Consider the following 121,896-nt stretch of genomic DNA (forward strand, 5'->3'; position numbering starts at 1 on the left):
AAATGGCAGTTTAAAGTTACCATGGGCAAAGCACGAAATGGCTTCTGACCTGGCTCTTCCAGGCTCCTGGGGGGTATGGGGAAGGGCAGGGAAGGGTAGGGAAGCCAGGAAGCCAGGAAGCCAGGAAGCCACAAATGGGTGAGAACTGTCATACCCCCAGTGCCTGTTAATCCAACACCCCTGCCCCCGGGGCCTGGACTTCCTGTCCTGTATGGATAGGTGAAATTCTGTATTACACAAGCTTAATGCACTGGGCAAGGGATTATGGTTTTCCTCTGTGTCCCCAAGGCCTCAGCTAGAGCCCGACACATAGTGCACGGTCAATAAAAATTGAAGGAATAAATGAATGCAGTAGAAAAACTACAATCTGATATGAGAAGACTTTCAATTCCCGAGCTCCACCGTTTCCTTACAAACTGGGATACGGCTACACGGCACAGCTGTGGAGGTGCTGAAATCCAGGCCAAGAGCCAGCAGAGGCAAGAGGCCCTGGATGGATGTGTCTCCTCAGCCCAGGCTGGCCGGCAGCACCCCACACCCACCTTGCACATGGTGACGAGACCAGTTCCCTTTGCCTGCCTCTCCACTCTCTGTTCTTGGCCTCCACCATCTGACCTGCTCTTCAAACCCAAATCTCTGGCCCAGTCCTGCAGGACTCCGCCCAGCTATTCCATCCCTACCTCTGAACCCCTTCTCTGAACCCCTCTCCCTCCTCAGCCTAGAAGACCTGTTTAGGTACAATGAGCCTGGTCTAATGACTCCAACATACACAGATTCCTCCTCTCTTAATTTCTACAGCCTGAGTCAAGCTATGTACACCTTAAATGTGTGTCTCCTTAGGCTGGTTTCTACTTGGAGGAGTCAGGGAGCAGGTCAGGGGTTCTCCTGGGGTTCTCCCTGCACCGTGGAGCTTGGAGCTGATGCAGTCAGTAAACACTACAACTCACCATAGAGCGACTGACAGTTGAGCCTGATCCCTTGCTCGCCGCCTTCCCTGTGCCTTCACTGATTACAGATGTGCGACCCACCAGTGAGATGGTCACTGCATCAGAGCCTTGCTGCCTCACTCGTGTTCTGCCATCCTCCTCCCCTCAACACACAAACCCACTCTAGGGCAGGAGATGGGGGATGCAAACTGACATTTCTTGGTAAGTATTACTGTCCCCAATTTTACAGATGAGAAAACTGGCTCAGAGACAGAGGTGAAATGGTGTGCCAGAGAGGTCTGAACTAGGTCAGACAGATCCCGACCCCCACTGAACCACACGCACTGCCTCACACCACTGTGATCTTGAAGCCTCTGATCCAACAGCAGAAGAGAGAAGAGCAGACTAGAAACAACTGAAAATGGGGTAAAAGACGCTGCAGGCTCAAAGAGAGGGACTGGATGTAAATTGGAGACCTCCCCCTCGTTACACCCCCTTTCTCAGCACTCCTCAGGGAAATGACACACCCTCAGAGGTACGCACTACCTCTCCCATCCTGTGCCACCAAACTGGGTGGAGAGGAAGAAGGTCTAACATTTTATGCTTAAGGACTAGATGAGACTAGACAGAGGACATGGTGTCTCTCCTCCAAAAGACTGAATGCTACCTCAGGGGATGTAACATTGCGAAAAGCAGAGGCTCAACCTCGCCCTGGGCAGGTGCAATGCCTTGGCACCACGGGCAGACAGGTGGGCTTGAGCCAACCCTTGATTTTACAGACTGAAGCACAGCCAGGCTGTGGACCACAGTGACAATCAGGAGAAAGCCAGGCCTGGGTGAGGTGTTTCTCACTCCTCTGAGCACATCGCCAAGGCTCCTAGGGACCCAGCACTAAGTCCTCCTACACAGATCCTCCAGGTATATTGCCAACCCAAAGCAGGAGGCACTTCAGAGCCATACTTTAGCTCATGAGCTCATGTGGCTACCCAAGTCCAGGCTGACTCCTCAGGAGATGAGGATTCACAGGGGACTCAGACTGCCACCTACCCAAGGGCTGTAGCTTCTGAGCCATACCCCATACGCATTCACCCCAATGGCATCTGGCTTAGAAAAGAAGGGCAGACCCTAGATTACATTTATCTTTCTTTTTGCTCCCCAAGAGACGGGCCTTAAAGGAGACTAAGTATGCAAAGCTTTAGCACAGAATTTGGCACAGCATAAGTGCTCAATAAATGGTTCCTGTCACCATTATCATGACTCATTATGATTTCCTGGCTGCCCACTCCTCACCTCCTTGGCTCATGTGAGGGGCCTTCTTTTCATAATCTTAAGACTTACTGGAGCTCAGAGGCCCTTAACACAGTCCAGGGTTTCCAGGGCAGGACACGGAAGTTTCTGAGAGGGGAAGGGGACTGGAGTAAGGCTGGACCCACGGCCAGGAGTCCTCCAAGGTGAGAAGGACCCTCTGCCCTCTGACAGCAGGATGAGTCCAGTGGGTAACCCCTCCCCGAAAAATCTCTCTGAAGACCCGAGGCTTGGCAAGGAGCCAGGGCAGGAGGCTTCTCCAAGAAGATGCTGGCTCTGAGCCAAGGCACATCCCAGAAGCTTCAGCTCACAGAGAGCAGCAGAGGCAGAGGGGAGGAGGGCCAGCGAGAAGAGGGGCAATGAAGAGCCCTCAGGCCAAAGGAGATCTGCTTAAAGTGGGTTTGGCAGGAACCTGGGAGGCATGGCTGCCTTCCCATGTCCGGTGGTTTCCACACATCTGGGAGACTATGAAATCCCTGTGAGAACAGGGATGGCGGTAGGGTTCCACCCCAGCACAATTCTCCTGTCACCTACATCTGTGCCCACACAAACTCCACGGGGCACTGCTAAACCTCCAAGCAAGGACTCTTCTGGGCCTTACCCACTGGCTCTCTTCCCCCACCCTAAAAGATGAAAAACATGATGCTGCATGCAGATTCAGGTCTTCTGCCTTGAAATACTGAGGGGTAACCCCATTTAAGAGGCTGTACCAGGCACTCTCCTAAAAGCTCCATAAGGCCTGAGCCTCTGTGTTGGTCTCCAGCCTGGCTTTTCCATGGCCTTCTGTGCACAGAGCTCTCTGTGGCCAGAAACCAACCAGGGGTAGATCAAGATTAGTTACTGAGCACTGAGACTGAAAGAAGTCTTGCTTCTCGAGTCTAACCCAATGAAAATATGGGTGAAATATATCATTTAAAATTTTCTAGAAGCCATATCAAAAAGTAAGAAGAGGTAAAACTAATTTTAATAATATATCTTATTTAACCCAGTATTACCACTTCAGCCTGTTGCACTGACCACATCTCATGGGACCAATAGTGGTTAGCATACGGGACAGCGCAACTCTTGACCAGCAACTTCCCTCATTTTCAGATGAGGATGTGGCCCAAGTATCTAAGGGGAGGGCACTGGGGTAGAAAAGGAAGCCCCAAACTCCATCCCTACAGATGAGCCCATCAGCCCTTCCTTTTGGTCTCACAATAAATACTCACGACCTATGAAATAGATCATTTTATGATAAATCAAATTCAGGGGGACTGCAACATAAATCTACTTGAAATGGACAACCCAAGGAGGAGAAATAATAGGTATACTTGACATCACAAGCTCTGGAACAAAGACCAACAGAAAGCAACAGGAAGGAGGTTCTGGGAGACCTCTTCGTGGGAGTCAAGTCTCGATGAGGACCTCTGTGTGTGCCACCCCTGAGCAGGGCCACCTGGTTCCTATGGGTTGTAAATACCCACATTCCAGCACTGGGTCTGGTGATTTTTCTACCACGTCTCCCTAGAGGAACTACCCACAAAAGCTCCTCTCTGCTTTAAAAGGCAAGAACAAGTCGTGCATTTACCCAGTGCTTCTAGTCTTCTTACTCTGAGTCGCCATGCCAACACACAGTCATAATTACTGAGGAACGCGCCAATAGTGGCAGCATTGACAAAGACACTATATCAGGGCCTGTGAGCTAAGCAAGGTCAGGCTCCTCGCGGCCCCCAGCTTCCTGCCCACTTCCTTTATTCCACTCTGATCCATCTCTTTCCCTTCATTCTCTTTCTCTCCCACCCAGATGGTCTCTGATTATATTTTCTCTGCAAAGAAAGGCACTGTGGCTCAGTGTATAAAACACTTTTATAGCAATTAGGAGACAGGTTCTCCTTTGAGTCCTGATTTTAACTTGTGGGAAAAGTCACTTTAACATCTAGGCCTCAGTTATATTGCTGTGAATGGGGAGAATATTTTGGACAGTGCCTATTCAGCAAGCAAGTGCCTGCATTTAATTCACCTACAAAATGCAGAGGCTGATGTGGGTCCAGTCGACTCTAAGATCTTCTTTATGACTAGCTCCAGAGGTACCAGAAGCTCAGGGAAACAAAAGAAGGTTCAGATCAGAGAAGGAGTTGGTTTTAATACTCTGAGAACAGCAGGGCTTATATCTCCCCCCAGGAAGGGCGAAAATCTCAGAAAAGGAGCCAGGAGCAGCTGAATGGTGGGTTCTATCCGATTATAAAAAGATGAGTGGGATGGATGAGAACGATCAGGCTAAGTGACAAGCATCCTGAGGCCTCCAGTGAGAACAAGGACATGCACCCATTTAAAATGAAAGGTCAGAAAAAGAAGGCAGACAGCCATCACCCAGGCCCTACACAAGAGCGCCCCAATTTCAGAACACCCAGTGCACCAACATCTGAACTTACAAAGGAGATAAATTGGAGGCTGATGATTAGCATCACAAAATGATTATTCTCTTTGTAAAAGGCTTCACTGCAGGACTGCTTTAAATAGTGCATTTAAACCATGATCTGATTTGCTAAATTCGATTTATACACATCTACTGCCTAAGCTGGCGTGCGGCTGTATTTACATGTCTTCCCTTGGCACAGAGGAGGGGAAAGGCCAGCCATTATTTGGGCCCTTTAATCCTTGTAGATAGTAACTAATCTGGGGAGCTGAACCCTGTTTTTCTTCCACAGCTGAGGCTTTAGCTATAAAGTGGCCCTAGCTCTGCACCCTGCTTTTCCTGGGCAAAGCCTGCCCAAAGACAATGGTCAGGATTTGGCCGGGATCTGTTGGGAGTCCTTCTGTCAACAGAGGTTCCTCACCAGGAAGCAGACTCCCCACACACACACAAACAGGGGGTGACAACTTTCCAGTACAAAGTTTCAGAGAATCTGGCCTGTGGCAGGCTCACTAAATTAATTCAGCACGTACAGTTATCATGCCAGGGGTTCAAAGGATACCTTTTGGAAGCCATAGAAATCTGCTAATCTGTGTAAGTTCTGGGGATATGATAAGCCACATTCTGTGATTTGTGCTTAAGCCACATGAACCAAACATAGGCAGGCACAGAGGGCTGGCTCTCCACCCAAAGAGTACAAAAGAATGGGTCCACCAGGTCTCATGGCAGCTGTGCTGGGGTCATTGGTAAACCCTCCTTAGTTCACATAATTGGACCAGCAGGTCTTACTGACAACATCGTCCCTTCAAGAGAGAAATGACTCCTTCTCATTAGGTCCAACAATGTGATAGGTCAGTTAGGAGCTGGAGAACTGCCAAAAGGGGAAATACACTACCCAGTTCACACCATTTGCTAAAAGCGAAAGGTCTAGGGAATCCATGGGCTCAGGAGTATAACATTCAAAAGACAAAGTCCTCCCAGAGAACTGAAACCGGAATTTCTCTCCACCACCATCCCTATCTCTTCAATACCAAAGCCTTTAAGAGAGAACCACTCACTCATTCATCAAATATTTACAGACACCCACAATGATGAGCCCGGCCCAGCACTAGGAATCGGGCAAAGAAAGGAACAAGACAGCTGCAAGTCTGAGGAGTTTATAGTGGGGGATGGAAGGGGTCACTAAACACAACTAAATTATTGTTGAGAAGCCTACTAAAGCCTGATCATGAGAGGAGAGAAACTGGATTGGGAATCAGGATCCCTGGGTCCCACTCCGTGGTCTTGGGGAAATTTTCTTAACCTCTATGGGCCAATTCCTCATCTGTGACAAGAGCAGTTAACCTACATAATTATCAAGCTTTATATTTTCTATAAATTTGATGTTTGTAAAAATGTTCATATCTCTAAAAATCCTGATGGACTTCCTTTTTTGAACATCATACTTTCTTCTTTGTCTTGACTGCCAGGAGGCTCAGAACAACCACAGTATTAAATCATAACATCTATTTTAGACCAGAGCTTTAGGTCAGAAGGTTAGGGGTAGGGTAACAGGAGAGCCCTCATATGTGAGCCCTCACATGTGATGTAGGGATGGGGATGTGGGGATGGGATTCAGGACAGGCTTGGTGCTTGTTTGACAGGTAAGACAACTACGATGAATCCCTGTATTTGTTGTATGCAAGCCCGAAGCTTGTGGTTAAGCACTCGGGCTTTGGGGCAGACAGCCCTGAATCCCCATCCTGGCTCTGCCACACCCTAGCTATGGCCAAAATCACAAAAAGGGAATCATCACCCTGTTTATCAAGCTGAGGCTCTAATGCACGTGCAATGCTTAGCACCCGGTCAGGCATAAATCAGGACTCAAATACAATGAACTTTACTGGAGTTTCTTGGTCAGTTTGTACAAACGCATACGCGTGGAACCTGCCTCAGTGCGACGGTGGGTCAACCGGGGCAGTTAGAACCATAGCGACTGAGCTTAAATTATTCAACCAGTTTGGAGGTGCGGCGCGCAGAAGAGCCACACTCTGACGTTTGGGCGGAGGCCTGGAGGGGCGAGATCAAAGTTGCTGCTCCATCGGGCCAGCGGAGGAAGCAACGGACCCAAAGCAGCCCGAGATGATGCAAACGGAGCCTCCAGGCCCGACCTCAGCCCCTAGCCACACCAGCGACGCAGAGGCCCTCGCCAGGCTGCCGCCTGCCTCGGCGGCGGGGCCCTCTGCTCCTTGGCCCGGACTATGACTGCGCTCTGGACCACCCGCGGTCCCGGGAAGGGTGGCCTCGGCCTTCGACACTCAGGCCTCGCGGTTTCAAGAAAAAGCGGGCGTTAGCCACGCGCCTGGCATTCTCCGGAAACAAGAGTGCGAAGCGCCCGAGGTTCCCGGCTCCAAAATAACAGTATTCCTTCCGGCCGGCTCAGGCCTGGTAGCGCCCGCTCGGCCAGGAGAAGGCCGTCTCTGCCCTAGCCTGATGCAGGTAAGTGAGGCGGGCTCAGCCCAGACGCCTCTCTTTCCGCAGCAGCCGCGACGAGCACCTCCCTGGCCCGCGGCTCCGGCCGGAATCGCACGTAGCGGCCCGGGGACGCGGGCAGCCGCGACGGAGGGTCCGTGGGGTTAGGTGAGAAGGAGGACAGCGGCGTTCTCTCGCAAGGCCCTGTAGGTTAACGAATACCAGGAGGGCCTGCCCGGCGCGAGCGCTGGCCGAGACACCGTGGAGCCGGGCGCGCTCGACTCGCGTTCCGCTTCTGTGGGCCCGCGGCGCAGCGAAAGCTAGGAGCGGCTCGGCGGGGCCCGGCGGCGCCGCGACCTACCTCGTGCCCACGCAGCCATCTTGCTGCCGCTCCTCGCGCTCTCAAAATGGCCTCCCGGCCCCGCGCCTTCCCCGAGCCGCGGCGCAGGCCGGGGGGGTCACGGCGGTGGGCCTGCCGCCGCCCTTCCCGCAGCCCTTGGCCAGCGCCTTTCCTTGGCCCGGCGTCTCGTTTGTGCGCCCCCGCTCCCTCGCTCTGGGGCCTGCGGGCGCTTCTGGTTACGAAGGCCGTAGGCCCAGGCAGTTCCCTGGTGTACACGACGTGTGACTACCTAAAACGGATTCTGGCTTTGCTTAGACTCTCGCCCCGCTACGGACCCCGACTCTGTACCGGTTACTACCTTTTCTGCAGCCTGGGGAGTGGGGGTGCGGGCACAGGCCCCAGCCCTTCCGGGGCCAGCCAGACGCCGGGCGGGCGGCAGACAGCCGCCGCGCATCCCCTGGCGGAGGGGTAAGGCTCTGCCGACTGCTCGGTTTGGAATCCTGCGGTAAACCGACGAGGAGAGCCCGGGTGTCTAAGGCTTGTCGGAGGCCGGAACCGCCAGGGCCGCGTTTACCTGGCGCCTACTGTATGCTACACGCCGCGCTCTGCGTCAGCTCTGCCGAATTGTATCCCAAAGCACAACAATCCAGTAAGTGTACTGTTAATGCCATTTCACTGGCGTTGGGGTTGAGGGTGGCATTGGGTCCGGGTTTAGGGAGGAAGGGGCGCCTTTCTGGTGACCCAGGTTAAAACACAGGCGCTGCACCATCTTAATCTTAGAATCGCGCAACCTCCGAACTGCCAGCTGGCGAGCCCGTTCTTGGAGACACTGGGGACACAGTTGGGGTGCAGTTAGACAGCTTCTCCCACATCCTGGCTCTGGTCACTCACCTTTCATCAGGTGCGCCTTGCTACGAGAGAGCCGGTGCCCATGGCTAGTTCGTGCCCGCGAAGAGAGCGCCGGGCACAGGTGGAACAGCGCCTAGGAGGGTAGCGCTTGCTGGAGAATAGCTGTAAAACAGAGCGAAGACATCAGGCGCCCACCCCTCACCCCCGCCCATGCCCGCCCTGCAGCGCGCCCTGGTCCACTGGAAGGTCGGGGCAGGGGGCACATGCGTCTTTCAGGTCATGACCACAGCCCTGGGAGGCTGCTAGGCTTCTCCACACCTCAGTCTCGCCCGCCCAGGACGCGAGAGGGAAGGAAGCCCGGTGGGGTACTGGCTAAGGGGGATTCTGTCCCAGCCCGGAGCTCCTTACTCGCCAGAGGGCCAGGCATCCAGCCACTGTAAGGATGCTGCTGGAGGCCGCCCTCCGGAGCGAACTCCTGCTCTCTCGGAGCTGGAGCTCCGGAAATGGAGAACCGTGAGGTAGGGCACCTTGAGCCCAGCGCATCGCTCAGAACCTGCCAGCGACCACCCCGGGACGAGGGCGACTCTGGCTCCCCATCCCCCAGCAATGTTCATGAATCCTGAGACTTAGAACCTGTCAGAGGAGCGGGGATCCCAGGCGCCAACTGTTAGAAATCCCTAACAAGGACCTTCTGGCGACGCCCTCTTGGTGGAGAAAGTCAATCCCTACCCGCCTCCCTTCAAGTCTATAAAGACACTTATATGTCCTCCGCAGCCAGCCAAACTTGGAACTTTACACGGGTTCCAACACCCCGCCCCAAACGGGGCCCTCCTTGGAGTCCTGTTTCGCTTCGCAATTCAGGGGCCCAATGGGCATGGCAGGCAGTGGTCAGTTCTTTCAGGAGATTCTGGACATCCACCGCTGCTTTCACTCTGTCTCTAGAGGGTGGAGGTTTGAATTTCAGATCTAAACATTCATGTGCACCCCCTGTCCAACCCCAGAGAAAGAGCTATCATTTACTCAGCACCTATTGTATACCAGGCACTTCATTTGGGTATTTTACTTAATTTTCATTTGACCCCTGGAGGTACGGGTATTATTATCCCCCTTTCACAGATGGGGAAATAGAAGTGCAGAGAGGTGATGTAACTTGTCAAGGATACATTGAGTTGTAATGGCTTAAGCATGTCCCAAAACCCTGCCTCACAGGTGTGAGTATCCCTCCCCCACCCCGCAGCTGCTGCTCTTCTGGAATTTGGATTGCTGGTTTATTAACCCTGTCCAGGATAGTCCCGAGTCTTGTACTCTAGTGCCTCAATTTAGGATTGTCACTCCTAGGGTAGAAAAGGCCGTGGAGGAGAGCAAGTCTTCCTGCTAGCCCCATGACTGGTGATGGGGAATTTCTGGGTCCAGAACCTCAAGGGAATCTGGTGAAGCCTCGTGCTGGCCAATAATCCACTGCTGATTTTTAAAATCCCAGTTTACACAGTCAAAGAAGTGGGTGACCTGTATTATGATCAGGATAATTCCAGCAGGAGAAAATGAGATGAAAGGGCAGGGAGGGCATGATATTTTTACACACAACCCCAATGAAGACCTGAGGGGATTCAGGAGCTAAAAAGAGGAGCATTGCGAGGAAATGCCCATCGTCATTGGTTCCCCAGCAAGAGATTTCATCCCAATTGATAATCAGACAGGAAGCTGTAACTCCCCCAGCCTCCAAGCTGAGAGGTGCTTTTTCTTTAAATGACATTAACATGACGTTAATGCTTCTCTTCTTTTAAAGTGAAACTTCTATAAGAGACAATCTCCACTTAAAAAATTATGTCCACTGAGCCAGAGGTGAAAGAAAGAAAAAGCAAAATGGAAAAAAAAAGTTCCGGCTTTTTCAGAAGAGGGCCAGAGAGACAGCCCCCACCTAACTGCCTAACACAGCAAAAATGGCAGCTGAAGGTTGAGATAGGGTGGATGCAACTAGACTTGGGAGACACCAGGAATGGGGGTAATAGATGGGACAAAGGTCTGAAGCCACACTCTTCAGAGGGCAAGGGAGAAAGGTCCTTTTCAAAATAAACCCAAGTCAAAGAGTGTGAGACCAGCCTAGCCTGGGGGAATGGCCATGGTGCCCAACCACCTTTCCAGCTTGCAGTCTATCTCCACTTTAACAAGACAGAGAAGGCTCAAGAAGTGCCACCTGGTACATTCCTGTGACACACAAAGAACCCGGGTTTGGCCAGAGACAGGGGAGAGCAGCTCCACTTACAACACCCCCTAATTCATGGAGGGGAACAAAAACTAGGTTGCAAGCTGTTGGAGGGAAGTGAGGCTGACCATTGAGGGGCTCCAGTGCCTGTGCAGATGGAAATTGAAAGGAAGTTCTAATTAGCACAAAGCCGGCACCTTCCATTAATAGCGCTCCATCAGCTCCTGGATGCCACTGATGGGAGGCAGGTTGGAATATGTGAGCCTCACCTGTCCCCCATCATTAAGAGACTCTTGGGTGAGATCAGGGCTGTCCTGATGGAAGACCACCCCAAGCCAGCCACCCCACCAAAAAAATCTAATTACAGATCTGACTTCTGGGCCCATCCAAGGGAAAAATGTTTAATACAAGCCCAATGCAACTGCAAAAGTGAAATCTAAAAAGTCCTGGCATATAGTCTATGTATATGAAATTCTAGATAGGTCAGAGGAATCCATGATAAGAGATGTCAGAAGGGGATTGGGCAGGGACTGACTGAGAAGAGGCAGGAGGGACTTTTCTGGAGTGAGGGAAATACTATTTTGAGTGTTGGTTACATGGGTATAAATGCATTGGTCAGAACCCATAGATCTGTACACCTATGATCCATTTCTATATGAAAATCATGCTTCTAATAATATATCTATATGAAGGTGTGTAAGTATGTGGCAGTATATCACACACATATACATACAAAGGTCTCAACCCCTGACTGATTTTCCATAGCCTGTGATCTCCTTGATGTAAAGGTTTACACCCTTTTCAAGGGTCACAGTGGAGAAAGGGGCCAGAGCACATGGGGAAATGGGGCTGTGTACATCTCACAAACACACGGACTTGGCTGGCTGGGCAAGGAGGAGGAATGTCTGAATTGAATCAATTAGCTGCAGAAAACTTCAGAAAAGAAGTAAGGCCCTTCATAAAAACAAAGCCCACTCCTTAATCCCCAAAGGCAATCCTCTCCCCCATTCCCATGGCCATTCCTCAGTAAACAAAGAAGTCCCTCCTTCCACATCCACACCTCGATATTCATTATGAGCTGACGTTAGAGACTGCATTCCAGCCTCCCAGAGTACCCTAATGACTGGAAACCCGGGGGCAGATGACTAAGGGTGTTTCCTCTCTTTCTCTCCCTCTGCTTTCTCTCCACATCTCCTCTTCCCTTCCCACCCATGGCAGTCTGTTCTTTCTCTCCTCCCTTTTCTCCTTTCCTCTTCCTTCTTTTCTTTAAATTAGTGAATAAGCAAACCCAAGGCAAGCAAATCAAGGCAAAGACATCACTAACTGTACTTTGTTCATTTATTTTGACAAGTGTAGTTTAATTTTAATTATTTATGATAATACTTCATAGTAGACGAGTAAATGTGCTGGGGTATATTTGGTAACATTAATGAAGTCTGCCTAATAGGAACCTTCACTCCAGCATCCCGCCTGGAGAGCTGCCTGCTGGAGAAGTGGGGTGAGACCGCTGGTCTGTGGTAGGGTTTGCAATTTTTTGTGGGGGCGGGGATGGGGTGGGGAACTTAATGGGTTTGAGGATTAGCAAAGGGAAAATTAACCTGATTCTAGAGAAGAGGCAAATACACAAGCCCATAATCGTGTGTCAATGTGGATTGTGTGTATTTAAACACCGAGAGAGCACACTTTGTGATAAGGAAGCCCAGGCGTGCACACATGCCACATGCATATTTACACATGATTCTCAAATGTGCAAATCAGCAGAGGCCCAAAGAAACTAGGCTCTGGGCAATTAAAAATTGAAATAAAAATGGAAAATGTGATACACAGAGTTCTATATCTCTTCAAAGTACCTTTCTCCTACTTATCAAATGCCTCAAGTGGGCAAACATGGTGCAAAATGTGGAAGATAATGAAAAGGGTAGGGGGTTTCTTTAGCTGGTGATTACTTGGGAATGCTCCCTCCAACACACAATGAACCATGAAAAACAGGTCTCAATCAATGCAACATTTAAAATGGGAGTGAGTGATCTTTTTATAGCACCCCCTCTATCCACCGCCATCCTTAATATAACTGATTGTCATATAATTGTGTGATTCGGTATATAGACCACATATATACAAGAATGGGTATATTATATATTACGAATGTACAGTTATTTGGTTCAAACACATAGATACCTGGTACTCCTCAAGACATATGCTCTAAGGCATTTACATTATTATTATCTACAATAATGATAGGCTTGTCCATATTACAATTAATGCTTAATTTTGAATGTAAAGAAATAGTTGACCCTTTACTTTAAAATAATAGTTTTTAAAAAGTCCCTCAAGTTCCCCCGTTTCTCATCTCTACCTTGTTTGCCCATATCCAAGGTGGTTTAGGGATATTTCAAGAGACAGAAATGGGTTATCTTGAGACCAACTGCACCGCCTGCCTCAGGTTAGAGTCCAGGATTCTCCCAGAGTTTACAGGCTAGATGTGGTCCGGCTCTGGGTAAAGAACTAAAACTCAGTAATTGCTGGTTTCTCTTACTGGATGATTCCAGTGGGAAAAAGCAAGGCTGCTACACAACCAAGGTGTGCCAAAGGCTCAGAGAAAGGGCCCCTTTTCTTGCCACAGCCATGTGTATGAGGGAGGGTTAGTAGAATCTGCCTGCACCCATGAGATGCTTGATAACAACTCCCACTCTCCAAGCAGAGAAATGTCTTGGCCATTAGAGCAGGATCATCAGCTGGAGGCACCTGGCTCCCAGCTTTCTCGCCTGGCCCCAAGCTCCTCGAACCCTTCTCCTTAAAGCCGTGACCTGGCTCTGGCGTGGGAAAGGCAGTTTGGAGCTTTTCACAAATCCAGTATCCCCTTGAACCAAAACCAATTAGCTTGGCCCAAGGTCCTGTCATTGAGGCTCTGGCCCTCTTTTCAAACCCCTGCGGCTCAATTGCGGTGAGGGGCTGGCCAGTGAATACCGGGACCACTTAAAGTGGTGCTTAAGCCAGACCGGCCTGGAAGGAAGGAGCCAGCGCTATAGGAGCTGCAGCGGCCCATTCTCAGAGCCACTGACCAAGGTTTTGTTCTAGCCACAGCCCCCACCCTGACTCTATTTTGAAACATCCTCCCTTCCTCTCCAGTTCCCAGCTGTCTGGAAGAGAGATGAAAAGCTAGCTCTAGGGAGCCATGAGACACCCAAATTTGGCTGCCCCAGACAAAAAGGACATCCTCGAGTTCTGAGTTCTATCCCTAATCGTCTTACCCTCCTTGCTAAGGGAGAAGGAGCTCTAACATTGATAGGGCATCCACTGTGCGCTCAGTGCTTTCCATTATGAGCCCATGTTATGGATGAGAAAACTAAGACTCAGAGAGGGGAACTGACTTGCCCAAAATCACAGCACTTAAGAGCAAGGCAATTTGGGAAAAACCACTGAGAGTGCCTGAACACCATCTCTTAGGAAGAGGAAGCTAGAAGAGGATAAGAGATTGACCAAGATGGACCTTTGGGCCAAGATGAGAAAGACAGAGGGGAGTACCACGGCTTGGGGGGAGGGGTGTGGAATGGGAAAACTCCCGAAAGAGCAACTCCCAGGACAAGCTCAGGTCTCTACCAAGACCCTGTCCGCATCATCCATTATCCCCTTGCCTGACCCAAGCTGAACTGATTCTAGGCAGAATGTGGTGGGAGTAGGGATGAGGTGGCACACTCTTCTTCCAACAACTCCCCCTCCCCCAGTCACCACCTTCCTGTCCAGGCGGAGTGAAGACTCGCCCTCCGTGGTGGGCGGCACTGCCAGGGCGCCCTGGCCGTCGCCATGGTGACGCATCCCACCCTAGGCCAGAGCTGATTGGTCACTATCCAGGCTGTTGGAGGAGGGCTAAAGTCTAGCCGGGATAGGGGACCGAGGCACTCCGACACACACGCGAGAAAGGGAGATGCCAAGAGGGAGATGAAGAGTATTAAAATGGCGCCGCGGCCTCTATGGGGCCGCTGGCTGTGGGTGAGCATACCAGGGTTGGAGAAATCCGGGCAGTTTTCTTGACCGAGCCTCGTCACCTGGGTCCTGGAGGGCGCACAAATCCCGCAGGAACTGTCCCGGGTGTCGGGGCTGACCCCTCCCTGCATCTCTCCGATCTAGTCTTACAGGCCAGCACACCCCAGCTGACTGGGCCCGCCCGGCGCGCTGCATGTTCAGGGCCGCCGAGCGCGGGCGGATTAGTACTCAGCCCGCAGACCCGAGGGCGCGGGGCAAACACGTTTGGGGGTGTGAGGGCGGGGCGGCGGCCGCGCCTCTAATCCCGGCGCTGCGTGTGGGAGCGGCCGGATCAGGGAATTAGCGCTGTAACTTCGGATTAGTAACGCTCGCTAAATGAGCGCCTAATTCCGACCCTTCATGCTTTTCAGCGTCGCGGCTTGGCCCTGGGAGGCCTTCTGGCCTCGCTCCCTCCGCGGTCTGGTCCCATTTCCCGGGAGGTCGGCCCGCGGCCGGAGAGCTCCCTGACCAATCTAGATCAGGCTCTCCCCGCGCTGCAGCCTGATTTTCGGCGGCGCCCAGTGATACCAGCTTTTCATTCGCCGGGGCAGAGGCCCTCCGTGTCCCACAGTTGTTCATGGTTGGGAGTTCGTGGACAAGTGAGAAGGAAGCTCTTGATGCCTAACTCACCACGGTGGCTGCCGTTATCCATGCCCCAGCAGTGGCTTGCTGTGTGACCTTTGGCGAGCCACCGGGCCTTATCGAGCTCGCTATTTCTAATTGTCAAATGAAAGTGGTTTAGGTGAAGAGCATCTTTGAGATCCCAATCAACCCGGGCTTCCAAACTGTAGCTTCAATTGCGTTCTCAGGCTCCCTAAAGCCTTTTTGAGTGGGGTGAGGGTAGCAGAAACTTGTGGCAAAAATGAAGCTCAAATATGGGGAGACTAGTGGCTAGAGGAGGCTTGGGGAAAGGCCTCCCTGGGGCATGGGAGGAAGAACTGAGAAGGTCCAAGGCCCAGCCGGCTCCTCCAGGCCCCGGCAAAGCCAGATGAGGTTTGATGGAGTGAGGCACCGATTTTGAGTCTGAGACTCAGGCTTCAAGTGTCCAGAGGGATTTGAACATAGCTTTGCTAGGGGTGGGCACTCATACCTGAAGGCCCAAATCCGGAGGCCCAAAATCCTGCAGGTTTGCCTCTATCCGAGGGCCGATTTTGGTGGGTGTGGGGCAGGGTCTGTGAAATCAGGATTCCAGCGCTCTCTGCCTACTGAAGCCCCGCCGAGATCCTGTGCCTGTCTTGGAGGTTTGCATCAACGAATTTTTCGTAGAAAGCGGAAAGAAAACCACATTCTCCCCCCAGCTCCGACTCCTCCTCCCCACGACTCTGATTTTAGGACTGCGCAGAAGGTTTGGGACACTGGTGTTTAAAATTTTTTAATTAAAAAAAACCTCATTTGAATTGTATAGATACAGTGGTGAGGCAAAAAAGCCACCGGGCTACCGGAAAGACTAGTTCTTCCAAAATATCAAAGGATAAGGATGATGGGAAGGGAAGATGGAAGCCCCAGACCCAGGGCCAGTTGGCTGGGAAAGGAGGCAGGGAGCGCTGCTCTGGTTTCATCCGAAATGGGGTCACGATCAGCGCATAGGCTCCCAGGTGCTCTGAGAAGGGAGGGGCTGCCCAGGGGATGCTGCCTATGGACTACTGGACCCTGAAACAAGATAGTCACTCTTTGCCTGCCCCTTGCCAGGAAAAAGGGAAACTGGCCTTTGAAAATGGGGGAGAGTGGTGTCACACAGGATCCATGAAAACTTCTACCTGGTGGTTATCTCTAGGGAAGAGAACTGGGACAGAGGGAGGGCAACTGGACTTCCCTGCCTGGTCTTTTGTTTTCTTCTCATTTTAATTTTATTTTCAATAGCTAACACATTCACATGGTTCAAAATTCAAAAGGTGATACAGTGAAAAGTCTCCCTCCACCATTCACCTCAGCCTCACAGTTCCTCTCCCCAGGGCCAACGGATTTCCCTTTTGTACTGTTTGAATTTTTGCTTTTTACACATGTAACCTATTTTCAAAAAAAAAAAATTAAGCAAAGGCTAGAATAAAAGGCTTAGAGGAATGACAATGGAAAAAGATTTCTGTTATTAAAAGGGAACTGGGTAGGTCCTGGGTAGGGGCTGGGAAAGATGGACCGTATAAATAACTGAAGGAGAGGCTCTGGAGAATGAAATGGGCAAAGAGGGGAATAAGATCTGGGCCCAGCTCTGTATGTCTGAGCTGTGAGACCCTGGAGGAGTCACTTTAGGCCTCCAGATTTGTTTCCTCATGTATGAAAGGGAAATGGGATGGAGAGTTATGTCAGAGTGGTGGCTTAAGTCCATCCCAGCCTACCTGTCATGGCACTCACACACCTACCTTTCTAGAAAGCCCCCCAACCATCGGGGGTCTGAACCCACACTGGATCCTTTCTTTCCTGAGGCTTGGCAGGGTCCAGGGCTGGGTCTACAGCCACTGATCCCCAGGAGCGCAGGCGGTTCCCCAAGCTTCCAGGGAGCCCTGAGCTTCAAGACAAGTTGAGGCATGAGGGAGGAAAGTGACCTGGAGGCAGATAAGACCTCAAGAGGGACCCCAGTGCTATGTACTGTGGGGGACCCAGATGCCCATGCAGTGAGCAGGGGCTCATCCCACTCCCCACACCCAGCTAAGATGGGCCAGGAGACTGGCCGGGTGTGCTGCATTGGGTTGCCATGGGAACAGAATGCAGATTTCCCTCAATTGCTTTTTTATTTGCTAGACGTTGTAATACATCTTATGTTGCGACGGGGCAGGCAGGGAGTAGGGGGTGGGATGCGGGAGAGTAGGGGGAATGCTCCGGGAGCCTGCATTCACCCTAACCACTCCAGGAAGTTGGGGAGGCATGAGTGGGAATGGCCGAGCCAGGGCTGGTGCAGAGGTGGCGAGGGGTTGAGCTTGGTCCCTCCCGCCCGCTCGCTGGTGCTTGGTTTGTATGCAGGGCAGGGCCGGGCCGTCGGGGAGGGAGGCCCCCGCCCAGGCCCCTAGCCATTGAGCACACTCCTCGCCAGTTCTGCTCCGCTTCACGCTGCACACAGACCCCCCAACTGCACACAAAGGCAGCTGCCAGAGCCCGTGAAAAGTGATCAAATTATCAAGAACTTGACCTCACCGAGGGGCGAGGCTCCGGCAACCCCCAAGCCGTATGCTAATGATGCTCAGGGGCTGACTCGTCGAATAATTCGATAAAGGCCGCATTGTTAGCGGCGGGGCAGCCCCCTGCCCACCCTTTCACTCCCCACTACTCCCACCCCCTACCGGCCGCTGTCTCTCTCCCACCACATTTGCATCCCAAAATCCCCGTCCACAGCTCCGGGAGAGGATTGTTCCAGCCTGATTTATGGGGTGAAGGCGAAGGCTGGCGCCTTCCCCGCCAGCGACCCCTCTGCAACCCCAACCCCCTCCCTTCCCTCGGCCCGCTCCACTTTGGGGTTCCTGCTTCTGCGCTGGGGAATGGGGTGGGGGCGGAGAAAGAGGAGTAGGGGGAAAGCTGGCAAGTTCCTCCAGAGTAGGGAAAGTGTCCCCAGAGAGAGAGCCGAGGTCAGGTACCTGGTCTGGGCGCGGGCGCTCCGCTGGGCTGGAGTCCTCTGGGCCGGCACTGGGCTCCTCTGGGTTCCTCTGGCTCGTGCGGGCCGGGGCGGCCGGCGAGGCGGGCGCTCGCACGTAGAAGTTGTGAGAGTCATTTCTACTTTCGGTTATCTAGCTTTATGACGGCTCTGTGGCACTCATACAGCTAGATAACCAAAGAGAGAAACGGGCCTCCCTTCGCCACCGCCGCTGCCGCGCCGTTGGCCCCACGTGCCGCTGCCCACTAGGCACGGAAACTGGAGCGGGAGCCGCTGTCGGAACCCCGGGCGCACGCGGAGGGCCAAAGAGGACCGACAGACACACAGACACACTGACTCCTACAACCAAGGCCGGCAGCCCCCGCCCAGTTCCCTCCATCCCTCCTTCCTTCGCCCTCCTAGCGCATTCTTCCCCGGTTCCCCATTCTGTGCGTCCGGGCACCAGCGCTGGCTGCCCGCTCCGACGGCGTCCCGGGGCGCACTGAGGGCACCCGCGCGGTGCGCTTCGGCAGCCTCGGGCGCCCCGGCCGCCCCCAGCGCACTGGACTGCCAGCCCTTCTCTTGCAGGCTAATCGCCCCGCGGGGAAGTGACGTAAGTCCAGGGATCCGCCAATCACAGGCTCTCATTCAAATCCCAGCCCCCTTCCCGCGCTCCGCACCACCCAGCCTTACAATGGCCTCGGCATTCACAGCTTCCCCTGCGGGAGGGCAGGGAGCGCCCCCTCTGCTCTCAAAAGCATTAAGGCTGCCCGCCTGGGTGCGCACCGTCTGGCCTTTCCCCCAACTCCTCTGCCTTCCCCTAACCGACAAGGAGGCTGGCAGCCACCGTGGACCATCAGAGTTAGGGAGCTACGATGACAAGGTTTGAGGATGCGCATGGTGGGGCGTGGTAAAAGGCCTCTACAGGGCAGCCAAGTGCGCACTTGGGAGGCCCAGAACAGAGAGTAGAAGCTTTTTCACCTTTAACTTCCCCTTCCGTCTCCACACACCCAGCACCTTGCTGTAGATTCAGCCCACCTACTGAGACAGAGTGAGAAGGGAGGGAAGAATTAAATGTCCTGGTGCGCGTGAGTCGGTGTCCCACCCATTAGTGCCTTCCAGGTACGCAGAGGCTTCCGAGTTATGCTATACTCGGGCCAGGCCCTGGCACTCAGTACCAGGTTGCTGGGTCCCTCTTCTCTCAGCAAGTCTAAGAAGGTACAACCGATTGTGCCTGGCCTCTAGGCCAGAACTGGGATGCCGGTTAAATTCATGTTCCACGGAAAAATAAAAGCACAAAGCCTTGCCTCAGCCCTCCTTCTGGGGCTCTCAGCTCACACCTGGGCTGCTCACTGCAAGTGGCTCAACAGGGGGAAGAGGTTGCCACCCAGGATCTCCCAGAATCACGGCCACCTAAGCCTGACAGCGGACCTGGAGGCCCCATTGCAGCCTTCCAGATGTGAGTGACCCATGTGTGCCTCTTCTAGCTCACCCTAGCCATCACCCCTTTCCTCTTTGATGCTATGGCTACTCTCCAGCCTTAGGTGCTGGGATTCACCTTTCCACACCAGCCATCTCTGGGAGGCAAAAGATTAAATATGAAAAATGTGATATCTTTGCTTCCAGATGCCCCCAGAAAAATTTAGTGCAAGAGCTAGTGAGAGATTCGGCAGTGGAACAGGCAGGTGGATTCCCGGCTTTCAGCAGTCAACACACTGGTTTTCTCCGCCCAGAGACTTTGCCGCTGCTGAGCAGAGGACCTGTGAGGTAGGGCAGAGGTTCCCATCAGTGTTCATGTTAGTGGACCCTCGGGCGCTAAGGCACTCTCAGCCAGGCAAACTTCCAAAGGATGCATTCCAAGGAAGAGAGCGAAAGAGGGTGGCTTGGAAAGGATTTCATGATTTTTCTAAATATCCCTTTCTCTCCTATTCTCTCCTAAGAATGACACGTCTCCATTTTGTTAAGTTCTCAATTTTCTCAAGTGCCTGTTGCCCCACTGCTTGTCTGAGGTTTGTTCTATTTTCACCCTGACCCTAAATCCAAGGCAACCTGCATCCCACTCCCATCCCAGTCAGCTTATGGCAGACCAGGCCTGGCATATGCAGATCCCCTCCAAGTCCCATTTTGCATACACATCCCTTTTTCAGAAGGTGAACGGTGGAGAAAGAGAGGCTGACAGCAGGAAGGAACCACCCGAATTTGGGCCTGAGACAGTTAATTCCAAAGGATTACCATAATTGGGAGGCGCCCCTTGCTTCCCCTCCTCCTGCATCTCCAAGAACCTGCACTGTCTCCCCTTCTTGGTGTGTGTGTGTGGGTGGCCTCCAGAGCCCTAGTCCTTCTGGGCCACCCCGGGTGGGAAGGGTGGAGCTGCGGAGGCAGGAAGGGGTGGAGAAGCACGGTTCACCTGAGAGAGAGGAAGGGGAGAGAGGGAGCGTGGGGGAAGAGAGAGAGAAGAAGGAGCCCCTCGGAGTGTGATTTAAGCAGGATGCTGCACAAAATGGCTCCTCAGCAAGGCTCACGGTAACACAGCGGCGCCGGAGGCCTGACTGGCAAGCTGAGGGCGGGTGGGGGCTCTGGGAGAAGGAATTAAAAGCCTTATTTGGATTGAGTTCAGATGCGAGAGACCACTGTGATCAGGGCCACATTTCTGCTACCCTTTTTGGGAAACTGAGTCCCTTGGTGGGGAGCAGGTGAGGTCAGCCAGCAAGAATCCCACGCCCTGCTTGAGTGGGACTGTCCCAGCATGAGTAACCCCTCCACCTCCACCTCCAGCACCTGGCCATCGTAGCACTACTCCCAGGAAGGAGGTCATAGGAAAATCAGACCTTGAGGACATAGGCTTCGGGGAGGAGGCTGCCCTGGTGGGTCAGGGCTGACTGTAGTCTCCTTGGACCGGTGGCTGGCCTCCATGCACAGCTTAGACTCGGGCCCAGGAAATGATTCATGTGATGCCGGGTGGAGGTGCACTGGGTGGGCCTGGCACTGCCGGCTGAGAGCAGGCTGATTCTAAGCCTAAGTGGGGAGAACTCAATCAGCCCTGGCCCTGAGCACTCTCTCGTCTGCGCACATTGAACTGGGTCTGGGTTCTATGTGCTTTGTCTCATGCCAAGCTCCTGGCCTTGGCCCATGGGCTCCAGCACAGGCCCTAAGGTTACAGGAAAGCATGCACTTGGTCTGACTGAGTGCTGGGTGCTGAGTGGTGGTGGCTGGGCTCTGGCCATGGTGCTGAGAGCCGCCTGCCGGGCCTCTTGTGCCACCACTCCCTTTGCCCCAGACTTCCTCAGCCTCCTCCCCACAGTCCCAAACCAAGTTGCAGGGGTGCCAGTAGCTACCAGAAGAAAAGAACAACTGAAGAGAGAACCCCATTGGCAGGTGGCTCCTCAAGAGGAGGCTTCTCTCCTTGGCATCTCCACTGAGGGCCAGAGACTTGATTTTTCATACCTGAATCTCCACCGAAGGACAGAGAAGCTCCTGCACCCTCCCCTTACACACCTGTATCTACAAAAATGCCCATTTCTGCTGTAGCCACACATGTACCCTGTACACCTTCAGATTCACACAACCTGAAAATCCATCCTCCCACACTTGGCCCAAACACCCATCTAGCAGCCAGCCTAAGGCAGGTGGCAGATACCTTGCCCGTGCATGCACACATGTACACAAGGGTCCTCATACCAATTGGCACCGTCAGTTGTTTGGGCACTGTCTGAGATGGATTTGGGCCAAGTTCCTGTCTCCTCTTAGTGGTTACACAACTCAGTGAAAGGGCCCTAACAACTTGCAGGAGCGTGCCCCCCCCCCACACTTCAGCACACATTGAATTAACAGGTTAAATGGAAGGAGAGTGGGCATTTCTGACCCTAGCCAACAGCCCTATGCAGGGACCCAGTATTCTGCCACCAGACTTGCCTTCGTCCGGAGGCTAGGAGCCTGAAATGGATGGAGCTCCCCAAACTCCAGCCCAGGCAGATGCAGCTATGGGACCTGACATTCAGCCTGGAACTAGTGCTCCTTTCCTGAGCCCCTCTGGGCCTTAATTAGGAGACAGTATCTCTGGCCACAACCTAGGCCAAGTCCAGCATGCCCTTTCCCCACTACCCCCTCCCTCCCTTGCTCCTTCCACAGGGGCAAGCTTGGATTAAGCTGATTTTCCTATTGTCTGGAGTCTGGAAGTCCAGCACTGGACTAGCTCAGATAGACACAGCTTCCTGCGCCCAGGGTCCCCAGGGCCTCCACATCCACTTTCGTGTACATGCGGTCAGCCGGGCTGTAGTGCTCTCCATGGCTCCCACATCCAGCCTCCCTTTCCTCATAAGCTAAGGCTTAGGCATCCAGGTGTGGGCTCTGGAAAGACAGGCTGGTCAGGACCGGGGAAACACCCCTCCAGAAAAGGCTTGGGCACGGCAGCACCCCTCCCTTGGGGTCCCAAGCAGCTGGCATTGCTGATAGAGACTCCTGTGGTGGAACTTTACATGGTACCCCCACCTCAGTGCCCACCTATCCTACCTTCTGGCCTCTGTTCCTTGGTTGAAAGCCAGACCCTCAAATTCCATTCTCTCCTTCCATATAGCTGAAGAAACCACATTCTGCAGCATATGGGGTGCTCAAAAAAGGGGCTCCTTTTCAGCCCCAGCATCTCTATTTCTCTCCAGTCACAAATAATCGACAGTGTATTTCTGGATGCATGCACTGCTCCCATGATCTGACCTGGAGCCACTCCCAGCTACTGCTGGGGGCCAGCCCAGACACCCCTCCCCAGGCTTCTCCCAGAGAAGCCCCGCACCACAGCATCAACCTCCATTGCCATTTTCATTCTTTCCTAGCTCACTGGTGTCTGGTCTGGAGGAGGCTGCAGAGACACCCTCAAACAGATCCAAGAGGCCTGTTTTGGGACATGGAGGGGGGAACAGAGCAGAAAGGATTTCCCAACAACTTCCCATTACAGAGGGGGAAAGCGAGCCATAAATCTTGTCTAGAGTGGGTGCTGTAACGTGTTGCATTATTTCTTAAATTTTTTTTTTTAGGAAGCCACTTTCTGGGTTATTTTTTGTGGGGGAGGGGATAAGAAGAAAGGAGAGGGGGCAGAGGGGAGGTCAGAGGAGGTCGAGGGACTCCAGAGAACCTCACTTCGGAAACATTCTTTCCTTTTTGCTAAACCTGTCTGCCATTCCACAACTTCCATGGTCCTCGCACCCCTCCCCTCTCTGCACACCCAAAGTCCTCATCCCTGGGTACTTCCCACTGCCCCACGACCCTTGACCTTGGCCTTGATTTGTTGGTGATGATGGGTCAGGCCCCAGAGGTTGAGCCTGCCTTCCACCTGCAGTCACAGCGCACCCCTCACCCCGCCCGGCCACAACGGGAAGCCCAGAGCCGCCCGTGCTGCCCAAGGGGGCTGAGCAGGGATGTCCCAGCCCCCTCTCCCAGTCCACACCAGCTCCCTGATGCTGCCCTAGGAGAGGCTACCGCCCTAGTGCCCTAGCCCCCCATCCCCAGCCTCACTGAGACACAGCAGGCAGCGGCACTTACGGACCGGTAAGGGGGCCGGGGGCCCGCAAGGCAGCGGCGGGGGTGGGGCGGCTGCGGGGACAGCGGCTCCGCGGCCACTGATCCGGCGCGTCCCCGGGCTCAGGCCCAGCTCCAGCCGCTCTCCAGGCGCCCCTGCCCCGGCGGACGCATGGCCGAGAGCCGCGGGAGGCGGGCACGGCAGCGGCGGTTCGGGGGCTACTGGCGGTGCGCGGCTTCTCTGGGCTCTGAGCGGCTCTCAGCGCCGCCTTCTCGGGCGGGCACGGCCCGCAGTGACGTCAGCGCGGCTCCCCCCGCCCCCCCTCCCCTCACCCCGACCAGTGCGGAATGGAGGGGGCGGAGGCAAGCTGCGAGGGGCGCTCAGCCCCGCGCCCCAGCGCTTCCTTCCCCCGCCCCGCTTGCCTCCAGCTTTTCCCGGGGAGTCGCGGCGCCATTCGAGCCCTTCATTCCCTCCGCGCCGCCAGGCTTGTCCAGAGACACCAACAACCTGGGAGCAGTGGGTTGGAAGCCTCGCTGGCAGCTCTGAGCTCAGGGATCCGGGGAGAATGCTTTGGGGAGAATGGAGAACTGAGAGGATGGGGGCGTCTACTGTCTGGGCTGAAAGAGGACGTTCTGCCTTTTCCTGAGGGTATGCACGCTGTATTGAACGGTCCCAGAGCCCCCAAGTGAGCTCGGGAAGGATATTTTAGCTCGGGGAAACGTGTCCCGTGCGGAGCTGGGGGTGTCCTCCAGTCTGGATCCTGCTTCTCCAACGCCCGCGCACCCCCCACCCCCCACCCCCGCCTTCTCCGCCCTGGGCTGTGCACCTGCAAACTCCTCGCCCTTGGCCGTCGGCGCCCCAGGGCCGCTGTCCAAATGCTGAACTCGGCCTCCTGAGTCTAGGCTGGCTCCCTACGCCTGGCTCCCCTCAACCAGCATTGCTCACAGAGACCGGCAGGGGGTTCTGGGGCACCCAGCGCGGAGCCCCGGGAAACTTTGGTGCTCCACACTGATGTCAGAAATCTCCAGGGAAGGAGGCGAGCGGTCAAGGAGAGGCGGGAGCCGAGAGGGTATGCAGAGTAGCGCGCCTTGTCGGTAGCCCTGCCATGCCGCCGAACCACTGTCTTGCCCGCGCGCGCTGACCGCTTGCCCCGGGTCCCCTCTGCATGTGTGTTTCTCCCGCCACCACAGCAGGGGAGGTCCCTCCGGCTGAACTTGTCAGCGGGTTTCACCATCCATCACGAGCCAGACAGACAGGCCAAGTTCATGAGCAACGCTGTTAACCCTTTGCAAACCAAGCGCCTCCCATAGGAGGGATACGCCTGGCTGGGGCGCGCTCTCTCCGATTCTGGAAGCATTGCCTCCCAAAAGCAGTGGCCGCCACAGCTCCTTTCTTCTTTCCTACTTTTCTCTTTCCTAAACAACTTGAGGAACATGCTAGAAGAGGGAAAGGATTTGTCTTCCCACCGCACCACCCTCAACGCATTTCCCGACTATTTTTTCCTGTCATTGTATTTATTCTTTTGGTCTCTATAACCTCTCCAGTTTTCCTCTTCTAAATTAGTTTGACATCAGTGTAACTGCTTTCCTAAGTAACTTCCCTTTCTTCCATTTTGTGACAGTTCATTGTGGGAAAATGAGAAAGTTAAAAAAATGAGCTAAAAAATAATTGGCCTTAATTTCTACACTTAGAGGCTTGACATTAAAAGAAAAAAAAAAGAGTATTCTCATTAGAAGAATCTCGATTGCTGGTTGTATGGGGTGGGGTGAGCTGGGTAGGGAGGGCACCCAGCCTTCTTAAAATGGGCAAAGAAAGAAAAAAAAAAAAAAACCAAAAAAATCTGTGAAGAAAGGATCAGAGAGGGACACCTGCCCAGAAAGATCCTGCTAGAGGAGCCTCAGAGAGACCCAGTGAGGCAGAGGACTAAGACACAAGGACCCAGAGAGAGAGAGTGCATTTATAATTTTCAGTGGAGAACTAGGGCAGGGCCCAGACACTCCCTCCCCCCTCCCCACCTTTGGGCCCCCATTCTAGCATAAAGCCCAAGAGAAGCTTCTCCTAGCTTCCTCGGGCAGCCCAGCTCCTGAACCTGGCCCAGAGTGGAAGCCTGGGGCAGGGGTCCCTGCCCTGGGCAAAGGCTCGGCCCTGCTGGGGAACCCTAGCCATCTCAAGGAGAACTTTCTCAGCCTCTCCCCACGGTCAGGCAGACCTGGGCCACTCTCCCCTCCCCCCATTTCCTATTGAATTCCTGGCGTCTGGTAGCTGGCGGCGACCTACCAACTTTTCCCCTGGGCATTTTCTCACCCCCTCCACCCCCCAGTGCTTTCTTTTCTTCTCCCTGCACTCTTTTTGAAAGGAGGCACCCAGGCCCAGAACGTGTTCTGCAGTTTAACTACTTCCAAATTCTTTGTTCAGGTCACCCCGGGACTCCATTGTCCGCTATTGAGAGCTGGGGCTGGCGGGCGGGTGCGCCTCTGCCCGGCAAGCCTGAATCCATTAGGCTGCTGCTCTGGCCCCTGCCGCCCATTGAGGCGCCCGCCAAACCCGGGCGCCGACGGCCTCCTCCCGTCCTCTCCACTCCCTCTCTCAGCTGCCCTTTTTGGAGGCCACAGTGGAGTCACAGGATGCTGCAGGTCCACACGGGGCTTTTCTGGGTCTCACCCCGTCTGGAGGGACTGCTCACGAGTGCAGGCCTAGTATAATTCTTGCCAACTCTGTCCCAGCCTGCACACCCTCACCTGAGGGCCTGCCCAAATCCTGTTGCTTGCCAGCTGGGCAGATTTTGAGGTGGCAGTAGCCACAGCTTCAGGAATTTGGGTAGAGGGAACAGCCGGAAGCATACCTCCTCCACTCCTCCACCCTCCCTGCTGTACTCTTGCAGCCTGAATTTCCCCTTCCTCTCTCCTCCAGGGTCCAGTTGGTTCAAGCCTCTCCTGAGTTGAGGGTGTGAAAAAGGTGGTCCAGTTTTAAGGGAAGAAGCACAGTAGGGTGCTCCACCCCTGTCCTGCACCCAGAGTGTGCCACATGTTGCCCTCAAGGGCTGGTCTCCCCAGCATGACGATTCTTCCCCTAGCTCTCTGGGAGAAGGGTAAGAGATGCTCTGGCTTTAGGCATGACTTCCAGGCCTCTAGGATGCCAGGGCTGGTGCCAGGGCTGGCCTCTCTGGGGCCTCACCTCCCCTGCCTCAGGACCTGAGGAGACAGGGAGCGTGTGAGCCCCTCCGGGAACTCAGCTTGGTGGTGCAAGCCTGGGGATCGGGCACCAACGCCTGTGTCATGCCCACCGCCCTGGTGAGCATCCCTCAGGTCCTGTGTGTGTATGTGGGTGTTCCCTCTCTGAACCCCCAAAAGTCTAGGAGAAACTGAGCGTTCAGCTTGAACCCATAGAAAAACATGGAAGTTCCAAACAAGTGCCCAGGAAAAGGTCGGGTGCTGTTAGAATATCTTTTCCCGGCTCCGGAAGGTTCCCTTCGCGCTGTCTTCCTGCCTTCCTAGTTCAGAATTGTGAGGTTACTGAATCCAGGGCGAATATCGACACCCAGCCCTAGACGTCAGTCAGACCTTTGGTCTGACCTGCCCTGTCGAGTTCGAGGATCGGCACCCCTTTCCTGGGAGCAGAAGTCGAGGGGAGAGGATGAGCTCATAGGCAGGGCGGGGGTAGGAGGGCAGAGCCCCTCACGGAGAAACCGGGAGGATAAGGGCGCGAGGCGCAGAGGAAGAGCGCTGGGTGGTGGGCCATGCAGGCCAAGATGGGAGGGAGGGTGGGAGGCCTCCTCTGCACGGTCCCTGCCCCCGAGGCCCCATGACTCGGACCTCCGGGTCTAGACAGCGGGGGAACAGTGTACAGAGACTTCGAGGAACCAACTACGCCTAGATGGGTAGCGGAGGAAGCCAGACTAGCGCCCCTGGCGTCTCTGCTGGAGCTCGCACAAAGCTGCAGGGCCATCCCCCTTGCCACAGGGTTCCAGACCTGAAGCTGGGAAGGCTAAAGCCCACGTACCCCGAAGACCTGGCCGTACATCGTCAGGGCTCTGGAAGGACACAGGAGTTACTGAAGATATCCCAGACTCCCACACCAAGTCCTCATCGTTCTGATCTTTCCATGCATCCTGGGTCCTCTTGTTAACAGTCCTGACCTCTCCACCCTTCGGAGCGCGGCTCCTCGCGCTGTCCAGCAGCGCCCTCTGGCGGAAGTTCTCTGGTAGTACAGGCGCACTGCGGCCAGAGCGGGAAAAGCCTACCTTGTGGTTTAGGGTGAGTAGAGGGATCAGAGATGCAGTAGCCTAACGAGAACTGGGTAGAGAACTTTTCCCAATCCTGGCTCCTCTCAGTCTCTCAACCTGCATGCTGAGCACCCGCACCTGTAAGAAAACCAGCAGTTAGGTAGTGGGGATACCAGTGAGGCAGCCAATCTGCAAGCCTAAATCTCACTTCCGCCCCTACCTGGGACTGGGACCTCTGCTATCCTTGCCTCCTTCGGGTAAGTCCCATGGAGACTGAGGTGGATCGGGCAGGCTCAGGACCTTCCCCAGGGTTCTTGCATCCAGGCAAGCTGTGCCACTTGTCCCCATGGCAGTGTCAGTCCCTTCCCAGCTTTGCCCTCCGCACCTCTGAGCTTCCCTTTCAGTTAGAGCCCCTCTCATACCTGTAGGACCTCAGTAAAGTGAGTTTCTACTACTTTCAGGATAAAAGCCCAGGTTCCTCAGAGGCATACAAGCTCCCCCTGTGACCTGACCTGTGTCCCCATCTGTATGTCTCCCCTGACACTCCCGCCATCTGAGTCTTCATTTCCCCAAGGCCCAGACTCTCACCACTCACTCCCTGCCTCTGTGTGCACCTATAGTTCCTCTGCCTGCAATACTCTTCTCTCTTAAGTATCTTTAAGATTCTAGGCAGATGTCACCTCCTTCCTAAAACCTTGTGACCCAGACATTTCCTCTATGACCTCTTCCTTCAGATAAAAGATGAGACAGGCCTAAGTGGCTATGTTTGCATCTCCTGCATTCTCTCTTCCCACTGACGACCCATTGATTATATCAAGCATGGCCACTGGCCTGCTGGGGCTAATCCCTGGTGCAACCTGAGTCTCTCCCGAGCACTGAAGCGAAACTGAGCTGAGGTCTGCAGTGGGCCCAGTGGAGTCTGTGCTGTGTCAGTCCAGGCGATGAGGGAGCAGAGAAGCTGAGAGCAGAATGGAGCAGATGGAGAGAGAGGCCAGCAGAGAAAAGGCCATGGGGCTCCAGAGAGAGAGTACCTGAGACTTCCTCAGAGGGCTTCTGCCCCTCCCTGGCAGAAGAGTCTTGAAGTAAGCACCTTTCCATTGGCCTGCTTGGAGTACAATTCTGTTCTCTGTCACTGCCAGATCCCTGACCCAAGCCCCTCCTGTCAAGCCTGGCCCTCCTTCCTCGTGCGCCCTCCTACGTAGGCAGCACCTGGCAGTGGGCACATCTCACGGAAGCAACCCTCCTGAGGCGCTGGCAAGATTCACAACTGGCGTAATAGTAGTGTTTCAACTGAGCCAGCTGCAGGGCGCCACCGTGTGGCAACTGGGACAAGCACAGTCTGCAATCCACTCCGTAGCTAGCTTGGAATGATGCGCTAATAGATTAACGTTTAAAATGTTTTAGGATTTGCGTTTTTCAGATTTGTTCACAGAGTGTGAATTTGCTAACAGTTAACTGAGTGGGTATATTGTACCAAACACTGTTCTAAGCACTTAATGATTAATCATCACTGCTGTCCTCCTGCTCCAGCGGCTCTTCTGTCATTCAACAGATACGGAAATCGAGGTATGGGGAGGTTAAGTAATTTGCCCCAAGTCACAGGTAGTCAGTGGCTAAACCAGGATGAGAACCCAGAGTCCAAATTCTTTACCGCTGTATTACACTGCCTCTTAGTAATAGTTTTCCATTGTCCTGTGTCCTGTTTAAATAATCCAAATGTCCATAAAACCAACCAGCCAGCACTTATCAAAGTCTGTTGTAAGTCTCAGCTCATCTATTTCCCCCACATGACTGTGAGCCCAGTGAGGGAAGGAACCGTGTTTTATTCATCTCCACATTCTCAGCTCCTAACACAGAAGATATGGGCAATATCTAATGAAATGAAAAACTACACCCTTCTAGAGATAAGAAGCTGCCAAAATACTGTGCATATTTATGCTTATTTTCATTATTCCCATGGCAAATCCTGGCATCTCTCTTCCAGAGACGGCAACAAAAGTCTTTGAATTATTGCATATAAACATCCTCACACAGTGTGCTCTAGGGCAAGTTTTGGAGGAAAAAAAGAGGGACTTCCTTGTGGACCACAAGCTTCTCATAAACCAACAATTTGGTAGCAGGGGTACTAACAAAAGTCATGAAATGTCAGGTGCTACTGCACAAGCTGGAAAGCCAAAATGACTTTATCCCGACTCCCTTGCAGCTTGTACTCTGGATAGAAGCAATTTTCTAGATGGAAATGAGGCAGAGGCCATCTTCCACTTGCCTCTGAGCAGTGCTGTGGAGATGGGGTACTTTTCCACCAAGATGTTCCAATGTGCAGTCCTCAGCTGCCTGAGGATCTATGGGCATTTTTTCATTGTTGATGGTGGTGACTTTTTGATTCCACAACTCAAGCAGTGTGTCCTTGAAGACAGCAGTTCCATGGGCTACCTCTTAACTTCCTACCTTCCAGACAGTGATGGAAGTGTAGCTCCTCTGGCAGCCCAGCTCTGCCGCATTCTGAGTCATTCGTACCAGTCAGCTTCCAACTGCTTCTCCAGCCCTTCCAACAGTTTTGTAATTGCCTAATTCTCTATATTAAATTCTTTAAAATTTCTTTCCACTTAAAATATCAGAATGGCTTCTGTTTTCTCTGCAGATGCCTGATTGATATCACTTTTGTTCCTTCCTTTGTTAATTTCGCAAATGTTGCTGGCAAACAGGGCACAGATCGGGCAGTGCCATGGTAAAGAAACAGCTCCCGCCTTCAAGGAGCTCCAGCCTCCTGCTAGTCTCCCAGAGCTGTGTGATGACACCACCCTGGGGCACTGTGTTCAGGTGGGCACTGTAGTGGGCGCTGCAGTAGACGCTGTTGAGTCCCCACCCCGATCCCCTCCCATCCTCTTACAGGAGCTGATATTCCAGCCCCCAGCACCTGCAGACTCCTTCGTCAGCCACATGATGAAGAGCTGAAGTGCCTGGGAGTTTATGCCCCACCTCCTCACCAGCTCCAGCCCCAGAGCAGCTTGTAGCCAATGATGTTTTGTGCAGCAGAACGAAAGCCCAGCTCCCTCAAGGACAAGCTGTGAGGTGTAACTCACACCCCTGAGCCTTCTGCAGGAATCGGCTGAGGCTGGGACATCGGAAATCCCATCTTTGCTGGACTTACCTGTCCTGCTTCCCTGACTCCCTTCTCTATCCTCCTGGAGAACTTTGTTAGCCTGCAGATCCTGGCCTTGGGGTCTGCTTTGGAGGAAGCTGACCAAAGATGGCACCTTAACTTAAAAGGAGCATTGACAGAGTGACCAGGCCCCTGGGGACTTTGGTCCCCAGGCTGTGTAAATAGCAAGGCCTGGGGGAAAGTGTTGGCCTAGAAAGAGAAGACCAAGGGGATGTGTGTCCACTGAAGGTCAAGCCTGGGGAGAAAGCAGGCAGGACAGCATGGGAATCCTCTAGAAGCCGAAACTGCCCTGCGATGGTTAATTTTGTGTGTCAGGTTGGCAGGGCCAGGGCGCCCAGCTGTTTGGTCAAACACCAGTCTAGATGCTGCTGTGAAGATAAATATTTTTAAAGATGTGATTAACATTTAAATCAGTGGACTATGGGTAAAGCAAATTATCCTCCATGATTTGAGTGGGCCTTATCCAATCAGTTGAAGGCCTAAAGAGAAAGAAACTGAGGGCCCCCGGAGGGGATGGAATTCTGCCTCCAGACCACCTTGGACTTAAGACTGCAACTTCAGCTCTTCCCTGGATCTCCAGCCTTCCTCCCTTCTCTGTGGATTTCAGACTTGCCAGCCCCCATATCTATATAAAAAGATCTATCTCTCTTCCTCTCTCTCCTTCTCTTCCTCTTTCTCCCCCGTCTCCCTCATATATATGTCTCTCAATATATATATCCTATTGGTTATATTTCTCTGGAGAACTCCAATACATGCCTCAGGCTTTAGGTTGATAGCACTGTGGTGGGGTTTCCCACAGGAAGGCAGGCAGGCCTGGACAGTGCAGGTCCTGGGTGGTGGTAGGGCAGACCAGCACCCCATGGACATGCAGGTCAACGGCAGGAACCAATCTCAAAGGTTCACTGAGGGCAGGACTGCCACCCCACGCCCCAGCTGATAGCTGGGCGGAAGCCCTGGGGCAGTGGAGCAGGGTGGCCAACTCCAGAGCATTTCCTGGCATCACCAGGGAGATGTGTATTGACCTCTCTGGCATCGGCCAAAGAGGGGGCTGGAGCTCCCCAACAGCACAATGGGGCCCCTGAGCCTGAGACCCATGTTCTCGAGATCTCTGCTTTCATCTCCACCCACCACTTATTTGCTGTGGGACTTATGGCAACTGATAACTTTTTTGCACCTGAATTTTCATATCTGTAAAATGGGGCTGTGGTGTTCCTTCCTCGTGGGGGTTATTGGAAGGATTAAAAGGGATCATTGTGAGAAAGCAGTGAGGATAATACTTGAATGTAGGTGATCAATCCATGTTAGCCACCAGCTTTTACTATAGCCACGGCCCCACTCTCCTTCTTAGTGTGGCCTGAGAGACTAGGATTACACAAGTCAGAGATTTCAGTAACTTGATCTACCCAAACAGGAAATGGGCTTCCTGCTGAGGTAGTGAGGTCCCTGTTGTTGGAGGTATGTGAACAGAGCCAAGAGGATGGTGAACCAGACAAGGATGCCCTCAGGCCATAGCTCACCTAGGACTTCAGGAATCACGTTAAAACCTGTGTGTTATGCATCCAGCCTGTGCAGGCCCCTCTTGATTTTAGCTTTTAGTGGGTTGCTGGTTTCCATCTTCTTGCTTTCATGCCCCGATTTTCTCTCTGCCAAGTCCTTATGACTTGGCTGCCTCTCTGTCCCTTTTGATTGTTGAAGTCACCCTCTCACTTAAGGCCAAGGGATGCCAGCCAAGACCTGGATACCTCCCTTAGGACTGAAACAAGGAGTTTTCAGGTCCCTGCTCTGGCTTCAGAAGGAGCCTGGTAGTTACTCTCTCTCCCTCCCTGAAGACATCTCTGCCTGTCTTGGTGACTGCAGTCCCCACACTGTGACAGTCCAGCTTTGACAGCTTGTAAAGCAGAGATTGCCATCTGAGCCAGGGCCACCATGGACAGTTGTGCACATTGGGTACTGCTTTACTCCAGGGGGTGCCATTCATATGTGCCCTGGTCCTTCCTCCCAGGATTGCATATTGCAGAGGGAAGAGAAACATATCAGAACTTTTAGGTGAGGAGGAATGTCATTTTAAAAAATATGTCAAAAATTTGGGAAATAATTTCCTTTTTAGAAAAATGAACTCCTGCATTGTTTAGGCCATACAACTATAGAGAAAGTAAAGGTGGACTAAATCTTCTGATGGGCTGATGGAGAAGATTTTGATTCTCAATGGTGTGTGCAACTGACAGGGTAGAGCAGGAGATGTTTATATCTGTTAAAAGGAGATCAGAGAAAAACATTCAGAAAGTGGGTTGTCCCAAAGAGTGGGCGAGCCTCCTGGCTGCCACCTCTGATTGTCCAGAAGGGGTCGAATGCACAGTGGAGGGCACCAGGCAGGCTTGCTGAGGCCAAAGAGGGTAAAAAGGCAGCAGGCCCCACCACCAAGTAGGAGTGGCAGGCCAAGGGGTGACTTTGGGCCCCACATAATCTCCAACAGTCTTCAGGAGCAAGCGGCCCCAAAGAATACCAATAATCACAATCATATCCCCTGTAAAGAGGGGGAAGAAAACAAAGTGGTCCAGGCCTTTGTGCTGTCGTGGCAATCTGAACATGCACTCTAAGAACAGTGCATTCCCTGGCAGGGACCATGTCCTTTTATTCACGTTGCATCTTCCGTGCACCACACAGTTCCAGGCACGGAGTCGGCACTTAGTAAACCAGGGTTGATTTCTCCCAAGGTCTCTCTCCTTGGCTTGTAGATGGCCATCTCTCCTCCCTGTGTCTTCACATGTCTTCCCTCTGTGCGGTGTCCTAATCCCCTCTTCCTATAAGAGCACCAGTCAGATTGGATTAGAGCCCACTCTAATGACCTTATTTTCACCTAACTACTCCTTTAAAGACCCTGCCTCCAAATACAGACAAATTCTGAGGTCCTCGGGGTTAGGACTTTAACATATTAAATTGGGGTTCAACCCATAACAGAAGAGCTTCATGCCAAGCCCTTCATTTTCCACCTTGGCTGGTGAACTCCAGGCTGCCGGGACCAGTGTGGGCTTGGTGATTGGGTTTTATTTACTTTAATGGAGGTACTGGGGATTGAACCCAGGACCTTGTGCATACTAAGCACACACACTACTGAGCTATACCCTCCCTCCATGGGCTTGAGACCAGAGGGATTATCACAGAGCAAAGGCCGTCCCCATCCATGTCCTAAGGTGTGCGGTCCAGGTCCATAGATCTTACCTGGTGACCAGGTCACCAGACTTTCTTACTCCTTCTCCCCCCATTCCCCACCACCATCCTTTTCTGAAGCCTGATGTGGCCCCTCGCTCCCTGAGGGACCTGCTGTAACTTCCTGATCCACACACACCAGTCCCCACCTCACACATGCTCAGAAAGCTGCCATCAGCTTCTTTCAACCATCAAGTCCCACATTCTCCCTGGAAACTCAGACTGCTGCAGGCTGACATTGGCCTCGATTTAGGCCTGGTTGAGGAGGGAGATGCGATGCTTTTGCATTTCTCCCGTCCTGTCCCTGCTCTGTGGCCAGCCAGGGCCAGCCACGGGCATTGCCTCACTCCACGCTAGAGAGGGTCATAAGGCCCATCTCCCCAAAGGCCTATTTTCATCTGTCCAAAGTCTTTTTGTTCTAGAGGCAGGCTAGTTCTAGATCAGGAGAGATTTTGTGGCATAAACTGGGGCCACGTTGCCAGCAGCCTGTGCAGGTGGCATCTGTGGGTGTTTGTGTCTCAGCTAAATCGAAACGCAGTGATGCCACCCTTCTGTGCCACAGGGGTGGCTCCCAGCCCTGCTAACCAGTGAGTCATTACCTTGGCAGAGCCCACGGATCCACACAAACAATCTGAAGTGAGGAAGGCCAAGTGAAGCGAGAACTCGGTGGAAAACAGCTGAGTGTCCAGGCAGTCACAGATATTCTTGTGTAAATGATTATGTGTGGCCACAGAAAAATAATCACTCCATAGTGTCAGGTGAAAAACAGGGTGTGGGTGCCCTGCATATACTGAAAATTACAAATATAGCATCTTCATAAAGCGCACTCGGCAGAACGTCAGCAGCAATTATCCCTGCGTGATGGGCTATGGAAGGTTTGAATTCTCTTCTTTTTGTTTGTCAGTGGGGGTGGGGGGGTGAGAGCCAGCTTGGGGTTCAAACAGTCTGGGCTGGCCTCATGGACTGTTAGGACTTACAGCCAGAAGGCTATTTTTATGTGACCTTTAGGAACTATGATTCTAGTTCCATAAGCCCACCAACTAGGGTTCTAATCACCGATTCTAATGTGTGTAGGACGTTTCCCCACACCACCAAGCAATTGTCGGACACCAGCTAGGTATCTTATGGTTCAACTCAGTTCTGCCATTATCTCCCCGGAGATAGCATCAGATCCCACAGGTTAAGGGCTCAGTCCCACAAGACCACCCTCCACTTCAGATGCCCATTGCAAGTCCAGATTATTGCCTGGGCTTCTAACCAACTGGCTATAAATCAGAGATTCCCATGGCCCCCTCCTTGGGTTTGATTAATTTGCCAGAGCAGATCACAGAACTCAGGAAATTAGTTTACTTACTAGATTACTGGTGTATTACAAAGGATATTAAAGAATCCATGACCTGATGAAGAGATACACAGGGTAAGGTCCTGAATAAAAGAGCCTTTGTCCCCTTGGAGTTTGGGGAGTTTGGGGCCCGCCATGGTAGTGTATGGAAGGGTCCTGATTCACCAACCCAGAAGCTCCCTGAGCCCTCTCCTTCTGGGTTTTTATGGTGGCTTCATGACATAGGCATGATTGATTAATTCATTGATGATTGGTGACTGATTCAAACTCCAGCCCCTCTCCCCTCCCTGGAAATCAAGGGATGAGACTGAAAGTTCTACCCCTCTATTCAGAGTTGGTTCCTCTGGCAGCCAGCCCCCTATCTTTAGAGGATTTCCAAAAGTCACCTCGTTAACATAAACCCAGTAGTGGTGAAAAGGGGCTTATGAATAATAAGACACCCATTTCATTTTTAGGGCTCTGAAGTGATTTCAGGAACTGAGGACAAAAGACCAAATATTATAACAAAAGATGTTCCCATTGCTTTTATCACTCAGGAAATCCCAAGAGTTCTGGGAGCTGTGAGCCAGGAACCATGGATAAGGACTAAATGTACAGTTCTTATAAATCACAATATCACAGGTACCTTCTGAAAGTTTATAAATTCTCACTTTCATGGTCCTTACAAGGGGTCAGGTATTTGCCAAAAAGTTTGCTTTGATTTTGTTGCATAGGTACCCCGGGTATCCCCATCTTACAGATGAGGAAACTGAGGCCAAGAGAGGTTGATAACTCATCAAAGGTCACACAGTGCTAATAACCCAGCTTTTAACCACTCATTCTGACTACCCTTCAAAGTTCCCTTTGGTCTTGGGGATGACCTCTCTTTTTCTTCCCAATAGAGAAGCCAGCTGCTCAGGGTGCGTGCTGGGGGCCTGCTGACATGCAGACAGGCCCGGGTGGATTGACAAACTGTGTGATGTGTCCCAGAACCCGTGTGAGATGTCCTCAGGGACTCTGAAGAGTACCTAGGGGTGAGGGCTAGGGTCACAGAGGAGGCTGCAGGAGTGAGGATCATTAATCCTCACAGTAATTCCATCTGCACCCACAAAGTGGCGCCACGAGGAGAAAGGGCTTAACTGTTTTTTATTCTGTTGTATGAAACTTTAAAAAAATTACAAAAGTGACACATGCCTCTCATAACAAGGCAGAGGCATGTAAAGAAAAGACTTCATCACCTTCCCCCTCTCTTCCCTCCACCCAGGGAAGCCAGGTTGAATCTCTCCACTCTCTTCTCCAAGTTCCAACAAACTAAAAACACACAGGTGGAGGACTTTTTTTTTTTCTTTTTTTAACTTGGCTTTGTTTATTTTACTTTTTTACAATATGAGATTGTCCTATACTCAGTACTCGGCAACCTTCAGTTTTTATTGGACTGAATATCACAGGCATCCGTCCAGATAAATGAACAGGTGATTCTCATTATTCAGGAGTCACGCTCTATAAAGTCGCGCGAGATCAGGGAAAGTAGCGAATGCTGAACCAGCGCATTTGGGTGGCAGCATCGGGTTAGGTTCCTGCCAGCCTCAGGTCACCGCATTTTTCTCAGTCGATCAATAGGTAACTATATAACCTTGTTTGGGGGATGTTTCTACTTAAAGACATCTTCTTTAATATATATTGTTAGTTCATTAACGTTGCACTCAGGGTCAACAGCACTATGACTCATGCCTGAACTAATCTAACGGCCGTGTTTTCTCCTTAAGGCCCATCGGAGCCAGCTTATACTAAGGAACACCAGACCGCACTTCATTTGTCACTGTGCTTGGCGGGATGGGGGGAGGTTGGGGGGAAGGGAGCATTTAAAAGGGTGAAATCTCCTACAGAAAGCACAAAAATGTGAGGGAAAAAAATGGCCCTGGGTAAACCTCCAAAAAGACACTTGCTTGTAGTCCGAGAACTGGAACATGAGGGCAGAACTCTGGCTTGTCGGACCTCAGCTGGAAACGCCAGCACCCCGCCACTCAAATTTTTCCTGGCTCTGCCCATGTTCAAGAATGACTGTGAAAATCTCTATTGCTATTTAGGGTTACCAAATATATTTTAACTGCCTATTGCTTTTGGGGTTACAAATACATTTTAGAGAATAGGTTAATTCAGAAATACAGAATCCATGAATAATGAGTATGGATTGTATATTGATTAAATATAATTTTCTAAGATTTCTACAATTTATCTGTGGGGGTTTTTTTTTTTGGCAGGGGGAGGGGTGGGTAATGAGACCAAAAAATAATATTGGTTACTTTAAAAACAAAAAAAAGGGCAGGGGTGGCGGGGAGTGGTTGATCTATCGCCTCTCTTGTTAACTCCATTTCCGTCCTGGTCCTCCATGCAGAGTTAAAGTGGAGGCAGCCTAGCTGGTCCCAGGAGGTGGCCCTTGGCATGGGCCATGGCTGGGAGATGTCGGAGGCCACAGCTCTCCCCACCAGCACACAAAACTCTAATGAAGGTGGGGAGCTGAACAGTGTCCTGAGGCTTCTGTACCTGAAGACCCACTTGGTTATGAGGGAGACAAAGGAGGCATTTTTCTTCTGTTTTACAGATGAGTAATGGCAGTTTTCAGCCATCCCTGCCAAGGCCATGTAGTGCTGGGTGTGGCCTGCCACCAGCTCGAGCCTTTCCACCTGATGCTTCATGGTGATATACATATGGAGCCAGTGCTGCTTCAGGGCCCCTGGGGCCCAAGCCCCTGGAAGAGAGTGGATTTTCTCTTCCCTTCTGAGTGGGCCTAGCTAGAGACACTGGAGAGTGTAAGGGGCTGCCCCAAAGAGCAGCAGAGCCTGCAGCATGGTCGTCTCTGAAAGAAGTGAGTTTAAATCCTGACTCCCCCTGTCCAGGCTATGTGACCTTAAGCAAACTATGCTGGATCTCCCTGAGCCTCAGTGTCCTCAGGTCTAGAAGGGGAAAGTCATGGCCTCATAGGGAGCTTGTGAGGTTTAGCTGTGGTGACATGCGCTAATTCCCTACTCAGAGGAGACTTTGGTCATGTGCCCACTTCCCCCAAGCTGGCCAGCCCAGCAGCAGGGCAGGTCGTGGCTGGACAGGGCCAGAGAAGGTGGCCAAATGCCTTTTCTTCATTTGGCCGATCCTCCTGAATGCAGTGTCCCAAGAATGAGCCATTTCATTTGACAGTGAGAGGAATAGTCTATGTCCCATCCAGGCCAGACCCCAGCTCACTCCAGGGCACAGGGGCAGGGGCCTTGGGACCCCAGATACCAAAGCCACCAAGACCCCCACAGCCTGTCGAGCCCTTTATTTTACAGAGGGGAAGGCCAATCACTTAGGACTTTTTTGGCTACAAGCACCAGAAACCTGATTCAAACCAGTTTTGGCAGATAAAGGGAATTTATTGGTTCACACAGCCAAACTGCAGAAAGGGAAGGGACAGCCGGAACCTGACGTCATCAGAGTCTTGCCCGGCACTCCTCTCCTCTCCTCTCTCTGTGGGTCAGACCAGCTTTCCCCACATCACAGGTGCACAGCAGCAGCAGATTTGAGACCTGACCCTCTCTTCTAGCTAGCATTGAAAAAAATCCCAGGCAAAGAGCCTGATGGGCCCCCTTTGGATCACCTGCCACCCTTTGACCAGTCCCTGTGGACAGGGCAGGGCCTTCAGCTCTTTTCAGACCTCCAGTGGGAGGCAGGGTGTGTACATGGAGTGGGTGGGGGGCACTAACACAGCTGATCCTGCCAGAGGAATCACACTGCCCCCTGCAGTCAGGTTGAATGTGTGTCAACCGTGGTAGTGTATTCTGTGTGGAAGGGGAAAATGGCTGATCTTTTTCTTTTTTAAGTTTAGTTTAATGTATTATTTTTGAACAGTAACAAGTTCAAAATTCAAAAGCTACCGCAATATTGAAGTGAAAAGTCTGCCCTTGTCCCTCACCCCCACCCCTCCTGGCAGCATCGATGGTGTTAGGTGTCCTGCATTCCTGGGAAGGCAAAGAGCCTTTGGAGCGCCCCTCAGGACTTCCACGGTGGAGGTGAGGCCACGGAGATGACCAAGAGCCCATGTTTGCCACTCCCATCTGGTCTGAGGGCACCTGCCTCTTGGCGGGCCTGGCCTCCCCTCCCCTTCTCCCCAGCTGAGCCCCGAGAGAAGCACTGGTGACCCTGGGGCCTGGAGTGTGGAGGGTCCCAACTGGGGCCGGAGTGTGTCAGCAGCTTCCACGATGCCCTGCCCTTTCCATCCCCACCTGCTGGGGCTTAGATTCCATTCGGGGATCTGGCCTGATCATGGCCTCCCCCATCCCTAGCTCTTTTCATCAGACCCAGGACTGGCAGGAGGCTGGGGCACCTTGACTGTGGTGGTCAGAGTCTGCCCTCTGCCAGGTATGGGTTGCTGAAGGGACCAGACATACTCTGCCCCACTCAGGAGATGCTGACCAGAACAGCCAAATCCTACCCACCTGAATAGTTGAGGGGTGAGGAGCCCTGTGCCAGTGGGTCAGGGCAGCCATCTTTGCTCTCTGACCCTTGCAGAGGCACAGTTTTCTCCTGGGGTCCTGCCTCTTAGATACCACTTCAGCAGCCTTTGCTCACACCTGGAGTTGCTGAGTCTCCCTGCAAACCCAAAGAGGGCCAGCTGATTCCTGTCTTCTCTTCCTGTGGGTTCCTGGGGTTACATGCCTTGCCTGGGGTCCCTTACACCAGGCCTACCCCTTGTCTGGAGCCACTAGGCTTCCTCAGCAAAGTCCCCAGGGTTCCTCCGTTTGCCTGGTCCAGGCCCGCCCTCCTGCCAGCTTGTGTCCTCTGCTTTCCAAGATGCTGCTGGCCCCTGAACTGAGGTGCTCCAGATCCCAGGCCCTGGCATTCAGCCACTCTCCCCTGCGGTCTCTTAACTTCTGTGAGTAGGGATCAGGTGGCAGTGGTGGTTTGCTTGCAGTTTTTAAAGGTAGCCAGGAAGTCCCTCTCCTGGATCCCCATTCCTGGAAACCCCCAGAAACTGATGGAGAACTTGGCCAGAAACATCAGTGGAGCATTCGGTCTCCTCAGAGCATGGGCCAAGTCCATGGTGATGAAGAAACAGCCCAGTGCTCTCAATGCTGGGAGCCAGTGTGTGTTTCCCAGATGCCCTTGTAGCTAGAGTTCTGGTTATGATTTATACTCTGCCTGTGAGGTACACTTGTAAGAGATTTGAGAGGCCAAAGAGAGGCAGGGGCCATCTTCCTGTGGCCTTGGCACAAACTAACACGCTCTGGCTGACAAGACTATTGTCGCAGCCCAACTCAGTGTGTCAAAATCCAGTCACTGGATTTGCATTATGGTGGCAGCAACAGTGGTAGCCGTAGCAACAGTGGCCTCCTTTCCTCTAGAACCTGGCTCCAGATCCCAGCTACAGTGGTGTGACCTTGAAGCAAGTCACCTGCTGACACCCACTCCACCAGCCCTTCCAGCCCTCTTTATTCATGGCGGTGAAGTTCTGTACCACATCTTTTTTTTGCTTGAAATAACCAGTGTTTCCTAGTTCCTGCTTTGAACTCTGGATGATATGATGGGCGTGGGGGTGAAAAAGAATTTGTTCTCACTGGGGAGATTCATTGGTTCATGCAACAAATACTTACTGGGCACCTCCTTCCTGCAGGCACTGTGCTAGGTGCTGGGATGTAAGGGAAACCAGACCCGGTTCTCAGGGAGCTCACAGCTGGGGGTGGGGGGAGAAGCTAAACCACCACGGTCATGTGATTCTTACCACAGGGTGCAGTGGGAGCCCAGAGGATGGTCCTGGCACGTGTCAGGGTTCAGTTTCAGGAAACAGAGATGTTTCCAGATATTTTCATACAAGGGGGACTTAATACAGGGAATTAGATGCTTACAAATCTTTGGAGGGACTGGAGGTTGGGCTCTCAGCTGGGCCTCCAGAATGACCTCCGGAACTGGCCCTCTAGCAAAGCCACCATCCTACCACAATTACGGCCGTGCCTGGAACTGTTGGCTTTGCATCCATGTAGCGCTCTGAGCAAGCACTGTGGGCCGAGCTGCCTGAGCCTCCCAGGCTGGGATGGCCTGCTTGCCTTGTGGGTGCAATAGTAGCTCTGGTGACCTTGGGCATCTTGTGTTCTCAGATGAGAATGACCATGGCCCCTTCACGCTTCCTGAAAGAGGATGCAGTGGGGATGCTCGGTCACCATCTGGTTTGGATCATTCCTATGGACTAAGCCTCACTTCATTGATGTTTAGTCTCTTTCAAACCTGGCTGGTCTACAGCTACCTTGGCTCAGATACCCACTGGAATCCAGCCAGTTGTGGCCAGGGGAGCACAGTCAGTTTTCTGGGGAGTGGGACTTCGGGCATGGCAGGCCCTTGTGAGCCTCCTGGCAGGACCCTGTGGCCGCTGACCCCACCAGATGCTAACCTGAGCTGCTTCCCCACTTTGTGCTAGGACAGTGATGATTATGTGATCACAACTAACCTCTGCTACCTGAAAGTGTTCCTGGAACAAAGCACGAGATAAATAAATAACCAGGACAAGCTAAACTGAGTGGCACTTTACAATTACCAGACATGTCCGACATTTCCCATGAAGGAAAAAAGTCAGATTCTTCTCTCAAAGCCCTGACAATTAAATGGAAAGGCAAGATGGACGTTTTCTTCTAGAAGCAGAATGTCGGTGATGGTCCCCTACACGTAAATACCTGCTCTCAGGGAATCTTGTCGTTTTTTCCCCCATTGAATGAATGACTTAAACCTTTTTTGGACCCTATGGGGTGGGGTCTGTCCCGTTTTAACAGGAGAGTAAGACTATCTCCACAATAGTTCTTGGTGCTCAGAGTTTAGCCCAACGTACTCCTCCTCAAAGGAAATGTCTCTGCAAGAGAGAAATATGTGTTTATTTTAATCTCATAGCCTATATTTTGAGTTTAAGATCTTTATTGACAAACAAATTGCAAGAAACCCACTTACTGTCTCCACCTGCGGGAGTTGTGGAGTGGCTGCGGTGGATCGAGCCTCTGTGGGCGGTGCTGTGCTCATCCTGCAGGGGGCACTACTCACCAAGCAGGATCTGGCAGGGATCTAATAGGTTAAGATGTGGGATTCGCAATTTTGCGGCTGGCAACACAAGCCGCTGGGCCCTGGCCAGGGCTTCGAGCCCGTGAACATTTCAGTCCTTCAGGAACTGAGGGTTCTGCTCTTCTCTGTCTGGAAGGACACATTGCAGTGATGACATGTCCCCCAGGATGGATCTTTGTGGGGACTTTTTTTTTCAGTGATTTGTAGAAATGTCAATTTCAGAAGTTGACATTTGTTTAGTATGTGAAGTATGTGTAAGTATGCAAATGTATGTCAGAAAAGGCAGTTCAATTGCCTTTCTGGTGACATACACATGTGGATTGAGATGCTTGGGGCTGATTAACATCAACATTTTTCAAAATGCAATTGTCTTATTGACTGAGAACCTCATCTTTATCTTAAACTAGGATACATTAACTGAATGTTTCCTTATTACATACTGTTCATAACGTTTCATTCTTCCGACAGAGGAACTTATTATCAGCTATGGATTTTTGTAAACTGGTTGAATTTCTTACTGGTGTTTGTTATTTTTAAATTTTACTTGTTAAATTAAATTATATATTGAATGTATATTTAACATATAAATTATGTATTATATAGTTGTATATATTAAAATTTTATTCATGATGTGATAGTTTTCAATTTATGGTAGAAATAATTCAAGTTTTCTTTTGAAATTCTTTTCTGTGTCAGAGGTATCTTGAAGATCATAAACCAGTTGCGGAGCTAAGGTAAAATTACACAGGTTTGCGAACTGCAAACTCTGCAAATGGAAGAATCTTGTGTATGGCCCGGTCTCATCTCAGTGAAATTTACTTCAGTGAAATTTAGCTAAAGATATTTAAAAAGATCTCAATCATTTGTTCAGCAAATATTTAATGAACACTCAACCCAAGAGAGCTCTTTCCATCACAAGTGACAGGAAATCCAACCCAAATGAGCTAAAGCAAAAAGGGCTCCTGCCATTGGAAATTTCAACACTGGTTGGGTATTTGATGATATGAAGGAAATACTGTTCACTTTTTCCGTGGAATGCCTGATTGGCTTGGCTTCATTAATAAGCTCAGTCCCTCGCCAGGAGTCAGGAAGGGACTATGGGTGGGTTGAAGGTGGAGGGGACTTCAAACGTCCACTTCTATGTGCCAGGGTCTATGCTAGGGACACACATGTGGACAAGGTACAGTCTTTTCCAGTCAGGAAGCTTCTCATCCACAAAAACAACGATTTTCATTTCCATCAATTCTCTTTTTTCCCTTAAGCTACACAGGTTTGACATAACCAGTTATCCCCCTGAAATATGAAGCATATTTTGAAAACAGCCTATGCCTCTCATCCTGAATTTTACACACACTCCAGTTTGATCTCAGATGTAGACGGAGACCGGGCATGGTAGGAGCTGACCTCAAACAAGCCCTCCCTTTCCCATGGGTTTTTGCTAGAAACAGCTCAAAAGAGATTGTTGCCCTCTGCCTTTGGAAACCCAGGAGCATAGGTCTGGTTATTTCAGGGACAAATGCCCTGGAGGTGCTCACAGCGCTGGCACAGCTTTCATGGAGGCACTGACATAAGAATAGTCACCCTTTACATTTTGTGAGCAATTACTCCAGGCCAGGTGCCATTCTCAGTGCTTTACATGGAGGACTCATTTGATCTTCACAGTGACTCTGTGGTGTTGGTGCTATAACGGCTCCACTTTACAGATGAGGAAACGTAGGAACTGCATGGTAAATATTTGGTTAAAAGATTCCCCGATCTTTCTTCATCCTGTTCCTCTTGCTCAATTCCCTTGGGGATCCCATTGGTAAAGCACAAAGGAGGAGTCTCATGAAAAATATAAATAAACTCACATGCTGCTTTCTGACAAGTATCGGCGGGGCAGATGTTAGCGTGACCTGGTGTATTACGCCAATCACTCTGGTGTGGGCCACCAGATGGGGCTTGGCTTTCTGTCTTCTCAAACTTGCTTTCTTGCCATGGGGTGTTTAGTGAGCTCACAGAAATGCCTGGTGGGTTGGAATCATACAGTGCTTGGCTTGAGTCCTAATCCAGGCCCTGCACTCACTGTGTGTTTTTTGGGGTAAGTGAGTCAATCTCATACCTGTTACTGGAGACTTTCTTTTCTCCTTTGTAAAGGGGGATAATAATAGTACCTATGTACCAATAGTACTAACGGGGTTATTGAGAGGATTAAAGGAGATGGTACTCTAAAGCATTTTTCCTGGTTTGTTTGGCAGTGGTAGCTTTTGATAAAGGTTGAACGGAAATATTTTCTCTCAGAGGCAAAAACTGCCGAAGTTGGGCTTGGCAAAAATGACAGAAAATGGTCCATAGGAAGTAAGCTCACTAGAGGGACCCTGGAGGAGCAGGCTGTGACTGGAGAGTCCCTTAGTCAGCATCAGTGATGTACAGTCTGCACCAACCTGCATCCTCAGCACCAGCTTTAGAGCCAGGATCCTCAGCCAGGGTTTAGTGGGTGTTTACTGTGTAATGTGTTACTGAAATCCTTGCTGTTAGAGCAGGTTTCCCTAGGTTCAAATCCCAGGGGAGCCCTACCACTTACCTGCTGTAGGGCTTTAGGGACCCTACTTCATCTCTCTATGCCTCAGTTTCCTCATCAGTAAAAAGGGATGATAACAGTATCTCTATTCTAAGATCAGTGTGAGGATTAATTAATTTAAATACCAGGTTCTGACATCTAATGAGTGCTGGTTGTTATTACCAAGCTCCAGCCAGGCCCTGGAGCAGAGCATCCAATGAGACACAAGGTCAGTCTTCCTGGGAATTTACAGCAGTGGAAGGGGAGATTTTAAAAAATCAGCTTTTGTTGCAACTGAGGTACATCCTTTGCAGGAAAGTACAGAGTGTTTTGATTAGGACGGGGGTTCCTAATGAATGTGTCTCTTGCTATCTGGAAGGAGAGGTCCAGTGAATTGTAGGGAAATGTATGTGGTTTTTCAGGTATTACTAGCAGAAACAGACTTTTCTTGAAGAACACATTCACGAAGGAGCTCCCCAAAAATGCAGGAGGGAAGGTGGAGGAGCTGGGCTCAGAATCCTGGAAATAGTGCAGCTGGGCAGGAGGAGCTTATGCCTCTGGGTGCCCTCCCTCAGCAGGAATCAGTGTCAATCACTTTTGTCTGTGTTGAAGATTCTAATTCCAGGGTACCAGACTGACCTGAAGTAGCCTTCGGGGAGGGGCAGGCATCCGAATGGACATTCCCTGGCACTGAACCTGGGTGGAGGGCTGTTCTCCCAATGGATGTCAGACAGGCCTGGCAACAGCATTTCTGGAAGTGACATTCAGTTAGGCCAGGAGAGCTTAGCTTTTATGTGCTATAGACATCTAAGAATGAGGAAAGCGAGGCTCAGAGAGATTTGGGTTAACTCATTATAGGAGATCTAGTAGTGTCCCAACACTGTTATTTTGAAGTACAGATGAGTATAAACAATATTTTGAAAAATATGCAGCAACTGTAATGTGTTATGGGAGTATCTGTGATTGCTATTGGGGAAAAAGTCTCAGGTATTGTGAATACTACTGTGGCTGGTTGCCTAACCTCATAACTGAGGGAAATGCTAAATTGCATATTAGAAAAATTAATGAAAATGTTTCCCCTACTTAAGAGACTCCCTGGTTTAAGCCGAGAGTCTCTCCTCTTGGCATTTTTGTAAAAATCTCAATGGTTTGAGGTTAAAGGGGAAAAAACCTAGGTTATAAAATGATGAATTTTCAGTTGATTGTATTTTCTTGCCAAAAGAAAGAAACAAGCAAACAAAAACACATTTGTGTCTATACGAAATACACCCAGAACAGTGTTCATACATTTAAAATAAAGGGAAAATGTATGGATGGAGCTAGTCTCCACGTTACTGTGTGCCCTTCCCAAGCCTTCGTCTGGAGATTCTCTCAGCCTCTCCGGGAGTGATCAGTCCTCAGAATATGCATAAGTGTGTGTTTTCCTGGGTATCTCCAACCCACACCCCTGAAAAATACCGAAGTCAATTTCTCAGGTCAATTCACGTGTCTTGGCACACGCAAGGGCTGAGGGGTGGGGACTGACTTTCACTGAGGCCTGAATTTTGTCCCTAATCAGCTGTGTGTCCTCAGGTCGGTCTCAAATCTCTCTGAGCCTCGCTTTCCTCATCTGTGCAGCTGGGTCTCCAGGATCTAATCCCCAGGCTCTCGTTATCCACAGGGACCTCATTCTGCCAGGCACTTTACAGTTTATCAACCACAGAGCTCAGAAAGCAGAGCTGTTGAGGTACCTGGAGCAACAGAAGGTGGATGCAGAGACAGGAGACCGCGAATCCTAGAAGGCCCCCACTGGTGGCTCCCCAGGCTGGCGGTTGGGGAGCTGGACGCGCTTGGGCTAGGGCTTAATGCCGGTGGGCGGCAGATTCGGGTTCAACGAAAAGCAGCATTTTTACCCATCAGAATTGCCCAGGATGAAGAGAGGGTGGGGGCATCTGTTCAGATGCGAATCTCAATCATTCCCACGTATCAACTGATTTAAAATCAGGGTTTCCACATAGGATGCCCCACTCTTCCGTCACTAGCGTGGGATATGCGCCCGAAGGTGAGCAATTTCGCAAGTAAGTACTGGGTGGGGGCCGTTACTTCCGCAGATCTGGGTGTTGTCTGATTTCAACGTGGGGTGAGCGGTAGCGTTTCCTACTGTCCCAGCACTTAATTTTAGAAAATTCTAAAACGTACACAGCCCTCTGCGACCGCGGCAGGACTCGAACCTGCAATCTTCTGATCCGAAGTCAGACGCCTTATCCATTAGGCCACGCGGCCGCTCGAGAGCTGGTGCTCTTTGGATAATCTAAAAAGTATTATTACCGCCCACTGGTTTGCCTGGGACCAATCCACCTACTTCTTGAGCAGGGGAGGTTGGACCTTGGTTCCCGGAGTTCCGCGGGGAGTGCCCACCCGGAAGTCCCATTCCCCCCCCGCGGGCGGACCGGCCCACTTGTAGCTCTCCTATTGGTCGCGCCGGGAGTCTCCCGCCTGCCTCTCGGGTAGCCGCGGGACTGAGCGGGGAGCAGACGGGAAGTTGCGAGTGCCAGTGAGGCGGACTAGTCCGGTGAAGGCCACAAGCCACCCTGAGGCTGCAGAGGCCGCGCGGAGGGAGACGTCGCGTCGCCAGCTTGGGGTCGGGAAGCGCCGGGCGCACTGAGGTTTCCGGCGGGTTCGGCTGTGGCGGGTAGGCCAGGTTGCTGAGCGGCGGTGCGGCCCCTCCCTTTCCAGTCAGGGAGCGAGGCCCTGAGCTGGGCGGAGGCTCGTCCCAGGACGCACCGCGGCGCCGCCGCCGGGCTTAGGCGAGCGGCCGGGTGGCCGAGAGCGCGGGGCCACTGCCGACGCCCCCTGCAGGGCGCCTTGGGCCCTCTGGGCCGCGACCTGCGAGTGGATGGGGGCCCTGCGGGACGGCGGCGCACCCGGCGTGTTCGAATCTGGGCGCTGACACCTAAAGGCGCTAGGCCTTCTGACCGCGGCGGTCGCGGTGACGGCAGCCACCATTTGCCTAGCACTTGCTGAGGGCCAGGCCGCGCGACACGTTCGCCCTTTGTCACCCAAACAGCAGTCCTGTGTGATAGAATCAGTAACCCCATTTCACAGAGTAGGAAATTGGGCTCTAAGGAGCTTGGCCAAGGTCACACATCTCTTAAGAGTCAGAGCCGGGAATCAAACCCGCGTCGTATTCCAGAGTCTGCACTCTTAACCTTCGCCTTTCATGATGAACCTACGTGAACCTCAGTTTTCTCAGGAGGGTTATTGATGTTTCCCGATTGTTTTATAATTAACTGAGAAAATGTACCTAAAGGCGCCTGGCACGCTGCCTGGGACGCAGTGAGTGCTCAAGAAACGATGGCTGTTAATATGACACGTGTTAACGTGTCTAATAAGTAACACTGTATCATCTATCTCCTTTAGGATTTGTGGGTGGAAGGCAGGCATGGTCAGAACCGTTTCACTGACAGGAAAACAGAGACAGGACCTGTCTCTCTCCACGTCTTTCAACCAGTAAAAGCAGCCAAGCTGGAGTCCAAAGCCAGGTGTCCTGACTCCCAGCGGGGGGCTCCCTGCACCAACCATGAGCCGCCTGCTCTGGAGGAAGGTGGCCGGCGCCACCGTCGGGCCAGGGCCGGTTCCAGCTCCGGGGCGTTGGGTCTCCAGCTCCGCCCCCGGCCCCGGCCCCAGCGACGCGCAGCTGCAGCCGCAGCAGCAGCAAGTGTCATCCTCGGAGGACGGGCAGCTGCGGCACAACCCATTGCACATCCAGATGCTCTCGAGAGGGCTTCACGAGCAAATCTTCGGGCGCGGCGGGGAGATGCCCGGCGAGGCCGCGGTGCGCCGCAGCGTCGAGCACCTACAGAAGCACGGGCTCTGGGGGCAGCCGGCCGCGCCCTTGCCCGACGTGGAGCTGCGCCTGCCGCCCCTCTACGGGGGCAGCCTGGACCAGCACTTCCGCCTCCTGGCCCAGAAGCAGAGCCTGCCCTACCTGGAGGCGGCCAACCTGCTATTGCAGGCCCAGCTGCCCCCCCGGCCCCCGAGCTGGGCCTGGGCGGAGGGCTGGACCCGGTACGGCCCCGCGGGGGAGGCCGAACCCGTGGCCATCCCCGAGGAGCGGGCCCTGGTGTTCGACGTGGAGGTCTGCTTGGCAGAGGGAACTTGCCCCACGTTGGCGGTGGCCATATCCCCCTCGGCCTGGTGAGTAGGGAGTGGGGTCAGGGGATTTTAGCACACGTAGGGGGCCCAGCTTAATAGTTTGGTTCAGTGCACATTTGCTGAGCTCCCACTATGTGTCCGGCCGGTGCTCTTCCAGGGGCCGTAGATTAAGTAATGAACTAAGATAGGCTTGACCCTAGCTTTTACAGAACTTACTTTCTGGTGGGAAGATATGGGTAGTAAACTACACCTAAGCAAATGTCAGGTGGTGATAGGGGCTCTGCAGAGAATCACAGGATAGTGTCGCGCTCGAGACTGACTGGGAGAGGAGCTTGAGATCACCTCGATTTGTGCCTCTACCCCTTCTCCTGATAGCTTTCTGAGGAGTTAGTCCAGGACACTTGAATGGTGTTTCTATTTGGGGATGCTATTGGTTATTTTGGGCAGGAGAATTCTCCCTTTTGCGGGAATGTCCCAGGCAGTGTAAGACACAGCATCCCCAGGCGCTCCCTTAAATGCCAGACCAAATCCACCCCCGCCCTCAACTCCAACCTTTCCAAATCTCAGATAGCAGTCCCCTGACCACACCACCCCCAGCTGAGAAGCACTGCTTCATGCCCCCAGCTTCCCAAGCAGGCATGCAGGCATTTTGGTCCCCAAAAGGTATATCCAATCTCTCTTTTCCTTTAAAATAACTTTCTAAGTGCTACCCAAGTTTCTTTTTCAAACAATGATGGCAGTACTGTTTCTCCCCTTTTTTATTCTTCATTCCAGGATTAAAATACTATTTACAACCTTAATGCTTTCAGGCATGGCCAGCAAAAAAGTTGGCAGTTTCTTTATTCCTATTGGAAGCTACATCTTTGTAAAGAAAGCTGCGAAATGTTAAATATGCAGTTGAAAATGGTGAAAACATGGCTAAATAGATAAGGTAGGCATTAATGGCTGAAAAGAGCAAAACTAGATGATTCTTTGTTGATTTAGTTCCAGTTAAGAGGAGCATCTCAGTGCTTACTCTGTAACTTGATGGTCAATATAGAGGGGATACTGTCCATCATTTGAGAAAGTAAAGTAGGCTGTAGTGGCTGAAAGGAAATTAGGAAACAAGTGACAAGAAAGGCATATTTTGATCTCTTGGTCATTTTTGGCCAATTTACCTGAAGTCCCCCTTTTCTTTTCTCTTCCTCCTTCTTCGTCCTCCTACTTTCCACCTCTTTTTCCTCTCTCTCCCTGTCCTTCCCATCCTCCTCTCATTCTCATTCCATTCTTGCTAGTGGTGTTGGGGACATTGCTCAGTTTGCCAGATGGCAGAAGTCATGCTAAGGCCTGGGCTCCTACTAGGGCCTTCCTTCTGGGAGCCTGGCTGTGGTGGGGGCATGGGTGACCTGAGCACATCCTTGCCATGTGGCTGCATCACATCAGGTACCTGGGTACCTGAGCAGCCTGCAGTTTCCAGTGGGAGGGGGAAGCCTTGGACAGCTCATAGAACAGCTTCCCAAAGGCTGCTGGTAAGGGCTTTGGTCATCAGATCAGGGGAACATTGCACAGGCTGTCACCAGTGATCTAAGATTCACAGGAAAAGTGTAGTGTTAATGGCATTGGTTCTGAGTCATCTTAAATTTGCCAAAGGTGTTTGCATTTTGGTTTTCTTTTTTATCACAACTCAGTTTACCCAGATGGTTCTCATGCATAGCTGCAGACCTGGGCTTTTTACTGCAGCTCAAGCCCCTGTCATCACCTTGGCCTCAGATATTTGACATTCTTTAGCCTTTACTTCTGTGTTGTTTTTAAGGGCTTTGAGGTGCTGAATTGGAAGGGGAGGAGGTTTCAGGTTGAGTCCCTGAACATATTCCCACCATTTGGAGTGTGAGTTAGATTTTACCAGGTTTAAAGCTGGGAACCTCTTTTTGCTGGTTGCCTTCTCCCACAGAGAAACTCATTTTATGTTTGTTGTAACTGTTGTGGCAGATAACCCCTCCTCCCCTCCATAAGGGAAGCAGGGAGCTCCTTCGCAGCTGTGGTGGCCACACATATGGCCTCGTCACTCACTTTGATGCTGAGTGGCCTTGGCCCTTTGGTGTAATCTGTGGTTTGCAAAAGGCTTCTGCTCAGTGGCCATTTTCCCCACACTTAGCCTTATGGGTCTTGAGCAGACTCCAGCCTTGTCCTGAATCAGTGTCAGGCCCCCAACAGGCAGCACACATTCCCTGTCCCTCCTACCCCAACCCCTAGCACATGTGCGTATATTTCCTCCATTCTGGCACTTTCCCTGGTCTCTCACTGAGGGTGGTTGCTCAGAGGCATAGCACCTTCTGTAAGGTGCATGATTTGCTCTTTGTCCTTCAGAGTCTTTTCAGCTGTCAGATGATTCATCCTGTACATGTGTGCAGCATTTGTCTTTTTTTTTTTTTTTTTTTTTTGCCACTTCAATTAAAAAATTCCACTTTGGGTTCTTTTATAATCACCTCTCTCCTTTACTTGTACTTTGAACATTAGCCGTTTTTTGCTTTTGGGCACGAGGAGTTGATACTGTTTATCAAGACACCTCGGAGCCAAGTATAGACTTGGTGAACCCTGGACCTAATAAACCCCTCGGTGGCCCAGGCTGAACGCCTGTCCGGGACTCCTGGTGCTGGGGCACTTAGCTCCACTTCTGTCTATGGAAGCTGAAAAGTAAAGAAGTTTTTGTAACTCCTCCCTGCCCCCAGCCCCACACCCCCAAACCACCCCACCTGAGCTCTAGCTCTGTGAGGGTTAGGAGCACCCCTTGGTCTCACTTGTGTCCCCAGCTGCTAGTGCAGGAGCTGGCATGTGGTGGTAGGTGTGCAGTGGGTGTTGTGGGGCAGAACTTCAGGGCCTCCAAGCTGAATCTGCCTGTCTCTCGCCTCCCTCAGGTATTCCTGGTGCAGCCGGCGGCTGGTGGAAGAGCGTTACTCTTGGACCAGCCAGCTGTCGCCGGCTGACCTCATTCCCCTGGAGGTCCCTGCCAGTGCTGGCGGCCCCACCCAGCGGGATTGGCAGGAGCAGTTAGTGGTGGGGCACAATGTTTGCTTTGACCGAGCACATATCAGGGAGCAGTACCTGATCCAGGTAAGGTTCCTGGGGCCAACTGCAGATTCTGGCGTGGGGTGGGCTAAGAGCCCTGATCTCAGTGGTGAGGGAAGGCATTGCTTTTCCTGGCCAGTACCTCCATTGCCTTTGTAGCAGTGACAGGGCCTTCTGTTGACCAGCCCTGCCTCTGGTCCCTGTGCCAGCTGTTCCGTCATTAGGATCTGCCTGGCACAGGACCTGAGTTGTCACAGTACTAATGGCCCTTATCTCTGTGGCATTTTAGAGCTTAGCATGGGTCTTTGAAGGCTCCGGGACCCACAGCCTGGGCTCACATTTTGCCTCAGCCACTGATGAGCAGCATGAGCTTCTTAACATCCCTGAGCCTCAGTTTCCTTATTTGTAAAATACACTACCTCATAGGTTTGTTGGGAAGGTTTGAACAGTACACATGGCAAACACTCAGAACCATGTCTGGTGTGTAGTTGTGGCAATTCTTAATTTTATGAAAAGTGCTGTAGGAGAAAGGCAGGGCAGCTGAGAGCAGCCTTGGCCTCTAGCTGAGGGTGCTGAGGCTCAGACAGCCTTGGTGACTTGCCCAGGGCCGCCGAGCTTGTGAGTGGCAGGTCTGGGGCTGGGGGCTGAGCCTCATCATTTGGAAGGCTTAGTTTCGGCCACTGTCTTCCCAAGATGCCCCTCAGAGCTGTTGCTAGATGCTGGCAAGGACTTGTGTGTTGGGATTGAGCCAGGCCTGCATCTTCAGGAGTGGCTAGAATTTGAGAAGGCAGGCCTCTCCTGGGTGGAGGGGAGGCCGAGGTAGGGTTGGTGGGCCAAAGCACTGAAGCAGTGGTGGGCTGGCTCTTCAGCCGCAGCCTCTCCCCTCCTCAGGGCTCCCGCATGCGCTTCCTGGACACCATGAGCATGCACATGGCCATCTCAGGGCTAAGCAGCTTCCAGCGCAGCCTGTGGATGGCAGCCAGGCAGGGCAAGCACAAGGCCCGGCACCCTGCACAGCGAGGCCAGAAATCCCAGAGCAAAGCCAATGGCCCAGCGGTGAGAGCACACGGGGAGACTGGAGCAGGGTGCTTGGGACCCTCTCACCAGCCAGACTGTCTGGCTTGAGGCCAAGCTGATCTGCTGTGGCCCTTGCTCTGGCCTCCAGATCTCATCCTGGGACTGGCTGGACATCAGCAGTGTCAATAATCTGGCGGACGTGCACAGTCTCTATGTGGGGGGGTCCCCCTTAGAGAAGGAGCCTCGTGAGCTGTTTGTCAAGGGTAGCATGAAGGACATCCGTGAGAACTTCCAGGTATGGTGGTGGAGAGGGGCTCTGGGGAAGTGGGCCATGGCAGACCTCTAGCGACCCTGGGGAGTACAGCTGACAGACCTGACCCTGAGACCCGGCGGTGGCAGTGGGATGGCTGCCCACCCAGTGCCTTCCTGTCGCCTGTGCCAGGACCTGATGCAGTACTGTGCCCAGGACGTGTGGGCCACCTATGAGGTTTTCCAGCAGCAGCTACCGCTCTTCTTGGAGAGGTGAGGGAAAGCCCCTCTGGGAACCCATGGGGGTCAGTGGGTTCCCGGGACCTGGGCCCACTGTAACCAGGTGGTGACGGGCTTTCTCAGGCTGGGGCCTTAGCCTTTCTGGGCTGAGAGGATGGAGCCTCTGTCCAGTGATGGCTACCTGGACCTTGGACTCTGGGGTTTCTACAGAGGCCCTGGAGGGGAGGACTGAGGCTGTGCTTGTTTCACGTGCATGGTCCTGGTTTGCTAAGCGCCGTTTCTATGCCCACACCCTGAGCTAGGGGCTTCACATCCTTCTTGGTTATGTTTACTAGTGAGACAGTCTTATGATGTGGTCAGAGTCGTAAGCGTCAGCCAGACCTGGTTCCAGTCTTGATAGTATCCAGCTCATTTGACCTTGGGCAAGTTACTTGGTTTCTCTGAGCCTCAGTGTTCTTATCCGTGAAACATACACAGATGTGCCTGACTGCCCCAGATGTGAGGTTCTTGTATGATCTTTTGTGTGTATGGGCTTGTTAGCACAGTGCCTGGCACTTAGTCATTACTCAGTATATGGCAGCCATTTTCATTTTTGTGATCCTAAGGATAGGGTGATATTCCTATTTTATAGATGAAGGAACTGAGGCTCAGAGAGATGAAGTGACTTACCCAGGGTCTTATAGCTGGGAAGTGGTAGAGCTGGGGTTTGAACCCCTGTCTCTTGGACAAGTGAGTGGTTGGGTTGAGGCTTGCCAGGCTGGCTCAGGGAGTGGGTCAAAGCCTTGCCTCCTGTGGTCATTTATGGCAGTCCTGGTGTTTGTCCTCAAGGTGTCCCCACCCGGTGACTCTGGCCGGCATGTTGGAGATGGGTGTCTCCTACCTGCCCGTCAACCAGAACTGGGAGCGTTACCTGGTGGAGGCACAGAGCACCTATGAGGAGCTCCAGAGGGAGATGAAGAAGTCGCTGATGGACCTGGCCAACGATGCCTGCCAGCTGCTCTCAGGAGAGAGGTAGCCAGGCCTTGGGTGGGCAGGATTCCCCTGCAGAGGATGAGCAGGTGGGAGGCCTGGCCTTCAGCTTGGCCTTAGCCCTGCCCTGATGGACTGGCTGTGCAGGTATAAAGAAGATCCCTGGCTCTGGGACCTGGAGTGGGACCTGCAGGAGTTTAAGCAGAAGAAGGCAAAGAAGGTGAAGAGGAAGGAGCCGGCTGCAGCCAGCAAGTTTCCCATCGAGGGGGCTGGGGCCTCTGGGGATCCCAAGGATCAGGAAGGTGGGGAACGTGGGTGGGAGATGGGGCAGGGATGGGCCTGGGAAGGTCCTGGGACCCGGGGATCCCTTGGAAGGGGTCGTTCCAGCCTTCTGGAGTTGAGTAAGCTGGGCAGGTCTTTCCTAGAGACCTTTCACTGGTCCTGATTGTCCTCCCCAACCCTGTGCAGACCCCGGCCCCCCCAGTGAAGAGGAGGAGTTTCAGCGAGATGTCACAGCCCGCGCCTGCTTGGAGCAGCTGAGGGAGACCACAGAGCTCCTGCCCAAGAGGCCCCAGCACCTTCCTGGACACCCCGGGTGAGCCTTGTCCCCCTAACATGTCCAAAGGCCACCCTTACCTCTCCACCGTGGGACACCCCTATTCCGGGCCCAGCACAGTGGATGGCGTGCATTTGGGCCTTTACTAGCTTATTGCCATTTGTTCCTGCCGTTTTCCAATCCTGCTCTCACTTGTTTGCTCTGATCCCTTGGTCACTGGACTTACTCGGAACAAGTGCACTAAGCCTCCCAGCAACCACTGAGGGTGCGAATAGGAATATAACTCCTCCTTTCCAGTAGCTTCTCCCAGAGAGGAGCCAGTTGTGCGGACCAGCCAGCACAGCTGATGTTTATATCTATGGTGAGACAGAAGAGTGATCAGTGTTGACAGCGCCTAACTCTGCCTAGGGAAATCAAGGAAGGCTTCCTTGAGGAGGTGACCCTTCATTCGAGCCCCATGGAGTGGCAGAGTTGTGAAAATAGGGGCAGCCGAGGTGGACAGCAGGGTGCCAACTTTGCATTTGCCCGAGAGTGAGGCCTCCTTAAATTTTGTGCCCTGGGCACCTCACTTGCTGACCCCGGCTTTGGCTTGGTGAACAGCACGTGAGAGATGAGCTCTGATGGCTCTGGTGTGTCTCTGGAGCAGTGGTAGGAGGGCAGATCTACTTGCTCCTCTGGTCAGTTTCCCTGCGTGAAATGGAGCTTGGGAAGGAGTCCAGCCCTGGGCTATGCTTGTGGGTCCTGGCTTCTAAATAGAACAATGGGGCTGACATAGGATCTTTGCTTTTGAGATATTCGAATTATTCTAGGGCACTCCATGGGGGTCCTGGCTGTATCCCAGGGGGAGGGGATGGCAACTGTAGGCTGAGGTCATCAGAAAGCCCTGAGGCCTTGGAGGGTAGATGGGGAATTGTCCTGGTAGAGAGAGCCTTCCCCGCTGTCACATGCTGTTCTCGCCCCACTGCTATGACACTGCTCTCTTCTGGTGGAGCATAGGTGGTATCGGAAGCTCTGTCCCCGGCTAGATGACCCTGCATGGACCCCCGGCCCCAGTCTTCTCAGTCTCCAGATGCGGATCACACCTAAACTCATGGCATTGACCTGGGACGGCTTCCCTCTGCACTACTCGGAGCGGCATGGCTGGGGCTACCTGGTGCCTGGGCGGCGGGACAACCTGGTTAAGGTGCCCACAGGCACTGCCCTAACGTCGACTGAGGTGGCCTGCCCCTACACGTGAGGCTCTGGCTCGGGGAGGAAGGGGTTGGATTCTAGGGACCCCCTCCCCTTGCTGGAGAGACCAAGCCCAGCAGCTCAGACTAGTGGAACAAGCTTGGGTCTGAGAGTCTGGGTTCTCGTTCTTTTTTCATTGGCTGCCCTTTTTCTCTGGGACTCAGAGCCCTGTAGGGGTTGAGGGCGTGGTGCTTGGAGAGGGCAGGACTGAGGTCCTGCTCTTGGACCCAGCAGCACAGCTGCCCCCACAGGAACATGCAGAGAGGGAGGGCTGTTGGAAGACATAAGGGAGATGGGTGTGGTTGCCTTTTTTTGAGTATAATTTATTGAGCACTGATTACATTCTGCATTAATAAACCTTTTACAGTGCGTCCCTCCTCTGTTCCCTAAGCAGCCTCACGAGAAGGATGGTTATCTTCATTTTAGAGTTGGCAAAACAAAGGCCTCGGGAGGTTGGTTGCTTGTCTGAGGTCACAGACCCTGAGCTTTTGACAGACAGGTGTTGGGGAGAAGCCACAGCACTTGAAGCGGCCCAGAATTGAGAGTCCAGGCTCCTCAGAGCAGCCTGAACCACCAGTGGGGCCTTCGGACAAAAGAGGCAGGGATCAGCCCTGCTCCTTTGAGCCGAAGGTTGGATGAGCGGGCAGGAGCCAGCCTGGGGCAGGGCGCGGGCCCTGACTTCCCATTGCTCTGCTCCCAGAGCTTTCCTGGGGAGGTGGTGGCTCTGTGATTAGAGGATTCGAGCTGGCCCAGGCCTCAAACCCAGCCTGCCATCATTGAGCTGCTGTTTTCAGTTTGTCACTCCCTGTCTGTAAACCAGGGAAAGTGCTGTTCCCTTCTGCCTCAGAGCTGACTCTGAGGACTATACAAAGGGAACCGTGGAAGGCCCCCAGCGAGCTACCTGGCCTGGAGGGAGCACCCAGTAATCAGGCTGCTGTTCTCTGCCCAGAGCCATCGAGTCCCTGTACAGGAAGCACTGTCTTGAACAGGGGAAGCAGCAGCTGGAGCCACAGGAGGTGGGCTTGGTGGAGGAGTTCCTGCTCACCGACAGCAGCACCATGTGGCAGACGGTGAGGGTGGGCTCTGAACCTGAGCTCTGGGGAGGGAGCTCTGTTCCCTCAAGGAAGGAGCAGCCTTTTGGGTGGGGGTGGAGCCCTGGATGTGCTAAGTTGCTTACCCCAGGCTGTCCTGGGCTGTCTGCGTGTCGCAGGGAGGGGCTGGTGGATTTGGGCTGACCCAGCCCCCTGCTTCACTCCCTTGGTACCTGGGCCCATCCAGGTGGAAGAAATGGGCTGCTTAGAAGTGGAGGTGGAGGCCAAGATGGAGAACTTGCAAGTGGCGGTGCCAGGTCAACCCCCAGCTCTGGTGAGCTGGGCGCCTGCTCAGGGGTTCTCTGGGTGGGTGCTGGGTGGCAGGGCCCTCCTCTTGTGCCCAAGTAGCTCTTTCCCCCACAGAGAGTTCTGTGGTCTTGGGGGGTTGGGAGTTGCTGCCCTACCCTTGGGTGGCCATACACTTGTTGGAGGCCAAGGAGGAAGCTTGTCCATCCTGTTGTTTCATAGCTTACCTGCTCACCATTTCAGGCCCATTTCCCCACCCTCCTACCCCATGGCCCTCGCTGAATGCAGGTGCTGGAGCAGGGCCTGATCTAGTGTGTGGCCTCCACAGACTGCTGCTGGTGGCCCAAAAGCCAGCCAGCCAGCCTATCACCATGGCAACGGACCTTACAACGATGTGGATATCCCTGGCTGCTGGTTCTTCAAGCTGCCTCACAAGGTGTGTGTCCTGGTTCATGCCCTGTTCCGTGGTGTCCTCGCTGTGCTCAGTACCCACAGTAGGCGTCCTTAGTGACTCAAACCGGGAGACTGCTTTTTTTTTTTACAGCAATGATGGTAGTAAGTAGTGGGGCAGAGTGTGATCTCAGACAGATATCGCCATCTCTCTGAGCCTGTCTTTTCCTTCTGAAAAATGGGTGGTGAGGGGCATGGTGGTGGCAGAGACCAGGTGTACAGGGCATTGGTTCCCCAGCCAGAGGTCTGCCATGTGCCTCTAGCCCCTGCTTCCTTTGCTTTCTTCAGGATGGTAACATCTACAATGTGGGCAGCCCCTTTGCAAAAGACTTCCTGCCGAAGATGGAGGACGGCACCCTGCAGGCTGGCCCAGGAGGTGCCAGTGGGCCTCGGGCTTTGGAAATCAACAAAATGATTTCTTTCTGGAGGAATGCCCATAAACGTATCAGGTGGGCTACCACAGGAGGGCAGAGACATGCTGCTTGTTGGTGCCCCTGGCCAATTACTGCAGTCCTGGGACTCCCTTCCCCTGCCTCCCACCCAGGGGCCCCTGACTCAGCCTGTGCTGAAGTAGAGGGGCAGCCCAGCTGCGATCTGAGGCCAAGCTACTTGTGGTCCTCGTGCCACAGGCAAGTCTCTTTCCCTTTCCAGCTTCAGTTTCCTTGTATGTAAAGAGTTGGTGATGGAGGACCTCAATGGCCCCTCTCAGCTCTTTAAGACCCCTCCCATGAAGGGATAGTAGCCTGTAAGTTCTCTTGGGGGCTGGGAGCTGGATCCTGTGGCTGGGAATGGCAAATGGATCGAAGGCTAGTTCCAAGGCAGTTGCAGCTGCCAGCAGCACACTCTTTGAGTGATGTGATGGGTTGGTGAAGTCTACCCTGAGCGTGGAAGAGGCATTGGTGGCAGGGCTGGTGTTGGATGCCCCATGGATACTCCAGGATGGGGGCAGAAGCTGCCTCAGATGCCTGGCCAGTTGCCAGATGGCTTAAGCTCCTGCATAGTAGATGCCAGGGCCCACCCTGAGTCAGGTCAGTGGGAAGAGAGTTGATGCCAGGCAAGGAGGGGGCACAGCAGCCCCCAAAGCTGGGCAGATGAGGGCTGTGTTTTGATGGGGAATGGATTCTGCTCCCCATGGCTGTACTGAGCAATCTGTCCCCACAGCTCCCAGATGGTCGTGTGGCTGCCCAGGTCGGCTCTGCCCCGTGCTGTGACCAGGTATGGCATGGCAAGTGGTTGTGGGAACAGGAAAACTGAGTGGGGTGGGTCCTAGGACCCAAGCAAGCTATTGAGACTCATGTTCTTCCACTCCCTCACCCCATCACCCCCACCAGGCACCCAAACTACGATGAGGAAGGCCGCTATGGGGCCATCCTGCCCCAGGTGGTGACTGCCGGCACCATCACCCGACGGGCTGTGGAGCCCACGTGGCTCACTGCCAGCAATGCCCGGGTATGTGTCCTCTGTACCTCTGGTCCCCACCTCTCTTATGTCTCCAGAAACTGGGGTTCTGGAGGGCCTTTACTGAGGAGCATGGAAAGGAACCTTAGTTCTGGGTCAGGCAGAACCCAAGTTCAAGTCTGGCTTCATAACATTTTTTCAGCAAAGGTGTTCTAGGCACCTGCTCCTGGCCAGACATTGACAAGACATGATAGGCACAGCTACTGTGGAGTCTAGACCTGGCCAGGCATGGAGCAGGGACTCTGCCTGTCACTCCCATTGCTGCTAGGCAGCCGCCCCTGGAACTGTGGAGTTGAGTTTGGGGCAGTGCTGTCTGGCCTTCCCTAAAACCAGCCCCTGAGGAAAGGCCCCAGCATTCTGTCTAGTCAGGCTCCAGGAATGGGCGAGAGGAGTCTCACTGGAGTATCTAGGTAGGGCCTGACCTCACTCTTCTTGCAGCCTGACCGAGTAGGCAGTGAGTTGAAGGCCATGGTGCAGGCCCCACCCGGCTACGTCCTCGTGGGTGCTGATGTGGACTCACAGGAGCTGTGGATCGCAGCTGTGCTTGGAGATGCCCACTTTGCCGGCATGCATGGTGAGCAGGAGCCAGGGCTGGAGCAACGTGGAGGCAGCCGGATGCCTCGCTGGGGAGAATATTTCTGAAGCCTCCTTTCTCACTCCTGCCTCGCTCCCCAGGCTGTACGGCCTTTGGATGGATGACACTGCAGGGCAGGAAGAGCAGGGGTACCGATCTGCACAGTAAGACCGCTGCCACGGTGGGCATCAGCCGTGAGCACGCTAAGGTCTTCAACTATGGCCGCATCTACGGGGCAGGGCAGCCCTTTGCTGAGCGCCTGCTGATGCAGTTCAACCACCGGCTCACACGGCAGGAAGCAGCTGAGAAGGCCCAGCAGATGTATGCGGTCACCAAGGGCCTCCGCCGGTGAGTGTGCCTCCCCTGTCCGTTACCCCCAGGGCCTCAGGCTTGCCTTCCTACCTTTACCACCCTGATCTTTTCTACCTCTTCCCACTACCTGAGCCCTCACCTGGCCCCTCTCCCTCTAGACCTCTGTGACTTAGCTCCAGGATGGTTTGTCCTTGGGTTGCAACATTTGTTTGTTTAATAGTCAAACATTTTTCCTCATAAGGTTAAAACTGTACTTTTGTTATACTGTCACCAAGTGGTAGCAGGCTGACAGCTCTCGCCATGCAGAATAAACAGTAATGTGGGGGTTGCACTCACATGCCTACAGGGAATGAGAGCGAGTGAAGCAGGTGGTTTAGTAAAAGATAGCTGACAGAAGGGCGCTGTGGGAAACCAGAGACTTAAAACTGACTTAGCTGTAGGAGAGCGCCTTACCAGGCTTCCAGTTTGCTTCCTCTGATAGTACCTATTTTATGCTCAGGGCCTTAGCCGGCTCCTAGGAGGGGTCCTGAATCAAGTGTGAGGGAGGAGAGGTACATTGACAACTTGCTTGGGTATAATATAAAGTGCCCACATTTAATTAACGGACCTCCCCATGAAAGACTGAAAGTGAAGGATAATGCGGAAAAGGAGAGCTGAGTGTTGTCCGGAGTAGGTGAGAGGATGCGGTGGGGTTGGGGCGGCGTGCACCGTGGGCAGTGTGTGCTGATGGAGCCGAGGGCAGTGATGGCAGAGGAAGCTGGGCCTTAGTTGTGGAGACATTTGAAGGCCTCACAGAGGAGTCTGGACCGAGACATAATTTGAACAGGTGAGTGAGACGGCTCTGGAACCATTAGGGAATGAGCCTGGTGATGTCTGAAGTTGCACTGAATGAAGCTGGGAGTCTAGGGCAGTGGGAACTGAGAAGGGTCAGCTAGGCCTGGCTGTATGTTGTCTTCTGCTTCTCTAAATGTCCTCTCCCCTTCGAGGAGCAGCCTGTTCTACCCCCTCTCCCCCGCAGTCCGGGGTGGTCCTCCTGGACTCATACATGGCATCTGTTGGTCATTGGGCAGTGCAGTGTCTAAGGCACTAGGACAATAGTAACAGTAATGGCTTTTGTGTTAGGGTCTGTCCTTTATTGGGCTACCACGGTGTAGCCCACAGGTCCTCGGTTCCTATCTGGGCTCCACCTCTTCCTGGTTGTGTGATCCCAGCAAGTCACTTAGCATCTGTGAGCCTGTGTCCCCCTCTGAAGTAGAGCTTGTAGGGGGAGAGGCATGACCCCAAGTAGTTGTGGAAATGGGAGTGAGGTGGTACTGGACACGCCTAGCACAGAGGATGTATTCCCCAGGAATGACCGTTGTTGACACTGCCCCCCAGGTATCGGCTGTCAGATGATGGCGAATGGCTGGTGAGGGAGTTGGACCTTCCCGTGGACAGGACTGAGGATGGCTGGGTTTCCCTGCAGGATCTGCGCAAGATCCAGAAAGAAGCTTCAAGAAAGTGAGAACCTTCTGTGCATTAAGGATGGAGAGGGTCCAGGCTAGCCCCAAGGAGAGCTGGGATGCTTTTATTAACTCTTGAGATGCTGAAAGACAAAAGCTTGAGCTTTGTTTTTGGTCCCCCAGGTCACGATGGAAGAAGTGGGAGGTGGTAGCTGAACGAGCATGGATGGGGGGCACAGAGTCAGAAATGTTCAACAAGCTGGAGAGCATTGCCATGTCCGACACACCACGTACCCCAGTGCTGGGCTGCCGCATCAGCAGAGCCCTGGAGCCGTCTGCCGTCCAGGGGGAGGTATCTTGTTACCTTGGAACATGGGGAGAGGGGTCACAGCGAGAGCCGGGCTCCTGTACAAAAGTGAACTGCTCTGTGGCCTAATCCTTCCTGCCTGTGCCTACCTTCCCTCCAGTTTATGACCAGCCGTGTGAACTGGGTGGTGCAAAGCTCCGCTGTGGACTACTTACACCTCATGCTTGTGGCCATGAAGTGGCTGTTTGAGGAGTTTGCCATCGATGGGCGCTTCTGCATCAGTATCCATGATGAGGTGCGCTACCTGGTGCGGGAGGAGGACCGCTACCGCGCTGCCCTTGCCCTGCAGATCACCAACCTCCTGACCAGGTAGGTGGGGCTACTGGGCTGGCCACAAGCCAGATGTGTGGGGCTTGGACTGGGCTGAGCATGATCTGAGTTTTTAATCTCCCTGGAAATAAATGTTTCTGCTTTTACTTCTAACTTTAAAAAATTGTAGAAGTCTTAAAAAGACTGTTCTCAACATTTAGAAGAGATTTTTTTTGTCATATACTAAGATTAGGTCACTGAGGAGATAGGAGAGGTCAGGGGAAGGTCAGAGTAGTTCGCAAATTGTGCTTCCCTGCAGAACACACCTTCCTGTTTTGAAAATCAAATGAGAGGCTTTTCTCAATTCATAGAAAATCGAGATGTTTTTCTTTCATTTGTAAATGTTAATTAAGTGCCAGAAGTTTGTTATTCTAACAGAAAATGTTATTATTGAGGTAACTCAAATGTGATTTTTAAAGTATTTTACATTTTTTAATATATTGAGTTGCATTTCCTTACATAGTAAAATTCCTAGTTTATATGGTTGGGTTAAATGATATTACAGTTCCATGTTGATCTGCCACTCAGAACCAGTTTGAGAACCGTGATCTGTCCTGATTAATGGGTAAATAATGAATGTTTACAATACTCAACACTGTCTCCACTGCCCTCCTAATCATTTCCTTAACAAAGCTAATGAAAGTCCCTGTATATTCAAACTCTGGCCCAATAACTGGAAGAAATTTTTTACCCCAATAAAGTGTACCAAACTGGGGGAAAAAAGGTGTTTTGAGCCCATAATTGTATGTTATCAGTGGGACGTATTTGGCTGCTGGATAAGGGGCAGTGCTGGCCCTTCAGTTTCTTCTCTAAGTGAACACAGAGTTGGTTGTGTGGAGGCCCTGCCCTAAGGGATACCAAGTAATTTCTCTTGGAGTGACGGGCCTTTTTCACAGAGGACACGACTGAGAGATCGGGTCTCTTTCAGGTGCATGTTTGCCTATAAGCTGGGTCTGAACGACTTGCCCCAGTCAGTCGCCTTTTTCAGTGCAGTCGATATTGACCAGTGCCTCAGGAAGGAAGTGACCATGGATTGTAAAACCCCTTCCAACCCAACTGGGATGGAAAGGAGATATGGGATTCCCCAGGGTAAGCACAACACGTGTGTTGCCTGTTACGTGTGGGATATGAGGTAGTCTAGAAAGTGGTCTTGGACAATAGGAAGCTTGGAGCACCAGAGGAAGAGACGCCCCTTCCTTGTGCTGTGTACGAGGCTATTTCAGTTTATAATGTGCCCTGGGTCCAAAGTGAGTATGATGTGATGTTAAAAATCACAAAAGGATGTGTTTCTAGAAAGCTGTTCATAGTAAAATGAAGAAATATTTGAAACTCTGGCTTCTTGCATCCACAACAGAAATGTTTAAAGGTTTATTGTATAAAGTCAAAGTGTATTCTTAGGTGAAAAAACTGTGCTTTGAATGACAAATTAGAAAACTTATTTTCTATTTAAAGTGTATCTAAGACAAACTTAACCATTCCTGGCAGTTACTCTCAACCCTTCCGTCCTTTTTGACCTTAGCATGAAGCTCCTTTTCTCACTCCTGAGCTCTTAGTTACAGTTCTTATGGAGACATCCTAACTAATTTGCACTATTTTTCAGGTGAAGCGCTGGATATTTACCAGATAATTGAACTCACCAAAGGCTCCTTGGAAAAACGAAGCCAGCCTGGACCATAGCTCTGCCTGGAGGCTCTGTATTTGCTCCCATGGAGCTTCATTGGGGCGGTGCAGGCTCCTAAACTCAGGCTTTCAGCTGTGCTTTTTGCAAAAGGGCTTGCCTAAGGCCAGCCACTTTTCAGTAGCAGGACCTGCCAAGAATGATTGCCTCTAACTAAAGGTGCAGTTGAGTTCAGTGGGTTCAGAACCAAGATGCCAACACTGGTGCAGGCTGTAGGACAACGGGGCATTGTTGCTTGTTGGGTAAAAAGAAAGCAGAAGCCCCAAAGGTCGCATTAACTCAGGCATTTCATTTCTTTTTTTTCTTCTTGGCTGGTTCTTTGTTCTGTCCCTCTTGCTCTGATGCAGTGCCCTAGAAGAGGGAAAAACGTAATGCTCTAATGTGATAAACCTGCTCAGAGGCAGTGGAAATAAAAATCCTTTATCTTCTCATCAGAGCCTGTGTCAGTCATGCTTTCTCCCCTTCCCCACCCACGGGAAGAAATTAATGTTGAGGATGGGGAGACCTCTACAGTAGAGTAAGGTAGTGCTACCTGCTTTCCTTTGGACTTTTGTTACACCTGGGGAGATGGATGGGACACGATGACAGAGAAGGGGCATCAAAATGCTACATAACTCCCCTGAACTCAAGTGCCAAGTAGGCAGAGGGAGTGGATGGGGCCAGGTGCATTATGGCCTGGAGTAATAAACTAAAGAATGTAGGTTCAAAATTTTTGAGATGCTAGCTAGAAAGCTGGGGTGTTTTATGTAAACTTCCAATTTTTGAAATGAGAATGGGCCACTGATTTGGTACTTCTATTTTGGACAAACCAGAGGTGTTAGAAATCTTAAATGCTAGAGGCAAGGAAACACTGGGTCCTGCTTCAGTCGGGTTCACAGTACTACTGTACCTGGTTTGTTCCTCCTCCTCTAGTTTTGCCAGAGGGGGAAAAGGAGGATAGGAAACTGGCATGACTACCTGAGCTAACCATAGAGTGACCCTACTTTGAAGGAGGGAATGATAGAAATGGAAGTAAACTGGTTTCTGAGCCAGAATGTGCGGGCTCATAATTTTCCAGTGGTTCAAAAAGGCACAGAAGACCTGCAGTAAGACCTTGTTTTCATCAGCCCCTTTCTGGAAATGTCTACCCAAAATGTACAGGCCTGGGCAACTTGATATGGTTCAAGCTTTATAACCGTTCTCTTAAGAATGCTCAGCTTCATCTCTGACCACCTTTTGGCCCTTTCTGAGACTAATGTGTGGCTGCTCCCAGATACACAGGCTACTGACAACCACTTAGAAGGGGTGGCCGGGCTTGCTCCACTCCAGTCAGACGCAGGCACTGACCTCTTCGTTTTCATCCTCCTCATCCTCTCGAAGAACCACGTCCAGGATGTTTCCTTTGATCTTGAAGTCCCGTGAGGTGCTGAGCTTTATGTGCTGCATCAGGTTCACCTGTGGCAGGATCACAAACCGGGCACGTTTCCCTGCTGATAGATCCTGCCCAGGACAGCCTCAGCCATCTCTGACAAGCCCTTCAGTTCCTACTTAAAGTAAGCAACCACCCACTTGACCTTTTCCATCAGTTTCCTCACATGAATGTGGCTTCGGGCCATCAGGTCAGAAATAGCAAAGAAACAGAAAAGAACTGCAATTCTTTGCCCCATTGTAGTTGTGCTGCTTCAGGCCAGGTCCTCTCACAGTGTACACAGAATTGGTAGAAAATAGAGTATGTTTACCTTGGATCTCTTAGAAAGGTGGATGAGAAATTTTTCATACTGTTCAATGGCAAAGATGAGATTAGGGATTGGCTTGGTTTCCCGAAGAACTCTGGCCTACAGGGCAAAGAAGAGAAGACCTAAATTTTGGGTTCAAGGGTTTCTGAAGTCCTCTGAAGCTGTCAGTAACAGAACTGTTCATGGCTTTGGGGGGAAGCTAGTCAGTTTTCCAATCGAATGCAGCTTTACTTATACACCAGTAATGAAGTGGTACTTCACAGTCTCATCAAAGGACCTAAATGCCAGTGGAGATTGTAGCAAATCCTTCCATTTATTTCCTAAATATTTGTTATCTAGAGACTGGCCAAGGGAAGGACTGTTGTGAGAAATTTGGTTGCCTCTCTGACTTGATATTCTTGTAACAGTGAGCCCATTCTGCACCAGCTCTACTTCCTCTAATTTACATATGAATTTTCACTGCTGGGATTGTATCTCTTTCCCTTCAACTTGAACTGTAACTTGTAGATCCTTCCATACACTTCTTATGAATACAGACATGTTTCTGTATTAAAAAAAAAAACTACAGATGAGGACATTGTTCTCATCTTTTTTTCTTAACATCTTGGAGAGAATTCTGCATCTGAACTTTTAGATTTGTATCTTTTTCATGTCTGCATAGTATTCTACAGTATAAATGTACTATAAACCCATTTAGCCAGTCCTCTATTAGTAGGTGTCTAAGTTTTCCCAATATTTCATTTTTATATACAACATTGCTAGGACCATTCTATACATAGGCCTTTAAAAAAATTTTATTTATTTTTTAAATGGCCGTTTCTTTCTATTTATTTATGGGGGGTTAGGCTTGCTTATTTTTAATGAAGGTACTGGGGATTGAACCCAGGACCTCGTGCATACCAAGCACGCACTCTACCACTGAGCCATATCCCCCCCACCCCCAAATCCTATATATATAGGCCTTTATAATTTCTATATCCTAAAAGTGGAATTGTTACATTAGAGAGAGAGAGAGAGACATAAACTTTTCCTAAAACCAGTTCCTCCACAATGGTTATCCTAAGCTATTTCTATTTTTAAAGAAAGCTCAAGATTTTCTGGTATTTCCTGAATAAAGCACGTATTTTTTTTTGTTTAGAGAAAGATGTTCCACCTGATCATATAAAATCCATGAGCCGAGAAGCAGCCATGCACAAGCACTTTTCCCCAGCTTTATATAATTCACATACCATACAATTTACCTGTTTACATGGTAGTTTAGTGTTTTTTTGTATATTCACAGAACTGTACAACCATCACTAGAGTCAATTTTAGAACATTTTCACCCTCCCCCAAGAAATCCTGCACCCATTTTAGCAGGCACCTTCCCAGTTTCTCCAGTACCTCACTGCACTCCCCAGTTCTAGGCAACAACTAATTTAATTTGTGTCTTTTCAGATTTTCCTTTTCTGGACATTTTGTATAAATGGACTCATATAATATGTAGTCTTTTTGTGACAGGCTTCTTTCACTTAGCATAGTATTTTCAAGGTTCACCAACAACCACATTTTAATGGTTACTGTCAGCAACTTACCATGACTGTGGCACCAGCAGAGGCTTTCTCTTTTTTCTTTTCTCCTGTATATTTTAGGCTCTTACTCTTCTTGTTCTAAGAAACAGAAACAATTTCTCATTCCTGAAGATTTTTCTGTAGCGCTAGCAGGCTAGTGGTAGTTTTCTAGGAAGGTGATTAAAGAAGAGTGTGGGGACTCATAAAAGAGCCAAGTCTGGGTGAAGAGAGAATCCTGTAGCAGACGCTGGAAGACGGGGAATATTCTGTGACACTTAATAATCCTAAAATAGTTTTCTATTTCTTTTTGTCGTTGGAAGGTTTTACAATCTTGCTCTTAGAAGCACCTGGCAGTTAGGGCAGGACCAACCATTGTTATACCAGGCCAGCCAAGGGACTATTGAGGTACAAAAGGATGGTAAAAATGGGGACTGTCAAGGCAGTAGTAGGAATAGGTAGTTCCCTACTGGGAAGTTAACTAAAAGGGTTGCATAAAGGAGAGGAAGCTGGAGAGGCTGTTCTGAGGCCTGAAGTCTTCGCACTTGGAGGCAATCACCAGGATTATCTTACACGGGTCACAGGGATGCTTATTTCCCTGTTACAGATAAACAGAGAATAAAGAGCTCCTGGATACAGAAAGAACCAATAAGAAAGGGAACCAAGAAGTACAGGATTCTGATAAGGCAGAAGAGAATCAAGACACGAGTCAGGAGAGACTGAGGAGAAAAGCCACCCAAGTATGAGGTACGCAAAGAGGAATCTTTTATCTGAAGGGGGAGTTCTATGCCCTCTAGGAATGAAACTTACCATGCTCCATGGGGTAAGAAAAAGAATTAAAAGGAAACCTGTAAATCAACTAGACTTCAATTAAAAAAAAAAAAAAAAACCACATCATTACCAGTATAATATCTGATGCCTCAAAAAACAGACAAAACAGAGACCTGCACATGAAGAGAAATTATACCATTAGAGCCATGTGAGAAGCAGGAGGCTTGGTCCACAAGCCATGTTCTAGAAAATAAGAAAACGTATGGATTCCAGAGGGGCTGGTGTGCAGAAACCTATTTTGGCCCTGGAAAGCAGGGTAGAGTGTGAAACCTTTTTAAGGGAGGGGCAGAGAAGCAGCCATAGATAGAGCTCATGTGACCAAATGGAAAGTAAGCCACCATCCTAAAGGTTGTACCCAAGATGGGACCTTATTGAAACTCCCTAAATCAACCCCATCTATTGCCCATTTCTGCCAATTCAGGTAGGATTAAAACTGTAGCTGGAAGAGAAGCGTCTTTTAAAGGTACACAGTTCTGAGCAGGATGCTAAAGGTTTTGGAGCAATAGCTTTCATCACTTTCTTCCCACTGAGATCCAAGGCTATGGGAAAAAAGAAGGGGCTAAAAGAGAATAAATAGCTCTCTAAAAGATGCAGCAAATACAATCCAGATTTCTAGATAAAAGTTGGAGTTAATGGAACCATGGGCTCTTGCCCGAGGTCGCTCATCAAGTCCATCTCACAAAGAGAAAAATGTTTGCCTGTGAATCAGCTCACTTGTCCAGTAAGGCTTTATGTCAAACACAGACTGGGAAGGGGGAAAATATCCAGGGAATACATAACTGGTTTTTGTGTAATGTAGAAACAAATGTAACGCAGAACGAGTTTTTGTGTAACGTGGAAAAAAACCAGTCTAGAAGGCGCCTGGTGATATGCAGAAGAAAATGCTTGAGCGTGGAGTCAAACACAAAAACCCAAACCTTCCAACACTTTACATGTCCATGAGTATCAAGTATTAATTCTAGAGCAGGGGCTGGCCAACTACAACCCATAGGCCAAATCTAGCCCACCGCTTGTTTTTGAAAATAAAATTTTATTGAACACAGCCAAGCTCATTCATTTGTATATTGTCTATGGCTATTTTTATGCTACAACAGCACAGTTTAGTTGTGACAGTGACTGTATGGCCTGCAAAACCTAAAAGCAACTTACCATCTGGCCCTTTACAGAAAAATATGCTGGTCCTTGTAGAGTCAAACCACTTGGGTTCAAGCCTCAGCTCTGCCTCTTGCTATCTGTTCTTGGCTTTTTAAATAACTAGTATTACTATTTAGCAGAAGAATGTTCCATAGAGTTCAGCTTGGGAAACAATGCCATAAGACCATATTCATTTTATTAGAGCAGCTAATGTTTAGAGAACACTTGCCTGTGTTGTGTGAAGCGCTTTTCATGCATCATCTCGTTCACTCTCACTACACTTGCTGCTGCTTTACTCACATTCCCAAAGGATGCCCAATGGCACAGATTTGGAATCACCCAGAAGTAAACTAAGTCACCAAGCCCAAGCATGCTTGTTTCTTCCCTGCTCCAGGTATAAGCATATCAAATGCTTTCTCTCTCTAAATCGTTAACATCTTTTTCTTCTTTAAAAATAAAAAGACTTCCTTGCTGTAAAGACTTCAAGCTTTGGTTTGTTCTCAAATAGGCACCTCTGGCTTCTGGTAAGTAGAGAAGAAACTTTATATACACGCAGCTCAGGTGACCTAGCAGTCCCCCAGGAATATAAGGAGTCCTTTCTTACTTGAAGACATATTTTGGTGCAGACTCTGAATAACTTACCTGTACATAAGAAATGAAAGAATAGCACAGAGGGGTCAGATGTGAACCTGAGAGCTTCACCTGCAGCAAAGGAGAAGGAAACCAATGTAACTAGGAATAAGATGCTTCCCCCATTCCTGGGAAAGGCATTCTCAACTCACCAGCTTTTCCATATTTTTTGGGATTCCTCTGGGGCTCTGACACACCTGGAGATACTAACAAAAGAGTTCAAGTTTTAGCATGCCATCCTATATAATTGTCCCATGAAACTACAGGTAGTGACTCAGTGAGCAAATGGAGTGTGACTTACTGCACTGACTGGGGAGGGAAAAGAAAACAAGCTACTGGATTTATAGAGAATCCTAGACTCAAGGCTTCCTTTTTCCCCTCCTCTGAGTTCCAAAGCTTCCCAGACAACAGGCAATGAAAAGTTTCTGTTTCTGACTTGTTTAGTTTACTGCTTTAAAAGTCCTTCAGGCTGAATAGTTCTTGCATCTAGAAAACTAATGACTTTGCTGTTTTTCCTTTAAAAAAAAGGCAATAAAGATTAGACGTTCTCAGTATTTCTACCACAGAAGCTTAGTAGCCACACCATGTAGTCAGAGCTGCACCTTCTAGCTGCACTGCTGTTTGGGTATATGGTGTGAGCTGGCTCACCATCTTTCTTGGATTGTTGATGCCTTTCTAAGTACTCATGTGGATCATTGGTAGAATCAGAACTAAATTACCTAGTTCCTATCACTCTCTGAATGTCTGCTGATAAACAAAATATTGCCAAGTGCAAAAAGTTTCTAGTTAACAGATACTAAGAAGCATTAACTAAAACTCAGGGCAAGTATACCTTGTATTAAAAAAAAAATAAACTTATTCCCTACCCTAGTACCTGACTTGTAAAGCATTTATCTACTTGTTAAAGGAGCAAATACCTTTCCAGTGTCCAGACTGAAACAGTCTACCTTTTTGTGCAGTTGGAATCAGATTAAGTTCTATGGCTATAGTTTAGATTGAGTCTTAGAAGGTGTTTGAAGAGGCACTCACTCTCAATCAGGTACCACATACTCAAATGCCAAGGAAATAAAGGCCTCTTAAAACAGATTCAGAATTATGCCATCAACTGTTTTTTTCCGGACCAGGAGATACCTGCTACTTACTGATCAACCTATGACTTGCAAAGATGTAGGCAAGAGCTCTGCACAGGAGCATCCTGCAGCAGTGGGTCACATCCTGGCTGGGTGGGGCAGAACAGTGGTGGTGACCCTGATCTTGTCTCCCATACTCACATATCTGACAAGTGCTGTAAGAATGGTGTACATTTTGCAAAGATCCTTTAACAAGGTGTCCACACAGCTGCCAGATGGCAGGGCTGTCTGCACCAGCTCATGGAAAAACGTAAGCAGAGTTCCCAGTTGTATGATGATGGCCTTCTCAATGGGATGATTTGGTAGAGTTGCCTGAGAAGAGGTCTCTTCTGAAGGAAAATGAAATCGGAACATTCAAACCCAACTGGCCTTATTTTCCAGTTGAAGTGCAAGAGATTTAGAAACCAACTAAACATCATTAGCTAAGAAGTTTGTAAGGAAAATGAACATGTAATTCATCATGCAGAGCACATCAATAATCATGCTGTCATAAACCATACTACCTTCTACTTCTTTCATTACATTGGAAATCTAGCACAAACAAATGAACAAACAGCTCAGGGCCTCTGCTTTTATGTAGTAGTCCAATTCAGATTTTGGTTGACTTTGCTTTGATCACAATTCCTGAAACCCCTCCCTCAACTCATCTTACCTGGTATGATTTCTTGGCTCACTTGTCCCTTAAGTCTGGTGATCAGCCAGTCCACTTCTTCTAGGACCTTCTCAGCCTGACTCAGAACAAGTAACTGAAAGAAAAGAATGCCTGACATGGCTCACTGCACACAACTGACTGCTGGTGTAATACATCAACATGGCCACCTGCGGGCAGTTACAGGCCTCAGGACAAGAGCCACTATAATTCACACTTTACAGGCAATAAAATGGAAGATATGACAAGGCTATTTCCCGAGGGGTGGGGATCAACACTTACAGACACAGTAGGGGCAGCTGTTTTCAAATTCACCACTGCAAAGTGGTTTGTTTTCTCCACTTCTACATCCTAGGGAGGGAGGTAAGATGTAATGGCAGTAAGGCTGTTCCCCTGGCCTCTATCTCCAACTCAGGGTGTTGTGTTGAAGGCTTACTCTGGTACCTGGTCTATGTCTCCAAGATGTCCATGGATATCCTGGGACAAGTCACGTAGCAGGATGACAGGACTCTTATACAAAACATGGAGGCTGAAGAGCAAATTCATCAAGCCTTTGCAAAGTGAGGCATCCTCTAGGAGTAGGAAGGAAAGAAACTTAAAAGGTAAGTTATAATCTAGTCAGTCCTTTGGTGGAGAGGGGGGGTGCCTAATTGGAACAAGTAGCTTGTCACGTCTTGGGCACAATATCCCTGCACACACTCCAACCAAGGCATCTCTTCCACAAACGTGCACTTCTACCCCTGGGACCAAAGAAATGTTCTCTATTATTAGTCACAATCACTGTGTTAACTAGCACACAGATCAAGATACAGAACACCAGCAGCACCCAGAAATGCCCCCTCTCCCCCACCAAGGAACCTGTTATTCTGACTTGCAACCTCACATCTAGTTTTGTCTGATTTTGAACCTTATCTAAATGGAATCATACAGTAAGTACTCTCTTTGTGTCTGTCTTCTTTTGTTCAACGTTATGTATGTGAGATTCCTCCATGTTGTGTGTCCGTGTAGTTTGTTCATTCTCATTACATTAGTGGAATACTGTACAGCAATGGTGTGTGTACTGGCACAATTCCTTTATCCCTTCTACTGCTGATGAACATTTGGGTTTGGTTTTGCCGATCAGAATACCGCGGCTGTGAGAACTCTTCCACCTATTTTTGCTGGGAGTGACACTGCTGGATCATAAGCATATGTTTATTTTAGTAGTCAGATATTATACCAGCTGACACCTCCAGCAGCAGGAATGAGAGTTCAACTGCTCTATATGCTTACCAACACATAGTATTGGTATTGTGTATTTTTTTCATTTTGGCCACTCTGGTGAATGTGTAATTTTCTAAATGTTTTTGGGTGGTGATGATTTTATATAAAGCCTAAAAGGAAACATGGCAGGAAACTTACCCCAGCTGTTTTCCTTGCAAATCTTAGATGTCCAGGATAACATCTGCACAAACTAAAGATCATTCAGATATTAAAGAAACATGCCAAAAGAGATCTAGGTGATGTCAGACTAAAAGAGCCCATGACCCTTCTGAGCCTAAGGAAAACACCTGCCAAAATATGTGCCTGGATCTAAAGTGGTAATCTACTACAAATAGCAAAAAAATAAGTCCAAAGTTATGAGAAATAGTGATACTTTTCTCAATATAGCACATGACTTAATTCTCAACGTCTATGCCCTCAATAAGGGCCAAAGGTCCTGGGGTCTGGGCTCTTACCTCCCTGAACTTCCTCTACCCCTACCACCATGGTCTAAAGCACCCACCTCCTCTTTTTTTCCTTCTCATGCCCCACACTCTCTGCATTTGAGACATCTTTAAGGAGTAAGCTAATAGAAAGGTGTAGGAGAGAGAGATCCTGGCCATAAAGATAGAAGAATTCGCTTTTAGGAACCAAGAGGCCACAGGAGGTTAGAAGGGAGCAGGAAAACAAACAAACAAACAAAAAAAGGCAAAACCCCAGAGCTTTGAGAAGCTTAAGGTCTTGGGATAGCAGGTCCTACGTTGCCAGATACGCACACAGCTTTCTGCTTCAGCAGTTCTTTGGGATAGACTTACAGGCACAAAGGCACTGAGATGCAGAGATACTTCAATGTAAAATGACCAGTAAGAATTCAGTTTTTGATCTACTGGGGAAAAAGATAAATTCACAGGCTAATAGAAAGTTTTCTGTGAACTGATAGAAAAAGATTTCCAGAATACAGTGTTAAATGTAATAAAGTAATAAAGCAAGAAGCTGAACAAGCTTTTGTGTGAAGACGAGTAGGCTCAGGAATAAGAATCTATATTCACATTTGCTGTACAGGAATAAAGAAACTCTTTACATAAGAAACTAAAAGAAGGTATTTACTTATTTGAGGGAGAAGAAGAACTGAACAGGTGGAGGATATGGATAGGAGGGAGACCATTTACTGTAAATCTTTTTATAATTTCTGTTTTTCAAATCATAGGACTTTATTACTCATTCAAAACTAAATTAAAAAATTTTAAAGACTACCTGAAGTTATGAGGGGGTGGGTGGTGAAAATTAAATTATAAAAATTCCCCGTTTATATTAGCCTTTCCAAATCTATTTATTTTCCCTCAAATGTCCCCATGTTCAAATTTGCTGTCCATGTTTCTTTCCTAGTCCTCCGGTCCTTACAGCAAAAGCAACAATATGAATGAATTAAACTGAAAGTAAAGTGGGATGCGTTGTTTCAATCTAGGATGAAGTAAGTAGCAAAAGGGACTTTTTTCTGGCTACCTGGAACCAGGACAACAGGAAAGTCAGGTCCGCTTCTCAGTGCTCAACTCCATAATGCACCAGGCTACCGTCTGGTCAGCTCTTCCTAAAGCAAGGGCTCACACAGGAGGCTTCAATCTCAGCACTCCACCTTGCCTCCTCACAAACCAGGAAGCAGATGTGGTAGGACCACACAGCCCTAGGCTCTCAGGACACTCTTTACCATCCTGTAGGGAAATTACTCCCGAATATAACAGACCCACAAAATGTGGCCCTTCTCTTATTCTATATGCGTGAGCGCAATTCTATGTGTATGTCCTCACACCCATATACATATACCTCAGACCTATCTGGGAGGACTGATTCTGTTTCAGGACTGTAACCATGCTTTCTGACTTATCACCTTTTGTTGAATCTCCACCAAACTCAGGGGCAGCTCAACTTGCTGAGAAAGCCTACTGCTGAATGTCAGCTACTTTCTTGGTAATTAACACACTTTCAGAGTGGAGAAAAACACAGGTTAAGAAGGCTGAAGTCCCCAAAGATAAAATTTTTTTCTATAGTGCTTACAGTTTACTCTTGACAGGTGGCCAAATTAACAAAAGCAGTAATTACGTCATGGTAGAAATCCTATGTAGGGAAGGGGATATCTTATACATCTTGTATTAATTCAGGAACATAACTGAATATATCACTTTAAATAAACCAGACTTCAAGAGGACATACTATTAAGACGTAATACTCCTTGCCTCCTGAGGGATGCTATGAGGGACTGAACAAGTGGTGCTCATACCTGAGGGGAGGAGGGCTCCAGCAGCTTGGACAAGTTGGAGAGAACAGTGATTAGCAGGAGGGCTTCTTTGCTGTTAAAGTCCTCCTCTTGGCTGCTAAGTAAATTCAACATGGACCTCTGAGAAAGGAAAAGTATGTACAGAAACATTAGCAGACATGTTGCTAGCAGGGAGAAGAGACATCTAGCTAGAGACTTCCTAAGGCTGGGACAGAAAGGATTCAAAGCTACTAAAAACCCAAAAGGATAAAATCTGAAAATAAACCTGAATTGAATAGGTAGTTTCCTACCCTGTTTTTTAATTGTAAGTCTGAGAGTTTTCTTAAAAACTATGGACCCCTTCTCCTCCAACCCCCTGCCATCAGAAGCCCGTCTACTGACCTCAGAGGTAGACCACGCCCCAGCGCCAGCATTTCCTACACACTTTCCCTGTTTTCCTTTTCTCAGTTCTTCTCACCATCTGAAACACTCTATATTTTGTCTGTCAGTCTCTTTCCACTATAACATAAGCTCTGCAAGGGTAGGGTTCTGTTTCTTTTATTCCCTGCTGTATCTCCAGTACCTGGGACAGTCCCTGGCACATAACAGGAACTTTAAAATTATTTATTAAACAAATCCTCTGTGATAAAAGAGCCTAATATTGTGACAACTAGTGGTTAGGAACTAATAGGCTTCATTGTCCAGTCTTTATGCAAACTGACAAAGCCAAATTATACTCCATAAAGGACTCCTAGCTATCTCTTTGTATCAACCCAAACAGTGATTCTTATACGTAATAAATGCTGCAGATTGGGGTGGCTTAATCCACAACCTCCCAAGAATCCTTTTAGATGCATTATCTTTCATTCTAAGGGCTATGTCTTATTGCTTGGATGATGACCCAGAAGATTCCTGTCCTACTTGCTCACTGTCTGCCCATTCTCACCAGCTGGCCCTGCTAATAGACCCTTTCCAGGGACCCTCACAAAGTACGGCAGTTTCCCAGGCATCTCACCTGAAACTGCCGGATCTGGAATGCTGCTCTTTGAGTGACACTGGCTTCTACCTCTTCTTCTTCCTTATCTGTGGCATCTAGGAAAGGAAAAGAACTCTGCCTTCCTTGAAATAGGCTCGGGCTTTTTTGTCTTTTCATAGCTAAAATTTTAGGAGGCCAAAACAGTCTGGAGGCAGATTTAATTATATTCCTAACACTCTGCGATTTCTTAATACTATATTCCATTTTCCATTCACTGTGGTTAAATGTAATCCAGTAAGGACCAATTCTGAATCCACTAGATGTCACTACTTAGCAACACTAGGACTGTTCTCAGGTGTCCTCTGGTAGGTTAACAAGTAGAATCGAGGTTTGGTTAAGAAAGAGAAACTCAGATCAAGCCAACTTATCAAAATTGAAATGCCCACCCAGAGCCCTGAGAAACTGATGAATCTTGGGCTGGTAGAACTGCTGCACAACACTGAGTATCTTCTGCAAACCCTCCAAGCACAGCAGCGAGATGCTCTTTCCTTTCTCTTTCTTTCCTGACTCTTCCACTGAAGTAGGAATTGAAGTGTATCTCCAAAGCAAGACCCTGGGAAAAAGTGATATTATTTTCAAAGTCAGGTTCACTGAGGTACAATTTACATGCAGTAAAATTCACACTGTGTAGATGTATAGTTCTAGGAATTCTGACTAACTTACACAGTTGTGTACTCATCCTCACAATCAAGATACATCCATCACCCCAAAAGTTCCCTTGAGCTCCTTCCTTTGTAGTCAATTTTCTCCCCCTGATTTTCCAAGCAACCACTGATCTGTTTCCTGTCTTTATGGTTTTATTTACAAAAATATCACATAAAAATGGTATCATTCATTATGTAGCCTTTAGGGTCTGGCTTTGCGAACAACATACTCTTTTGAGAGTCACCTATGTTGTTGCATGTATTGGTAGTTTGCCCCATTTTATTGCTAAGTAGTATTCCAGGGTAGTATTCCAGGGTATAGATGTACACAGCTTGTCCATTCACTACTTTATCCATCCTGTTGATGGACTTTTTGGTTGTTTTCAGATTTTACTATTACAGATACAGCTGCTATACTCAAACGTTTATATGGACATCTGCTTTCACTTCTTTTGGATAAATACCTAAGAGTGGAATGGGTATATCATTATGGTCAGTGTGTGCTTAACTTTTTAAGAAACTGCCCAACTATTTTCCAAAGTGGTTGCACCATTTTATATTTCCATCAATAGTGTGTAAGAGTTCAAATTCCTCCACATTCAGGACAACACTTTAGTATGGTCAGTCTTTTCACTTTTAGGCATTCTAATAGGTGTTCAGTGATATCTCGCTGTGATTTTAATTTGCATTTACCTAATGATTAATTACATTTACCATCATTTTATGTTTTTGCCATCTATATATTCTTCTTTGGTAAAGTGTCTGCTCAAATATTTTACCCATTTTTTAATCCAGTTGTTTTCTTAGCAAGTTCAAGAGTTATCTACATACTCTGGTTACCAGTCTGTCATCAGGCATGTGTTTTTGCAAATATTTTCTCCTAATCTGTGGCTTGTCTTTTTATTTCCTTGAGTGTTTTTCAAAAAACAGAGAGAAACTTTTTAGAAATATTGACTGTGTTTCTGGTATTACATCTAAGAAATTTTTACCTAAAACAAGGTCACAAAGGTTTTTCTGTTTTTTTCTAAATGTTTTACAATATTTAGTTTTTCATTCATGGCTCTGATCCATTTCAAGTTAATTTTTTGTATATGACAAGAGGAATGGATAAAGGTTCATTTTTTCACATACTGCTGTCCAACTGTTCCAAAATCATTTGCTGAAAAAGACTTTTTCTCCATTGCATTACCTTGGCACCTCTGTCAAAAATCAAATGGTCATACTTGTGTGAATCAATGCTGAACCATCTATTTCTGTTCCAATGATTCTGCCAATACTACACTCTCTTAAACACAGCAGTTTTACAGTTAAAACTTGAAATCAATTGTGGGAGTCTTCTTTGTTCTTTTATTTCACATTTTAGTTATTCTAGATCGTTTACTTTTCCACATAAATTTTAGAATCATCCTGTCAGTTCCTACAATAAAGCTTAATAGAATTTTGATTGGAATTGTGTTGACTCTATGGATCAACTTTGGAAGAATTCACACTTTGACAACACTGAATATTCCAATCCCTGGACACTTTATCTTTCCATTTACTTGGGACTCTGTTGGTTTCTCTTAATATTTTGTAGACTTTGTCACATAAATCTTGCATGTTGGTGAGATTTATCACTAAGCAGTTCATGTTTTGTGATGCTACAGTAAATGGTAGTTTTTTAAATTTCAATTTCCAGTTGTTAACTGCCAGTATGTAAATAAAAATACAGTTAAAAAAAACACTGACCCTGTATCCTGCAACCTTGCTAAACTTACTTAATAGATCTAGTGGCTTATAAAAAAATTCTTTGGAATTTTTTATGTAGACAATTATAAAGTCTATAAAGACAGTGTTTTTCTTTCCTTTCCAATCTGGATGTCTTTTATTCCTTCTTCCTGTCTTACTGCACTGGCTAGGACCTCCAGTATGATTTTGCATAGTATATGGTGAAAGCACAGGGCGAGGGAAGTATTTATTGAGTCTTTCTTCATTATGTATGCTGTTAACTGTAGGGTTTTGGTGGATTTCCTTTATTGGATTGAGAAAGTTTTCCTTCAATCCTGGTTTGCTGAGAGATTTTATCAAGATTTATGTTGAATTCTGATTTCCTATATCTACTGGGATAAACATATTTTTTTTTGCTTTTAGTCTGTTGACATGGTGAATGATACACACTGACTTACAAATTTTGAGCCAAACTTGGATCCCTGGGGAAAACTCCACTTAAATATGTTATCCTTCAAATAGCTGGGGTGAATTTTCCAATTTTTTAAACAATTACATTCGTGAGGGAATTTGGTCTGTGGTTTTCTTATAATGTCTTTGGCTGGATTTGGTTTCAAGGTAATTTACACTGGCCTCATAAAACAAGTTGGGACATGCTCCCTCCTCCTCTACTTTCTGGAAGAGTCTATATAAATATTAGTAATACTTCTTAAAATATTTGGTACAATTCACCAGTGGAGACATCTAGGTCTGGAGTTTGTGTCAATGGAAAATTTTGAATCACAAATGCAATTTCTTTAATAAAGATAGGATTACTCAGGTTACCTACTTCTTCCTGAGTGAGCTTTAAAGAATCTGTTCATTTAAGTTACCAAGTTTATTGGCATAAAGTTAACATTCTGTTATTATGAATTTTTAATGTCTGCGGAATCAGTAGTGATGTCTCCTCTTCCTCATAGACCTGATATTTGTAATTTGTGTCTTCTCTCTTTTCCCGATCAGTCTGGCTAAGTTTTATTACATTTATTGATCTCAACAAACTAGCTTTGGTCTCATTCATTTCCTCTATTACTTTCTGTTTTTATTTCAATTATTCTGCTTTTATCTTTATTATTTCCTTCCTTTTGCTTACTTTCATTTTAATCTGCTCTTCTATTTTCTTAATGTGAAAGCCTACATTAAAGATTTTACTTTTTTCTAATATAATCACTATTGTTCTAAATTTCGACCTAGATGCTGCTTTAGCTGGATTACTTAAAATTTGATATGCTGTGTGTTCACTTTCATTCTGTTAAGATACGTTTTAATTTCTGACTTTCTCTTTGACTATGGGTTATTTAGAAATGCATTTAATTTATAAATATATGGGGATTATCCAGATATTTCTGTTACTGCTTTCTTGCTTAGTTCTGTTATGGTGAAAGAACATACTGATCCCTATTTTTAAAATTTGTTGAGTTTGTTTTATGGCCCCAAATATGGTCCATCTTGATGAATGCACCATGAGCACGTGAAAGGTATGTGTATTTTAAAACTGACTGAAAGTTCTATAAATGTCAATTAAGTCAAGCTGGATGATAGTGTTGTTCAAGTCTTCCATGTCCTTCTTCATTTCCTATCTACTAATTCTATTGATTACTGAGAGAAATAGATTATTATTTGTATATTTCTCCTTCAGTTCTATCCATTTTTGCTTCAAGTATTTTGAAGTTCTGTTGTTTGGTGCATGTACATTTAAAATTGTTATGTCTACATGATGAACTATTTAGTCATTATGTAATATTCCTCTTTATTCCTGGTAATAGAATAACATTTAAAAAAATTCCTTCCCCTCTAGAATAACATTTTATACGTGATTAACAATGCACACCAAAATAAGACTAGGGAAATAACCCAACACTAGTGACTGCCCTTTCACTTTTAGGGCATACCCAACTTCAAACCATCTTCATCGCCACCCTCAACTTCCTCTCTTGGAGACTCCACAGCAAGTGGAACAGTTTTCTAAGGGTAAGTGTAGCTTACCGAGTTATGTCACAGAGGTTCTGAAAGACCTTCTCTGGGTTTTGGCCATCAGGGCCACTCACGTGCCCTGTTTCCATTAGCTGCTGTACCTTCTGCAGAGCTACATTCACTGCATAGCGCATAAACTCATTGCTGGACCTCAGAACAGACAGGCTCTCTTCATGACTTTGGCTACTGTCCCTAGAGAGAGAGAGAAAGAGAAAGATTCCCCTACTGCTATTAGGACATGGAATTAGGTTTTCTGGGCACTGTTCAGAATAGTAGCACCCAGCAAGCACTGAACGATAGACTGACAGATTCTAGGTAGTCCAGGACAGAATCAATGCCATGGCTGCCCTTCTATAAATACCGTTCTCAGTGTTACCTCACCTTCACCCCGCATTCCCCAATCCTCCTACTTTGATAAAATTTAAATGTCAGTCTTAGTTTTCTTAGTATTTTCTTTGTTATTGTTCTGTTTTATTAATTTGGGTTCTTCTTCTCTTTTTATGCTAGAATGTTTGAGCTACTTAGGGAGACTTTCTCAGAACACATTTTCTTTTCACTCATTAATCTATTGTTTCTGAGTTTTCCTTATAATTCAAGGTACCTCTTTAAGTACCTATGTAGGATCGTTACACTTTCATTTCAAGAAAATTACAGACCTTCTGACTTACTTCCTACTGTACATATGTTAAGAATTGTGAATCCAAACTAGGTAATATCAGTGACCCTGGTAGGTGTTTTTAATTTTCACTGTGCTGCTGTCTTTAAGCACTCTGTTAGAATCTTACCTGAAAAGAGCGGTGAGGAGATCAGATACAAATTTCATGGACAAAAAATTATCATTTGTTTTGTTGGCCATTTTAGTTTTGCTTTTACCAGCTTTTTCATTAAGGATGTCAGACAGTTTCTTGTAACACATAAATAAGCTCAGAACCTCCTCAAACTTATTCTTACTGTGTAAAAGGAAAAAGAGACCACCAAGGACAAGCATCAGAATATTGTGGTTAACTTGCACATACAGTGATAAGGAAATCAAACTGCTTCTTTAGACACCATACTTTCAACCCAGCATTACAAATGAATGGATTTTCATTAACATAGCACTCCCAGGTGATACCTATCTATCTGGGTTATTTCTTTTCTTCTTATTTATACCAGACACTGCAGAGAATGAGTGTTCAATACTACCACCAATCAAAATTTCTCTATTAAAATCAGTTCTTGAGTTTAGGATCTGGGGAATTTTGAATAAATTAAACCCTGCTAGCGGGCCAAAATTCACCAGCCTGTCTGGCATATGCTTTGGTGTTCCTGGTAGAAAGAACAGTTTGGTCTTAGGCTAGATGTCCATCTAAGAGATAGTGTCATCATCTGTGGTCTGTTCGTATCTAGTATATTGCTGGAGTTTAAGAAAAATAAATAAATAAATAAAATGAACTATTCATCAAACTACAAGTAGAGTCACAGCAATACCTTACCTGAAATTACTTATGGAGAAATTATATTCTATTAGAACCTCACAAACTCCCATAACAAGAATAGCGCAGATATTATTTTTGATGCCAATACTAGTGCTCTGAGAAAAATCTGCTGATTTGTCCTATAAGACACAAGATAACAATTAATAAGCTACTAAACAGCTCCATTATTCAACACAGCTGAGACTTGGTAATTACCAGTTCAAAGTCCTCTAGTTCACTCTTAATCATTCTATTAGTAATAGACTCCAACATATCATCTAAGTCTTGGTAGAATCCATCTTCTTCTTCCTCCTCCTCCTCTTCATCCTGACGCAGGGGCATCACTCTACTCTTATACCAGGCCAAACAATGCTGAATACAACATAAAAGATAATCCTGTAGAAGAAAATAATAATTGAACATTCTTGTTAAAGGCTAACCCATGAAGCTGTTAATATAAATAAGAATTACTTGTTGATTAAGGCTAAAGTAAATTATTCATTAGCATTACAAATTAAGTCAATATGGATTAACAAAACTGGGGAAAAAATAATTGAACTAACAGAGGCATTGTTTTCTGACCTTTCCCAAAGGTGATGGCTTCATAAACAGCTGACACCTAAGAATGTAGCATCAGATGTGCTATCTCTGATCTGGTACAAACATCACGGAACCAAGCTGTGAAATTAAATTCTATCTAGCTCCTTTGAGTCCCAGAAGCTATTCTAAAGACAGGAGTTTATCTTGAGGGAATCTCTGGGAAACAAACATACCATCTCTGAGCTAGGCTGAGGACATCTCACTTTTAAGTGACTTGGGATGAAGGAGTTTCAGTTTTTTTCTTTCTTGCTTGTCTTTCTGAGGCTAGACAACTAGAATAGAAAACTAACCTAGTAGGGGAGGGTATGGCTCAGTGGTACAGTGCATGCTTAGCATGCACAAGGTCCTGGGTTCAATCCCCAGTGCCTGTATAAAAATAAGTAAACCTAAAATACTTGGTGGGGTGGGTATAGCTCAAGTGGTAGAGCACATGCTTAGCATGCATGAGTTCCTGGGTTCAATCCCCAGTACCTCCTCCAAGAGTAAGTAAATAAACCTAATTACCCCCCCACCTAAATAAATACTTTAAAAATTAAAAAAAAAAAGAAAAAGAAGAAGAAAAAGAAAAGAAAATCAACCTATCCTAGTTTTTCTCAATGTTAAATAGAATGCCAATTCTAGCTAGCTCAGTCTAAATCATACTCTCCAGACTAACGAAGTAGGTCCCCTGGGTTCATGTACTTCTGGGTGACCTCCTTCTCCCCATTTTAAAGTATATTTATTTAGTATAGGCAATCAAAGAACCATAAACAGGAGATTATGATGCTCCCTGGGAGAAATGATGGATGCCTTGATTTAATAAATTACTGACATGCAGATATTTTACCAATAGAACCAAGGTGATAATGAGTCAGAAATGATAAGCAGGGAAAAGTTAAAAGAGTAAAATTCATTGGGAGTATCAGTAAGAGTTTCACATGGGAAAGTATCTCTTTCTGAACATCAACCATATCAACAGGGCTGATATTTTACTTGAGAGTAAAAATAACTGTTACAGGAGGAAGAAAAAAAGCCTCACCAGTGGTTCCTGTAGAGAGATATGATCTCCTTGGGTCAGAACACAAGCTTCTAATTTCAGAGGAGGTAGCACATCAGGTTCTGGCTCATAGAACTGCTTTAACTGTATATGGGAAAGAAAAAGACACCAGGGCTCATGAAGGCTTTCCACTTTTTTAATTGGTCAAGCTAATGGCACCTTTAATGTCTAATGCTTTCTAAGACATTATTTCCTAACTGTCCAAAGAACATTGCAGCAAAATTTGTGTTGCTCTGGCTCACCCATACCCTTTGCCCTTGCTTCGGGCACTATACTGAGATCTTTCTTATTTCACTTCCATAACCGCTCCTATAAAACATACTCTCACATCAATTCCCAAATTTATATAGGCAATCAACATTTCAGTATGGCCTGATGGTTAAGAATACAGGCTCTAGAGTCAGACTGGCTGAGCACAGAATCCCAGCACTACCACTTATTAACTCAATAAAGGTGTCCACTCCTTGGTTTCTCATATGTGAAATGAGGATTATTACTATATTATAAACATAAAAGTCTGTAAAAGGATTAAACATGCTAACACATGTAAAGAGCTTCAACTCCTATTTGGCACATAAAAGAGATCAAAAAAATGTTAGTCATAGTTTTTTTTTAAACTTTTCAAGTCTGTAGAATTTTAGTCCACACACTAACCTGAGTTGGGAAGTACTGCTCTAAGCTTTCAGTCATAATTTGTGACTCCTGTTAAATGTGCAAATGTAGGTAGACTGATTATGACAGCTTTAAAAGATACAATATAACTAATGGGATATAAATTTTATATAGGACCAGGTCCAAGGCCCATTGAAAAGCTTTTGATGAATAGTACAGGACCTTTCAATAATTTCTATATATCTAGGATCTTATTTTCAAATGGAGCTTTTTCGGCAGAATTATCACAAAGCAATGGCATAAAGCGGGAGATGAAGAGGGAAGAGGGTGGGAAGGAGAGGGGGAGAGAGAGAAGTTCCATTTAGAGCAAAATGGTGGATTAGGGTCTAGAGAAACCTCCTAGTAAAGAATAAAAAATTTTGCATTAAAAATCTTATACAGATGTATTTATTAAATAGACAGTTAAGATAGGAAAGTAAAAAGTATCATGAAATCAAAGACAAAGCCTAGGGCCCTCAGGGGGTGAAGGTTGTACCAGAGACCTTCACATAAAGCTTGAATTCTCAAAAGGGGATATCCTTAGTGGATGAATCTGAAAAATAAATCCACCACATTGAGGAAGATGGTAGAGGGATATGTACCTACCTGACCCTTCACTTTAGGTGAAGGGAGGAAAAAAGTCTCCCCTGGGACTTTCTAACCACAAGCTACTAGAAGTGAACTCTAGCAGATGGGCCTAGAATTCACACTACTTGTGTGGTCTGAAAAATCATAAGCCAAAAATTTCGTTTAAAGAAAGCGTGTAACCTCAAAATAAGTAAGGGAAAAAATGAAATAAGGGAAATAAAGAGACAATTTCAAATTTTATATAAGCCAGATAAAGAGGGAATATTCCCCCAATCATTTTACTACGCTTATACTAAACCAAGGGGGATCAGTATGAGAAATGAAAATTACAGGCTATTCCCTCGTAGAAACAAATATGTAAAAGTCCTAAATGAAAACCAAACCCAGAAATGTATTACCCTGCAAATGCAATGTTGTTTTAAAAGGTCAAGTAATGTAATTCATAAAAATCATATGGTCATAATGACAGACACAAAAATGCATCTGATAAAATTTAACATAATTCAAGAGTAAAATAACAAATCTGAAATGACAGAAGAGTAAGTAAACGTGAAGACATATTATGAGAAAATATCAAATCTGAAGAAAATAGTGTAAAAACATTGAGGAAAAATGAGCCAAGTCTCAGAGATCCACGGGACAACATGAGGCATTCCAACATACATACACCACCGAAGTCCCAGAAGGAAAGGAGAGAGAGAGGAGGAGGAGAAAAAATATTTGATAAAATAATGAGTGGACATTTCTCAAATTTGGTGACAAGCATCAACTTATAGATCCAAGAAACTTAACTCCAAATAGGAGAAACACGTGTTTGGACTCTTGAGCCAGAAGATCTGAGTTCAAATCCCAGATCTTCATCTTAACTGTGTGACCTTGGGCAAATTAAATTACTTAACCTTTCAGAGCCTTAAAATATAAATCTAATCTTGTAATAACCTTTAATGAAAAAAAGAATACGAAAATGAATATACGTATGTATGTGCATGACTGGGACACTGTGCTGTATGCCAGAAACTGACACATTGTAACTGACTGTACTTCAAAAAAAAAAATACATATATATATAAAAATCTGTAAAATGGAGATAACAGTTCTTATTTCACAGAGTTTTGTGAGGACTAAATGAGATCATCTACCATACAGTACTTCATAAATTGCTTGGTCGTCTATAAATGATAAATATTAGGTACTGTTGTTATTACTGTTAGTACATAATAGTATCTTGAACTCTCTCAATATATAAAAAGATTCATATATGAAATATTTAGCCATAAAAAGGAATGAAGTACTGATACATGGTACAACATAGATGAACCCTGAAAACATTGTGTTAAGTGAAAGACGTTAGTCACAAAATGCCACATAATGTATAATTCCATTTATATGAAATGTCCAGAATAGGCAAATCTATACAGAAAGAAGATTAGTGATTGCTTAGGGATAGGAGGCTGGGGAAAGGAAGGGAAAATTAGGGGGTGGTAGCTAGAGGGCATAGGGTTTTTTCCCTGAGATGATGAAATGTTCTAAAATTGACTGTGGTGATGACTGTACAACTCCATGAATATACTAAAAACCAAAGAGCTGTATTCTTTAAATGGGTGTATCTACAATATGTGAAATATATTTCAACAGAACTATTATTAAAATAATTCAAATAAATGCTTAATGAATAAATGTTGAGAGTAAAAGGTCTTATTTATAGCAGATATTTTCCAGCTGAATTCTTCTCCTCTTGATGTCCTTTGAAATATTTTATAAATTAAAACGGAGAAGTACAGAAAATAACCTAATAGACACTCAGGGATATGTCACTCAGATTTAACAAATGTCAGTATTTTGCTGTATTTACTCCAGATCTCCCTTTTTCTTCTTTCAGAAATAAACACAACGGATACAACTGCTGATAGCCTTTGTACAGCTCTTCAAAATGTCCTTCTGACTTAGGATGTAGACTGTTAACTGAGAGGGATAACTGTCACATGACGGCAGTGTGGCAGGTAGATAAGTGGTGGTTAAAATAAAACAACCTGAAATAGCATCACACACCCCAGGCATGTTCACAGTGTACCAGTGTTCTAGTTGGGAATCATTTTATATTTTGAAAAGTATGAAATACGTCCATTGCCTCTTAATGCCTTATTATCTGTTTTTCCTTATATCCATAAAAATATACCCTTTTACCTGTGAGAGCAGAGTTTGCATGACAGAATTAGCCAGCTGAGAATTCCTTCGAAGGACATCATAGAACCCCTAAGAGGAATCAGAGAACAAGTAAGCTCTTTTTCAGAGATACTAGTGATTTGGACAATCATAACTTTAAAAATAAGCCTATTCTCAGTCCTTTGAAAAAGATGGAGACTGTATTTGCTAGAGGGAGAAACAATTCAGAAAGTTTGGGTTATTTGCCTAAGCTAAAGAGATCTCTGATCACTGAGATATGGATTATAAACTGACTACAATCCCCACAATTTTTAGCCACCAGGTCACTTCTGGCTTTAGAGTACTTTTCCCCTTCACAGTCATGGATGTCCTAGGCCCTCATTCTTTTCTCTTATTCTACATTAGCGGACTTCATTTTTAGGACATTCTTTCCAGTTAGTCTCCAGTGCTTCAAAAGTGCCTCCTGGCCCTAAGCACCACAAAATGTGAATAACTGTGACATTTCTTCCCATACAAAATTTCCCAGGCTCAGTTTAAAACTGCTCAGATTAAAATCCTGGGGAGAATTTTCTTTTGGAACCCAAGAAAGGGATTATATAGTTCATTTGTGAAAAAAGCAAATGAGAACTGATCAAAAAAATAACTTTTTAAAGAAAAAAAAAGGAAGATTAGCTCTATCAAGTATTAAAATATTTTATAAATGTATGATAATAAAAAGACATGGTCTTGGCACAAAAATCTACAGACAAAATAAGGGAATAACATACAAACAGAAAAAGACTTTGTACACATAAAGGAGGCAATAATGTCTGAAAAAAATGGCTAGCCTTAGGGAAAAAAATTAGCTCCTTACACATTATATCAAAAAAATTAAAGATAAATCAAGTAGCTAAACATTAAAAAAAAAAAGAGCATAAAAAAACTAGAAGAAAAATGTTAGTAAATATTCATTGGAAAGATACGGACTCTCTATACATAAAAGTAATAGTAGATATTTCAGAGGTAAAGATTACAACCAAATTGTAAAATCTAACTTTGTAGCTCTAAAAAGATCATAATTTAAAAAAGCAAATGCCAATCTGGCTTGTACTTAGAACAAATATGACAATATCAATAATTCATAAAGAGTTTTTACAAACCAATGACACAGTAAGTCTTTGATGAATAAATGAACATCAATATTCTAACAGATTTAGGTCTATGATCCATTACAAGGTAATTTCTAAAATTTGGAGCTAGATAAGGATTGAATTTTTTTTTTCATATAGATGACTGCAGAAAAGAGTTAACAAATTAAAACATTTAAGTTGTTTCAACTATTCTTTATGATTCCTTACCTTAAACGACTTTTGACTAAGCAGCACTAACTACTGATCCTAACTGCATTAAACAAGAGCATATCTATTATACTTTTATTATCAGAAAAAAAATTATTAAAATAAAAAGGATTACTAGTTGGGGTTGGGGGTGGCTGTGGGTACTATAACCCTTTCACTGTGTTGATTTACCTCATAAAGCATGAGTCGAACATCAGCCTGCTGGCCTAAGCACCTCTTCAAACTATCCATGATCTCAAGGCAAAAGGTTTCATTAGCGACAGAATTGTAACGGCTGTGAACATCCACACAGATCTGAAAGGAAGAGAGGCCATTCTTGTCTATCTTACCAAACTAAGTAGTTTCCATTAAGAGGGTACAATGAACTGATGTTCTTAGTGAAAGAATCTTACACTTAGCTTTCCCTATATGCCAAAACCCAGGTCTGAGGCAGACATTATAATCATTACTAGGCCATGGTAAGTATCGCTCTTATTCTAATTTGGAACAAGAGAAATTTTCAAGCATTTAAAAAAATTAACTATCCTCCATTCCTCAAGGTTTTCCTTGGCAATGTCAGCTGCTTAGGAAGGCACAGGTTATTTCATGCCACTAGGATCCAGTAGTCATAATAAACTTGATTTTACTTAAAAGGTCAAAAAGACTTTCTTAAATGTCTTCAGTAGCTGGAAGAACCAAGTTCTTTTTGGTTCCATGAAATCCTGAGAGGTTTGAAGGTAGGTAGTTTTGTTTGGATCTGGACTTGACAAAGAATAATACTGCTTGTTTGACTTATGAAATGAATCAGCAACTGCAGACTAAGAACTCCTAATCCTTACTACAGGCATCTCAGTGAGGTAGTCAGAACTCACTGAGGTCAAATTCCAGTTCTACTCTTTTTTGGCTATATCACCTTGGACAAGTTATTTAACCTCTCAGTCTCAGTTTTCTTATTCTTAGAATGGAGATAATAACAATACACAAATGATACCCAGTGTTCCTAATACTTAATTTATGCCATATGTTATAAACAAAAGTTTCATATAGTTATACTAGAGCAGTAAAGTAAGGACTCCTAATGAAATTGTTATACAAATATGTCTCTTATTTACAAATCATATAGTACTGAATTTAAAAAGACAATTTCATTACCACAAAGCCCAGATTACCAAGTTACTGTAAAATTTTTGCTTTTTAAAATTACAGGGCTTAATAGATGTTCATGTGCAAGCACAACTACTATTAAAATTGTGGACAGTAACAGTATCTAGCCTCAGAATTGCTGTGAAGATTACATAAGATAATAAATGCAAAGCACTTAGCATAGTGTCTGGTATAGTGCTGTCCAATAGAAACATAATACAAATCACAAATGAGAGCCACATATGTAATATTAAACTTTCTAGTAGCCAAATCAAAAAGGTAAAAAAGAAACTGGTGAGATTAATTTTAATATTTCATCTAACCCAACACATCCAAAATGTTATCAACACGTAATCAACACATTATTAATGAGATATTTTACATTCTTTTATATTACACTAAGTCTTCAAAATCCAGTGTGTATTTTACATGTACAGCACAACTCAATTTGGACTAGCCACATTTCAGTCAATGTTCAGCTCAATAGGGGCTACCATATTGAAGAGCAGTTTAATATACAGCAAATTTGCCATTAATGGTTAGCTGATATCATCATCATCATCATCTTCAGACCCTCAGTTTCAGGATCATTGGTACAACCAGAACAGGAGTAAAGAAAAAAGCCTGCACATCATCAACTCCTGGATCAGTGCACACACTATAAGCTGTTGTGAAAAAACCCTTACCTGGCTAACACCAATAGACTGACTGCACTGAGAAGATGACAAGCTGCCTAAAACTTTAAAGTTCTTCAGGAGCAGCAAAAACCCAGCAACTGCAGATTTTCGGGCATCAAGCTGGCTAGCTCAGGAACAGACAGAGAAGATGTTACCAAACAGTACTGATTTCACAGGAATAGGCTTCTGCGTGAGAAAAATCTAGTTAGTTCTGTACAGAGAAGGACTATGTATAAACAGTGAAGCACAGAGCAAAATAAATTGAATTTATGTACTCAAAATAAGGCATCAGCTGTTCACAGCAATTAGTACAGCAATTCAGCTGGATTTTTCATTATCTCCTTAACCTCAGACACTGTCTATACTTTCTTCTATCCTGCTACTGACACTCACTATGTGGGAAATGAGAGTTAAGAGTGCTGAAAGACTGTACAATGGGTTGATAACTCAAATGTAAGTAGTAAATAGCAAAGGTGATTGTTAGTTTTCCCTGTGTCAGAAGGAGCACTTCCCTTCTTCATAGAGGAAAGCAGTACTTGGTGCCTTGTAAACCCTCCATCCAAAAAAATCATACACTCATCTCACTGAGACTCAATGATTAATTCATGTTACAGATGCTACAATATACAACCTTGCCCTGTCACACATGCCTTTGGGTAAGGAATAACAAAAAACTGTCAATTCTAGAACTGGGATAGTAACACATGGCTACTTACTAGTTGTTCCTCTGAATTTCCATGAGTGTATTATAATTTGGCTAATGTGATATTAATTTGGTATCTTATCCTTAAAGTAACAAATTCTTTCCACAGATTACTTGTCTCATAGTATCTTTAGGAGATGGTATTATCACTTCTAGCTTGGGATAGAAATTTGCATGACTGCTGTGAACAAATTGTACTAGAGATGACAGCAGAGAGGACTTTAAGTAACACTAGAAAGCATCACTTCCTAGGGTCTCATGGGATGCTACATACCTGGCAAACATAGCTTTCCGAAGGACAAGTATCAAGGAGTCTCTCATTGACATGCTGACTTTGAGAAGGGGCTGAAAGAGGAAGAATCAGTAGGTAAAAACAGCAATTTGTTTATTAGCCTTAGCACTTTTCTATTCAATTGTGTTACCATTTGGCTTATATAAGAAAGACTGGCTCTTTTTTATAAATATGTTCTAAAGTTTGGTATATTTAGTAATAAGGACAATTTATACTTCGAAATACTAAATTGAAACTGGTTGTGAATACCTTTAAATCTATTGTCCTCAATTAAAAATTTTCTAAGTCTTTCAGTTACTTCACTAACTTGAAAATGAGTCAAAGGAGAGAGAATAGTACTATGAAGAGGGGATAAGCTTGGGAAGGAGAGTCTAGCTCAGTGCTCCTGCCCTTTTAATACAAAGTTTTGTGTTTTAGAATCAAAGGAAACAAGATTTCTTAGACATACATACATATTAAGAAACACAACAGACTTCCACTAGACAGTTCAACCTCAATTGTGGTAAGCTCTTTAGAAGTCAAAAGATTTACCTGCACTGCTTTCAACAGCCCTTGTACAGTCCGAAGAGGCAGAAAGGACAAATAGTCAAAAGCTTCTATGACTTTAGAGGAACAACTCTGAAGAACTAAGGGTGCACACATGATGATATCTGAAAGCAGGTCTGAAAAACAGAATCTATAATCAGTTGCCTCAAATAACTAAAAAAGTTTCAAATAAGAGGAAAATAAATATGGGGAAAGAAACAGCAAAAAGTTTTTTGTTTCCTTTCTCAAAGAAATTGAGTATACTGCAATATGGATTTCTACTGGTCCTATATAATTTTAAGGTCAATATAACCAGGACACTAAATTTCTTCTGGTGACAGTATAAGACTACAAAAACTAAATTGTATAAGAAAGGAAGAAGCCCATTATAACTGCCTAAACAAGTAGCACACAATGTCCTCATATTTCCTAGTTGAAATAAACCAATAAATATTTATGAACTTTTATTATATACAAGCATAATATAGTCCTATACAAAATAATACAAAAGCATAAAACATGGTCTCTTCCTTCAAGAATGTTTAGTTGGAAGTCAAGAAAAAATATTTTTAAAAAATGAAAAAAAGAAATAACAGAATAATACCAAATACCTAATAATTCCAAACATAGTTTATTGTGTAGCAAATGGTAAAGACAGAGTTTAAACAGGAGTTCAAAGGAAGAGATCATTATGAGTTGGTGTGCTTTAGGAAAGCAAAGCAGAGAAGGTAAAAGATGAGAAACATTTAGATGCACAAAAAACCACTGTAAAGGGAAAAGTATGACTAAAAGTACAGGAAAGCACAACACTGTAAACTGACTATACTTCAATTAAAAAATATTAACAACTTAAAGGCACTTAACCTATGTGTAACTGGATTCCCAGAAGATTGTGTGCATGCATACATGCATGTGTGTATGTGTAAATGAATGTGCTGATGGGGAGGAAGATGACAGAAAAAATTTTTTGAAGACATAGTACCTGAGAATTTTCATACTTAATGAAAACCATAATCTTATGGATCCAAGAAGCTTGACAAACCTCAACCCCAAGAAACATGAAGGAAACTACACTAAAGCACATCATAGTTAAATTGCTTAAAACCACTGATAAAGAGAAAATATAAAAAGAAATGACATTATATAGAGATGAATAAAGATAAGAATAAAAGGAGTGCATACTGTAGAATTCTATTTATACAAAAATTTTTAAATGGTGTTTAATTTATAGTGACAGAAGGCAGACCAGACTAGACATGGGAGGTGGGGAGGAACAGGATGGAGGAACAAATTACAAAGAGGCACCAGGAAACGTGTGTGGGTAATAGATATGTTCATCTTGAATGTGGTGATAGTTTTCGTTTCACAAGTGTATACATATGTCAAAAGTTATCAAACTGTTAATACTCTAAATATGTGGATATTATTACACTTGTATTACACCTCAGTAAAGCTGTAAAGAAAGAAAAAAGTAGAATAAAGTGTCAAGTACGGAGCTTTGCAGAACCCTGAAATTTAAGGATAGAAGAAAAAGGAATCACTAAAAGAGAAAGAAAGACATAGGCAGGATAAGATATAAACTATCAGTTATCAGAGAACCTACCTAAGAAAGTTTCAGGGAAGTTGTAAACAGTGTTGAATGACACAGCAATTAAGAAAGTTGGTGACTAAGAAAAGAATAGGGGATTTAAGCATTAGAAGATACGTATTAAAAGAGCAAAAAATTCAGAGGTCACCAATGAGACGAGTACTGAAGTTAGAATGTCAAAGGTTAAGAGAATGGGAGGTCAGTGAGCGGTAGCTGAAGGACAGCACTCTTTTGAGAAGTAATAAAACAAAAAAAAAGAGAGAAAGTTGATGTAAGATACAAGTTTCACTCATCAGTTATATATTCCTTTCCTTCTTGACAACCACAGACAATATAAATGGATTTACGTTTTACTTGCATCATAATAAAAAATACTACATTATACTACTATATCGTTAAATTTTTTTTCCCAAGACCAAAAGCATTATGACATTTAAATGAAAATAGTCCTGACAATTTTATCCACTCTTTCAAAGTTCAATACCTAGAAAATGACTGATGGGGGAGGATGCTCTGGTAACAACCCTGTTGAGGACTTGCTCCAGAATTTCTTGTCTGATCATCTCATGGATCTAAAAAAGAACAGGAGAACCGATCAAATAGTCCGTGGTGACCTTCAGCTTATAATTGTATCAATGTATGTTAGGAAGAATGAAGAACAGTTCAGTTCAGATATGGGTAAAAATGGACTGTTCATTTCAAAGACAAATATAATGTGAATCATCAGGAAAGAATCACTCAGTTTTACCCTCGTTCTGTGCTCAGATGATTCATTAGCAGGGCAAACTTTTACTAGTCTAAAAGAGATCACATGAAAGTACTGCTACAGATAAGGTCCAGCATCAAACAGGAATAATCCTACCTAGGTATCCATTACACACCAACAACCATATTTCTGACAGCTTGCACAACTTTTATTTTAAAATTTAAAAGCCCACAAAAATTTCTGAAAATCTAGAAAATCTTCACCAGCCCCTTCCTCAGTTTCTAGAAGCATAGCAGGGTTGCCTAAAAAAAGATCTGTTTTGAATTTTCACTTGAATTTTAGTTAAATTTCTTATCTGAATTTGATTACTTTGAAGTACAGAGTAATTTCTTTCAGACCTTAGACTAGTAATTAGATTAGTAAATTACATGTTCTACAGATACCTTGACAAAGCAAACATCTGTGTGAAATGAAGTGGAACTTTCTTAGTTTTAAAAAAGATTAATTTAAAAACAAAAACTAAGTCTCTTATTCTAAGAATGTTTTTAATCAGATTACTGTTAAGGGTCATACGTATCTAACACACTTACAACTCTCAAAGATTTTTATATGGCATTCACTGCGTAGTTCTGAAGAGGACGTTAGACTTACATTTAAGTCGGCCTTCAAATAACATTATCAGCAGACACTTTAGGTGTGCAGATACGTTGAACAATTGAATGTCAAGAAGATGACTCAGAGGAATCACTAGCAAAGCAAATTTGTTTAGACTCACATATAGTCTTTTGTTTTACTTAAAAGGAAACGAGTTTTTGAAAGCTATTTCAGAAATTAAGATTGAGATGACAGTCATTATATGATAAGAAATTAAAATATAAATTCCCAATTTGGTGTTCTTCAATAACAATAAATCAAAAAGCATGATTCTTTAAGCTTAATGTCCTAGAACAACTCTAACAAGATTATTTTTTGTATAAGGGGAAAAAAAAACCCCCAAAACTGAGAAATGATTAACGGCTAGAGGAAGAAGAGGAAATCATGAGGAAGCTAGCTTATATTCAAACTTCCAAGAAATGGTCAGAAAGAACAGAAATTAGAGTACATAAAAAACTCATATAAATAAAGAGGTCTTTCACCAAACTGAGTCTGTAATGTTTCAATTACTATCCCAACCTCTGTTCTGGGAATCTAGTACATATGCAAATTGCCCTGTCCCCTAAATTCCCAGGTAGATGCTTTATTTATAGTATAATTTAACAAAATTAAAGAATGGTTGCCAAATAGAGTCTCACCTTGAAAGTTTCCAACAGGATATTAGCTCCCAGTTTGCATGCATGCTGGTTTGGCATTCTAGAAAGACCTGAGCTGGTTTCAATAGTTTTTCCATCAAGAATCTTCTTTGGCCCATAGGAATCCATTAAAATGAAGCCAAGTACTACCAGGCCTTGAGTGACATGATCCCAACTATGAACACTGAAAGAAAACAAAGTTTAGCTAAAAAGAAAACTTAGTAAGATACCTTACCTTTATATTCTTTGCCATGTTACAGATTGCCCAAACTTGACCTGGATAAGCAACACTCCACGTGAACCTTTTCATGTATCTTTATCTGGCAAAATTCTGAATTCCTGGCTGTACAATAATGGGAATGGTAGGCAAGCAATCACCACCTACAGAACACTGGGAAAATCCAGAAACTACAGAATATTCAAAAACTTACAGAAGAAACTGGAATTATTTCAATGTACTGACCATTTGAGATTTCTATTCAAGATTTTGACCAGAAGTTAACTGCTGCTTCTTCTTTCCCCCATGACACTGACAACACTTGTACTATACACATGCTTACAAGTTCGCCTCCATCTCTACACGGAGATTCTCTAGAGAGCACAATGTTGTCCTATTTTCACCCAGAGAGCCTAGCACAAAGGCTAGCATATAGAAGGCACTCAGTAAATACATGCAGTAGAAATATTCATATCATATCATATTTATATTTATAGTATGAAATGATCAATGACTGAGTTTCAAAAGCATGAGTTAAAACTACAGAAAAACTTCTGTAAAGCAGTAGATACCACTTAATGTTACCCATTATAGTGGAAATGATGTTTATAATAACCTTTATATCACTATATCTACTGGCTAAACAGCAACAAATTATAATGCAGCACTAACAAATGAAGGTGATAGTTGTGAATAGATTCTCGTAACATTTTGACAGATTTTATTAATAGTCACCACACTCTGGAGATCGGGAATCAAAATAACAGACTGAGCACAAGCTCCATTCTTCCCACCCCAAATACCTACAAAATGACTGAAAAGATACATACACCTGTGTGTGTATGGCTGTATGTGGTGTGTTTATGCACTACTCTATAATAACATGGAAAAGTAAGAGGTGTTTTTGACTGACTAGAAATTATGCAGACTCCCTAAAAAGTGAAAAGAATATAAAAATGAAAGAGGAAGCCACAGACCCCATATTGCAAAATGAATGGATACTTCCAAAAGCAGATGTCAAGGGCAGATACACTAGCAACTGGAAGGACCCCTGGGACAACTCCTGTGATGACTGGTTGGGATATCCCAGCAGGAATAGTTGGGCAGGCAGAGGCCTTTTTCTCCAAGACCCCACTGTACCTCCAGTTTATGCCAAGAAGTGAACAATCATGAGGCCTGTCCTTAGATGGTATCTGTGTGTAGAAGAGCTTGGGCCTGAGAGGCGGAGTAATACTCTGAGAGGATGGCAACATGCTATAGGATCAGGGAGGATCGACACCTAGAAAATCACCCCTTGGTACATCCTGTCACTATCCTCAAATCATAGAGGTAGAATGTGCTAGATATGGCACTCTCAGACAAACTACCAGGGAACATCAAAAACATCACATCTGAAACTAACACAATATTGTAAATCAACTATACTTCAATAAAAGTTTTAAAAAATATATGATGAGACAACAAGTAATCACCAAATATAAGAAAACAATACCACCATGAAAGAGAAGCACCAGACTCAATAAAGAGAACTAACCCCTGAGGGCAAGGTTAATGGAACAAACTGAACATTTAAAAAGTGTAATGAAAATCCTCAGAGAAATAAGAAAGCATATTATAGCATGAAACAAAAAATGAACTGTAATGAGAAAAGAACCAATTGGAAGTTTTGGAAATAAAAAATATGGTGGCTGGAGTGAAAGAAAACTCAACAGACGGACCTAGAATAAAACGGGCAGAGCTTAAGAAATAATTAATGAGATGAGTAAGCTAAGAGATTTTTGTAGAAGCTAACATGAAAAGACAAAAATATGAAGAGCATTAAAAAAAATCAAGATACAGTGCACAGATCAAGAAATTCTAACAGTTATTTGGAGAAAACTGAGAGAAAAAGGGGAGAGAGTGCTCAAAGGAAATAAAAGAAAAACATTAGAGTTAAGGAAAGACATGAATCCTTACAGTAAAAGGGCACACCAATTATCAAGCAGAAATGAATTAAAAAGGAACTTACATAAACATAAATTGTGTTAAATTTCAGAACATCAAGAATAAAAATAAAGTCTTAAAAGTTCCAATGCTGAAAATAAGATTATCTAAAATAATACAAAGAATTACATAATTATCAGACTTTTCACCAGCAAGTCTAGATGCAAAAAGACAATGAAAAATGATCATAAACTTAGAATTTTATATCTGATCCAACTATCATTGTTCAGTTGGGAGAACAAAATAAAGACATTTTCAGATACGAAAAGTTTACTATCTAACAACCATATCAGAATGGATTACTGCAAAAATTATATACTTATGGCATACTTACAAGTGAAAAGTATAAGATTCAAAAGATAGAGGTAAACAAAGAAACCAATAAAATGTATTATTAAGTGTAAATAAATTAAGTATTGTTTACTAGTAATAATCTTAACAAGAAGGAAGTGGAGAAATTGTGTGCTGTGCAATGTTTCTATCTTGAAGGGAGGAGACAGTTATAGTCAGTTTGCTACAAAATGTCTATCTTGTAACATGAAAGAGCTCATATATGATTGGTAAATAGGGGAGTAAGTATAACCTGGAAGTTGTATTGGTTCATAGGTGATTTTTTTCCTAGTACATTAATGTTTTGCACCTCCAAGTATCAGCAGGTAAACACAAAGCATGTCAACAGAGCTGAACAAAGCAAGTAACCGAGACAAACCACTGACAAAGCATGACACATAAAGACTGTCGTAACAGCTAGTGCATGTTCTGAAATTAAAATACCAATCAGGATGGTTACCAGTTTTCTCCAATTTGGTTTAAAATGGACTTGCCTAAAACTGCTAGTCAGTTGTCTAAAACTGTTAATTCAATTCCATCCATCAGTCCCAAACTCCAGCAGTCAAAGTAAATAAAACTTTGTTTTTAACTTTCCTAAAAAGCCAATGAAGACTCAGGCCGATAAAGAGTTGTAATAACACGAAAGAAGCAAAGATACTCACTTTAGTTTGTATTCTCATTATCAAGGTGGTCAAGAAATCAAGCCTTGGGATTCAAGGATCTTTTAACATAGGAAAGCTTGCTTGACCAATTTTAAGGGATTTAAACCTTGATATGTGAAGTCAACAGCTGTGGTCATCAGCTTTCTCCGATGGGCCATAAGTATAGTACCACATACATTATCTAACACTAAATACCTTATGAATCTACTAGGGGTATGGTTCATAAACTCACCTATTCTTTACCACTTCCAAGATCATGTTTGAAACACAGTATCTCTGAGGAACCAGATTCTGAAGAAATTTTGAGCCTTGGAGAAGCTGAAGATCCTTAAAGCTTTTTATAACTGAAGACTTTAAAAGGTCAAACACCTAGTATAATGAAAGAAATAGGAAAATGAAGCAAAAAATGGTAGCCCATACTACAGAACCTTAACTGTATAACTCTTCCTACTTGCTACCATACTCATATCCTTATGACAACTGTTGTATTAGATGAGTATGATACAAAAATTATGACTCTCAGTGGGAATTTAAAAGAGTTGAGAACAGGCTAAAAATCAATACTAACATTACCTACTACCAGGGAAACATATATGAGAAAAAAGTGTAAAGGATTTTATATTTTCATCCTCAAAAATAACCTATTCTCCTTAATTTCAACTCAATCAGAAACAATTTCTTAGAAAGCTAGAACATAACACAACTGCTATGAATACCCAGTTAAACTGCCCACTCTTGCTACTTGGACCGTGTGCTATGTTTCCACCTTTATACTCACTTCACCACCTGGCTTAACACACAATATGCAATGCAGGTATAAACCAAGTATCTGAAGAAGTCTTCAAGCAGCCCCCAGGGAATAGTGTGGGCCTACATGTCTTACAGAGGAATTTGCTGCTGGCAGGATGGGAGTGGAATGTTTTGGAGGGTAATTAAAAAAAAAAAAAAAAGAACAACAGGCTCTTGTCCTCCTTATCAACTACAGAAGGAACCAAAAAGTCATTTATAAATACCTGTTCCTCAAATCTTTGTATTCTTGTTACAGAGAGCAAGAGAGCAATGCTGAAGGGACATATATTACTACGGAAATCTCCTTGTTGTCCTGCCTAGAACATAGAAGAGATAAACCAAAAAAGGAGTCATTACTTACATCTTAAAAGTATAACATAGCCACTTAAACACAGGTCCTTAAATGGATCAGAAACCTAAACATAAGAGCTGAAACTATAAAACCTTTGAAAGGAAATGCAACAGAAAACCTTTAAGAATTTGGATTGAAGATTTCTTAGATATAATACCAAAAACATAACTTATCTAAGGAAAAAACTGATAAACTGGAGCTCATTAAGAATCAAAACTTTTGTGCTTTTTCACTAAGAAAATGAAAAGACAAGCTGTAGACTGAGAGAAATATTTACTAATTATATACATGATAAAGGACTTATACACAGAATATACAAAGAACTCTTAAAATTCAGTAAGACATGCAATCAAAACATGGACAACAGATTTGAATAGGCGTTTCACCAAAGGTATTAGACAGCTAAATAAGCACATGAAAAGATGTTTACTTATCATCAGTCATTAAGAAGTGAAAAGTAAAACCCCTCTAGAGATACTGTTTCACACCTATTAGAACAAAAATACCTATAACAAAACCTATAACAAAAATACATATAATACAAATGTTGGCCAGGATGTGTATGAACAGGAACCCTCATACAGTACTGGTGGGAACATAAAATGATACATCCACTTTGGAGAACAGTTTGGTAGTTTCTGTAAAATATAAGCATAAATGTATGATACAACTCAGAAATTCCACTTGTAGGAATCTACTCATAAGAAATGAAAACATATGCCCACACAAATATGTGCATGTGAATGTTCATAACAGCATTACTTGTATAGTCAAAAAGTGAAAACAACTCAAATGTCCATCAACTGGTGAATAGCTAAACCAATTGATAAAAGCCATATAATGGAATACTATTCAATAAAAGGGAATAAAATACTGATATATGCTACAACATGAATGAACCTTGAAAACATGTTAAATGAAAGAAGCCATACACAAAAGATCACATATTGTATGATTCCATTTATATGAAATGTCTAGGAATTTAAACCTATAGAAACAGGCATGAGGGATCTTATAAAGTGATGAAAATGTTTTTTATACATATATATATGTACAAAAAACTGAATTATGATGATGGTTGTACAGCTAGGTAAAAATCACTGAATTATACACTTAAAATAGGTGTAATTTTATGTCATGTAAAGTATACCTCAGTAAGTTTAAAAAATAGGTCTTTGAGCCCTAAAAGAAATGATAGCTAAGAAATAAAAGAAAAAAACAAATATAAAATCAAAGATGAATAAAACAGAAAACCAACAGACAAAAATAAGACAGTGGAGTAGATAAACAAATACAAAGCAGGTTTTTTGAGGAAACTTTTTTTTTTTTTGAGTAGAAGTACTAGGGATTAAACCCAGGACCTTGTGCATGCTAAGCAAGCACTCTACCACTAAGCTATATCCTCCTCAAAGCTGGTTCTTTGATAAGACCAACAACACAGTTACTATAAACCTAAATAAGAAGAGTGAACAGATAAACATCAAGGTCCTACTGTACAGCACAGGGAGCTATATTCAATAACTTATAATAACCTACAATGACAAAGAATATGAAAAAGAATATATATAACTGAATCACTATGCTGTACCACAGAAACTAACACAACATTGTAAATCAACTATACTTCAATTTAAAAAAAAAGAAAAAAAAAGTGAACAGATACAGAGAAGATAAAGGAGCTTTAAAGTCTAGCTCCCACATCATGGTCTTTAAATATCCTTTCCTACAAAAGGGACTCAAGGCTCCTTGGAGAAATCAGGGTGAGACAAGGAAAGTACAGATGAGCCTTGGATAGCTTACACCAAAAAAGTGCCTGAAGATTAATGGGGTCATGTCCAAAGGACACATAAGCCAACCTGAAGGATCCAGTTGGCCAAATATAGGTCACTTTCAATGGTGTATACAAGTGCACTGAATTTTTAAAAATTCATGGTTATATAACAATATCCAAAAAAATAGGGAGGGGGAAGTTTTTTTCACAGAGGATGACCAGCTAACAATGTAGAAAAAATGAAAGAATTAAAATTTTCTAATTTTAATTCTACCATTTTGCAGCTCCCAGTATAATTACTGATTTAGGCCAATAATCATGAGCACCAGGGAAAAAAAAATCCACTGTGTGAAAGGCTGATGAGGCCAAATCTAGCCCACCACCTATTTTTGTACCATGTATTTTAGCCCATAAAGTTGGTTTTCACATTTTAATTGTTGAGGGGGAAAAAATCAAAGGAAGAATAATACTTGATGACACATGAAAAACAAATAGAACTCAAATTTTAGTGTCCATATAGTTTCACTGGCACACAGCTGCATTCATTCATTTAAGTGTTGTCTCTAGCTGCCTTCTTGCTACAACAGTAGGGCTAAGCAGCGGTGACAGAGACCATATCACCTGCAAAGCCTAAAATAGTATCTGGCCCTTTAGAGGAAGTTTGCCGACTCCTTCAAGAGAAAGTATACAACATCACTTATGACATATTCTTGCCAAAAATGTTTAACTTGAATCTAATCACGAGGAAACAAATTCATTAATGTGACACACAAGAAAACTGGGCTGGAGGCTTCAAAAAATTTAAATTATTAATCATTATTCTTAGGAGATAGATGTGGAAGTACTCAAGCATTGCAGTGTCATGATTTCTTCTTTTAAATGGTTCAGGAAAAAAATACTTGAGAGAAAGTGAGATAAGGTGAATGTGGCAAAATATTTAAAAACAGTTCAAAACATTTCTAATTTTTACCTTCCTACTTCACAAATATTTAATGATGAGTGACTTAGTTTCATAAAACCCTATAACATCTACTAGAAATAGACAATTTTCCAAATTCACGAATGGTGAAACAGAGGTCAAGATGGAAGCTCATTTAAGATAATGATGGAATTAAGATTAAATTTTGAGTTTCCTGAAGTCTTCATTATTTTTTATCTTTTTAAACACTAGAACATTTAAGATGTGGTTTTAAAAACTTGCTTAAGAATGTAGTGATATCATATATCTTCCACTTTCAAAGTGAAAAAAGAAATCTTCTAAACCCAAGGTCATTCTACAATATTTCTGTATATTTGCTTCCCATCATTAATTGGCATAATAGAGGCTTGAGTTACACCCGTGTTTCATAAAGAGATCCTGGATCACCTTAAGAGTTTGGTGCTACCTTTAAGTGTTTCAGTAGTTCTCTGCCTAGTTCATAGTCCAACTTGATGGCAAACACGATATGTAGAATAACAGTGCCTTCCACATGACGAAGTTCACCCGACGGCGCGGTAACAAGATCCAACAGCCTAAAAGATTCAACAGAAAGGTATAAGCTATAGTTTGAGCAAAAGATAATAGTAGATATAATCAGATTTAAAAAAAAGGAAAACTCAAGCTGAACTAATATGATCACTTGAGGCAGGCAGAAAGTACAAAATCAACTGTCCCATTCTCTGCTCCTTTTTACAAAACTTCTTGAAAGAACTGTCTATAGTCATTATTTCCACTTCTTTACCTCTTCCTAATTAAGTCCAATTCAATTAGGCTTCTGTCCCCTCCCTAACCTTCCTTCCAATGCCATTTGATTATTCTTGCAAGGGTTACAAATGACCTCTACATTGCCAAAACCAATAATCAAGTCCCATCTTAATTAAAGCCTCAGCAGATTTAACACAGTTGACCCCTTCTTTCTTGAAACATTTTCTTCCCTTAGCTTCTGGAGCACTGTCAGTGGTCTCTATTTTTGCTGGCTCATCCTCCCTTTAAAACGGTGGAATGCCTCTGAATTCAGTCTTGGGTTTCTATTATCTTCACAACTGTCTTAGGTGACCTTATCCAGTCCCAAGGCTTTAGCCTCCTCCAATCTGTATCTCCAGTCCTGATTTCTCCCTAAAATCCCAGAGTGCCTGCTCAACGCCTCCATATGGGATACTAATATATATCTCAAACTGACATGGTCAAAATTGAGCTTATTTTCCCCTAAATCTGTTTTGTCAGTCTCTCCTAACTCAGTATATAAGACCACCTTCTAATCAATTGCTCAAGCCACATAACTGTTATTCTAGATTAGAACCATTAGGCTGAAGTAGGATTAACAGCATGAATTCTGCAGCCAAACTGCCTGGATTAAAATCCTAGCTCCATCAATTTATGGCTATATAACCTTGGGATATTCCTTAATTTCTCTGTGTACTGGTTTCTGCATGCATGAAATAAAGGCAAAATTGGGTTGCTGAAAGGTTTAAAGTGCTTAGAACATCACCTTGCACAGAGTCAGCACTCTATAAATATTTGATTTAAAAAATCCTTTTTCTGTCATGCCATGCTGTGTTCTGCCTCTGTACTATTCAAAGTTCTTTTCCCTGATCTGCATATTGTAGCTCTTACCATTCAGGCTTCAGTAAGAATAGCCCCTTCTCAGAGAGCTTTTCCCTGGCCACCCAATCTAAAGTAGCTATGCTGTCACCGTCACATCATCCATTTGAAATATCTACATAGCACCTTCTACTCTAATATTTTTCTTGTTATTTATTTTTTTCTCTTCTAGCTAAAATTTAAGCTCCAGGAAAGGAGGGACCTCGTCTGACTGGTTCATTACTGAAGTCCCAGGGCCAAATAGTTCCAGGCACAGAGCAGGTACTTAATAAATAGCATTTAAGCCTGCAACTCACAGAACAATTATTGCTGTTTTCCTGGAAAGATTAAAATGAAAGAGCTGAAGAAACTGTATTATTTTTTTTTAACATTGTTACTGAGCAGCTAAGAGGACTGGGGAGATTCTGTGCTGAAATGAATGTAGGGACTGAAGGGTTAGATGAAAATGAAGTAAATAAAATACACAATGAAAAGATAAATTTGGAAAAATGATTTTCTTTCTATACTATATTACTCACTCATCATCACTCTGTTCCTCATTGTGTTGTTTATCTAGCTTGTTGAAGAAAGCTATGATTCCTTCCAAAACCCTCTTTCTGCTTCCCTGAAAAAAATACAAAATAAGTAAGTTCTCCCCATAAAGGGCAAGTTGAACTTAAAGTACTTTTCAGCTTAAAGGATTTTCAAGTATGAATTTAAATAGATAGACAAATTATAACCTAGAGTTACACTAAGAATTTATAGAACACTTTCATGCTGAAATTGTGTTTTGAATACATTTTAATGTCAGACTTTAAGGGACCTACAGTCCATCCTTTTCAAAATCTTTAACCCTTTCACTATCACACACTCTCACTCAATGTGGTAGAACAAGAGATAATGTATGTTCACTTTGGCTGGGGACCACCTTTTTACTAATCAAAGTAAAATGAAATGAAAACATCTATGCCTTAGTATGTAAACCATGAGTATGAATAAGCTGAATGGTGCTAACTGATCATCCCACTGGAGTTAAAAAAAAATTTTTTTTATTTATACCTTTGAAGAGAGAACCAGAAGCTGATAGACCAAAGGTGGTATTTCTTGAAGATTCAACTTGGAGAACATCCTCAACACTTTTTCCACCACAAATTCCAGCTCTTCTGCAGTCAGAGGGACATCCCTATGGATCAAAGATTCTAAAGGTCAGAGCCAAATTAGGCTCTGGCCTAATTTGGGAGATATTAGAATATTGTAACTACCCCACTTGATTTTTCTCTAACACATAATCTTAAAGGGGGCAAATAACCGTACCTTATCAAAGTTATCTTGGAAAAGAAAATCATGAAGTTATACTTTAAATAAGCAACTAAAGCAAAAAAGAATGGAGGGAAATTCTATAACAGAAAACAGAGGTACCAACACTCTTACTCAGGACTCAGGGGAAGGTGGTATTTAAGCTTGCTAACATTTCACAGCAAGATATGAAGAAAAAAAGGAATGAGGATGCTTACTTGAACATGGAGGTAAGCTGGATTACATGTTGATGATTCCATCTGATCCAAGAAAAAGACAAATAAAGTTTATCTCATTTTAACTTACTCACATATTACTTTGTAAAATTAGTAAGGAGGGAAAAAATTAGGGCCATTTCAAGTTTGATTTGAAACAAGATCAAAGAAATGACATTTAAAACAATGAAATAGCAGCTTTAACCTATCAGACTGGCAAAAATCAAAGGCTGATGATATTCAATGCTAGTGAGATTTTGGGAAACAAACACTTCACATACTATTTTAGAGGATGTACACTGATATAATCCTTCTGGGAAGACAAGTTGGCAATACTACTTATCAACTTTAAAAACGCACAGACCCACCCAACTTACTAGTAGAAATATATTCCATGTACATGCTTATAAAAGATCACCTAGATATATAAGAATGTTCATTGCAACACTTTTTATAAAAGCAAAGAGTCAAATAACCAAATATTATTTAACAGTAAGAAACAAATAACCTAACAATTGGATATTAGCCAAGTAATATAACAGACTACTATGGAACTATTAAAAAGAATGATATAAAGTGATATATGCTCAGAGGACTTTCAAGTATGAATTTAAATAGATAAACAAATTATAACCTAGAGTTGCACTAAGGTAACAGATGTGTTAAATGAAAAATGCAAGGTATATATTGTAATGTGTAATGAATAAACTCTTGTGTAATTAAAAATAAACAAATAAATGGATAAATATACATGTGCTGATTGATATATGCCTAAAATTATTTCTGTAAGAGATCTTATTTAAGGAAACAAAAAAGTGGTGGTTATCTCTGGCTAAGATAATCTTGGGTATTCCCTTCTGGTTCTTTTTAATATACTGAAGTGTAATCACAGTATTATATAACTTAGTATTCTCTTTATTTCACTGACTCTGTATCTGTATCTATATATATAGTGGACTAAAAAAACTTCAGTGATCTAAATTCCTGAAATAAATGGTAATTCTTTTTTCGGTCACTTGTAGTCCTGAGAAAGTTCTACGTATTAATGAGAAAGACTCACCTGCCAGAACAGATGGTGTTAATCAACTGCTTCTTACATTCTTCCCCACTCAGTTCACCTAGAATTATAAAATACATTGAGAAATAAATTCAATTAAGTGAAGAGAGAAAAAGCCACTAAGATTGGAAGAAAATTACCTTTTCCATAAGCCACAGTTTCCTTTTTGGTAGCAAGGGCAGTGAGAATGATGGGTAATAGCTCCAAAGATTTTCCATTTGTTAGGTTGCCCTCCTTGATAGCACCAACAAACTCATTGGCTAATTCAATCAACAATGGTCCTGGAAAACTGTGAACCTAAAAGTTCACAGGATTAAAAAAAAAGTTACACAGAAATCTAAATTTGATATCTCTTTCTAAGAAATGGTCTTTTGCTGAACTAACAAAACTGGCATTGAAACCCAGAACTGGTCCTATAAGTGATCCAAGGAATCATTCTGCTCTGGTATAAAGTTATAACTGTAAAGGAATTCAAAGGTCAGAATCCTCCACCAGTTCCCCCATGTTTTCCAATATGCCAGCTCAAAGAGATACATGTCCATGATACCAGAAATGTAATGTAAACACCTAGGTGATTGCCCATCCACCAACTATTTTGTTTTATAATAGTTCTTATTCATAAATAGGAACTATGCTAGGTTTGGCACACTTAAGTTTTCCTTCCCTCAACAAATTACAACCCCCTCAACAAATTACAACCCCCTCAAAATCCACCCAAAACCAAAAAAAGTTTCTGTTTTCCATCTTACCTCCAACATTAGTAATCCTATGATTTCTGATGCTACTTCTTTGTGCAAATCCCCTGATTCCAACAACTGTATACAACAAGTGTATATCTTAAGTCTCCTAAGAGCTCCAGCTTCCTCAGAACAGGGGAAACCTTATTGTTTTAAACAGGTGGTACAGAAACAAAGAAAGAAAAAAAGGAAGAAGTCTTACAAGGTTGAACAGCAAACAGAAAAAAACAAAAAGCTTTGCAGTTGAATATAGGAAAAGAATTATCAAACTATTGATTACTATAGTGTTTAGAACAGCAATATTTAGGAGCTCTGAAAAAGTATTTAGTTTAGACAGAAAATTGAAATATCACCCTTTTCTACTTCCACACATGTCATTAATTTTTTTAAATAATTTCATAGTGCAGAAAAAGGAATACCTCCTAACATATCTTATAGCTTTTCTGGGATGCAGTAACCCAAATTAAGTGTCTTTCACCTCAAAACAGCATCACTGAGTGATGTCAGAAGGAATGGTAGAGTAATAATAAAGACTTTGGAAAATGCTCTCCTCCATAAAAGCAACAAGAACACTGACAAAAATAGTGAAAACCAACATGTTTAGAACTCTGGAAATTAACCAAAGACTTGCAACAATCCAGGAAGAGTTTATTTAAGATAAACAGCTGAACTTCAGTAAGAATAGCAAGCTCTGCAGTGTTTCAACATGCCCTCATCCCCCCCCCCCCAACTTCCTCCACCAGCCCTGTAGTCTTTAAAATCAACAGTTCACACTCATAGTAAAAGCCATCAGCCAGCAGACTCTGGAGGCACCAGAATATGATTGGAGCTCCATCAAAGCCCAATTCCCAGGTAACTAACACTAGCTGACCTGTCTGGCTATTCCCTGGAAATTTTCACTAGCAAGGCCTGTCTTTATTTGACCTAACTTAGAACTTGCCCAGTTCAAGTAGCCTTTTACCAGAGACATTTGTCTAAATCAGTTGCAACTGATTACTATTTCAGCTGCCTTGACAGCAGTTACGGTTGGGCAAGCAACAAGGTGACCAAAAATCTTAAAAGGAAATCCTGGAGAATATGTGCACAGGGGGCTTTAAAACATTCTGATATATTCCTGGAAATCTAGAAAGCCATGTAAATACTTAGGGCTGTCCACATGGACATGCTATGTCTATGGCCAGGCAACACCCAAGAGGACCCTAATTTCTCACATCTGGCTGACCTTGAGGCTCTACACAGAAAGGCTAAGGAGGAGTTATAAACTACCTGTCTAAGAATTAAAGGTGTGCCCCTGACATGCACAGGGCCCCTCAGCAAAGGCTGGGAAACTCACTGGCTCCAGACATTAAAGGAAATCTTTGCCCAGGCATTAGCTGACCACAAAGCTAACCAAACAGAGACTTCAGAGGCCACATAGAACAGTGCCCATACACAACAAACAGCACGTATTTTATAAAATTAATTTAGAAGAGCCACTATAAAAACAAAAGGAACACCAGATCAGCATCAACAGATCTGGGGGAGGGGAATGCTATGATTTCCAGAGTTCCCACAAATATCATTTGAAATGTCTAGTTTTCAACAACAAAAAAATTGTAAGACATGCAGGGAAACAAGAGTATGGCCTATACACAGGAACAAAAGGAATCAATAGCAGCTGTCCCTGAGAGAGCCAAGACATTAGATTTATGAAACAAAGATCCGAAATCAGCTATTTTAAATATGTTCAAAGAACAAAAGAAAACCATGTCTAAAGAACTAAAGGAAAATATAGGAATGATGTCTCACCAAATAGAGAATATCAATAAAAAGAAATTATGAAAAAGAACCAAATAAGAATTCTGGAATTAAAAAGTACAATAATTAAACTGAAAAATCCACTAGAGAGGCTCAATAGATTTGAACTGGTAGAAGAAAGAATCAGAGAACTTGAAGATAGAGTAATTGAAATTATCCAGTCTGAGGGACAGAAACAAACAAACAAAAAGTGACCAGAGCTTCAGAGGCCTGTGAGATACTATCATGAGTACCAACATAGACATAATGAAAGTCTCAGGAGGAGAGGAAAGAGACAAACGGGAAGAAAGAAGAAATAATGTCTGAAAAATTTCCAGTTGTAATGAGAACACTACTCTATACATTCAAGAAGCTTAATGAACTCCAAACAAGATAAACCCAACAGATCCATACCATATCAAACAGACTTGAACAACACACTAGATCTAACATCTATATAGATACACATCTTATATAGAACACTACAGACAACAACAGCAGAAGACACATTCTTCTCAAGTGCAAATGGAGCATTCTTCAGGATAAACCACATTATTAGGTCATAAAAATTCTCAATAAATTTAAAAGGACTATAATCTTACCATTTATGCTCTGTGACCACAGTGGAATGAAACTCAGAAGAAATCTGGAAAACTCACAAATATGTGGAAATTAACATAATCTTAAACATCAATGGGTCAAAGAAGAAAGCACAGAGAAATTAGAAAAATACCCTGAGATGAATGAAAACAAAAACATAAAATTCCAAAAGTTACTGGATGCAGCTAAAGCAGTGCTTAGAGGGAAATCTATAGTTGTAAATGCCTATATTAAACAAGAAAGATCTCAAGTCAATAACCCAATCTTTCACCACAAGAAATTATAAAAAGAACAAACTACACTCAAAGCAAGTGAAAAGAATATAAAAGTAAAGTTAGACATAAATGAAAGAGAGACAAGAACAACAATAGAGAAAAATCAAGGAAAAATACAGTGATGCCCACTTTTGCCACTTCTATTCAATATAATATGGGAAACCAAGTCTTTTTCTTTGAAAAGATCAACAAAATTGAAATACCTTTCAGACTGACCAAGAAAAAGAGAGAAGAATCAAATTACTAAAATCAGAAATGAAAGAGGAAGCATTACTACCAACTTTACAGAAACAGAATAAGGGAATACAATGAATAACTATATACTAATACATTAGATAATTATACAAAATGGATAAATTGCTAGAAAGACATAAACTATCAAAATTGACTCAAAAAGATAATAGAACATCTCAACATACCTATAAATAAAGAAACTGAATTAGCAACCAAAACTCTTCCACAAAGAAAAGCCCAGAACCAGATGGTTTCATTGGTGAATTCACCACACATTTAAAGAATTAACAGCAATCCTTCACAAACTCTTCCAAAAAACAGAAGAGGGAATATTTCCCAACTCTTTTTATGATACCATATTTTATTCATACCGAAACCAAAGACATCCTAAGAAAACTACAGATCAATATCCTTTATGACTATAGATGCAAAAATCCTCAACAAAATACTGGTGAACTGAATGCAGCAACATATAAAAAGGATTATACTCTATAGCCAAACTGGATTTAACTCAAGAATACAAGATTGGTTCAATGTATGAAAATCAATGTAATACACCATATAAATAAAGGATAAAACCCACATGATTATCTCAGTAGACACAGAAAAAACATTTGAAAATTCCAATATCCTTTCATGATAAAAACACTTGACTAAGAATAGACAGGAACTTCCTTAACTTGAAGGAAAAACCCATAGCTAAATCATACTCACTAATAAAAAACAGAAAGATTTCCCCTTAAGATCAGGAACAAGATAAGGATGTTCACTCTCACCATTTCTATTCAACACTGTACTGGAGGTTGCAAATGGGGTAGTTAGGTAGGAAAAATACAGCTCAGAACTCCTGGGCTCAAACAATCCTCCTACCTCAGCCTCCCGAGTAGCTGGGACTACAGGCGCACAGCATGGCACCTGGCTAAAATAACAGTACTTTTCAAATTCATACACAGATTCAAAACAATCCCTACCAAAACCCCAGCTTCCATTTTTGCAGAAATTGACAGGCTGATCTTAAAATTCATATGGTAAATCAAGGGATCCAAAATAACTAAAATCATCCTGAAAAAGAAAAACAAGTTTAGAGGACTCACACTTTCCAGTTTTAAAGCTTACCACTACAAAGCTATTTTAATCAAGATGGTATACTTGGAAGCAACCTAAATGTCCATCAACAAATGACTGAATAAAGAAGTTGTGGTATATACACATACAATGGAATACTACCCAGCCATTAAAAATGAAATGCCATTTTCAGCAATATGAATGGACATAGAGATTATCATATCAAGTAAAGTAAGCCAGAAAATGAAAGACAAATACCATATGATATCACTTGTATGTGGAATCTAAAAAAAGACACAAACAAACTTGTTTACAAAACAGAAACAGACACAGAAAACAAACTTAGGGTTACCAGAAGGGAAAGGTGAGGGAGGGATAAATTGGGAATTTGGGATTTGCAAATACTAACTACTATATATACACAAGAGATAAACAGCAAAGTCCTACTGTATAGCACAGGGAACTGTATTCGGTATCTTGTAGTAATCTCTAATGAAAAAGAAAATATATATATATGTGTGTGTGTGTATATAATTGGATCACTATGCTACAAACCAGAGACTAACGCAACATTGTAAAACATCTATACTTCAATTAAAAAAAAAAAAAAAAGACGGTGTGGTGCTAACAGTAAGGAGAGAAGTATAAATCAAAGGAATAGAACTGTGAGCCCAAAAAATAAACCCTCACATTTAAGGGCAACTGATTTTCAATATGGGTGCTATACTACTGAAAATGGGATAAGATGAAGTTGGACTCCTACCTCACACCATATACAAAAATTAAGTGAAAATGGATCAAAGATCTAAATGTAAAAGGTAAGGCTATAAAACTTTGAAAAGAAAGCACAACTATAAATTTTTGTGACTTTGGATTAAGCAATGATGTTTTAGATATAAAACCAAAAGTACAAGCTACAAAAAAAAAGGCATGAAAATTAAAAACTTTTTGCATCAAAGGATACCACCAAAAAAGTGAAAAGACAACCCAGAATGGGAGAAAAATTTTGTGAATCATGTATCTAATAAGGAACATGTATCTAGAATATACAAAGAAATACAACTTAGTGATAAAAAGACGACCCAATTTGTAAAAGGTCAAAGGATGTGAACAGACATTTCTCCAAACAAGATAAACAAATGGCCAGTAAGCACAAGAAAAGATACTCAACAACAGTAGTCATCAAGGAAATGCAAATCAAAACCACAATGATACCAATTCACATTCAACTAGAATAGCCAGAATGAAAAAGACGGACAATAATAAGTGCCTGATGAGGATGTGGGAAATTGGCATATTTATTTAGCTTTGGAAAAAAGCTTGGCAGTCCTCAAGTAGTTAAACATAGAGTTATCACATGATTCAACAATTCCAATATTAGATATTTACTAAAGAGAAATAAAAATATGTCTACACAAAAACTTGTAGCAGTATTCATAACTGCCAGAAAGTGTAGACAACCTAAAATGTCCACCAACTCATGAATGGAAAAGCATAATATATTCATACAATGGAATATCATTCAGCAATAAAAAGAAATGAAATACTGATATAAGCTACAATATAGATGAATCTTAGTAACCTTATGGTGAAAGAACCAGTCACAAAGGACCACATGTTGTATGATTCCATTTACATTAAATATCCAGAATAGGCAAATCTATACACAGAAAGTAGATGAATGACTTCTTAGGGCTAGGGTGGATTAGAGTTTAGGGAGGTGACAGCTAAGGGATGCAGTTTCTTCTAGGTTTTATTAAAAAAAAAAAAAAAACTCTAAAACTGATTGTGGTGATAGATGTGCAACTCTGAATATACTAAAAGCCACTGAATTGTATATTTTAAATGGATGAACTGTATGATGTCAACTATATCTCGATTTTTTAAATTGTACACTTTAAAAGTGTGAATTTTTTATGCTCAATATCACTAATTATCAGAGAAATGCAAATCAAAACTACAATGAGGTATCACCTCACACCAGTCAGAATGGCCATCATTCAAAAGCCCACAAATGATAAATGCTGGAGAGGGTGTGGGGAAAAGGGAACCCTCCTACACTATTGGTGGGAATGTAGTTTGGTGCAGCCATTGTGGAAAACAGTATGGAGAGTCATCAAAAAAATTAAAATTGATTTACCATATGACCCAGCAATCCTACTCCTGGGCATATATCCAGAGGAGAGGGATCCTTAATTCAAAAAGACCTGCACCCCAATGTTCATAGCAGCACTATTTACAATAGCCAAGACATGGAAACAGCCTAAATGTCCATCGACAGATGATTGGATAAAGAAGTTGTGATATATTTATACAATGGAATACTACTCAGCCATAAAAAAGAATAAAGCAATGCCATTTGTAGCAACATGGATGGCCCTGGATAATGTCATTCTAAGTGAAGTAAGGCAGACAGAGAAAGAAAAATGTCATATGATATCACTCATATGTAGAATCCTAAAAAAAAAAAAAAAAGACAAATGAACTTATATATAAAACAGAAACAGACTCACAGACATAGAAAACAAACTTATGGTTATTGGGGGAAGGGGTGGGAAGGGATAAACTGGGAGTTCGAGATTTGCAGATACTGACTGATATATATAAAACAGATAAACAAGTTTATACTGAATAAACTATATTTGGTATCTTGTAGCAGCTTACGGTGAAAAAGAATATGAAAACAAATGTATGTATATTCATGTATGACTGAAACATTGTGCTGTACACCAGAAATTGACACAACATTGTAAACTGACTAGCTTTCAATTTTAAAAAAGGGTGAATTTCTTAGTATGTGGATTATACCTCAGTTTTTAAAAATATCATTAGCTAAATATTGTAACCTTTACACCATCAATTTAACAGGATTAAAACGGTTATAAGGTAGTTTCCACAAATATCTGGTAATTCATACTACTTTTAAACAAGGATTTTCAAATTTATATTTTTAAATAAGGTAAAAATAGGTTAGTTACAGAAGTGGGAGCCATGATAATCTGTTTCAAGTTTGTCTGCCCAAGAAATAAATTACTCATTCCTTTCACTTACTCTTATTCCTTTCACTTAGCATATATATAGGCAGCTGCTTCTAATCTTTGATTATTTTATTTTCTCTGATATTTCTATAAACAGTCATTTAGCAAGTTTCCATAAAGGTTCACTTAACCAATTTTTAGTTTTTTCATGAATAGGAAGATGTGTTTTTGAACCCTTGCAAGCAGAGACACAATTTACTTGAGGGTGTAAGAAAAAGAAACCAAGTTAAAATAACCTGCTAAGAGTCTAAAGCCACTTTTAATTTTTGCTTGTAGAATTTTATTCTACTACAACTTATAAAAGCACTGTGAGTCACAAGCTGCAACAATGCAGAACTGGCCCTTGTTCAAGATATGGAAACAAATATGCCCCACTGGGAATTAAGAATTTCTATATAAGTCACCTAAGATATTCCATTTCATTAAAACCCAGAACTCCCTAGCCTCTTGTTAAGCATGGATTAAGTATTAAACATTGCTACTCTCTTCTCCACAATTTTAAAAACACAAGTAAACCAAAGTGGATTTTATGAAGTGTATCCTTTACAGGCTTCAAAACCAGCAATACAATCTCAGGTAGCCACTTCAACTCCCTTGAGTAAAATTATTTCAGTCCACAGGACAAGAGACTACTGCTTTAGTTGATTCTGTAAAATCCTCAAAACACAGAAAATTCTCAGTGGGGCTTCAAACAGTAAGAGAAGTAGCAATATGTGCCAAAAGTAAACAAATATACCAATGAACCCAGAGAGACAGAAGTGCCATTATCATTACCTTTGAAGATGGCTCTCAGGAGTGCTCCAGCAGCTCTTCCTTTCACTGCCTGATTCTGAACGAGATTAGCCAGCTGCAATCAAAGGAAGAAAAAGCTGCAAGTCCCTGGCAACAATTACTCTATCCGAATGACCTAAACTCCCAAAATGAAAAACACTCATCTTTCAGGCCCATATCCTTAGAGACTCCATATCACAAATAACATTTATTTATATATAGCAGGGTAGATCTTAACATGATGCTGGGCTGTCAAGACTGAAATTTATTCATATACTCATTCTACAAACATTTAGTATTTAATCAGCACTAGGTAATGAGCTATGTTCTTGCGGGGTATATACATTCATTCAACAAATATTCTTTGATGTTCTTCTTCCTAGGCATTGGCGACACAAGGATGAATGATAATTTGACTCAGTTTACAGTAGAGCAGGAGGGAAAAGAATGACAGAAAAAAATTTTTTTTTGAATTTGTAAGGGAAACAAATAAAAGACTGAGACAGACAAGAGGAAAGGGAGATAACTTCAGCTAGAGTAGTCAGTGAGAAAGCTTCTCTGAGGTACCAGTAACATTTCCATAGAGACTTGGAGGATGAGAAAGAGCTAGTTATGCAAAGGGGAAAAGGAGGCTATTTTAGATAAAGGTATTGCTATGTGCAAAGGCCTAAGGGAGCAAAAAGCTTGGCATATTAGATAACCTGAAGAAAAAAGAAAAAAAAAAAAAAGACCAATTTGGCTGAAAAGTAGTAAGGAAGACTTAGACAAGATGAGTTTGGAGAGATGGGCAAGAGCCAGATAAGAATCTCATAGGCCATGGCAGGAAGCTTCAGATTTTGTCTAAGTGCAACAGAAGTAACTCATGAGAAAAGAGGAAAATGATAAGATAAATTGCTTGTTTTTTTTTTTTTTAAAGAAATTAGTCTTACTCCTTATGTAGAGAATAGGCTGTGGGAGGGTTTAAGAGTGAAATAGAGAGACCTGTTAGGAGATTGCTACAGTGGTCAAATGAGAGATGATAGTGGCCTACACCAAAGTCACAGCACATGAAATGTTACAAGTTGAATTGTGTCCCCTCCCCACCCCAAATTCATATGTTTAAGTTCTAACCCCCAGTACCTTAGAATGTGATCTTATTCGGAAACAGGGTCATTGTAGGTGTAATTAGTTAAGCTGAGGTCATATGGGTGGGCCCTAATCCAGTATGACTAATGTCTTTATAAAAAGGGACGTTTGGACACAGAAAAATATACACAGTGAGAATGCCATGTGAAGACAAAGGCAGTGATCAGGGCGATACAAGCAAAGGAATGCCAGAGATTGTCCAAGGTCCTGGGTTCAATCCCCAGCACCTCCATTAAAAGAAAAAAAGATGGTTAGCAAACCACCAGAAGCTAGGCAAGAGGCACAGAACAGATTATCACAGCCTTAGTAGGAAGCAGGAACCAACAAGGCCTGCACCATGATCCTGGACTTCGAGTCTCCAGAACTTGAAAAACCAATGTCTATTTTTCAAGCTACTTAGTTTGTACTACTTTGTAAGATGAAGAAAAGTATAGTCCCCAACTTATAATGGTTTGACTTAGTGATTTTTTTTTACTTTATAATGGTGTGAAAGTGATATGCATGAAGCATAACGTGTACTCCAAATTTTGATCTTTTCCGGGATTGGCAATCTACTACAAGATCACAAGAATAAACAACACATACATTTACAACCATTCTGTAGCCATATAACCATTGTTTCTTACTTTCAGTATAGTATTCAGTAAATTACATGAGATATTCAACACTTTTTTACAAAATAGGCTTTGCGTTAGATAATTTTGCCAAACTGTAAACTAATGTAAGTGTTCTGAGCACATTTAAGGTAGACTAGGCTAAACTATGTTTGGTAGGTTAGGTGTATTAAATGCATTTTTGACTTACAATATTTTCAATTTAAAATAAGTTTATTGTGATATAACCCCATTGTAAGTTGAGGAAGATCTGTAGACTGAAGATATATTTAAAAGCTTGAATCAACAGGACTTTACTATGGTCTGAATGTTTATATACTATGGAATAAACTTAAAAACAGGAAGAGCTGAAGGAACTTCTATAACATTCATTCAGTGTCTATCGGATGCTTACTGAGTGTCTATTAAATATCAGACGCTTTACATACATTATCTCATTTCATCCTCACAAAAAAGAAGATAGGAATTCTTTTTGTGATAAGCGTGAATCAGATTAGTAATTCATAGCATCTACCACAGATTTTGTTCTAGTTCTTATTGTTGCTTATCTTATTTTATAGTGTAATGTTAAAGTCTCTTCAAATTCCTTTTGGAAGCAGGTAAAATTTAAATTCTAATAAATAAACAAACAAATAAACAGCTGGTTTCAACCAAACTGTCTACAGGATGATACAAGTTAGAATTCATACAATGGGCAGTCTCAAAAAGTGCCACAAAAGCAATTCCTGTATAATTTCAAAGAAAAAAAAAAATCAGAGCACATCCCTACATCAACTTCCAGTTAGCATCAGATAACAAATATTAAGAAGCACCTAGCTTTAATGACCACAAAACTAGCACATAAAAACCTCCTTAAAAACATAATACTCAAGTCTTAACTTGATGATACATATACTAATGTTTAAGGTTAATCTTAAGGAGAGATTTCCATGTAGGGATCTGAATAAGCTGAGATCACTTATTATGGAAAAAGGAGAAGCATATCATACGAGTAAGATTAGAAAGAATAAACAGCCTAACATATAAGGTAATTACTGTCCCATTTTATAATCATACACTTACAGTAAAGATACACCATAAAGTTTGTTGGTTTTTACTTTTACTAATAATTTCAAAATATTTTACTGCTTATAAATTTATCTTCTTTAGGGAAAAACAAAGAAATCTGTCTCACATCAATAATATAATATAGATATTACCTTCAAATAGGATTGTTCTAAAAACTATAAAAGTATACTAATTTGCTTATATATATCCAGTTGTATAAATGTTGTTTAAATGTTATACAGTTGTATAAATGTACACAAATGCCCTTAAGTTGTCCACTTCTTTCTCTCCTCCATTTCTTTACATCTATGAATTGTTTTCAATCAGTTCTTGTTTTCTAAGGAGAGGGGTAAATAAAGTGGCAGAATTAATTTTTCTCTCTAACATGTCCTTTGAATTTGTCATCATGCTCGACATTTGCTTTTGGCAGAACATGCTTTCCAATACTCACATCATCATCTTTCAAGGTTTGAAGAAATTCCCGCAGTTTGTCTGTTGTTTTTTCTGCTGCTAAAGATAAAATTTTCTGGTCCATTGTTGCACTTATCAAGGAACTGTAAGAGAAAAATGTCAGAGCCAGATGAGACCTCCAGAAGTAAACAAGTTTGATTTTTTCCCTTCCTATCTGTTAACTATTTCACACTTAGTACAATGTACACAGTGGGTACTCAACAGGCTAAAGACTATTAAGTAGTATGAGTAGACCAAACCAAAATATTCTTGAGAATTCCCCAGAATGCTCTTATTAGAATGTTGTATCCCCAAAGAAGGTAAGAATATACAATGGAGAAAAGACAGTCTCTTCAATAAGTGGTGCTGGTAAAACTGGACAGCTACATATAAAAGAATGAAATTAGAACATTCTCAAAAGATTCATCACTAGAAGTGAAATAGAATCAGTAATAATATAAAAAAACCCAAAAACCTCCCTGCAAATAAAAGTCCAGAACCAGATGGCTTCACTGGAGAATTCTACCAAACATACAAAGAACTTATACCAAACCTTCTCAAACTCTTCCAAAACACTGAAGAGGAGGGAATACTCCCAAACTCATTCTATGAATCCACCATCCCCTGCTACCAAAACCAGACAAAGACACAACCAAAAAAGAAAATTATAGGCCATTATCGTTGATCAATATAGATGCAAAAATCCTCAAAAAAATTAGCAAACAGAATACAACAACACATAAAAAAGATCATACACTATGATCAAGTTGGATTCATTCCAGGGACACAAAGATGGCTCAACATATGCAAATCAATATGAGCAAGTATCACATGATCATCTCAACAGATGCAGGAAAAGCATCTGATAAAATTCAACACCCATTTATGATAAAAACTCTTACCAAAGTGAGTATAGAGAGAACATATCTCAACGTAATAAAAGCTATCCATGACAAACCCATAGCCAACATAATATTCAATGGTGAAAAGTTGAAAGCCTTCCTGCTAAAATCTGGAAGAAGATTTTAGGAACAAGACAAGGATGCCCATTCTCACCACTTCTACTCAACACAGTATTGGAAATCCTAGCCATAGTAATCAGGGGAAAAAAATAAAAGGAATCCAAATTGGAAGAGAAGAGGTAAAATTGTCACTATATGCAGATGCCATGATACTATATATAGAAAACCCCAAAGGCTCCACACAGAAACTACTGGAGCTAATAAAAGAATTTGGCAAGGTAGCAGGATATAAGATTAACATACAGAAATCAAAGATTAACATACAGAAATCAGTTACATTTCTCTACACTAACAATGAAATATCAGAAAAGGAAAATTTTAAGAAAATCCCTTTTAAAATTGCATCAAAAAAAATACCTAGGAATAAACCTGACAAAGGAGGTTACAGTTATACACGAAGAACTACAAAACATAAAGGAAATTAAAAATGATTTAAAGAAATGGAAAGATATCCTATGCTCTTGGATTGGGAAAATTAATATTGTTTAAATGGCCATACTACCCAAAACAATCTACAGAATTAATATAAATGCTCCTCCTTTCATCCCCTGCTCACCAATCTTTTGTTAATTAATACAAATCCTTCAGATCTCAGCTCAAGCCACACTTCCTTAGAAGCTCAGTATAGGTTAAACTAGGCAACTTTCAAGGCAACTGTAATGTCTCTTACCATCACCATACTTTTAACATTACATCTGTAATTATTAGATTAAGAACCACATCTCCCACCCTACTAAAAACTCTGCAAGGCAAAGGGCCATGTCTGGTTTTATCACTGAACCTCCAGTACTTAGCACAGTCCCCAGTTCAAAACAGGTACCAAATAAGTACTGGTTGAATAAATGAATTATTGAACCCATACAATGGGCAAGACCCTGGACTTTAACTAGATCCTCACATCAACTCTACCAGGTTGGTGTTATTAACCCCAATTTAGATGAAGATCTTTTGAGACTCAGAGAGATTAAGGAATTTCCCCAAGGTTAGACGGCTAGTAAGTGATAGAGGCAGAACTGAAACCCAAGCCAGTCCAGCTCCGGACCCCAAATCCCGTTACTTCTACCTACCACCTACCTACCACCCGGTTAGGGCCTGGATGACAGTAGAGGATGTAGGGTACACCGACCAAAAAATACGTCCAACCCTAAGGGGAAGATGATGAACTCTATATTTCAGCAGGTACATTTGCTAAATTCGTCCTAAAACCAGAGGTGAGTAACAGACAAGTAAGTGGCTACGAAGTCCCTATGCGCACAGCACATTCCCTGTCAAGACGCTCTGAGATCCGCGAAGCACCAATAAAGTGAAAAGCCGCGCGGGTTTCGGGCGGGGCTCCTGAGAGAGCAAGTAGTAAACACAGTATAACAAATAAACTATAAAATGAGGCGGCTGGTGCTGTGCTCTGTAACTGAGCTACAAAGACGAAACGAGGTTAAGAGAAATTTCTCAGGAGGAGAAACTGAACCTTGACTGAGAGGAAGAATTTAATAGGAGGACTCAGAGAGTAGCACGCCCCGGGAGCAGGGAACTACGAAAGCCAAGTCAAGGGAGGCGGCGGGGCACATCGACCCTTCCGGGCGAAGGAAAACACCAGAACGCCACAACAGAAAGGGGGGTGGCCCTCGTGTTCTTCCAGACCCGCCCTCTCCCGGGGGCAGAGTCTCACCGCCCCTGCCACGCGCGAAGCCACTCTGCACAGAAGGGGCGGTGGCCCTCGTGTCCCCCCAGACCCGCTCCCTCCGGGGGCAGAGTCTCACCGCCACTGCAACGCGCGAAGCCACTCTGCACGGTCACCTCAGCCTCAACGTCGCCACAAACTTCCAAAATGCCCGCTCAACTCAACGCCGCCGTACTTCCGTTACCCGGAGCAACGGGTCCCGCCCCCACACGGCTCACTTCCGCCGCCCAGAAGCTTGCGCGTGGGGCGTACCATTAAGGCAGATGGGGAGGGGGAACCGCCTCCTCGGACGTTCCTACTGTAGGGCGGGGTCGCACACTGCAAACTCGAATTTGGTACTGCAGAGTGAGCATGCGCAGTGTGGACTGAGTGTAGCGGTATCTTCCTCTGTTAAGCTTTCCTTGTGTACTGTTGGGGAAAGAGTCAACGAGAGAGAGCGGATGAGTCAAGTGATGGCTCTGCAAGTCTTTGCACTGGAAGTGACTGGAAGGCAGAAGTAGGTATCCTACTCCTTGTGCT

The 121,896-nt window shown here is 44.9% G+C and overlaps 2 protein-coding genes and 2 non-coding genes across 7 annotated transcripts; 1 reads left to right on the forward strand and 3 right to left on the reverse strand.

The window, feature by feature from the left end:
* Window positions 1–47,272: 47,272 nt before the first annotated feature.
* Window positions 47,273–47,345, reverse strand: TRNAR-UCG. The gene has a single exon. It is a non-coding gene; the product is annotated as a tRNA-Arg (tRNA).
* A 227-nt stretch (window positions 47,346–47,572) lies between these two features.
* POLG (DNA polymerase gamma, catalytic subunit) lies at window positions 47,573–64,886 on the forward strand. 4 transcript variants are annotated; one of them, XM_032469340.1, is made up of 23 exons: window positions 47,573–47,754; window positions 48,483–49,259; window positions 52,112–52,307; window positions 53,154–53,318; window positions 53,428–53,574; window positions 53,722–53,801; window positions 54,597–54,779; window positions 54,885–55,039; window positions 55,206–55,332; window positions 56,290–56,526; window positions 57,473–57,593; window positions 57,802–57,888; window positions 58,189–58,296; window positions 58,599–58,759; window positions 59,472–59,525; window positions 59,642–59,759; window positions 60,207–60,342; window positions 60,444–60,690; window positions 62,032–62,154; window positions 62,280–62,448; window positions 62,564–62,772; window positions 63,701–63,861; window positions 64,373–64,886. In XM_032469340.1, the coding sequence occupies exons 2-23, from the start codon at window positions 48,643–48,645 to the stop codon at window positions 64,447–64,449; spliced, it is 3,678 nt and encodes a 1,225-aa protein (XP_032325231.1). In that variant the 5' UTR covers window positions 47,573–47,754; window positions 48,483–48,642; the 3' UTR covers window positions 64,450–64,886. The 4 variants fall into 4 exon arrangements, with proteins under 4 accessions (XP_032325231.1, XP_032325233.1, XP_032325235.1 ...); XM_032469342.1 differs by having other exon boundaries at window positions 54,885–54,985; XM_032469341.1 differs by having other exon boundaries at window positions 47,577–47,728.
* FANCI (FA complementation group I) lies at window positions 64,109–121,581 on the reverse strand. The gene is made up of 38 exons (XM_006192571.3): window positions 121,457–121,581; window positions 118,679–118,781; window positions 115,445–115,517; window positions 107,695–107,825; window positions 107,086–107,242; window positions 106,949–107,006; window positions 105,892–105,933; window positions 105,437–105,560; window positions 104,917–105,002; window positions 103,203–103,329; window positions 99,919–100,011; window positions 99,138–99,274; window positions 95,717–95,897; window positions 94,203–94,290; window positions 92,137–92,267; window positions 91,588–91,658; window positions 90,620–90,734; window positions 88,983–89,105; window positions 87,496–87,564; window positions 84,055–84,156; window positions 82,653–82,832; window positions 82,455–82,576; window positions 81,765–81,929; window positions 80,992–81,171; window positions 77,002–77,168; window positions 76,595–76,671; window positions 75,604–75,720; window positions 73,488–73,539; window positions 72,531–72,658; window positions 72,369–72,437; window positions 72,090–72,183; window positions 71,579–71,766; window positions 70,460–70,513; window positions 70,320–70,379; window positions 67,740–67,814; window positions 66,169–66,264; window positions 65,777–65,884; window positions 64,109–64,801 (listed from the first exon to the last, which is right to left on the reverse strand). The coding sequence occupies exons 2-38, from the start codon at window positions 118,760–118,762 to the stop codon at window positions 64,739–64,741; spliced, it is 3,987 nt and encodes a 1,328-aa protein (XP_006192633.1). The 5' UTR covers window positions 118,763–118,781; window positions 121,457–121,581; the 3' UTR covers window positions 64,109–64,738.
* On the reverse strand, window positions 67,027–67,098 carry TRNAT-GGU. Its single transcript has one exon. It is a non-coding gene; the product is annotated as a tRNA-Thr (tRNA).
* Window positions 121,582–121,896: the final 315 nt, after the last annotated feature.

The sequence above is a fragment of the Camelus ferus genome, chromosome 27 (assembly GCF_009834535.1).
Source record: "Camelus ferus isolate YT-003-E chromosome 27, BCGSAC_Cfer_1.0, whole genome shotgun sequence".
Lineage (NCBI taxonomy): Eukaryota > Metazoa > Chordata > Mammalia > Artiodactyla > Camelidae > Camelus > Camelus ferus.

Excerpts from the sequence above, each read along its gene's own strand:
- POLG (XM_032469340.1), top strand. The coding sequence starts at position 48,643 with ATGAGCCGCCTGCTCTGGAGGAAGGTGGCCGGCGCCACCGTCGGGCCA. Across the intron at positions 53,802-54,596 it reads CTACCGCTCTTCTTGGAGAG|GTGTCCCCACCCGGTGACTC; the intron begins GTGAGGGAAAGC and ends TTTGTCCTCAAG. Across the intron at positions 56,527-57,472 it reads GAGGTGGCCTGCCCCTACAC|AGCCATCGAGTCCCTGTACA; the intron begins GTGAGGCTCTGG and ends TTCTCTGCCCAG.
- FANCI (XM_006192571.3), bottom strand. The coding sequence starts at position 118,762 with ATGGACCAGAAAATTTTATCTTTAGCAGCAGAAAAAACAACAGACAAA. Across the intron at positions 115,518-118,678 it reads AAACCTTGAAAGATGATGAT|CTGGCTAATCTCGTTCAGAA; the intron begins GTGAGTATTGGA and ends CTTTGATTGCAG. Across the intron at positions 71,767-72,089 it reads GAGCCAAGAAATCATACCAG|AAGAGACCTCTTCTCAGGCA; the intron begins GTAAGATGAGTT and ends ATTTTCCTTCAG.